Source organism: Poromitra crassiceps (genome assembly GCF_964638095.1).
Source record: "Poromitra crassiceps genome assembly, chromosome: 3".
In the NCBI taxonomy this organism is placed as follows: domain Eukaryota; kingdom Metazoa; phylum Chordata; class Actinopteri; order Beryciformes; family Melamphaidae; genus Poromitra; species Poromitra crassiceps.
The window spans coordinates 74,681,948-74,826,126 of record NC_139625.1 but is presented as its reverse complement, the minus strand read 5'-3'; the positions used below and the strand labels follow the sequence as shown (position 1 = coordinate 74,826,126).

General features: G+C 44.3%; 2 protein-coding genes across 2 annotated transcripts; one reads left to right on the top strand and one right to left on the bottom strand.

The window, feature by feature from the left end:
* Nucleotides 1-34,484: 34,484 nt before the first annotated feature.
* Nucleotides 34,485-125,578, bottom strand: drc11 (dynein regulatory complex subunit 11). Its single transcript, XM_083632842.1, has 19 exons — nucleotides 125,489-125,578; nucleotides 120,525-120,852; nucleotides 118,796-118,915; nucleotides 118,124-118,309; nucleotides 115,929-116,000; nucleotides 113,556-113,758; nucleotides 106,556-106,640; nucleotides 104,953-105,087; nucleotides 99,394-99,469; nucleotides 69,179-69,285; nucleotides 67,831-67,929; nucleotides 64,821-64,888; nucleotides 64,516-64,598; nucleotides 56,620-56,727; nucleotides 47,795-47,994; nucleotides 39,304-39,390; nucleotides 38,386-38,563; nucleotides 37,174-37,412; nucleotides 34,485-34,806 (listed from the first exon to the last, which is right to left on the bottom strand). Exons 1-19 carry the CDS (start codon nucleotides 125,497-125,499, stop codon nucleotides 34,648-34,650), a joined length of 2,544 nt encoding a protein of 847 aa, XP_083488968.1. The 5' UTR covers nucleotides 125,500-125,578; the 3' UTR covers nucleotides 34,485-34,647.
* Nucleotides 125,579-127,295: 1,717 nt separating this feature from the next.
* On the top strand, nucleotides 127,296-140,748 carry ackr3b (atypical chemokine receptor 3b). Its single transcript, XM_083632686.1, has 3 exons — nucleotides 127,296-127,435; nucleotides 136,668-137,205; nucleotides 138,545-140,748. The coding sequence occupies exons 2-3, from the start codon at nucleotides 136,718-136,720 to the stop codon at nucleotides 139,179-139,181; spliced, it is 1,125 nt and encodes a 374-aa protein (XP_083488812.1). The 5' UTR covers nucleotides 127,296-127,435; nucleotides 136,668-136,717; the 3' UTR covers nucleotides 139,182-140,748.
* The last annotated feature ends 3,431 nt before the right edge of the window (nucleotides 140,749-144,179 follow it).

Sequence of the window (144,179 nt, the reverse complement as noted above, 5' to 3'; positions counted from 1 at the left end):
CGTTAAAGAAGACAAACCAATCTCCAACCCGAACCTCCTATTACACCCAAACACACCACTTACTTAGGATTTGGAATCAAGTCTCTATCTAAATCAGTTCAGTTTTGGCTAAAAAAAAGAAAAGAAAAAAAGTCTAATGGTATAAATCCCAGATCTGGATCACCACTAAAATAATTGCTCTTTGACCCAAGGACAATTTGGCCACCAAACTCCATGGAAATCCGCTCAGAGGTTTTCCAATCTCTTTGGTGGACGTATAGGCCTAACTAAATATTAGGCCCTCCACAATCTTTTAACCTTACCCTGCTAGCCGGGCGCTTCTACCGTGCCGCTCTCCGTCTAGGTCTTAAAGTTAAAAGCAACCCTTAGGCTACCTAAGCCAGAAACTTGAAGTGAAGACGCTATCCGACATCTAACATCCTTAAAGTTAAAGGACCAAAAATCATTCATCTGGAGCAACCCGGAAATACGACTCACTGTTTATTCACTGTTTACTCACTAATGCCCCCCACACTTCCGGAATGGTATTGCAACTACATTTCTGCGTTTGGGCCAAGCAAGTTGCAATACCATTCCGGAAGTGTGGGGGGCATTAGTGAGTAAAGTCGTATTTCCGGGTTGCTCCAGATGAATGATTTTTGGTTTTTCAAAGACAGAAAAATGGATTTTATGCAACAATTTGGAAGCGGCAACTATATTTATTTAGAAGAAGAGGATGTTAGACGCCGAATAGCGTCTTCACTTCAAGTTTCTGGCTCAGGTAAAAGGGTTGCTTTGTTTTAAGACCTAGACGCCAGAGCGGCGTGGCAGTTTGATTGGAAATGCGTCGTGGGCGCTAATGCCCGGCTAGCAGGGTAACTTTGAACCCATCGGTTAAACAAAAAAAAAAAAAAAAAATCTCTAACCTCTGGGGGCAGCCCCATTTCAATGTGGTGCAACAGGAACTCAAGAGGCTCCATCAGCAGCGGAAGAAAATCCCTTTCCGCTCGCTGCAGGATTTCCTTTCCGTTCCCTGCATGTTGCTCTCAAATCCTTCTGTCGCTATTAGATAACAATAACAACTCTTGCTACATGCTGAAAACGGTAGGTACATTTTGACTACACACTGGTCACGTCCACTCCATTTTGATCGGGTAAAGCGCAGCATGCGAGCCTGCACACTGCGAGCCTGCACACTGCGAGCGCTGTTGCACCCCTTTTCACGGAGCTTGCAGACATGATTTTCGATGCAAGTCGAAAGTCGCTCTCGAGAGCTTAGGCCCTCCATAACATTTAGCTTAGGCCCTCCATAACATTTAGCTGGAGAGCTTAGGCCCTCCATAACATTTAACTGGTGATATAAAGAGCTTAGGCCCTCCATAACATTTAGCTGGAGAGCTTAGGCCCTCCATAACATTTAGCTGGTGATATAAAGAGCTTAGGCCCTCCATAACATTTAACTGGTGATATAAAGAGCTTAGGCCCTCCATAACATTTAGCTGGAGAGCTTAGGCCCTCCATAACATTTAGCTGGAGAGCTTAGGCCCTCCATAACATTTAGCTGGTGATATAAAGAGCTTAGGCCCTCCATAACATTTAGCTGGAGAGCTTAGGCCCTCCATAACATTTAGCTGGTGATATAAAGAGCTTAGGCCCTCCATAACATTTAGCTGGAGAGCTTAGGCCCTCCATAACATTTAGCTGGTGATATAAAGAGCTTAGGCCCTCCATAACATTTAGCTGGAGAGCTTAGGCCCTCCATAACATTTAGCTGGTCATATAAAGAGCTTAGGCCCTCCATAACATTTAGCTGGTGATATAAAGAGCTTAGGCCCTCCATAACATTTAACTGGTGATATAAAGAGCTTAGGCCCTCCATAACATTTAGCTGGTCATATAAAGAGCTTAGGCCCTCCATAACATTTAGCTGGTGATATAAAGAGCTTAGGCCCTCCATAACATTTAACTGGTGATATAAAGAGCTTAGGCCCTCCATAACATTTAGCTGGAGAGCTTAGGCCCTCCATAACATTTAGCTGGAGAGCTTAGGCCCTCCATAACATTTAGCTGGAGAGCTTAGGCCCTCCATAACATTTAGCTGGTGATATAAAGAGCTTAGGCCCTCCATAACATTTAGCTGGTGATATAAAGAGCTTAGGCCCTCCATAACATTTAGCTGGTGATATAAAGAGCTTAGGCCCTCCATAACATTTAACTGGAGAGCTTAGGCCCTCCATAACATTTAGCTGGTGATATAAAGAGCTTAGGCCCTCCATAACATTTAACTGGTGATATAAAGAGCTTAGGCCCTCCATAACATTTAGCTGGTGATATAAAGAGCTTAGGCCCTCCATAACATTTAGCTGGTCATATAAAGAGCTTAGGCCCTCCATAACATTTAGCTGGTGATATAAAGAGCTTAGGCCCTCCATAACATTTAGCTGGTGATATAAAGAGCTTAGGCCCTCCATAACATTTAGCTGGTGATATAAAGAGCTTAGGCCCTCCATAACATTTAGCTGGTGATATAAAGAGCTTAGGCCCTCCATAACATTTAGCTGGTGATATAAAGAGCTTAGGCCCTCCATAACATTTAGCTGGTGATATAAAGAGCTTAGGCCCTCCATAACATTTAACTGGTGATATAAAGAGCTTAGGCCCTCCATAACATTTAGCTGGTGATATAAAGAGCTTAGGCCCTCCATAACATTTAGCTGGTGATATAAAGAGCTTAGGCCCTCCATAACATTTAGCTGGTGATATAAAGAGCTTAGGCCCTCCATAACATTTAACTGGTGATATAAAGAGCTTAGGCCCTCCATAACATTTAGCTGGTGATATAAAGAGCTTAGGCCCTCCATAACATTTAGCTGGTGATATAAAGAGCTTAGGCCCTCCATAACATTTAACTGGTGATATAAAGAGCTTAGGCCCTCCATAACATTTAGCTGGTGATATAAAGAGCTTAGGCCCTCCATAACATTTAGCTGGTGATATAAAGAGCTTAGGCCCTCCATAACATTTAGCTGGTGATATAAAGAGCTTAGGCCCTCCATAACATTTAACTGGTGATATAAAGAGCTTAGGCCCTCCATAACATTTAGCTGGTGATATAAAGAGCTTAGGCCCTCCATAACATTTAACTGGTGATATAAAGAGCTTAGGCCCTCCATAACATTTAGCTGGAGAGCTTAGGCCCTCCATAACATTTAGCTGGTGATATAAAGAGCTTAGGCCCTCCATAACCTTTAGCTGGAGAGCTTAGGCCCTCCATAACATTTAACTGGTGATATAAAGAGCTAGGCCCTCCATAACATTTAACTGGTGATATAAAGAGCTTAGGCCCTCCATAACATTTAGCTGGTGATATAAAGAGCTTAGGCCCTCCATAACATTTAGCTGGTGATATAAAGAGCTTAGGCCCTCCATAACATTTAGCTGGAGAGCTTAGGCCCTCCATAACATTTAGCTGGTGATATAAAGAGCTTAGGCCCTCCATAACATTTAACTGGAGAGCTTAGGCCCTCCATAACATTTAACTGGTGATATAAAGAGCTTAGGCCCTCCATAACATTTAGCTGGTGATATAAAGAGCTTAGGCCCTCCATAACATTTAGCTGGTGATATAAAGAGCTTAGGCCCTCCATAACATTTAGCTGGTGATATAAAGAGCTTAGGCCCTCCATAACATTTAGCTGGTGATATAAAGAGCTTAGGCCCTCCATAACATTTAGCTGGTGATATAAAGAGCTTAGGCCCTCCATAACATTTAGCTGGTGATATAAAGAGCTTAGGCCCTCCATAACATTTAGCTGGTGATATAAAGAGCTTAGGCCCTCCATAACATTTAGCTGGTGATATAAAGAGCTTAGGCCCTCCATAACATTTAGCTGGTGATATAAAGAGCTTAGGCCCTCCATAACATTTAGCTGGTGATATAAAGAGCTTAGGCCCTCCATAACATTTAGCTGGTGATATAAAGAGCTTAGGCCCTCCATAACATTTAGCTGGTGATATAAAGAGCTTAGGCCCTCCATAACATTTAACTGGTGATATAAAGAGCTTAGGCCCTCCATAACATTTAGCTGGTGATATAAAGAGCTTAGGCCCTCCATAACATTTAACTGGTGATATAAAGAGCTTAGGCCCTCCATAACATTTAGCTGGAGAGCTTAGGCCCTCCATAACATTTAGCTGGTGATATAAAGAGCTTAGGCCCTCCATAACATTTAGCTGGTGATATAAAGAGCTTAGGCCCTCCATAACATTTAGCTGGTGATATAAAGAGCTTAGGCCCTCCATAACATTTAGCTGGTGATATAAAGAGCTTAGGCCCTCCATAACATTTAGCTGGTGATATAAAGAGCTTAGGCCCTCCATAACATTTAGCTGGTGATATAAAGAGCTTAGGCCCTCCATAACATTTAACTGGTGATATAAAGAGCTTAGGCCCTCCATAACATTTAACTGGTGATATAAAGAGCTTAGGCCCTCCATAACATTTAGCTGGTGATATAAAGAGCTTAGGCCCTCCATAACATTTAACTGGTGATATAAAGAGCTTAGGCCCTCCATAACATTTAGCTGGTGATATAAAGAGCTTAGGCCCTCCATAACATTTAGCTGGTGATATAAAGAGCTTAGGCCCTCCATAACATTTAACTGGTGATATAAAGAGCTTAGGCCCTCCATAACATTTAACTGGTGATATAAAGAGCTTAGGCCCTCCATAACATTTAGCTGGTGATATAAAGAGCTTAGGCCCTCCATAACATTTAACTGGTGATATAAAGAGCTTAGGCCCTCCATAACATTTAGCTGGTGATATAAAGAGCTTAGGCCCTCCATAACATTTAGCTGGTGATATAAAGAGCTTAGGCCCTCCATAACATTTAGCTGGAGAGCTTAGGCCCTCCATAACATTTAGCTGGTGATATAAAGAGCTTAGGCCCTCCATAACATTTAACTGGTGATATAAAGAGCTTAGGCCCTCCATAACATTTAACTGGTGATATAAAGAGCTTAGGCCCTCCATAACATTTAGCTGGTGATATAAAGAGCTTAGGCCCTCCATAACATTTAACTGGTGATATAAAGAGCTTAGGCCCTCCATAACATTTAGCTGGTGATATAAAGAGCTTAGGCCCTCCATAACATTTAGCTGGTGAGCTTAGGCCCTCCATAACATTTAGCTGGTGAGCTTAGGCCCTCCATAACATTTAGCTGGTGATATAAAGAGCTTAGGCCCTCCATAACATTTAGCTGGTGATATAAATGCAACCTGATGAAAAGAAGAAGCTCTAAATACTTCCATTGCCAAGACCACGGTCTGTTTTTCATCCCAAAACAACAAAATAACTTTACTGGACAGTTTAGTCTGAACATCAGTTTTTCCAATGGACCCCATTGTCATACCAGGGCCCCACACTTCACACCATGCAAGCTCAGTCCAGCCAGTCTGTAATACAGCATGGGAACTGGGACACTTCTGAATAGGAAAAAATTTGATTTGAACAAAGATTTATGAATATTTATATAATATTTGTGATATAGGTTGGATCACTACTGTGTTATAACAGTCCATAGAGAAGAACAGAACAGACATTGATTTATATGAAAATTATTTAACAGGTGAAATCAAGAGGTATCACGGCTTGGATTCACTCTCTGTTTCACTGAATGAACCATCCTTATGTTTGTTGATTATTGATGATTATATGTCCATAATTTAACCTATAGACATTATAATCCAACAGATTGACTGCATTTGTGTTAGTTTTCAACACATTTGAATAACCACACATCCTGACTGTTTCATTCCAAACTGAGAGATTCACCTTTTGAAAAATGTGATACTCTGACAAAATGATTTCTGTCAAGAAATAAAAAACTCAACTGAATATCACCGAGATCTTCAGGCAGCTGTCTGGAGCCTTTACAGCATAGTGACATTTCAGATGAGGTCATCGTCCACCTTTTATTAAAATATTGAGCATCAAGCATTGATTGAACACATGGGATATTTTCCCCAGCAAATGTCCAAAATCCTTTGCTTTTTCATTAGTACCTACAGAATAATTCATCAATTTTATGAGTAAATTTGATTCTATGGAAGCTGTTTGCACACTAGAAAAAAAAAGATGTCTCCTAAGCTTATTCTTTGATGTGATGGATGAAATAAGTCTTAAGCATTTCCAAGTGATGATTCTATACAATTTCCCAAAAAGCGACACTGCAGTGCTATAAATCAGTGGTTCTCAACGTGGGGTTCGGGGACCACCAGTGGTCCCCAGCAAACGAGGTAACTTACTGTAGGTAAGTTAACACAATTAGAGAAGGTAGAAGAATGACTGCATGTTCTGATCATAGTTTCATTCTTATCTCTAACTACAGTATAGTCATGAGATTCTGGACAAAAAAAAAGAAAAAAATAAATATCCTCAGATTTGGGTCCGAGACACACAATCTGATCAAATGGGCTCTGTGGCTCTGATGTGGACTAAATTAGGGTGCTTGATTTGAAAAAGGTTGAGAATCAGTGCTTTAAAGAACAATATTTGTTCGTGGCGCTGGCATCAGGCATGTTGTAATGAATCCAGTAATAGCTTTCTCACTAATTAATCCGAGTCTATTTAGTGCCACTGGCGTTCCAACATCTCTGCATCAAAACACAGAATAATCATACCGATAATGCTACTACTACTAGTAATAATATGTATGGGGGAAGCGGGAGGTGACCTATGACCCCGGGGCCTTCAGATCTACTCCCCCCTGGGCCAAGTCAAGGGCACGCATGGATGGAACCCCCCCCCCCCCCCTTCCCCCCTCCAGGGTCACTGGGACACGATCTCATTAGAGGCGGCCCGATCCCGCAACTGCAATGCAGACATTAAATAGCAGTATTTTTCAATTAGGGCTGACAAATTCAATCAAAATTCCATAGATTAGGATGAAATGAGGCATGGGTCATTTACAAGGGAATTTAATTGCACGGCCATTAGACAAATAGTACAGCGGTCTCTGTCTCATTATCAATCATGCGGGGGCATCAATAGTAAAAGGTTGTAAGGGAAGGAGGGGGTGTGTGTGGGGTGTGTGTGAGTGTGTGTGTGTGTGTGTGTGTGTGTGTGTGTGTGTGTGTGTGTGTGTGTATGAGTGTGTGTCCATGCACGCTCCCCGTCCCACCACTGCAGCAGCAGCGGCTAATAAATACCCCTCTTTTGTACTTATAAATTATCCAGTTTAATTAACAACATGGATTATGATTGGACTATGATTTAATTAAACCTTTCCTGCATGCAAGCCCAGGCGCGATCATTCATTACGGCCGGGGCGAGGAGAGGGGGGGGGGGGGGGGGGGGTAGGGGGGGGGGGGGGTAGTGGCGGACGAGGAGGGGAGGGTGGGGTGTAGTGTAACACGGCACTAAATGAAGCCAGTTCCTGCTTACTTGATATCAGACCATCAGATTACGGCAACAAGCGGGCGATAATGGGCCTCAAAATGGCTATTTGGAGCATTTACGGAGGAGGATACGACACAAAAATAAAACAAGAAGAAGAATGACGCCCCCACCCCTCCCCCCCCCCCCACCCCCCCACACACACACCCATCACCATCCACCCCATCCCCTAGCATTTAAATCTATGGGTAAATGGAACATTCACTGTGAGTTTACTGATGTTATTACGGCCTATTGTAAGTAGAGGGGATGTGGCGCGGGGAAGCAATTACAGCGGCGGACCGAGCGCTCCAGCTGCCGGCCAGCAGAGAGAGAGAGGAGGGGGGGGGGTAGGAGTGTGGGATGGTTGGGGGGGGGGGGGGGGGGGGGGGGTAGGGGTGTGGGAAGGTTGGGGGGGACGGAACGTCGCTCCGGGCGGGAACGCCGGTCAACATCACTGGAGTCGGCTCGTGCATGGCGGTATCAACCTTTTCATCAGCCTCGAAATGCCAGGCCACATTTACTCTGTTCCACCACTACCAAACCCAACCCCCTCTACCCCTCCTCATGCCTCTTATGATAACTCAAGCTGATGTTTGATAGAAGGGAAGGCAGAGGCCCGGGTGAATCAAATTGTGTGTGTGTATGTGTGTGTGTGTGTGTGTGTGTGGGGGGGGGGGGGGTCGAGGATGACACCTTTCCTCAGACGCTCTTCGTGCTTCTGTAACGTAGCCAGCGGTCATGTTGTGCAGTGAGTAAACCTTACTCTACGACGCCTTAACTGAAAGTTGAAACATTTCAATGGCATGGCGAAAATAACGTCATTCGCGTATCTGTAGGTAATCGCGAATTTGTGAAAATCACCCTGCTGTGCCCAGAGACGCCTTATGCTCATGGGTTTTAGCCTCCTAGCCAGAGCGTCCACCTCCCATGCCGGAGGTTCCGGGTTCGATCCCCAGCTGCGGGGGATTACACACAACGCAGGTTACACTTCTGTCCTGGAAATTCCGTGAAAAGAGCATGAAGTCACGCGAATAGTAAACATGTTGTCCCCACCAGTGCTGTAGTTCCACCCTTGGGTCAGTCCCCATTCATTGTCAATGCTGCCCCCTAGTGGCACAAACTCAACATTGCAGTGTGACTAACAAACAAACCAATGGACGCCGGAGACCGATCCATAGTCCCTTTTATGGTCGGGGACAAAAATGCAAACAAGATCCACAAAATATTTTTCCCTACAACAAAAGAATTACATGGACGTGACTACAGTTAGCTTTGACATTGAAATAGCACACTGGAAAGTATCGTAAAGTCTGGTCCAGTCCTTCCAAATCCAACAGGGTTGAAAGGATTCAACTTAATCCCAACTCTGAACTGTTTGGGCTGCTAAACTGAAGCGTTAGCGAAGCTTTTTATGTGAATTTTTTCTTAACCAACAGGTGAAAATGTCCTGTCTGTTACTGCTGTTGTCACACCATCCTTTAGTGGTGGAGGAAAGTAAGCTTCACATAGTTTGTTAACCTCGCGAGGCAGCTGCATCTGCGAAATCACAACCACGCGGGAAATCCATCCAGTTGCGCTCTAAGCTATTGGTTTAATGCCGCCCCAGCAGTGCAGCGGACCAATCAGCATCCAGAGGCAGCTACGGGCGGGATTTAGGTGTGTCGACAGCGAGAAACGAGCAAAGTGAACCTGTGATAGGTGATAAACAGATGGTTCATCCAATCACTTGCCAGGTATTCTTTGAAAGTGCCTGCCCTTTTCCAAAGAGTGTATTGAAGAAAATGAGCAAAAGATAAATTCTCTTAGCATTACAGTTTTTCTGTAGCTGTGTGGTCATGGAGGAACCTCCATAATGGAGGTGAACGGCACTGACTTGCTGATATCCAATATCTATCAAAAAGCCAATATGTGTGGTGGCCTTCACATGGTGGCAATTTGACATTCTCCTTTTTTGACATTTCCATAAATTAGAAACTCACCTATATAGAACTTTTTGAATGACTGCGATAGCTCTCTCTCAGATCAAAAGTTAGGAGTATTTTAATCTGTTGTGTGTCTAAAAGTAAAAGAAAATGGCTTTAAACATTCCACAACATTGTATTACTATTTTCTACAGGGGCATTCCACCAAAACCATAAAAATAAATACTTTCCCTTTTGTTTTATGAAAATAATTTGTCACCATGATGTATACGAGGGATCAGCCGAGCAGCATTTTGGTAAACAAACCGCTTCACTGAGTGGCAACGGCAATGGAACCCTATCGGAGCCCAAGTGGCGCGAGGCTTGAGTGTCTGACTCTAGCCAGCTAACTCTTTTTACATTTAAAAAACGGCGACAGTTCACACTACTTTAACACGACATGCATATACAGTATTATACATCAAACTCTTGAGCTACTTCTGCTCTCAATCAGAATGTCAAAATATAAGCGATGTGATGTATAGTTTTTGAGATATTAACGTTTGTTTGGCACAACTCATACTATTAACTGCCGCGGGGTTCCACATTTCTGGGTGGCAAGTGATGTCACGCTGACTCGTCCTATACGGAGATGAAAGTAAGTAACCAAATCACTCAGAATCTCAAAATACTAAAACTCATCTTCAACCTTCTTTGGCTCATTGCCAACAATGTGCAGCAGCGACATGTGAAGGGTTTCTGCAACACATTATTGGCAAACTGATATATGGGTCTAAAACACAGCAGAGCTGGATTTTTAAACAACAATTTATCTTGTAAATGAGGCACAAATGCAGCCATAGTTCAAGATTCACGCACTAAAAAGCGAGACTATGTTCCTCTTTTGTCCCAGAGCTCAGATCAATTAACATTTAGAGCGCCTGATTGGATTTTTGATGATCAAAGCTGAAAGGGATGCGATTGATTGGCCGCTGGGGTTGCCCCTGACGATGGCTGATCCAATGAGGAGGGAGGCCCGATGGGGCTTGAGCTTCTCAAGTATCTCCGGCAGCACCAGGCTGAGTATCGATTGTCACACTGCAGAAAATCTCCATCTTAACTACTAATCTAATGTCTGTATTGAGTCCTGAAAGCTGATGTTTCTGAACACATGACAAAAACATCGTCCAGTGGGTTGAGATCATATTTCTCTTATTTCTGTGCAATTCAGCTTGTTTCAATTTTGTGGCCAAAATCTACTTTGGTTCAAATTGTTCTAATAAAATGAATTGTATTGAATCAGTTGAAATGGCCCCACTGGTATTATTCACTGGTAGATTAAGAGAGGTATTGATCGAGCTGATTGTTTCAGGGCTGAGACACTGCTCTCCCCCTCCCCCCCCCCCCCCCCCCCCCCCTCTCTCTCTCTCTCTCTCTCTCTCTCCTTAAACTTACTTATGTATAGGCTACAGTGTTGGAGTGTAATGTGACCACATTACATATTACTACGACGACGACTACTACTACTACTACCACCACCATTACTATTACTAACCTACTATACCACCAGCACTATTACTGCTACTATCATAGGCTGCTAATAATAATAGTTTAAAAAAGGCGTGAAATCAAGAAGAGTAAAACACATATAAAAGGAGATAATTGGCAAACACAAGGGAACAAATTGATCAAAAAAAGGAACAATAGCCTAATAATAAGTGGGGGAAATCACTACAGTACTTTAATTAATTGACAGAATATTGACAGAAGGCAGGCAGAGTAATCCAATTGAAAATAATTAGATTATACTACTGAGTTTGAATATTCCAATGGATTAAATTAACAATGATATTTTTACACAGACAGACAGACAGACAGACAGACAGACAGACAGACAGACAGACAGACATATACTTTAGAAATATGAATACTTTATTTACAAGCTCAAAGTACACAACTCTGAGAAACTAACTTCAGAACAGGCAGCAGAGAACACAATGTTTTTCTAGCAACCGCAGTGAGCGATGCACTGGACTGTTCACACTGGACCGCTCCCAGTGAGCAACCGCACTGGACTGTTCACACTGGACCGCTCCCAGTGAGCAACCGCACTGGACTGTTCACACTGGACCGCTCCCAGTGAGCAACCGCACTGGACTGTTCACACTGGACCGCTCCCAGTGAGGGACCGCACTGGACTGTTCACACTGGACGGCTCCCAGTGAGCAACCGCACTGGACTGTTCACACTGGACCGCTCCCAGTGAGCAACCGCACTGGACTGTTCACACTGGACCGCTCCCAGTGAGCGACCGCACTGGACTGTTCACACTGGACCGCTCCAAGTGAGCAACCGCACTGGACTGTTCACGCTGGACCGCTCCCAGTGAGCGACAGCACTGGACTGTTCACACTGGAGCGCTTCCATATGAGCATGCCAGAGAAGAATTGTCAACTCGTTTAAGGCATTACAACCTTGACAAAACTGTAAAGTGGCTTCATGGCTAACATGATAAAACACAGGCAACATGGGGAAAATTTTATATTCATTTGGGTGTTTGGCTCCTTTTGATTAGGGGATGGCATGGTGGCTCAGTGGTTAGGGCTGCTACCTCACATCAAGAAGGTCCCAGGTTTGAACCCCTGGTCCATCCCAGGTCCTTTCTGTGTGGAGTTTGCATGTTCTCCCCCTGTTTGTGTGGGTTGCCTCACACCATAAAAGACATGTATGTTAGGGTAAATATACCCTTTTCACAGGGGCCATTTTGTTTGTCGAAAAGGCAGGGTAAACAGGTGCAAGCAAAACACTGAGTGTTTCCAACTTCCATGACTGTAAGTTGGAAACCCTCATTACTGTTTTGCTTGCACTTGTTACCCTGCCTTTTCGACACAAAATGGCCCCTGTGAAAAGGGTCTATACTCCTGTGAGTGTGAGGCACTGGCAGTTCTAACTGGAGTTCCAAGGGACAGCAAATCCCCAATTTAATTGGCATTTACAGTAATGTTCATTAATGTGCATTGTCCCTCGAATAAACAAATAAATGAAATTTGATTTAAAAGTTGGTCGGTTGTGAATTTAAAGTTGAAAACATCACATTTCTGCAGAATGTCCGAAGTCTTTCCTTTTCACAATCACATGACAAAAAGAAAAGGGGAAAGCATCCTCACCTCATTTTCCCACAGTAAAGAGCTGTGTTCACTTTATGACTCCAGTGCAATCTAATTAACCCACAGCGCCCTCTGTAGTATAATAATAGCACTGCAGGACACTGAAAGCTGCAGTATCGACCTCATCATCATCATGTTGAGCAGACATGCAGAGACGCTGGTGGTTTGGGGACATTCAGAGGCTGCTAATTGCTGCGGGATTTTGGGGGCCGTCCCGCGATCTCCAGGGGGTCTGGGACAGTTTTACAGAGCCTTAGGTGGGGGACCAAGTGTGTGCCAACTCCACTCTGCTGCGAGTCGGGCCCCAGATTTCAGACAGATTAAATAGAGGAAGGCCCCGAGGCGAAAGGAGCGGTGAAGAGCACTGGGATCAGAGCGTCTAAAGGTCTAACAGGAGGGCTGCAGAGGGTTAGAGCGCTGGGATCAGATTGTCTAAAGGTCTAAGGAGGGCTGCAGAGGGTTAAATACAGTTTTGTGGGAGTCAGGGGGTTAGAGGAGAACTGTCCTGGAAGCTCAGTGACTGAAGCTCTCCAGGTTCAAACTAGGGATGTGCAGAGAGCCCAGTATTTCTATGTGTATCTATATTTGTTGAGGCAGCAAAATTACTGTCCCCCAGGGGTCCTTCATGGAGTTCCAGGGGGTCCCCAGCAAAAAAGGTAATTATTTATTTTCACTAGAATTCCAAACATAAGTAACACAATGGTAGAATGTTATCGTATTGTACTATTTTGGTTTTTCATTTGGGTTTCATACACTTTCTGTAATAAAACATCTAAAAGTGTCACGACCCTCCCTCCTAGCCCTGTCTTGCAGGAGCATGGTGTTGGGGTCGTTAGGCTGATTGGGTGCACCTGGGCCTGGCGTACTCGTTGGGCTTAAGAAGACCTTCAGACCATTCAGTCTCTCTCCCTCCTCACTGAGGCACCCTTTGGTCAGTTCATTTGTTGAATGTAGTTTGTGTTGTCTAGTTAAAACACAATACCATACAGAAACATTCAAATTGGACTCATATGGTTGAAATGTAGGCTAGACTTTGAACATGCTGCAGTGCGGACCATTGACTGTATATAAATATGGACACCACATTTAGATGAATCTGTGATTCAGCACTCGCCCCAATGCATCACCTCCTGCCTGCCTCAACTTTCCAACTGGCCTAAACGCAGCAGTCCAGGTGTACCTGCAGTGTGTAATGACTGTCATTACGTTCCAAAAACCAGCCTTCCCTCTCTCTCTTCACCCTCCTCCAGACCACAGCGTACCGGCCCGCCACTCGACCTTTCACCCCTCGCCACGTAAAAACACGCGGTAAAACCCAAGTGCAAATTAGAGACATCCGCGGGCCGAGACAGACACGGGTTCAGCTGGTCCAGACGGTCAGTTCGCTGTCACAGAGAGGTAGAGTTAACGTTCTCGAAAAGAAGAGTAGAGAAAGGGAGAGAAAAAAGTCTGACGGCGCTCTTCAGACAAGCTAATTAGATCTGGCGAGATGTTCACCTCCAGTCACCCACTCCCACACAGGGCTAAAAGAAGAGTTATTTCATTATTACACTTGCCTTAATTACTGCTGCTACAATCGACGGCACCGAAATAGACGGCGGCTAAAATTGGGTTAGCACCGCTCCGTGCCGCCTGTTTCCTCTGGGTTAACTGTGTCGGATCCCATTAGCGAGCATGAAGGCACCGCGCAAATCTGCTTGTCTCCTCGGCTGGGAACAGACACACAGTGAGGGCCACAGAGCCTTTCATCCCCAAAACCAGTGTCTGAAGAGCTGCACGTGAACGACCCAAAAGCGTCTGTTTTTCTCACAAGAACCTCTCATGTTATTCTCTCCTTTAATCTCTCATGAACCGTTTTCCCCCGTTTCCACATCGTTTTTCTTTTGTCATTTTTCTTTGGAACGTAATGCAGGTTCAAGATCTTCTGTTCAGCCTGGTTGGGGGTTAAAGTCACCAGACATCAAGCATCTGCTGAGCGAGGAGATGACATCACTGGAAAGATGAAATGATGAAAAAGATGAAGGTGTAATCAAGTCCTTGGTGTGGAAGGTAAAGAAGCCAAATTGCACCACTAATTTGCCATGGCCCAGAAAAATGATAGATAGATCTATAAATAGATAGATAGATAGATCGATAGATAGATAGATAGATAGATAGATAGATAGATAGATAGATAGATAGATAGGGGTGTAAAGGTAGGCACATTCATACCATCCATAGGCAGAGTTTGGCTTTTAGCTTTGAAATTTGGCCCGTTTGAAGCCAGATTTAGAGGAATATCTCATTTTAAGGCTGGCATCATCATGGTCTCTCTCTCTTTCTCTCTCTCTCTCTCTCTCTCCTTCTTTTCTGGCAAAACATTTTGGCAGTTTTTTTGAGAGATTTAGAGGAATTATTATTGCACAATAATGACAACAATTAGTCTGAATAATAAAGTATTATTAATAATAACAATAATAATAATAATAATAATAATAATAATAATAATAGGCTGCTGCTGCTGCTGCTACTACTACTACTACTACTAATAATAAAGTCATTATTATTGTTATTGTTGCAACTGTTGCACTCATCGTCAGTCACTCTGGATTTCAGCATGATTTCTGTTTGGTTTCTATCTGATTTAAACAGGTGTGTGAAGCTTAGAAAGGTGCCAGAAAGTGTTAAAAGGTATAGTTTCAGTTTGTTAAGCAGAATCATTCTTTTTGCATTAAAATAGGCTAGATAAAGCATAATTCTGGTTCATCATAATTTTCACACAAACTGCAACGAGAATATCAAACTCGCCAGTCTTCTACACATCAGCACAAACCAATAGGCTTAAATTAACTGATTCTGTCATCCTCCATCTTTCTCTCATCTCTCGCCCTCTCTCTCTCTTTCCTCTATATCTTTGTCTCTCTCTCCCTCTCTCTCTCTTTCCTCTATATCTTTGTCTCTCTCTCCCTCTCTCTCTCTTTCCTCTGTCTTTGTGTCTCTCACTCGTTTTTTTCCAGCGGTGGGAGAAAGAGCTGTGACAGATAGCTGGCCCAACCACAGGCAGCATTTAGTTCTGCTCCATTGTGTCAGGTAAGAGGCTGTAATGAGAGAGAGAGAGAGAGAGCGAGAGAGAGAGAATGATGTTGAGAGAGAGAGAGAGAGAGAGAGTGTAAAAGGGGCGGGAGATAATGTTGAATGGAGAGAGTTTTGATGTCCTTTAATTAAAGGAGAATTCAGTTTTTTTTTTACAACCTGGACATTATTTTCAGCTTAGTTCATGTTATCCTCACCCAGAACATCACTTTCTAAAATCCACTCTGTAAGATATAATGCGCCGCAAAACGGCCTGTAAGGGAGGCCGTAGGGGCAAGTGTAAAGCATGTATAGAGTACCGCAGGAATGAGTCCGGAAAACATGGATGCTAACACTTCCGGGCTCTTCACTGTTTCCGCCTATGAGATTCTTGAATGGGTTTTTGGCGCGATGCTTAAAATAAGGTCTGTGGTTAACGCAAGCTTATTCAAACGCGAACCAGTGTTCAGCAGGATAATCTTCACACATGAGGACCACTTTTACGAGTTTTGAAGCTTTTACGTGCCGTTAAAAGGGCGGCTAGCTAGCAAATGGCTAAATGAGACTACACTGTCGACGGGGATATTATACGTCATCACGCCGAAGGGCGAACACGGAAATTCTCTTTCCCTCGCCCCGCGGTTCAGTCACACAGCTATTATTGCCCACTCGCTCTTTCAAACTAGATTTATTAGTATGTTCCAATTGTAGTATTTTCCAATTGTAGTATTTTCTAATTGTAGTATTTTTAAATTGTAGTTACCGTAGTCGTATACATAGAATCACAAAGAATAACAAATGATCTAACGTCAGTTTGTTCACAATGGTTTGGTGGAGAGAATCCCCTCTTCACCTGTAGAGACCTGTGTCGTGGTGGGTTTCATGTTAGTTTGTTAGTTTCATGCCAGTAGTTTAGTTTATCATTAATGTTAATAGTTGCCAGTTGGTTTATAGTTATGTTGAATAAACTTTATTTTATTTGTGTGTGTGTGTGTCAGCTCACAGCAATACAATGCTTATTTTGATAAAGGTTGAATTTGGCTGTGGTGACGTGACGTGGAAGCCTATGCGACACTGTGTGTAGTTCTGGAATAGCTTAGCATGAGCTTTTTACTTCTAGGGCTCGCATTTATGCTTCAAAACTCATGAAAATGGTCCTCATGTGTGAAGATTATCCTGCTGAACACAGGTTCGCGTTTGAATAAGCTTGCGTTAACCACAGACCTTATTTTAAGCATCGCGCCAAAAACCCATTCAAAAATCCCATAGGCAGAAACAGTGAAGAACCCGGAAGTCCGGGACTTCCGCGTTGTGACTACAAAAATACGTCATCCCTGCGGTACTCTATTTACGTCCTGTAAATCACTTATTTTCTGCCATGCAGCGGCTCATATCCTTATTATATCATAGAGACAATGAGAAAATGAACGCTGTATTTACGTTTGTGCAGCATGTTCACCCTGTCTCTGTCTGCTGTCCGTCACATTGGTAGAGATAGAAGCTTTGCACTAGCATACCTGTATCAAGGTGGGGGGGCATTAAGCACTCTCATTGGTAAGGTAAATTAGTCTTTATTTACTGTTGAATTTCTCTGTCTCTATGTTTCCTTCAAAATCTAACTTGAAATGGCTGCTTCCTCTGCGTAGGCTACATGAGACGCTAGTTGCTGATAACACTGACATGTATTTATACAATTTAGTTGTGGGCAACATGTAGCTAGGTTTCTGCTAGAAAACAGATCAGAATTGAATCGATAGAGATGAATAGAGAGTTCAGACTTGTACGAATCATTGCTGCATGTTGCTTTCACTTTACTTGACAGCCGCGAGTGATTCGGCAGCACTGCTAGACCTGTCACGCTAATAAGGCCGCTCCGATTTTTTGATTCAGAGAGAAAACAGTGTCGAGACAGACAGAGAGAGAGAGAGAGAGAGAGAGAGAGAGATGTAGAGAGACAGCGAGAGAGATGTAGAGAGACAGAGAGAGATGTAGAGAGAGAGAGAGAGAGGAAGTCAACAGCCATGTTAACCCCTGGACATTGAGACGTTTGATGAAGCGATGAGCACCGTGGATCCAACATCATTAGGCAGGAGAGAGACAGTATGTTTGGGCCCGCTCCGGCGGTAACGAGCCCTCGCCCATCATCCCTCACAGCGTAATTAGCGGCGGGGCTCGGCACTCTCGGGCCCCTGCTCGCCGCTAATGGAGTGAACAAGGCAGAAAACGAGCACTATTAGGACTGGACATGAATTCCGAGTCGCCATGTGAAACCCTTAAAAGGTAATCGTTTTCATCATTCAGCTCTAGCCGGTTTCTTTTCTTCCTCCGGTACCCTGCGTCGGCTTCCATCTTCAGTCTCCTTCTTTCTCTCTCTTGGCCACTTCAAATCTTCAAGTCAGAGCCACTTTCATCTCCAGCTAGAAGAACCACAGAGGAATTGGACTCGGTGTAGAGGCATCTCCAGAGCTGCACAGTCGATACTGACACAACAGGAAACATGTAGACGTTGAATGCACCCAATCACCAGAATAAAATGTTTTTTTTTCCCTTTTCTGCAAACCATGTTCAATATTTCAATGTTTCTGAACCAAAAATGCAGTAGCATACATTGCATAGCCTATCAACATCTCAACAAGCCCTCCATCCAGGAGCATTTCCGCCATAAATTTGAAAATGTGGGTTAATTTGAAAACATTATGCAAATGAAACAACTTTGGTTAAGGTTAGCCCCGTTTGGCACTCTTTTCCGGGTAGTACATGATTGTCTCCCCTACAAGAGTCCCATATCCGTACATAGACTTACCTGGGTTAGAGGGTTCCGGGTTAGAGCTCCCAGCCATCACAGCGCCACTCTGGTCGAAAGCTCGGTAAAAATAATATCACCAGCGCAGAATTCGGATAAAAACAGGCATTCATGAGCAGCATCGAGCTTTCAAACCCCTCCGTCGAGAATCAATGAAGCCTTCTGCTCTAGTAGGTGGCTTTGAAAGCTTGAGAGTGAGAGTCGCAGGCAAGTCAATGTGCAGATATGGGACTCTTGTAGGAGCGACGATCACGTACTACCCGTAAAAGAGTGCGAAACGGGGCTAGGTTAAGGTAACAGTTATGGTTCGGGTTAGGGTTCAATAACAACGTTAAATGTGACTTACAGTTGAAATGTAGACTTTGAACACATTGGGAGGCAACCTCTGCGCCCTCCACCAACCCTGACACTTATGACTTTTGAAGCGTTTTCTGAAGATCAGGTTTATAAAAAATGCATTTATGCTTCAAAAGTAATAAAAGTGGTCCTTGTTTGTGAAGATTATCTTGCTGAACACAAACGTCGCTGTTTCATACACTTTTGTTAACCACAGACCTTATTTCATTTAAACGAAATTTCCATACAGAAATCACCATTGCCTTTTAACACATACGAACCGGAAGTGCTACTTCCGGGCTCATTCCTGCGGTACTCTGTCGATTCCTTATTCAAAGTTTTACATTTTGAGCCTTGCATTAATTCCCTCCCCATTTTGGCTGGATCAGACCAATGCAATCGAGATCAAGATAGGCCTGGCTCAATCAGAATGAATGAATTAGACTTTTTGTTGAAACTTTAGATTTTAGAGTTTGGAGTCAAGATCGCAACAGGAGTTAGTTGTTTCCAAATCTGTTTATTAATCAGTTCTCAGAATTGACTTGATGGAATCTAGAATGGACTGGCCATCCATGTTTAGCCCACAGCTGAATGCAACAAGTTCAAGCCTGTTCTCTGGGGGGTTACTGAAAGCAAGGCGTTCTGGGAAATGTAGTAAATCACTAACTTCAGTAGAAGCTGATGATGCAGGTTGAGGGAAAGTGGGTTCAATGAAAAAGTAAACGACAACACTGGATTTTCTCTTTTAAGAACGTAATATTACGTGTCGTATCCGAAGCGACTTGGAAAATGAGAGCAACAGTAGAAGCGGCTTCAATTCTGACATCAGCAGCAACATTACAAGCAACCAACAGCCAAGAGGTCAAAAGTGTGATAGCATGAGTGTGTGTGTGTTGGTGTGTGGGGGTGCTAATGGGTGTCACCTGTGTGTGATGGGTGACAGGGGGCGGGGATGTGTAACGGCGGGCGGGCGGCGAGGTCGGCCAGGCGATTGGTCCCATGTTCCCTCCCATGATCACACTACGGGTGTCAAGGCCGTGTTGTTGACACACACACACACACACACACACACACACACCCAGGAAGCTTTTAATGTTATACCCATGTTAAGGGCATGCCGTGGAAGTGGGAATCAAACCCACGCTCTCCCGCTTCCAAAGTGCACGCACTAACCCCAACACCAAGAGAAGTAACCCCATGGTGGAGCTGGTGAGTGGGTCTTTATACTGAGGAGAGAGTTCAACCAACAACTCTCCACTCGGGAATCACAAGGACTTTTTGGAAGCAAACACTTGGAACTTGTTTCGAATAGAGACAAAGGATTTGCACACGTGGCTGTTTCTCACTTCATTATAATGAAGTAATTATATAATTATATATTTATTATATAATTATAATGGAACAACATGTTATGTCAGAAATACATTGACCAAATACTACCTTTATTTATCCATAAGCCTTTGAAATGGTAAGAGGTCAAGCCTCTTTCAAACCACATGTCCCCCTTTTTAAAATCTTAGTAGTGACATTTCCAATGAACTAGATGAAATTGTGAATGAGGAGATTCGAGGGGCCGGCTGTCTAACAACCTGGGTTCGTCCCTCTGACAGCAGAACGAGGGTGAGGTGGTGTGGGGGGGTGAGGTGGTGTGGGGGGTGAGGTGGTGTGGGAGGGATTCGGGGGGAGGGGCGGCAGCTATGTGAGTAACGACCCCGGCTTCTGTTTTTCAGAGGAGCCATAAAAACACAACCGTCAAGTGAAGCAGGCGTCCCGCCCCTGCCCACGAGGTCCAGCCAGGCCCTGTGATTACCTCAAACTGGCCGCTGGAGCCCTGACCTTCGCTGGCCTGGACGCCAATTAGCCGCGGCCCCGCGCGCTGTAATTGAGGCGGACAACAGCTGCCTTTTAATGGCCCCTTCACCTGTTTTCAGCCTCGCTCTGCTCCGTCCACGGCCCAGCGGGGAGCCAGTTACGTGTTACACCTTCAACAGCAGACATTAGCTCGGGCTTAAGAGCTGTTTAAAGGCTGTAAGCGCTCCTCTCTCCTCCCATGGACACTCCTCTCACCAGCTCACTCCTCTCACCAGCTCCAACTGTGGGAAGGAGCGCTCACACTCAACCATTGCAGCTATTCGGTCCAGTTAGACTAGCAGTCCCCAGTCTTTATTATCACTAATAAATGTAATCACTAATACACAAAAAATACCAACACCTTCTCACTCCCAACTCGTCAAAAAGTTACATTTGGTTCTATAGAAGTCTGTTGGACTACCCTGCACGTTGTGGGAGTTCTGTCTATTGGACTACCCTGCACGTTGTGGGAGTTCTGTCTATTGGACTACCCTGCACGTTGTGGGAGTTCTGTCTATTGGACTACACTGCACGTTGTGGGAGTTCTATAGAAGTCTATTGGACTACCCTGCACGTTGTGGGAGTTCTGTCTATTGGACTACCCTGCACGTTGTGGGAGTTCTGTCTATTGGACTACCCTGCACGTCGTGGGAGTTCTATAGAAGTCTATTGGACTACCTGCACATTGAAAAATGAGGAAAAAAGTTAAAAAGTGATCCCAAGGGGTCTTGACCAAACGTCAGTATTTGACGAGTTGAGACTGAGAACGGGTTGAAAAACTAAAATGGTGAGATCTAGCCTACTGGGCATGTGCAAGCCTCTGACCCATGAATGACCTTAATGTTGTTACCAAAGAGTATTGAAGGCAAGAGTCGACACTAGTGCTTTTTTGACAGCAGCTCTGCTGCCATTTAGGCCTGAAAAAACACCTATTTGGCCAATGGGACAACAGCAGAGAAACATGGGCAAAATGGCGGATTCGCTGTCTGTTGATGTTGCAATGGAACAATGCCTTAGCCGTCACATCTTATCAATGTAAGTTCTGTCGTTTCCACCATGGTTACCACCACAGATTTTTCCATCACTGGCGCTGAATCTATTTTATAAATGAATTTGACTTGAGTAAAGTGGGTCTACACCGAGCAAAGGCCTTGTCCAGAACAGAAGCTGCACCAAAATGACCTCGTTGTCGTCGTCTCTTCTTTGCTAGTCTGACTGGCTTGAATCAGCCAGGTGGACTTAGTTCTCTCATTGGTACCGACCATTTCAGTCGGTGCCGGATGGAAATCCCATTCCGCTCCCTGCAAGCTCTGCACTTGGCTCCAACCTGCTCTGACTGACCGGCTGCAACCATATATGGATTTCCTTTCCGCACCCTCCGTGTCAAATCTACCGATAATGCCTGCGCCGCTTTGAAACAATAACAGCAGCGCTAGCCGCTAGCTCGTTGCTCCATGCTGAAAATGATTGATGTGGATTGTGCAATGAAGCCAGCCTGCATGGTGGAGACATTACCAGCCAGACTCTCTCTCTCGCTGCAGGGAGAGAGTTTGACAAGCAAGACTTCTTTGCTGAATGAATGTGACTCCAGTGTTCTTCAGCGTGGTGCTCTGCCGGCAGGCGGCGGCTAGCCCGTGGCCAGCTAGCTGTGTGGCTAACGGGCTCGCCGACATCTCTCCCCTTGTAAGATGAAGCTAATCTCTCCCAGGGGATGCGAGTAAGAAAGAGATGACATTAAGCTAGTGTGTAGCATCAGACTCCCCACAGCAGCTTCACCTGTCATATCAGGCGGGCAGAGGGGATGCTCATCTGAATTTCAATGTGGGCCGTGGCCCGGGCTGAACCCCAGGGGGACGCAGTATTAGCACATTTACTGGGACAAGGAGCCCGGTTGGAAATATAAGGATGTGTCGCAAACGTTTCATATTAAAGGGATTTGACAAGGCAGTTTAAAAATGTGCCCTTTTTATTGTGTAGTGTCGTCTTTATCGTCCAGCGAGATGGCAGTGCAGTGGGCTTAAAGTTCAACAACTGCAGGCAAATGGAGCTTGTTTTCTACTCTGATACATTTTGGAGGGGCTGTGTGGGCGTGGCCTGACCTGCCTATTTAAACTGAAGATTTAGCAGCCACCGCCAGTATCTCAATCATTATAAAGTCACTTTTTGATGTTGCATTCACATTAAGAACAGATCGAATGACATCGTGTTGTTACATGTTTTTATTTATCAGTTTAAAATCAACCATGAACTGCAGCAGATATTACGTGCTTTTCATAAGTAGTGTTAGTTATATTCCTGTCAATATAACTACTAATTTTTGAGTTTTTGTTGTTTATCTTGACACGCTTCTACAATTTGTGACAGAAATTGTGACATACTATACGAAGAATCCCATATCCTACTTGTTATCACCATTAGGAGGCAGACACAAAAGTCTTTCTGACACAGACTCGCAGTCAGTCTGTCATGGTGACATGGCAGCAGTCAGTCTGTCATGGTGACATGGCAGCAGTCAGTCTGTCATGGTGACATGGCAGCAGTCAGTGTGTCATGGTGACATGGCAGCAGTCAGTGTGTCATGGTGACATGGCAGCAGTCAGTGTGTCATGGTGACATGGCAGCAGTCAGTCTGTCATGGTGACATGGCAGCAGTCAGTGTGTCATGGTGACATGGCAGCAGTCAGTGTGTCATGGTGACATGGCAGTGTCATGGTGACATGGCAGCAGTCAGTGTGTCATGGTGACATGGCAGCAGTCAGTGTGTCATGGTGACATGGCAGCAGTCAGTGTGTCATGGTGACATGGCAGCAGTCAGTGTGTCATGGTGACATGGCAGCAGTCAGTGTGTCATCGTGACATCTGTCATCGTGACATGGCAGCAGTCAGTCTGTCATCGTGACATGGCAGCAGCAGCCGACCCGACTCCAACTGGCCGAGCTGCTGTTGAGCTCTGAGGAGTTTGTTAAATGCCCAAATCTGTCCCATGAATCACTCATAATTTGATGCACTAAAGAGTCGTCAAAGTAATTAGCAAATGATTAGCAAATGATCTGGAATTGCTCAAAATCTGACTTATTAGCATAACATTAATTGCTTTGTTTCATAATAGCCAGCTGGCTAATTGTTCTCTTTCCTCAGCACAGTAATTGATCCGGAATGGAGGTGTTTCTATGCCGTGTTTGTAGTGTGTGTGTGTGTGTGTGTGTGTGTGTGTGTGTGTGTGTGTGTGTGTGTGTGTGTGTGAGAGAGAGAGAGAGAAAGAGAGAAAGAGAGAAAGAGAGAAAGAGAGAAAGAGAGAGAGAGAGTTTGTTGGAGTGTAGACAAATCCAGTTCCCAGATGGTGAACAAGGCACTAAATCAGTGTGATGAAGCGGTTGAGTTGGCCAGCATCCAGGGGACAGAGGTGCATAAACTACTCATATGGAAAGGTTTTGCTACTAGAAAGACTCAACGATTTGCTGTTGCCTGTTTTGAGTCGTTAGTTTTCAAAGCATATCGAGAAGAAATGTTGAAACACACTAATATTGAGAGGAACATTTGAAAGACACAGTGGCTCATATTTGTAACATAGAGTCCTGGTTTCCCTGACCAGTGACACTTAGGAATAGACTAGGTGACAACCAGGTATAGATAGGTGACAAGCTGGAGAGACAGTTGACGGTCGGAGAGACGGCATCCGGTACGGGATGGGTTTAGCACCCCAGCCTGGCTCTCTCGTGAGGGAGAAATCCACAAACGCTACGGATTAGCCTCCCGAAAATCTGTGTAAATATCGGCACGGCCTGGGGTCCTTCAGGCTAGAGCAAGGTGCTCGGCGCAGCCGAATGACGTGCAACGCACAGGCCTTCTTGAGGCATCCTCTCTGCCTCTGGATGCCTTTGCCCCGGGAGGGCCTGGTGAGACGAAGGTGTCCACCCGCTATGCCGACCACCCGCAGTGCCGACAGCCCGCAATGCCAACGTTAGGTTTAGGCGTGGGGGGTGGGAGAGGTTAGGTTTAGGGTTAGGGTCTGGGGGAGGTTAGGTTTAGGCGTGGGGGGTGGGGTGGGAGAGGTTAGGTTTAGGGTTAGGGTCTGGGGGAGGTTAGGTTTAGGGTTAGGGTCTGCGGGAGGTTAGGTTTAGGCATGGGGGCTGGGAGAGGTTAGCGACACGCTGCACAGTGCACACTGCCTCACTCAGCTGGTTCTGCTTGTGGACTATCGGCATTGCGAACTGTCGGCACTGCGGTCTGTCGGCACATAGACGCGACACCGAGATGAAGGAGGAGAGCGGCCGGGAGACAACCCATAGCGCCTTAGAGCCTCCATGCACCGAAGGGTCTTGCAATGCTGCGATGTAGCACTATCTCTATTGCAGCGGATTGGGCGTGATCGGCCCTTCCGCGGGCAATGTTGCAGACAGAGTAGGAGGGCTGATCCGTGAGCGGCTGCTTCTGGGATGCGGGTCGGGGTCTTAATCGGCCTCGGCTGGGTCTACTGGGCGAGGGTGTATGATGTTCGACAGACCCGAAACATCTTACGACCCCAGTTAACATCACTGATGACGCGTCCCAGCGCATGCTGAAGTATGTATTTGTAACAACAACAATGAGGCATTCACCGACATGAAGAAGAGAAGTTTTTGGGTTCGAGGTCCGGTTCCTCTCCTAATATTCATCTAAATTTCTAAACCAATTTGGATTTGATTTGAGCAGCAACATCTCAGCCTGAGCAGAGACTCTACAACACCAAGCTGCTGCTCTGAGCACTGAGCTATCTGCAAGTCTGCAGCTCAAGCTTTCATTGGCTCATTGAGAGCAGAGTTCACACAGCTGACAGCAACAACTGGAGGGCACTCGGTAGAGTGCATACTTCAACCTTTCTACAACGTTTCATGGTCTTACGTGAATCTGTTTGGAAGTTGGGTGCTATGCGTGCCCATATACCTTGCCCCCTTTTGGTGTGGAAAGTTAATCCATTCTAAGTTGGCCCATGACCTACTTTTCTACAAAGTTTTGTGCAAATCCGTTCATAACCTTTTTAGATATCCTGCAGGCAAACTGGGCTGAAAACACGACCTCCCGGCCAACTCAGGGTAAATAAAGCTGGTGACGGGATTTGAACCTGCAAGCATCTCGTTATCCCAAAGACATGCTGCTCTCCTTATGGAGGATTTCTCATCTTGTTCACGTTACAGGCAACACATACATTATTATTCCAGGAAACAGGTATCAAACACATCAACACTAATCTAAACTTTCAACTTTCAAAAGACACCTTAGAGGTCTGAACCCTCTTATTGAGCGATCCACATGTCGTGTCTATCTTGCTGCAAATGCGGTCAGGTTGACTCCAGGCTGTTGACAGTGCGGTGGGAGGGTGACTCCAGGCTGTTGACAGTGCGGTGGAAGGGTGACTCCAGGCTGTTGACAGTGCGGTGGGAGGGTGACTCCAGGATGTTTAGTGTGGTGGGCGGGGGAAGTCCTTGGACTGAAGGCCACAACAGGTGACTGCTCCTCCACACCCACCCAATCAATCAATCTTCCTCCTCCAGATGTTGGATCTGTGATGAATTTACAGTTGGGGTGAAATCCCAGCTACAAGAACAGCACCAAAACTCCACAGAGCAAAATATGTATCTGATATGTTCCCTCCTCTTAGGTGTAATATGACAGAGACAAGGCCTTCTCATTGGAATGTTTCTTTTTTTGCTGACACATTTGCTGATAACAGGTTTGTTTCTTTTGTCGTGTTCCCTTTGCTTCCTACATACTGTAAGACAACGGTAGGTGGAGATAGTTGCAGGAAGTCAATTTACTCTACTTTTCTGTCACTAAAAACGAACCTGACTCTATCTGAATTGTCCCGATGTGATAAATAAACTCCACCCATCTGGCACTCTGTGGAGACAGAAACAAACACAGAGAAGCCAAATTTGACCCGGGTGTGATGAGGAGAGGAGGGAATATTTAACAGGCTCCTGTTTTAAAATGGATGCCTTCAGAGAGCCTGGTCGTGTTGGGATTTGACAGCCAGGGACAGAGGACGTTTCCCCTGAGCCCGGGTCCCGGGGAAGTCCTGTCACTCGGGCTTGGGAGCGGCCCCCAGCGGACAGACCGGGGCCCTCGCTTTGTAAACGAGGCTGTCAGAGCCGCCCTCCTCTGGGGCAGAGAGAATAACTTTCCTCTCCTCTTCTGGGTTAAAATCAACATAAACAGATACAACAAACCTCAGGACCGTATGAGGCTGCAGCTGAAGAGACGTGAACCCCCGCCGGCCGGGGGCCATTAATACTAATTGCAACACGACGGTTCAGAGGCTCCTGGAGAAGAGGGAGGTTTTCCACCGACGGCTCTCGACCCCAAGGCTAATCATGTGTAATTGTAGTCACTGAGAGAGACGGTGTGAATAATCAAAGTATTATCATCGCCACAAACGCAGATGAGTGAAGGTACCATCAGCAGGGTGGTGCCACCAGCAGGGTGGTGCCACCAGCAGGGTGCAGTCATCAGCAGGGTGCAGTCATCAGCAGGGTGGAGCCACCAGCAGGGTGTAGTCATCAGCAGGGTGGAGCCACCAGCAGGGCGCAGTCATCAGCAGGGTGTAGTCATCAGCAGGGTGGAGCCACCAGCAGGGTGGAGCCACCAGCAGGGTGGAGCCACCAGCAGGGTGCAGTCACCAGCAGGGTGCAGTCATCAGCAGGGTGCAGTCATCAGCAGGGTGCAGTCATCAGCAGGGTGGAGCCACCAGCAGGGTGTAGTCATCAGCAGGGTGCAGTCATCAGCAGGGTGTAGTCATCAGCAGGGTGGAGCCACCAGCAGGGTGTAGTCATCAGCAGGGTGCAGTCATCAGCAGGGTGTAGTCATCAGCAGGGTGGAGCCACCAGCAGGGTGCAGTCACCAGCAGGGTGCAGTCATCAGCAGGGTGCAGTCACCAGCAGGGTGCAGTCACCAGCAGGGTGTAGTCATCAGCAGGGTGCAGTCATCAGCAGGGTGTAGTCATCAGCAGGGTGTAGTCATCAGCAGGGTGGAGCCACCAGCAGGGTGACTGGTTGTATTTAATAGACATACTATGTCAATGAATCACAGCACAAGTGACTGATTTGATTTCTTGTTAACTGCCATGCTGAGGTGCCTCTCTAGGCTACATTTATTATGATCTGATGTGTTTAATGTTGAGTTTTACAGTCGAATACATAGGCCTAAATAAACATTCATTTAATATATGAATCAATAGTGCACATGAAAATTGCATTCTTCAATAAACAGAAAAAGGTAATAAAAAAACTGTTCAGAGAAAGTAAATATTTTCTCATATGCATTTATTTAGGAGTTTATATATTCTTTTATTAATGCATGAATGAAAAAACATCTATTTGGCTTATTCAGTTCATTGTTAATTAAGCACTTCAAACTTTAAGTATGAATCTAAATGCTTTCTCCTTTCATTTATGATTTACTACTGACTGGCCCCACACCCCGGGCCCATGATGGTCGTGGCCCCGAAGAGCGGGGCCCTTTGCTGCGGGGGGCGTCCCTTATTTTTCTGCATGAAAGGTGGCAAGCCTAGCTGTGATGGTGGGAAGTTTGCTGGGTGTAACCAGGTCTTGATTTCTGCAAGACTTTGTTTTTGTAATTTTCAAATGCATTCTTTTGGCGCTTTGAGCACCACAAGCCGAGTGCCATCCAGTTCCATTGTATTTGAGAGAAGCCAGACAGACATCTCTATAAGGCCTAACCTGACGCTGCCAGATGGACGGTATAGCTCCACATACGTTTCACTAAACCAGTCGATCTGGGAATGCAGTAACCAGACCCGCTGACGGAGGCGGGCACTTTTTCCAAGCTACTTGGCAGGTGATTGGATACCCATCTGTCTATCACCGCTGGTGGGTGTTAACTTCAACCAATCAGATCGCCGAAGGTGCCTGTGCCTGATGATCTCCGTGGTATTCATTGATTGAGTCCTCACCGTCGTAAAGTCACCTTCGAAGCATGAAGTTAGATTATAACGAACTAGTTGTGTGGCTTAGCCTTCCCAAATGTTGCCGTTAATTTTTTAGAATTTAATACATAGAATTGGGAACGTTACATTCAATTTCATTCAGACAGCCTGTCACTTCCGCGGCGGCAGCCATGTTGATGAGTGAAAAGAACTACAAAGACCATGTACCCACTACTTGCCCAGACAAGCCTGAGCCCGCCTAACGGCCGGAACACACATCTTGCATGTGCTGTGCGTCTGCGTGGCGTCTGCGTGGCGTTTTCATTTCGGTTCCCATGTTAACAGGTTACAGCAGCCACACCACCGGCATCAGGCGCGTGTCTTGCGAGCGTGAGACGCGCGTCATCTAGAGAATAGAAGTGAAGCCTATTTTTTCCTTTTACCGCGCGCGTGTCTCTAGCGTGTCTCTACACAAACAGACACAAAAAGACATTAAAATGATATTTTACAGGGGCAGCCACAGCCAATCAAGGCTCGTTTTGATTTGAGACGAGAGGATGAGCTGAGCTCACAGCTGCAGTTCTCCTGCCCTCTGAAAATCACATAGGCTACAACGTGGCTTCGTTCCTCTCCTCCCCACCACACACACACAGACACACACACACACACACAAATCATACTGCCTCGATTCTGAAGTGAGCCCAAGCGATCTTCAGTTAAATTCATCATTGCATTGTTTATAGCAAATTTAATAAAAGGTAAACTCTATAGGAAGATAGTTGGCAGACAGGCAGCAGCGCAGCAGCTGCACGCACCAGCCACGCTGCCTGTGTGGATGCCTCGGGCGTGCCAGCCGCAGCAAGCACGCCACGCACACGCACACGCCACGCACACGCAAGATATGTGTCCCGGCCGTAAGGCTGCCGCTGATTCGTCGGCCCGGCATGGTTCGGCCAATCATCTTAACTGCCTGTGCATGACAAGATGGATTACGTCGAGAGAATCTCTTTTGATCTCGAGAGGTTATCCATCTTGCAAGCAAGGTTATATACGGCCGGCAACGGCTCCAAAACTCGACAACGATCTAGAATGGATAAATAGCACTATACAGGTAGGAGGAAAAATATGTATTTTTGATTATGAGGTGAACTGTGCCTTTTAAGCACAGAATTAACACTGTTCCCTGTAAAGAAGCTATATACATAACAGTGTTTACGGCTCAAACAACGTGATTCACTCTTCAAAGTGTCCTTGAGCAAGACACTGAGTCCCTACCAGCCAACCGGCTGCTAATTGTGTGCGCTGACCTCCTTAATAGAGGGCGGGCAACCAAAGAGAGAATTTCCCTTCAGGGATCAATAATACTTTACATTCCTATGAATATTACATAGAGAGGACGCAGGAAAACATGGTGAAGAAGAAGAGAGGAGCACCCAGCTGAACGCATGAGACACACATTCACTCACTGAGCAGATTAGTCACACCGCTGTGTAATTATCTGTGCGTTTAGCGCATCGGGAGCGTGTTATTCTGGGTAAGTGCGCGCCCGTTCACCTCGGCCCCACTGGGACCACAACTGCAGTAAATAAAGCGCGCCTTCGTCTTCACAGAAAACCTCTGTTCTTTGCTCCGGGGCCTTTTCTTGGGCGAGGAAGGCGGCGGCCCGGACACTTATGAATAATTCGATTAGACGTCGGTTGAAGCTACAAGGAGCCAGAAAAGGTGAGCGTGTTTGTTACGCTCCCTGGGCCCACCTGGTGAGGGACGAGGGGGGTGGAAGTGCTGAAAGGAGATGAAGAAGAGGAGAGTTCAAAACAAGGCTGCGTCCTATGGCTTCTTCCTACCCACTTTTCCTTATCTCCGTGAAGTGAGCAACAATCTCCTACAATTTGACTTCCGGTTTAACGATTTTAACCCTGACCCTAACCCTAACCCCCTAACCCAGACGCTAAACCTAACCCTAACCCTGACCCTGACCCTAACCCTAACCCCCTAACCCTAAAACAACCTGAAACAACCGCACCCTAAAATTGTTGCTGGCTAAAATTGTTGCTGAAAATTTAATTCCTAAGGACAAAAAGAAAAAAGACAACTGCTGTGCTAAGAGAATCCGACTGCACTTAGCCTACACGCAACGTTGGACGTTATTGACGTGGGTCTGCCATAGTGAAACTACAATGTCCTGAAGGTGGACTATTAAAAGCACATCTTAGATACTTGGCCCTGTGTGTTTGTCACCTGCGTTGTGTTGACAGTCCACACAGCAAACCCATGGTAAGGGCTTGCCCACGGCTGGAGGTGGGATTCGATCCCACGATCTCCCACTTGCAAAGTGCACACGCTAAATGCAATGCCATGAGAGCTAGCTACCTTGGCAGAGCTTGTTATCAGGTTTTTATACTGGGGAGTGAGTTTAACCAACAACTCGCTACCACTTGGGACTCTGATTCACTCAGTTACACATTTTACATGTGTTGTTTCATGCAGGCTATAAACGACAACCCAGTGAAAAAGATGACTTCATTACCAAGGGTGGAATTAAAATAAAAAAGCAATATAGGCTATAGTCACAAAAGTGAAAGGAAATGGTTGCACACGCTCACCATTGATCAACATTAGTTATGGCATAAGATGGAAAATGCTTCATAAGCGATGATAACTTGCATGATGATCTGTATCCCTGGTTGGTCATGTTCATCTTTGTTTTTGTGGACAGCCGGTGCATTGCTTTAAATGTTCCTGCTGCAAGGAATTCTGGGACAGCAGTATCTCCTTTCCTTTAGTAAAGGATGGTCCATAGTGTACCATATGCTAAAGGAGATAAGGAAGGAAGCATTGAAGCACCTTTCCTTAGGATTTCGAGAATTCAAACAGCTTTTATCATGGCTGCCACTTAGATTTACAAGTCATTTCACTCAGTTAAGAACCTTCCTAAGCAAAAAAGACTATTCGACCGCAGCACCAGACAGAGGATCAATGGCTGTGACTGGGAAATAGGACACGCCCACTATTCACTATGGTGGACAGTGACTTCCTCATTGGCTGTCTGGGAGGAGGGAGAGGGTTGGGGGGGGGGGGGGGGGTCCTTGGGGACTTCCTCTGGGAAGTGGGTCAACCGCTTGGCAGGGCAGGCCAGCTCGTTAGCATCGACTGTAAACACACACACACACACACACACACACACACACACACACACACACACACACACACACACACACACACACACACACACTGAACCTGGGACAAGGTGCTGTGCTACAGCCCCTCTGGCTGTAATTGGCCACAATGAAAATTACACAGGCTAATTAGCAGCTCCTTGGCACAGAAAGCCTCTACCACTGCAATGTGGCTGTGCCAAAGCTGCCAGGGAGGAAGGTGAGGCGTGTGTGTGTGTGTGTGTGTGTGTGTGTGTGTGTGTGTGTGTGAGGAAGGTGAGGGGTGTGTGTGTGCGTGCGGGTGTGAGTGTGTGTGTGTGCGTGCGTGCGTGCGTGTGTGATTGTGCGTGTGTGTGTGCAGTGTCTGTGTTCTTTCATGATGAAAGGTATGGAAGTCTCTGTCTCTGTTTGCACGCTCTCCTGGTTCCAGAGATGTTTAATGGTGATTTGTCTGAGGATACTGGGGAGGCCTGTATGCTACACCAGCCCGGTTGCCAGAATAAAACGTTGCCATTGTAGGCTACAGTACGTTTCTGCAATCCACAGATAAGTAGAATGTCAATGTTTCTGAACCAAAAATATGTTGCATATAAACATTTCTACGTGTATACAGTAGGCTACATGTATCAATGCATTGCGGTCATGTAAATAAGGACAGTCCACTATTGAATGAGTACAGTGAAAAGTCAGTGGCAGGGCGTAGCGTTGTGGTCAGGGTGACGGATGGGTGTCAGCCTTTTCCTCTGACATGAGAGACCGGGGTTCGATGCCCAGCGTGTTTCCAAGTCTACATTTCAACCGTAAGTCATATTTAACGTTTTTGTTATTGAAGCCTAACCCAAACCATAATAGAGGAAGCATAGCTTAAAACTCATCAATTTTGGTATCAGGGGTTTTAGATGTCACCCTGCATATGCGATGGACATCGGTTATGCTCATCTTGGTAGCTCCTGGAGGCATCTTGTATAAAATAGCGCCATATTCAAAAAGGATAATCAAATCAAAACAGTAAAAACAAATGTGATCTTAGTGATTGTACATGTTACAGTATATCGCCGCCGTCAATTCAATGTTTACAGCAAAGCCCAGCTAGGCAGCGGAAGCTGAGACTATCGTATTCCAGTTTGGTCACGTGACCTTCAGCATAAGGCCTATTCTAACCGTAACCAAGTTGTTTTAGCCTAAACATAGGCTAACCAAAGTTATTTGCAGAGCATTACAGCTCACACAGATCTCTGGACTTTGAGACCAGTCATCAAAGTTTGATAACTTTTCAAAACTGAGTCTTTAGTTACATTAAATAAGAACCAGAGTAGGGGAGACCGAGTATAGTTGTAACACGGGTCAGTTGTAACACTTTCAATTTCTCCAATCAGGAACAAGTTACGAATCACCTGATTCACTGCACATACGCAGTTTAGACCTTAGTCCACATGTAAGGAAGCAGCACCCTGCGGCAGACAACCAATTTTAGAGAAACAATAATTTTGAGGTAAGAGAGTATTGTTTACTTCATTTATTTGTGTGATAGCATTGCCTGCTTTGTAGTTCAACTCATCAAACAAAATCATGTTAATTAAGTGTATGTAGATAGCTTTCATAAAAGTTGTAATGTTTTAGCTGTAAGGTAAGATAGTTCATGGCTATAAGAGTCTGGGTTAGTTGTACTGTAACAACATTGTAACAACACACACCAGGATTCCTACATTTGGTTCAGTTTTATTATGTTACAATGTTAGTGTGAAACCTGTAGGCTTCTCTGTGGTCCTATTCGCCTTTTTCACTTCCCACCCAATTCCCCCCAAAAAAGTGTCTAAAAGGCAGGAAGTAACACAGGTGCAAGCAGAACATTAATGAGGGTTTCCAACTTCCTATCCATTTGGTGATCCAGGCCCTCGTTACTGTTTTGCTTGGGTGCAAAGTGAAAAAGGCTTATGAGGCCTGCACTTCAGGAGTGCCACATGTCTGTCACCACTGTGACTGATGGTGCAAGACAACATTTATATTAAAAAGTAATTTAATTGTCGTAAGCTTTCAATATCCAAGCTTTTGTCTTAATCCTTATTTCATAATGTAGAAATGCTCTGACTGGTCGCTGTTACTGGGAGGTCGAGTGGGAAGGATGGGCTCAAATAGGAGTGACTTACAGAGGAATCAGCAGGATAAGTGATGACTGTGAGCTTGGAGGGAATGAAAAGTCCTGGAGTCTGACCGGCTATGATGCTGGTTACGCTGCCTGCCACAATAACAGTAGAACAGTCATACCTTCCCCCTCCTCCTCTGGCAGAGTCGCAGTATATCTGGACTGGCCTGGTGGCTCTCTGTCCTTCTACACAGTTTCCTCTGACACACTGCTCCACATCCACACCTTCCACTCCACATTTACTGAACCATTCTACCCTGGGTTTGGGTTTTGGGCGGTTCCTGATAAGATTTGGATGACTAGGCTAAAAAAGTCACTTTCTCCATCATCACATATCTTTCATGATTCTGTTTTCACGTTCATGTGGTGGTTCAGAGATGTCTGAAGATACTGCGGAAGCCCGAAGGTTACATGCACAAGCGCACGCACACACACACACACACACACACACACACACACACACACACACACACACACACACACACACACACACACACACACACACACACACACACACACACACACACACACACACACACACACACACACACACACACACACACACACACACACACACACCTCACACAAACGACAGCAGCCCTGTTTTCAGCTTGACCACTGTATTTTTTCAGTTTATCTCATTGATTTAGTAAAGATTTCATGTGAGGATGTAAACATGACAATCTCCCAAATTTGAGTGGAAAAGCATATTGATAATCAATAGTTACAGTCCAAAAGTTCAGTTGTGATAATCAGGGGTACAGCTTGAAAAAGACTTTGCAATCCATACAATACTAACAAAATAACATCTCTGGCATAATTTCCTCCAAATTCACAATAAGAGTCTTCTTACTTTTACAAAATTCTACTTTAAAAAAATCCACTGGTTTCCAACCAATCACTTCTTCTTCTTCGTCTTGTTTTTGCCATCCTTGCTCTTCTTCGGCCCTCTGCCTGTCTTGTCTTTGCCCTTTCTCTTTCCCTTCATCGCTTCTTCTTCTATGGTTTTGGCGACCCGCGCCTTCCTCTTGCCCAGCGGTGTCTTGCTGTACCACATCTGCACACGTGCACACACACACACACACACACACACACACACACACACACACACACACACACACACACACACACACACACACACACACACACACACACACACACACACACACACACACACACACACACACACACACACACACACACACACACACACACACACACACACACACACACACACACACACACACACACACACACACGAGTTTTAGACTGCAGAGGAAGAACACCCTCTGGCGGCTGTTCAGAGGCAATGCTGTCCTACAGAGAGAGAGTAACTCCTTTCTATGTGTTTTCAAAGTCAAAAGATCGATTTAACATCTCTGAAAATTACACCCATTAATTATACACTATTAAATAGCCTAATATGCAGTCCACTTCTATGGCAAATATGCTGTTATTGGAGCAGGAGCTAAATTGGAAGACATTTTTCTCAGGACAGGATGATGAATCAGTATCAAGGATTATTTAACTGAAAGATGGTTTAAAAGCCCTTATGGGAGAAGTCTCCCTCTACACCTTCTTTTCAGCTGTGGCTGACAGACATGATCTCGGTTATACGTATGGAGAGGCTCCGGTTTTTGAGGACAAATTCTCTTGGGAAGTTCTTGGTTATCTGGGACCCGTTTCTGGCCTATTTGGATGAGGTTAATAGCGGTACGTGACTTGCATAACAGACTTCTCATGGACCCTTTGCGTGGGATCCCACACACATCCCTTGCAGGCACATGGGGACCTTACGTGGCTGGTAGTGCCAAGCTGTAGTATTGGAATGTGAACTATGTTTGTTTGTTTTTTCTTTCTCTGTCTGAGCCTTTTGTGTTGTTTCTGTTTTACGTTTTGAATATTGCAAAAAACAAACAAAAAAAACCCAACAACCTTAGGCTATGGGATAGACTTTTTTTCTTTATTTAATCCTAATCTATTCCATTTGATTCTACTCTGTCCAGTCTTGTGAAGTCTAGTATGCAGTCATTTGCATGTGGTGATCCTTTTGAAAAAGACTACATGGAAATAAAAACTAATGAAAAATCCCCCAAATCCCCAATTCTGTCATTTAATGTCCACATTCATTCAGAACAATTCACTGTAAATGTAATTGCAAAATATCTGTCGACAGATGCAGATTACAAATGTATTTTGTAATCTCATGATTACATGATTGATTAAGAAGAGAAAATAAACACTTTTGTATGTGACTTCTTGCCCATCATTTGTAATTGGAGGCTCTGGGCACGCTGCCAATTTATATGAGATTTATTCCTCCAAATAAAAGTGTAGAGCAACTGATGAAGAGCGGAGCAGGAGGTGATGGCATCTTACTGATGTAAACTGTCTATGTGACTTGGTGATGTTGTTAAACGTCATTTCTCTCCTGGTTTATTCTATTTGTTATTTTATTTTTACCTCATAACGTGTAGGAAGGAACTATTTTCTTTTCGACCAAGCTACACCGACCAACTGTAAATGCTTACTTTCTTTTTTTCCCCATTTTTTATCCCCCATTAGTGCTAATCCAATTTATTTATCCTGGTTGCTACTCCACCCTCTGCCGATCTGGGGAGAGCCGAAACTGACTCCATGTTTCCTCCGAGACATGGGCAGTTAGCCAGCCGCTTCTTTTCACCTGACAGAGGAAGCTTCACCCACGTGGAAGGTTCACGCTATTCCAACCAGTTCCCCTCCCTCTGAACAGGCGCCCTTAACGACCAGAGGAGGAACCACATTAGCAACCATGATATTGCATGTTTTTGTGAAGGGGGTTCCTAAATGAAGGAAGCCCCCAGGGGGCACGGGGAGAACATGCAAACTCCACACAGAAAGGCCCTTTTTGCCGACCCCACCCGGGCGGTGGGCACTCGAGGACATGCGGACGGACACGCATTCCTTCAGCGTTCACAGCGTCCCAGGTGGGAATCGAACCCAGGACCTTCGAGCTATGAGGCGACAGCGCTTACCACTGCACCACCGTACCTCCACATGCTTACTTCTGCACGGTGACACGTTGGCGGGTGTAGTTTAGTTTGGTCGAAAGAAAATAGTTCCTACATGAAACTGCTAGCGGTGTCACGATTATACTCCAAATCCACGATTCCATTTGACTTAAGGTCACGAGTTCATTTTCGATTAAACCCTTTTTTCTCAGCACAGACGGATGCCATTGCTAGACTATTGAGTTGTAAAAATCAAGACTAAAAGATTATATTCAGGGCTTAAACCCTGAAAGAAAGACCCTGGTGACGCCACTAGCATGATGATTGTCCAGTTCTGTTGTTTCTCCATGCAACTGCAGCTGAAACACATTGACTCTTTAACTTTAACCCTTCCAACCCGTCATGCAGCGGCCATACGAAGCGTGCTCACAGACCTTGAAGGCCTCCTCCTCCTCCCTGAACACGGGGTCCAGTCTGGCCAGCGGAGGGACGAACTCGGAGGCGGAGAGGGGCTTGTGTGCGAGCCGGGTCAGCCTGCGGGGGTGGAGCACGAAGCGCACGGCCTGCTGGATGTGACCCGGGGTGTACCCATCTGTGATCTTAGCCAGGGAGCTCAGGTCCAAACCGGGCCCAGGTTCCACCCCCACACCACGCAACAGCTCCCTCCACAGGACTGCAGGAGACAGACAACAAACAGCCTGCATTATACAGCTGATTAGAGGGTTATATTCCATCCACTCACTGCAGCAGCTGATAGTGGGATCTCTCTCTGGGAACCCCCCCCCCCCTCCCACCCCCAATAAGGTAATAAGTATAGAAGGTGTGATTTTCATTTATTGTTTTCCAGTGGGCAATGTGAATCCTGTGATTAAGGGCTATACAAATAAACTTGACTTAACTTTACTGATTAGTACCAAGTACCAAAAATGAAGCCAAGGTAGAAGTGCTAAACACTGCACTTCCTTGAATGGCTACTTGAGGCTGGCTCCAAAAGCGAGTCATTCCCCATAAACCCCCATGTTAAACTGCCCAACTTTACAACAGAGATAAACATGTTTCACCAATGATGACAACTGTACGGGGGTTGAATTTTTATATAACTCATAATGTCTATGGCTGAAAAAAGAAGTTTGATTGTATAGAAGTCAATGGGAAAATGACCCGACTTAGTAAACACTTTCCTAATGAGTTCATGGTCTCAGTTGCTAGTTTCAAGTCTTCTTCATACAGCATGATGTTCATTTTGTAAATTATGGTCCCATTTACATTAAAATAAACGATAAAGCAGACTATGCTTTGGGGCATGATTGACCACACTGTCCAGTCATCACGCAGCTCCCTGATCATGAACCAATAGCAGTAACATAGCCAGTGCATGTGAGAAAGAATTGTTTCAATTGTTGTGTCTAAAACATAAAGAGCCTAGTCTTCTACCTGCTCTTATATTACACAGCTACTTAGCTACTCAATCAATCAATAGTTTTGAAAGGAGAGGCCCTTTCCTTGTTGAATTTAATTATTGAATTTAATTAAATTACTGTTACAAAATACTGAGGATGTGTCAACTTTTCATAAGACACTTGCATTGCAATGTGTATTTAATTTCACAAAGCAGCCTCTCCCCTCTGTGTGTGTCTCTGTCCTACCCAGCCTGGAGGCGTAGTCCGGTCTGGGGATGAGGACGATCTTCCGGTAGACTTTACAGAAGGGTTTGAGCTCGGCGTCAAACGGCCTGCGGCTCGTCCCGAGGACCAGGACTCGATCCTCCGGCTTCAGGGTCTTCAGAGCCTTGGCCAGGTCCTTCTTCAGCCTCTTGGGCTCCATCTGGGAGAAGAGGGATGGACACCATGAGAGAGAGAGAGAGAGAGAGATAGAAAGAGAGAGAGAGAGAGAGAGAGGGAGAGAGAGAGAGCCGCCACAAGAGGGGAGCACAGGCTCAGTTATAAACTGTGATCTGACACCTTCAGCTGATACAAGCATGTGACCAGATACCAGGCACTTTTTAGTTTATTCATTTCAGAATATGAGCGAAAATAATGATACAGCCTTAACTTTTTACTTCTCTAGAGAATGGACAGAATAATCCACAAAATTGAGTATAACAAAAGTCGCAATGAACAAAACTAATAGTCTATGAGGAACCAATGCAACACGCCTTTTTCTTAATTTGCACACACTGTAAAAGGTGAATGTCTGTATGTAAAGTGATGTCGTCTGTCTACAGACTCTGGATCTGAACAATCCTGGACTGAAGAGTTTTATTGAAAAATTGGATCTCCGCCAGATGAAAAATGTGACGCCAAAACATCTGCTTGCATTAAAAATTATTTTATTGTTTTTCCCAGTAATGAATAGTGTAACAAATCACTATTTTTAATTTCAGTAAACAATTAACCTTCATAATTTTTGTCATCACCCCTTCTGATTTGTTTTTGTCTAAACGTATTGATAACTAACATTTTCATGTGACAAATAGGAGAAAATTGAGAGTCCAAATCATGGAATCCATTTCAGAGTTAACCCTTGTTTTCCTAATATTCTGAAGCAGTGTGGTCCATCCTCACCTCTTTCTCACTCTTTGGGACTTTCTTGTAGAAGGTTTTCTCTGCGTCTCCGATCCAGATCACTGACGGCTGCAGCTGGCGAGCCACCTGCCACAGGAAAACATACACACACATGCACGCACGCACGCACGCACACGCACACACACACAGACACACACACACACACACACACACACACACACACGTGCACGTCACATGGAGACTCCCCGACAGATAGGGAGACAGATGTACAAATAACACCCAGGATCTGCCAAACCGTCCCACCCACCCAAACACAGACCCACCCACACACACACACACACACACACACACACAGTCCAGAGAGGAAACTTCAAGGGGAAGCAAGGAAGTGGGTGACAGCTATGTGCAGAGGCAAGCAAACTGACACCCACACATCTGCGCCCCCACACCCACACACAGACCCCCCCCCCCCCACCCCCCACACCCGCACCCGCACCCGCACCCACACACACACACACACACACACACACACACACAGTCAGCTGGGACATTCACATGATAACAAAGCCCTACATGTCATTATTAGTTGACTGGGGAAACAAGCTGCTGAGCACAGCCTTCTGCAACAATGTTTCAAAGCTGCAGGCGAATGGAGCAAATCAGGTCCAGCTTGGCAAAAATCTCATTGTCGATAAATTCGTTCAAAGAGCAACACAAGTAGCGGATGTGATAGATAAAATTATTACATTCCCTCAAATAATGCCTACCCCACACTACAGGATAATTTGCAAGATTATGGCCAAGATTCCCCCCTCCCGATTTTCTCGGGGGTGCTCCAGATTTGAGGCGCGTCGGGCAGATAATCTTCCCAAATGATCCTGTAGTGTGTGGGGTTCAAAGATTCACAATCGGGAAGACTGCCTCTTCCCGATTGTGAGTCGGGCATATCTAACATGTTAGATATTTACAACCCGACAGGCGATTGCATCTTGAGCAGAGAGCCAATAGTAGCTGCGTTTCCATTAGTTTTTCGCAAAATAATCTGGTCCGCGTTCGCCCGCAGCCCGGCACAGAAACAAAGAACGAGGAAATTGTCATCGAGGTGAAATACCCGTGCGTCTTTGAACGGGACGGAAAACTAATGCTATACTGCAAAGCATGTAGCCTACAACAAGCGCTTAGGTCTCAGCTTCCCGCATCGGCGAGTGTCCCCACGGAAAAGTGAGTCAAATCAGCAGACGCGCCCCTCCACAAGGCAGACGGTTTTCGCCTGGCCGTGCACAGTAGGCCTACACCCCGAATGGACGCGGCTGTCCGCGCAAATATTAGTTAAACAAATCCTTTCAGTGCAAATGCATTATAAAAACAAAAAATAAGATTTGTTTAGAAAACGAAATGACACAAATGTATTATTATTATTATTATTATTATTATTATTATCATTATTACTACTACACCCGGTGCGCACACTGAATAGGCATTTTAAAAGTTAACGTCGAGCCCTGCTTCCAAGGTGAATCTTCAGCATAATCTTCTAGTGTGTGGGGTTGCGTTTGAACAGACGCGATTGTGTGTGTGTCCCAAGATTGAAATGTTAAAAAATCGGCTCTCTCTGTCCTGTAGTGTGTGGGCTCTCAAGATTTTTATAATCTTCAAGGATTTGAAAATCCTGTAGTGTGGGGTAGGCATAAGTCGTCAAACGAGTGTTATTTATTGTGACAAGCAACTTTTTTTCCCAGCGTCGGAGTTTTAACAAGGAAATGCACAAGCTGCAACAATCAGTCATGTTCTAGACCGGATCTTGCACCCCTAATTATTTTACAGCGCGGCATTCAAAAATAAGGTGGATAGTATCTCTGTAGCAGCAGTGTGAAGTATCTGGCATCTATAGTATCTCTGTAGCAGCAGTGTGAAGTATCTGGCATCTATAGTATCTCTGTAGCAGCAGTGTGAAGTATCCGGCATCTATAGTATCTCTGTAGCAGCAGTGTGAAGTATCTGGCATCTATAGTATCTCTGTAGCAGCAGTGTGAAGTATCTGGCATCTATAGTATCTCTGTAGCAGCAGTGTGAAGTATCCGGCATCTATAGTATCTCTGTAGCAGCAGTGTGAAGTATCCGGCATCTATAGTATCTCTGTAGCAGCAATGTGAAGTATCCGGCATCTATAGTATCTCTGTAGCAGCAATGTGAAGTATCCAGCATCTATAGTATCTCTGTAGCAGCAGTGTGAAGTATCCGGCATCTATAGTATCTCTGTAGCAGCAGTGTGAAGTATCCGGCATCTATAGTATCTCTGTAGCAGCAATGTGAAGTATCCGGCATCTATAGTATCTCTGTAGCAGCAGTGTGAAGTATCTGGCATCTATAGTATCTCTGTAGCAGCAGTGTGAAGTATCCGGCATCTATAGTATCTCTGTAGCAGCAGTGTGAAGTATCTGGCATCTATAGTATCTCTGTAGCAGCAGTGTGAAGTATCTGGCATCTATAGTATCTCTGTAGCAGCAGTGTGAAGTATCCGGCATCTATAGTATCTCTGTAGCAGCAGTGTGAAGTATCTGGCATCTATAGTATCTCTGTAGCAGCAGTGTGAAGTATCCGGCATCTATAGTATCTCTGTAGCAGCAGTGTGAAGTATCCGGCATCTATAGTATCTCTGTAGCAGCAGTGTGAAGTATCTGGCATCTATAGTATCTCTGTAGCAGCAGTGTGAAGTATCTGGCATCTATAGTATCTCTGTAGCAGCAGTGTGAAGTATCCGGCATCTATAGTATCTCTGTAGCAGCAGTGTGAAGTATCCGGCATCTATAGTATCTCTGTAGCAGCAGTGTGAAGTATCTGGCATCTATAGTATCTCTGTAGCAGCAGTGTGAAGTATCCGGCATCTATAGTATCTCTGTAGCAGCAGTGTGAAGTATCCGGCATCTATAGTATCTCTGTAGCAGCAGTGTGAAGTATCCGGCATCTATAGTATCTCTGTAGCAGCAATGTGAAGTATCCGGCATCTATAGTATCTCTGTAGCAGCAGTGTGAAGTATCCGGCATCTATAGTATCTCTGTAGCAGCAGTGTGAAGTATCCGGCATCTATAGTATCTCTGTAGCAGCAATGTGAAGTATCCGGCATCTATAGTATCTCTGTAGCAGCAATGTGAAGTATCCAGCATCTATAGTATCTCTGTAGCAGCAGTGTGAAGTATCCGGCATCTATAGTATCTCTGTAGCAGCAGTGTGAAGTATCCGGCATCTATAGTATCTCTGTAGCAGCAATGTGAAGTATCCGGCATCTATAGTATCTCTGTAGCAGCAGTGTGAAGTATCCGGCATCTATAGTATCTCTGTAGCAGCAGTGTGAAGTATCCGGCATCTATAGTATCTCTGTAGCAGCAATGTGAAGTATCCGGCATCTATAGTATCTCTGTAGCAGCAATGTGAAGTATCTGGCATCTATAGTATCTCTGTAGCAGCAGTGTGAAGTATCCGGCATCTATAGTATCTCTGTAGCAGCAGTGTGAAGTATCCGGCATCTATAGTATCTCTGTAGCAGCAATGTGAAGTATCTGGCATCTATAGTATCTCTGTAGCAGCAATGTGAAGTATCCGGCATCTATAGTATCTCTGTAGCAGCAGTGTGAAGTATCTGGCATCTATAGTATCTCTGTAGCAGCAGTGTGAAGTATCCGGCATCTATAGTATCTCTGTAGCAGCAATGTGAAGTATCTGGCATCTATAGTATCTCTGTAGCAGCAGTGTGAAGTATCTGGCATCTATAGTATCTCTGTAGCAGCAGTGTGAAGTATCCGGCATCTATAGTATCTCTGTAGCAGCAATGTGAAGTATCTGGCATCTATAGTATCTCTGTAGCAGCAGTGTGAAGTATCCGGCATCTATAGTATCTCTGTAGCAGCAATGTGAAGTATCTGGCATCTATAGTATCTCTGTAGCAGCAGTGTGAAGTATCCGGCATCTATAGTATCTCTGTAGCAGCAATGTGAAGTATCCGGCATCTATAGTATCTCTGTAGCAGCAATGTGAAGTATCTGGCATCTATAGTATCTCTGTAGCAGCAGTGTGAAGTATCCGGCATCTATAGTATCTCTGTAGCAGCAATGTGAAGTATCTGGCATCTATAGTATCTCTGTAGCAGCAGTGTGAAGTATCCGGTATCTATAGTATCTCTGTAGCAGCAATGTGAAGTATCTGGCATCTATAGTATCTCTGTAGCAGCAATGTGAAGTATCTGGCATCTATAGTATCTCTGTAGCAGCAGTGTGAAGTATCCGGCATCTATAGTATCTCTGTAGCAGCAATGTGAAGTATCTGGCATCTATAGTATCTCTGTAGCAGCAATGTGAAGTATCTGGCATCTATAGTATCTCTGTAGCAGCAGTGTGAAGTATCTGGCATCTATAGTATCTCTGTAGCAGCAATGTGAAGTATCTGGCATCTATAGTATCTCTGTAGCAGCAATGTGAAGTATCTGGCATCTATAGTATCTCTGTAGCAGCAGTGTGAAGTATCCGGCATCTATACGAGGGATCAGCCTGACGTCACAACAGCAAAACACCCTGAACCGCAGCAGTTAACTAGTATGAGTTTTGCCAAACAAACGTTAATATCTCAAAAACTATACATGACATTGCTTATATTTGGACATTCTGAGTGAGAGCAGAAGTAGCTCAAGAGTTTGATGTATAATATGCACAACGTTTTAAAGTTGGGTGAACTGTCGCAGTTTTTAAATTTTACACCACACTGCTGGGGCTAGAGAGAGCACTCAAGGCTCGCTCCATAGGGTTCCATTGCCGTTTCCACCCAGTGACGCGGTTTGTTTACAAAAATGCTGCTCAGCTGATCCCTCGTATAGTATCTCTGTAGCAGCAATGTGCAGACAGATAGAAAGCAACACCCACACCCAAACAACAAATCAAGAAGCTATGCTCTTCTTTGTCTTGTTCTGAAATGAAGTGAAAATGGACAATCTTTGATTACAATACATTAATTACACAGTAATGACCGGAAATAACTAAGTAAAGTGAGAGTAAAATGATGTAATTATAGCATCAGAGTGACTGGGAAATACTGAGTAATGAATAGTCATGAATTTAGTCTCCATTTTTGTCCCTCAGCCTCATCACTGTGGTGTCAATCAAACAGTGTGGGCGGAGCTTGGGTTCTCTGTTGCTGCACTTTGAGTTCAGTCATGGTGGCTCCCACTGCTCCTGCTCACTACCCAGTTAGTTAGGAGCAAAATGGGCATTTCAATATGAAGAAGGAGGGAGAGATGTAGAGAGGAAGAAGGAGGGAGAGATGTAGAGAGGAAGGAGGAGGGAGAGATGTAGAGAGGAAGGAGGAGGGAGAGATGTAGAGAGGAAGAAGGAGGGAGAGATGTAGAGAGGAAGGAGGAGGGAGAGATGTAGAGAGGAAGGAGGAGGGAGAGATGTAGAGAGGAAGAAGGAGGGAGAGATGTAGAGAGGAAGGAGGAGGGAGAGATGTAGAGAGGAAGGAGGAGGGAGAGATGTAGAGAGAAATGAGGAGGGAGAAAACAACAATAACAACATCCATAGCTGTGTGTGCACTGAAAGCCTGTGTTAAAGTCCCTGGAAACCAAAATCCACAAAAACCTTCTAACTATTAACACATTCACTGCCAGCCATTTTTTTTTACTGTAGGTAGCTTCTGCCAGAGGTTTTTTTTGAGGATTCTGGCTCATCTTTCAAGACCCGAGGATTCTTTTCTGCTAAGATTTTGTGAACACAAAATATCTCAAAAGAACTAATAGAATGTGTGCTTTCTCTGTCTAAAAGAGTTAGTTTGTAGAGTTAGTAGTTATGTAGGCATTAGCACTTGAATACAGCATGGTTTCAGCGTCTGAAAATTTAAGCTGAGATAAATAGCTTTTTGTGAAATTCGATAGAACAGTCACTTTAACCATTCATTTTTGGCATCAGTAAGACGTCAGACATCTAAACAATAGTTTTGAACAGTAATTTCCTCCATAACAGCAGGAAACACCCCTCTCCTTCAAACTCCTCCCTCCGTGTGTGTTCTTCTTGGCTGCAGCGGGCGTGTCACAAGCTCGTTTCTGCTGCTGCTGTAACCTCGCGTCACCAGGCTCACTGCTTCTGCTGCTGCTGCCTGTCTGCTGGCGGCCGCTGGGCAAGTCTGGATGGGCTCGCTCGTTTCTTGTGGTTTCGGTTGAGAGCTTTGATGAAGCTTTTGCGATTCTGGTCTTATTTATGCTGCGTGTTTCAAAGTGTGTTCCACCCGTAATCTATTATGCAAATTTGCAATCGCGCACCGCCAGCAATCAGCGCGAAAACGAAAGCGTTTTCGCCAATCCATTTTCATGAGAATGGCTTCCTCACACTGCTTTTTGCTTGCCTTCCTCTAGTCTGGAGAGCACTGTCGCCACTTAGTGGGTCGGTGGAATGGGTTGTACACGTTCGGTGGCTCCAATATTTTTATAGGAGACGTGGGGGGCGTTGATCAACGTCCCACCGTCAATTTTTTTTTTTTTTTTTTTTTGACGACTCAACTCGTCATTGGCAGTCAACCGTTGGATTTTTTTTGACGACTCAACTCGCCATTGGCAGTGAACGTGTTAAATTTAGGGTCTTATGTGAGTAATTGTGTGCCTCAGAAAAGAGAGAGAATTACTTTCAACCCTAACCCCAAAAATCGACACTTTTCTACAAGGTCTGGATTTCCATTTCCTCATTGAAGAGAGCGGAGTGCGCAGTGCTAAAATGCATGATCTTATCATGTCATAAGATTTAATCGAATCACACACACGCATGCACGCACACGCGCACACACACACACTGACACACACACAGTAGCGCTGTGCACTCGCAGCGGAGCGGCGAGTGTGTTCGCCGAGCAACGCGCGAACACACACACACACACACACACACACACACACACTCCATCTCTCTTTCCTTCTCTCTCTCTCTCTCTCTCTCTCCGTTAACGGAGAGAGAGGTCTCCTCCGAGCAGTCTCCTCCGAGAGAGAGAGAGAGAGAGAGAGGAACTGACCTGCAGCAGACGGGACACGCCCACAGTCCGCGGGAGAAAATACACTCTAAAATCTAATTGATTGTCATGACTTTTGCCATGACTGTCAAACCTAAATTTATATACTTTGCGACGTTCATCATCGTTCAAATTTGGCTGGTGGCTTAATAACATAGGTTCCTGTGATGTGATGTGATGAACTCAAAATGCTAAATAATAAAAAAATATTTCTGGTTTCCAGGGACTTTAAGTGTTTTCAGTTAGAAAGTGAACATTAGATTGTCTCTCTTGTGTTTCAGACAGAAAGTGCAGTGCTGCTTGTAGCAGAAGAGCACTAAGCAGGGCGAGTGTGGAGGTTTGTCCCAGCAGCGGGCAGGACGTCCTGTCCCGTCTTGTCCAGTCCGGACACGTTTCTTAATCCCACAATGCACTTAGAGAGGTGCTGACAGACGGCTCGGCTCGGCACGGGACATTGTGTCCAAAACACCACAGAGTTCTGCCCTGTTTACCTTTCAAACCAACCAACCAGCTGCATCGAGAGGTGAGCGAGCACGACTGATCTGCACCCACGCACGCACGCACACGCACAAACGCACACACACAAACCCCCACCCACACCCCCCCCCCCCCCCCACACACACACACCCCCACACACACCCACACAGCTTCCCGGTGAGTCAGGAGGTGAAGAATGGCCCAGTGGAGGAGCAGTGGCTGTGTGGAGCAGATAGCATGTGATAAGCAGCCAGCATCCTGGTTGCCTGCTCCTCACACCTCGCTCTCTGCTCGGCCTCCTCTGATAACATTGTGCAGCTTTTCTGCACATTTAGAAGATAATCTGTAGGTCTTATTCAGTCAGGCTGCTTCCAGAAGAATGACACGCCAGGCTGCTGTAAACATGTGACCTGTACAGTCAGGTCATGTGATATGGAGGGACGTGTGTTGTTGGTGCTTGTTGTACCAATACAGTATATACGTTTTGGTCTAACATCACTACCAGTTTTGTGTTCAAATTCAAGCTGTTTGATGGGCCTCCAGGTAGACAGTGCAGCAGTAGATTCCCTGCCTACCAACACTGCAGCTGGGAAGGTCAGTTCAGTTATGTTTATAGCCCCTTATCGCACAAGAAGCATGTCTCACAGGGCTTATAGCATCATCACAGACAGTATACTACATCATATTTACATACATCATATACATTCTAGACATTTTGATCCTCCCACACACTATGTCCTGCCGGTGAAACCCCTCGCTGTCAGGTGAAAAGAAGCGGCTGGTGAGTGCACATGTATTGGAGGAAGCATGTAGTAGTCTACAACTCTCCCCGGATCGGCAGAGAGGGTGGAGCAACAACCGAGACAGCTTGGCACGGGGAACTGGCCAAGTACAATTGGGGATAAAGAAAGAAAGAAAGAAAGAAAGAAAGAAAGAAAGAAAGAAAGAAAGAAAGAAAGAAAGAAAGAAAGAAAGAAAGAAAGAAAGAAAAAAAGAATACAGTTCCAGCATCTCGCCCACCTTGAACACCAGGTGCAGCAGGTACTGGAGCCCGGGGCGTCCGGGGTATTTTCCCGTCAGGTTGTTGGGGGAGAGGTTGAAGAGGTTGGCTCCGGTCTCCGTGCACACGGCGTGGACCAGCATCTTCTTCCCCACGCCGGCTGGCCCGGCCAGCAGCATGGCCTTCACCACTGGGGCTTTCTCATGGACTGCCTGGGAGCCTGCAAGCAGACACAGACACATCGTTTCTCCTCTTTGTTTAACGCATCGACCGTCTACAAATATGGACAGAGTCAGCGTGATGTCATCCATTGGTTTTTGGACTCCTCTTTTGAAGCCTAGTGTCACCATCTTGGGGTTCTTGCGCAGCTCGAGCGAGACGGCACGAGACCAGCCTACCAGGTGTTTCCCAGAGCCACAGCTCCGCCTGCTATTGGTCGGTGATCAGCAAGCTGCATGATCACTGGACAGGCGACCTGTCAAATCATGCCCAAAACATAGGCTTTTATATCATCGATTTTGAAAGGTGAAATTAGCTAGACCAAACCTGTTTTTTTTTGTTTTTTTACCAGGCTGTAAACATGTTGTAAAGACTTTAACATGGGGTTGAATGGTGGACCATCTCACTGCACTGGCAGATCATTTTACCGCTTTCAGCAAATGTGACCCCCCCCCCCCCCCGAAATGTAACTTGTTTCAGGAAATGTACTTGATACAAGTTTCTTGTTTGCAGATTGTTATATGATGATCATCATTGTTATATGATGATTTCTTGAAAGAAGAAGTCTTATTGGCATGAATCAAGTGAAATTTACTGAAAGAGTGGACAGATATTTTTTGTAGTAATCTACAGTAGAAATAATAGAAAATGAGCTGTTGGGATTCAGTAGACATCCACATGCTCTGGATACATGGATCTTAATGGATCATGGATCTCTCTGGGCCCCGACAACCACGACCAGAACTTCAAGCTGTGTGTCACCTACACCAGTGATTCCCAACCAGGGGTAAATACCTCTAGGGCTGCTTGAGCAGCTTGCAGGGGGTAGCCTACATGGAAAGATTTGAGATGAAATTTTATATCCAAAATGATTCCAACTAGAACGACCGCAACGCAGACTTATGCCCCTGCCATTAGTTAATTCTACAGTCCAAATCGCCATTTGAGGCAAATTGGAAGAAATTCCGTCAAGGCGCTCCTGAGATGTTGCGTTGAAGGAGCTTGAAAATTGGGTGTGTGAGGTCACAGTGACCTTGAACTTTGACCACCAAAATGTCCTTGAGTCCAAGTGGACGTTTGAGGCAAATTCGAAGAAATTCCATCAAGACATTCCTGAGATATCGCGTTAACAAGCTTCAAAATGGCATTCGAGAGGTCACAGTGACCTTGACCTTTGATAACCAAAATGGAATCAGTTCATCCTTGCGTCCCAGTCGATGTTTGAGCCAAATCAGAAGAAATTCTATCAAGCCGTTCTTGAGATATTGCGTTAACGAACTTGGGAATGGCGTTCATGAGGTCATAGTGACCTTGAAGTTTGACCACCAAAATGTAATCGGTTCATCCTTGAGTCCAAGTCGATGTTTGAGACAAACATGATGAAATTCCGTCAAGGCATTCCTGAGATATTGCGTTAACAAGCTTGAAAATGGCGTTCGGACGGACGGACGGACAACCCGGATCCATAATGCCTCCGGCCTAGCTATCGCCGGCGGAGGCATAAAAATAACCATCTCCCAAGTCATTTCATAAAGCCCATTGCAAATGGGCGTGCAAGCCCCGCCCCCGGCAGGTGTCAACTGTTACACTACTCTGTGAAGAGGTTGTTCACGCAGGTCAAAACTGCATGCAAACCAGCTAGCAAACATGGATGAATGGCTCAAACGTCCAGTTGCTATATCACTCCAGATTCAGGTTTAGGGGAGCCCAGTGACAAAAGGGGAAAAAAGAGACCAACCACAGTGTTTTGCAAAGAACAGGTATGAGTGAGGGGGTACTATAATGGCATGGCAAAAACAGCTCAAGGGGTACATGAGACAAAAAGGTGTGAGAACCAGTGACCTACACAACACTAGAACACATGGCTCTACCACCATGACACAATAGCTGCGTCACCTCTGGCCAGGCCGAGCTGTATTGTGTGCTCTGTGATCTTAGCTGTGATTAAGTGGAGACTCTGGAAGGCCGCCAGGGAGCAGAGCGTGAGAGCTAAGCCCGTCTGCCAGCTTCCACACCCAGGGACCCAGAGCAGGTGCAGCCCCTCGCCCCAGGAACCCCCTCTGCTCCCTGGGGAAGCCAAGCCGAACACATCCCGGTGTGGAGGTCATTAGGAGACACAATAGCTGGCAGAGGTTTGTCTGTGTGAGAGTTGAGGGAGGATGTTGAGGAGCTGATTGCATCTCTGCTAACAGACTTACACTGAAAAACACAGACTGTATTCACCTTATGTTGCCACCCCCACTTTTTCTCTTCCGTGTAAGACGCAATTGTATTTGTTCTTCTGGTCCAGCGTTAGCCGGCCGGTAAACATCGATAAACTGTAAACTATGAATGAAGTTTTGTCAACATTCAGCAGCTACACTGTGGCCAACTTCAGACATGCTCATAGCGTTACTGCTGCGAGGAACCGATGGCTGTACCCGGTCAGCATTTAACGTTGGTTACAAAAGCATGTCAACAGTGTTTTCTCACAACCATACTATAGTAGGGTTTGACAGATACTAGCTAGTCCGACCGGTCACACAGCCAGCGCACCTCGCTGCTTGTTAAAAATGTCCAAATAGGCGTTATTCTGATAAACTGGTCACATATTTGGAATGTTACGTTCTCATCCGAAAAAATATTAAAACTTTATAACAGTTTGTTTTTTTGCTTGAAAACAGCTTTTTGGCAAGTCTTAAAATGATAAAGGTGGGAGTGATATACTTCCAAGTCTAAAACAGAATAACGATTACAAAATGACTTTATGCAGAAGCATCCTGATATGGGCAAATGATAAGGTGAATAAAGAAATGGACGTAGCCACCGTGACGTCACCCATTGGTTTGTGGTCTCGAGTTTGGCATTTTGACCGTCGCCATCTTGTTTTTTTCATCCAGACCAGCGGTTTGCCACAGAGCCGCAGCACCGCCTGCTATTGGTCCTTAATCAGCGAGCTTTTGTTAAAACAGTGATGCGCTCCTGTACATTTATTGTGCTTGGGGAATTAATGTGATTGAAGAAACTTTCACTTGACTAATTAAGTGAATTGAAAGTAAATACCGTAATGACGCTAGAGGAGAAAGATGCCTTATTATTCAACTTTGTCAAGAACATTCTCAAAATAGGTGAAAGGGATTTGGAGGTGTTTGTCAACACAATGGCTGAATTTTGCTCTTGCTTTAAGAAAATTAACAATAGTTGGACTCAGGAGCCTGTAGGACCTGGTGAGACGTAGGAGGAGCCCGGACAGGGGGCAACCCACAGAGCCGAGTCCCAGCACGTGCCAGAGCCTCCCGGTCCCGGCAGAGTAGTTCTGGAGCAGAGGATTGAGTGGCCCTGTCTTTCCCTAAGAGGGCTGACCGTGGGTAGCTACTGGGACGTAAGTCGGGGCTTGATCAACCCCAGCTGGGTCACCTGGGCGAGGGTGTATGATGTTGCAGTACCCGAAACATCCTATGACCCCAGGGTACATCACTGATGATACGTCCCAGTTGCATCCATGTGATGTTTTTTTCTTTATAGGTAAACCAACTTGTTTAAAAAAAATCTTGACTCAAGCAACACTGTTACTAGTGATCTGAGCTTACATATTTGAAGATTTGATTTTGGAAGCAGAGAAAACATTTTGGCCCATTTGCAGATGTCTCTGCTTATCTTGAGAGAGAGAAAAGATTTTAAGATTGAATACTGTGCGTGCCTGTCCGCATGTCCTCGAGTGCCCACTGCCCGGGTGGGGTCGTCAAAAGGGCCTTTCTGTGTGGAGTTTGCATGTTCTCCCCGTGCCCCCTGGGGTTTTCCTTCATATAGGAACCCCTCACCAAAACATGCAATATCCTGGTCGCTGAAGTGGTGCCTCCTCTGGTCGTTAGGGGCGCCTGTTCGGAGGGAGGGGAACTCGTTGGAATAGCATGATCCTCCCACGTGCTATGTCCTACCGGTGAAGCTTCCCCTGTCAGGTGAAAAGAAGCGGCTGGCTACTGCCCATGTCTCGGAGGAAGCATGGAGCCAGGTTCGGCTCTCCCCAGATCGGCAGAGGGTGGAGCAGCAACCAGCATAAATAAATTAAAATGAGCACTAATGGGGGATAAAAATGGGATAAAAAAAGAATATGGAAAAAAAATATATATATATATATAAAAAGATTGAATACTGAAGACTGGACAGAGACTACATTCCATTTCTTATACAATTAATACAGAGACTGAATGGATATTATCCTACATCAGTGAAGGACAACCTGGAGTCTGAAAGATAAGAAGTGTGGAAAATATGCTATCAAGAGTCTTCCGCTCTTTAATATATAAAATATACTGATCAAGAAATAGTCTTCTGCTCTTTAATATATATAGATAAACATATATAAAATATATATAAAATATGCTGATCAAGAGTCTTCCGCTCTTTAATATATATAGATAAATATATATAAAATATATATAAAATATACTGATCAAGAGTCTTCTGCTCTTTCCTATCCTTGCATGCAAAAGCTAAATCGATGAAACTGCAGACAAATCCCTTCAACTGAATTTATTTTATTTTTCTCTGAGGCAGTCTGTAGGGGGCGATGTTGTCAACGGCAAAGTGACACCAGTCACTTTGAATAAGAGGTGTGATAAGAGAGTCCTGCCCAAGTAAAGGCAGCAGCAATACTTCTGGAAACATCTGGAAACCTTTGAATCTGTCAATATCACTTAATAATTAAGTGAATAAATAAATTAAGTCTTAGGTTATTGCATTTTAATCTAGATCTCATTCTTCTCTGCTGCCATAAGCCCTAACCTCCCTTTATAGACCCATAAACTTAATCTTATCTTATTATTCACACAGTGACTCTGAATCTGGAATAACGTGGAAATGTCAAAATGCAGCTAAACACGAACACAGAAGGAAGTCTTTACTCTGACGTTTCCTTTCATTTGGATCACTTCCACTACGTATCTCCTGTTAGTGTATAAATACTTGATCATATCCTCCTATAGGACATTATTGAGAGTGTGAGCCTCACGGGAGCAATAAGCAGACAAAGGCCACGGTGCGAGTGTCTGAACTGAGGCCAGAGGCTGGTGAGAAACAGGGAGGACGTCCGGGAAAAACAACAACAATGACCTATTGTGACTGATCTGAGAAACGTGCTGATATGAATACACAGCAGCAGGTGTACAAGCCACATGGCCATTCATTTCCACCTGTATACCAGACCTGGGTCCAATACTACTTCAAAATAAGAAAAATAGAAGCCAAGCTCTTATTTTGTGTGTAAAAGCTAAGACCTTTGAACCTTTGCACCCAAGTGGCTTCTGGGTAGTATGGAGGTAAAAGCCTACCACTGTGGAGATCTGGGTTCAACTGGGGGGAATAGCATGATCCTCCCACGCGGTACATCCTGTTGGTGAAACTCCTCGCTGTCAGGTGAAAAGAAGCAGCTGGCACATGTAGGAGGAAGCATGTACTAGTCTTCATCCGAGCATGGGTGTGAGTAGATGAATGTAGATGATGATTGTATGAATGAATGTAGATAATAATTTTCATTTTTGGGTGAACTTATCCTTTAAGTGTTATACCCTAAATAGACCTTTAAATAGTTTCCTAAACTGCCACTCATAATTTTTTCCTATATGATAAACTCCATCCGTCTGACACCTCAAGAGGTTAAAACAAAACAAAAATCCTCAATTGTAAATCCTTTTTACTTATATATCTCCCAATTGAATCCACCTGGTTGCTCACACACAGCTGCTGATTCAGTCCCAAAGATCTTGAAAATCTGTCAGTTGTGTGGGTTGAAGTCGCACAGCACATGTCTCCAGTATTACCAAGCGTTGGTGATACAGTGACTTGGGAGTGGACAGGTGTTGATTGGAGAGCTGTGTGTGTGTGTGTGTGTGTGTGTGTGTGTGTGTGTGTGTGTGTGTGTGTGTGTGTGTGTGTGTGTGTGTGTGTGTGTGTGTGTGTGTGTGTGTGTCTGTGTCCACCCACAGAGTTGATATCACTCTTGGGCGGTGGCTCAGAGTGTTTAATTCTCTCTGATGGGTGTGGGCTGTCAGAAACAGGCTTGTTGACACACACACACACACACACACACACACACACACACACACACACACGCACACACACACATGCACACAATCCGATTCATACTTTTTCCTGTGTTGAGTAATTTTACGTTTTTGAGTATTGAGTAATCACCCCTCCTCGTACTTGATGTTCTGTTATTTTAGGGTCAGGGTTAGGATCATTTATCTCAATGGTTAGGATAGGATAGGAGCTCAAGAGGAACCTTCCCCATGCCTTGGACCAATAATGGCCTATCAGTTACTTTGCAAATCACACCAAAATTATTATCATTTTTTGTGTGGAAGAAAGACAAAACGAGGGTAACATCTTAATGACTTTGGCCTGGGAGTATCCCGTTACTGAAGAGTACGTTTCTCGAAAAATCATCTAACCTGACACCATAAACAATTTGAAAAAGTAAAACCATATACATTCAGGCGGTGTCTCGTCATAGAGGCACGGTTAATATGTCAGCATGGGGGAAATCCTCGCATTTTCCCCCACAGCCACGCACACACACACATTACCGGAAGTAACGAGACCGACTGTATCTATGCTTTCAAAAACTATTGCTGGTATGAAAGTAAAGCATGCACATTATGGGGTTCTTGTGGAAGTTAGGAGTCAGATTTGCTTCCAAATAGTTCCGTTTTTGAGGGTAGAAGCATTTGCATTTTTGAAAAATATTGACCGATGAATTTCAGGCAGGAGCACTTTTCCAAAATAGAAATGTGAATGAAACATTCCACTTTTAGTCAGCAGCACTGTTGCGGCCTGTAGCTGGTAGCAATGATATCTAACACTACTCAGGTCACTCAGTTCATTGAGCGACAATGAAAGTGTTAAGCACGGCCAGGGTCACATACAGTTGAAACGTGGATGAAATATTCATGTGTGACTCTAAGGTTTCGGCTGTGTGTCATCGGCTCTCGGTGCCACGGGCAGGTCAGACGCAGTGTGTTGGTGCCACGGGCAGGTCAGACGCAGTGTGTTGGTGCCACGGGCAGGTCAGACCCAGTGTGTTGGTGCCACGGGCAGGTCAGACGCAGTGTGTTGGTGCCACGGGCAGGTCAGACGCAGTGTGTTGGTGCCACGGGCAGGTCGCAGTGTGTTGGTGCCACGGGCAGGTCAGACGCAGTGTGTTGGTGCCACGGGCAGGTCAGACCCAGTGTGTTGGTGCCACGGGCAGGTCAGACGCAGTGTGTTGGTGCCACGGGCAGGTCAGACCCAGTGTGTTGGTGCCACGGGCAGGTCAGACGCAGTGTGTTGGTGCCACGGGCAGGTCAGACCCAGTGTGTTGGTGCCACGGGCAGGTCAGACCCAGTGTGTTGGTGCCACGGGCAGGTCAGACGCAGTGTGTTGGTGCCACGGGCAGGTCAGACGCAGTGTGTTGGTGCCACGGGCAGGTCAGACGCAGTGTGTTGGTGCCAGATGTTTCTGTTAGTTTAGCTGCCATTTAGGCTCCACCAGACTGAGTCAGGCTCAATTCACAATTCATTCACTCAATTCAGGAGCTGGATTTATCTCCAAATTCACAAGCCGAACTTCTTTTGCCAGAAAAGGCTGGTCTTGTCAGTTTGTGACTGAACTGATCATTTCGTCACTCTGATTGATTTAGTGTTTAGGACAGTTTGCTCATGTTAACTGAGCAGACTCTTCTCAAGCTATAGAGTAGGCTACTGCAGGGATGACATATTTGTGTAGGCTTACCCAGAAGTCCCTGCACTGCTGGTTAGTAGAGGGGAAAGTCAATGGGATTTTTGTATGGGAATTTCGGTTAAATGCATGAAATAAGGTCTGTGGTTAACACAAAACTTTATGAAACAGTGAAGTTTGTGTTCAGCAGGATAATCTTCACAAACGAGGAACACTGTTGTGACTTTTGAAGCGTACATGCGTTTTTTTTAACATGATTTTGAGAAAACGCATTTACGCTTCAAAAGTCATAAAAGTGTTCCTCATTTGTGAAGATTATCCTGCTGAACACAAACTCTGCTGTTTCATAAACTTTTGTTAACCACATTATTTCATGCATTTAATAGAAATTCCCATACAAAATCCCATTTACTTTTACACCTACGAGCCGGAAGCAATGGCAGCCATGTTTTCCGGACTCATTCCTGCGGTCCTCTAAAGACAAGACAGTTGACTGTGTCCTACAGCTGAAGAAACAAATCCACCTCATCACACTATTCACTTTGACTGAGAATGTGACTGGAAGGATCTACAGACCCACCACAACAAGCTGACTCAGCTGCTCTCTGTTTGTAGCCTGATTATAGATTTATATTTGCCACAACCACAAAGGGACCCCTGGAACCTCCTCAAGGAGGACCCCTGGGGTCGCCGGACCCCACTTTGAGAACCACTGCTCTATAGCTTCGGACATAAGAATTGGTTCAGTTGCAGTAATTGTACAGACAGACAGACAGACACAGACAGACAGACAGACAGACAGACAGACAGACACAGACAGATAGGCAGACAGACAGACAGACAGACAGACAGACAGACAGACAGACAGACACAGACAGATAGGCAGACAGACAGTCAGAGACAGACAGACAGACTGGCAGACAGTCCTCACCCAGAGGCAGGATGCCCCAGAGGGCGATGAGCTGACGCACGTCGGACAGAGAGGGCATGGGCTCGATGTCCGCCTGCCGCAGGGTCGATCCCAGGTAGCTGTACTCACCTGCAGGCCACAGAGACAGGGACAAGGGGTCTTGGTTGACATATTCTAAAATATTACAAGACTGAAGTGTGAACTAATGTGGTGCTGCATTCATAACCCCAAGCTGGAAATTCCCATCTGGTAGGCTGTAATTACAACCCCCGTGCGTTCCAGTGATCCAGCTTAACAAAAACAAAAAACAAAAAAAACATGGATGCCTGCAATTGGGCAAAGTGTTTCTTTGCCCAATGTAAAATCCATAAATGACATCGAGTGTGAGAAACTATTTAGATGTTTAACCTTTTACCTTACAATTTGTTTTTCAGGTCATGCAGTGCTGAAAAATTAACCCAAGAGGATTATAAAGATGTTAAACTAGGCTAAATGCAGCGGGTTTCTTACTTGTGATTCTGACTTGAAGCATTCAATTGTAATTTTCATTAAGTCAGATTCTTTTTTCATATACAGTAATATGATCTTTCATCCTTTTTTCTTTTATCACAGTACATTTGATTAAAATTGTGTATGACCATCATGTGCACTATTTGCTGCTGTGATGACCCGATTTCCTCATTTAATGTTTCATCTTGTTTCATCTCATTGTATTCACACAGACAGCTTGACGGACTGACTAACACACACATACAGCTCAATATGTCATCGTACTGACATAGTCATAGGCAGACAAGACAAAAATACAACTACATTAAAACCTGCACACACTTGTCTACCAGCCTTAGAAGGTATCTTCTTATTCCCGTCATCTGGGTAGTCATAGTCCAATCATCTTCATCCTGATGATGTTATACTAATGAAGGACAAATCTCCACACTGCAGCTGTTAAAGTCTTCATTTTCATAGCAGAGAGATGAATGGAGGGTGTGGTCACTGCTTAATGCTTAGAGGATAGAGATGACTGGAGGGTGTGGTCACTGCTTAATGCTTAGAGGATAGAGATGACTGGAGGGTGTGGTCACTGTCTAATGCTTAGAGGATATAGATGACTGGAGGGTGTGGTCACTGCTTAATGCTTAGAGGATAGAGATGACTGGAGGGTGTGGTCACTGCTTAATGCTTAGAGGATAGAGATGACTGGAGGGTGTGGTCACTGTCTAATGCTTAGAGGATATAGATGACTGGAGGGTGTGGTCACTGCTTAATGCTTAGAGGATATAGATGACTGGAGGGTGTGGTCACTGCTTAATGCTTAGAGGATATAGATGAATGGAGGGTGTGGTCACTGCTTAATGCTTAGAGGATAGAGATGACTGGAGGGTGTGGTCACTGCTTAATGCTTAGAGGATAGAGATGACTGGAGGGTGTGGTCACTGCTTAATGCTTAGAGGATAGAGATGACTGGAGGGTGTGGTCACTGCTTAATGCTTAGAGGATAGAGGTGACTGGAGGGTGTGGTCACTGCTTAATGCTTAGAGGATAGAGATGACTGGAGGGTGTGGTCACTGCTTAATGCTTAGAGGAGAGAGATGACTGGAGGGTGTGGTCACTGCTTAATGCTTAGAGGATAGAGGTGACTGGAGGGTGTGGTCACTGCTTAATGCTTAGAGGATAGAGATGACTGGAGGGTGTGGTCACTGCTTAATGCTTAGAGGAGAGAGATGACTGGAGGGTGTGGTCACTGCTTAATGCTTAGAGGAGAGAGATGACTGGAGGGTGTGGTCACTGCTTAATGCTTAGAGGAGAGAGATGACTGGAGGGTGTGGTCACTGCTTAATGCTTAGAGGAGAGAGATGACTGGAGGGTGTGGTCACTGCTTAATGCTTAGAGGAGAGAGATGACTGGAGGGTGTGGTCACTGCTTAATGCTTAGAGGATAGAGATGACTGGAGGGTGTGGTCACTGCTTAATGCTTAGAGGATAGAGATGACTGGAGGGTGTGGTCACTGCTTAATGCTTAGAGGAGAGAGATGACTGGAGGGTTTGGTCACTGCTTAATGCTTAGAGGATATAGATGACTGGAGGGTGTGGTCACTGCTTAATGCTTAGAGGAGAGAGATGACTGGAGGGTGTGGTCACTGCTTAATGCTTAGAGGAGAGAGATGACTGGAGGGTGTGGTCACTGCTTAATGCTTAGAGGATAGAGGTGACTGGAGAGTGTGGTCACTGCTTAATGCTTAGAGGATAGAGATGACTGGAGGGTGTGGTCACTGTCTAATGCTTAGAGGAGAGAGATGACTGGAGGGTGTGGTCACTGCTTAATGCTTAGAGGAGAGAGATGACTGGAGGGTGTGGTCACTGCTTAATGCTTAGAGGATATAGATGACTGGAGGGTGTGGTCACTGTCTAATGCTTAGAGGATAGAGATGACTGGAGGGTGTGGTCACTGTCTAATGCTTAGAGGATAGAGATGACTGGAGGGTGTGGTCATTGCTTAATGCTTAGAGGAGAGAGATGACTGGAGGGTGTGGTCACTGCTTAATGCTTAGAGGATAGAGATGACTGGAGGGTGTGGTCACTGCTTAATGCTTAGAGGAGAGAGATGACTGGAGGGTGTGGTCACTGCTTAATGCTTAGAGGATATAGATGACTGGAGGGTGTGGTCACTGCTTAATGCTTAGAGGATATAGATGACTGGAGGGTGTGGTCACTGCTTAATGCTTAGAGGATAGAGATGAATGGAGGGTGTGGTCACTGCTTAATGCTTAGAGGAGAGAGATGACTGGAGGGTGTGGTCCCTGCTTAATGCTTAGAGGATAGAGATGACTGGAGGGTGTGGTCACTGCTTAATACTTAGAGGATAGAGATGACTGGAGGGTGTGGTCACTGCTTAATGCTTAGAGGAGAGAGATGACTGGAGGGTGTGGTCACTGCTTAATACTTAGAGGATATAGATGACTGGAGGGTGTGGTCACTGCTTAATGCTTAGAGGATATAGATGACTGGAGGGTGTGGTCACTGCTTAATGCTTAGAGGAGAGAGATGACTGGAGGGTGTGGTCACTGCTTAATGCTTAGAGGAGAGAGATGACTGGAGGGTGTGGTCACTGCTTAATGCTTAGAGGATAGAGGTGACTGGAGAGTGTGGTCACTGCTTAATGCTTAGAGGATAGAGATGACTGGAGGGTGTGGTCACTGTCTAATGCTTAGAGGAGAGAGATGACTGGAGGGTGTGGTCACTGCTTAATGCTTAGAGGAGAGAGATGACTGGAGGGTGTGGTCACTGCTTAATGCTTAGAGGAGAGAGATGACTGGAGGGTGTGGTCACTGCTTAATGCTTAGAGGATAGAGATGACTGGAGGGTGTGGTCACTGCTTAATGCTTAGAGGATATAGATGACTGGAGGGTGTGGTCACTGTCTAATGCTTAGAGGATAGAGATGACTGGAGGGTGTGGTCACTGTCTAATGCTTAGAGGAGAGAGATGACTGGAGGGTGTGGTCACTGCCTAATGTAATTTATTTATCTATCTATCTATCTATCTCTATAGTCTATTTTGCTTATAGTCTACTTTGCTTATAGTCTACTTACTGTCAGCACATTCTATATATCCCCGGAAGGACTGGTTACATCTGTTTGTCTTGTACATAGGAATGTACCGAGGCACCTGCTGTGTACATCTCTTCCTCTCATGAGACTCCTTTCACTAAAAATATTCAAGTAAGACCAACCTCCGATTCCAGAACATTTCTTCAACATTAATCACATACAGTCCCCTTCTCTTAACAACAATAGTTTGGCAATAGATTATTTTTCCAGATTCTGCTGATCTGGGGAGAGCCGTAGACTAGCACATGCTTCCTCCGATACATGTGCCATCACCAGCCACTTCTTTTGACAGTGAGGAGTTTCTGAGGAGCAGAACGTAGCACGTTTCTGAGGAGCAGAACGTAGCACGTCTGAGGATTATGCTTTTCTCCCTCGAACAGGCGCCCCGAGCGACCAGAGGAGGCGCTAGTGCAGCGACCAGGAGTCATATCCCACCAGCTCCCCACCCGCAGACACAGCCAATTGTGTCTGTATAGAACATCTGACCAAGCCGGAAGACCGCTACCGGGAATTGAACCCCGGTCTCTGCGGTGGTAGACGAGTGCTTTGACCTCTACATTACCCAGACGCCCTACTAGTACTACTAATGCACTTTCAATAAAAAATCAACCTCAAAGCGCTACAGAATAAAATATGACTGAAACCAGGTCAAACGAATCAGGAAAGATAATGAGATGCAAAGCAGAACAGTGGCAAAGTAAATACTGGCTTAAAACAAAAGCCTTTGGATCAGAGGAGTCATTGGAGCCAGCTGTACGGACACTAAGCAGAGCTCCATAAAGCTACCAGTATAACTCATTACATTACATTACATTACATTACATTACTGTATCAATCACACCAGCATCGATCTCCTTTAATGAACCTGAGAGATCGATTGTGTCTAATTAGTGACTTGCGGCAGCCTCCAGGTACAACACGCTCAATCAAGGCCAGGAAGTCATCGGCGGGCAAAACTACTTCTCTCTGTGTGTGTGGGGGCAATCTGCACACTGAATGAACCCATGTCTCATTGAAACAGCCTTGAATTATGGCCTAAATCAATTTCTACTGTTGTGACAAATGAGGCACAGCTGTTGGTTGGCTTGAAAGCTTTCCCCACAAACAGTGAGAATTACAAACATGGAGGAGCAGCTGTACGATCAGAGGAAGTAGAGGAAGAGGAGGCGGAGTAGCGGGAAGGAGAGAATAGGAAAATCCCAGGCCAGGGAGACGAGGAGAAATGAGAGAGGGAGTAAATTAGGACAGTGTCCAGAGAGGATGAAAGTGATGAAAACCAATGTCTGTGGAAAAAAGACATGTCCCCTGCTGGCCTGGCATCAACACATTCACAAAAGTCATGCTAGAGTAAAGTGCACATCTGTCAATCTGCCAATGGTCCACATGGCCGGAACTGTTTCCACTTTTGTAAATCCAGTTCTTTACTGTTGCACTGACCTAATACACCCTGAAGGGTCAATACAGTCAATGCTCTCTCATTCAAAACCACAAGGGGACAAAGGGAAAAGCAATGAAAACAAAAGATCCAAAGTACTTGGGGAAGAAGAGACTGCAACGAGACGAAGGCAGATAACCAGAGAGAGGTGGATGGCGGTGAGGAGAGATGAAAGCTATCCCAAACAGATGGAAGACAGACAGTGACGAGGCACCTAAGATGCCTCTTCACATGGAAAGAAGAAGAGAGAAGGAGACGGAGAAGACAAAAGAAAAACGGCATGTTTTTTTAGCGGGCGGTTCTCCCCAGGGGAGCACGGGGAGAACATGCACACTCCACACAGAAAGGCCCTTTTTGATGACCCCACCTGGGCTGTAGTCACTGAGGACATGGGGATAGGGACACACCCTCAGTGCCCACAGCGTCCCAGGCGGGGGTTTCTAACCCAGGACCTTCTTGCTGTGAGGCGACAGCGCTACCACTGTGCCACCGTGCCGAGAAGACAAATGCTGGCACAAATCAATGATCTGAACTGAAAAATGAAACCTCAGCCTCAAGGCTGCATTCTTACGAATGGCCAGCAGGCGGAGACTCCACTGGCTGAAGAAAAACCCAGTATGTACCCAGTAAACAACTTCCTAATGAGTGTATGGTCTCAATTTCTAATTTAAAATAAACGATAAACGATAAAGCAGACTATGTTTTGGGGTCACCTGTCGAGTGATCATGCAGCTCTCCAATCACGGACCAATAGCAGGCGGCGCTGCAGCTCTGTGGGACCCCCTGTTCTCATGCTAGCTGCTTCTGGCTCCAAATAACCAAGATGGCGATGGTTAAAATGGCAAACTCAAAGCTTCAAAAGCACAAACCAAGTGTGCACTGGAGAGAGAGAGAGATGTAGAAACACTAGAACTAACAACACCACTGGAGTGAGACAGAGGTGACCAATCATCTCCAACATGTGGCATTTGTTTACAGTCCAATACATCACAACTCATTTGACAATGATTGCATTGATGATGGTATTGCTTTTTAAAAATTATACTCATAGCCCCTTTAAAGTCTTATTGTACTGAGAATAAAGCCAGACAAGACACAGCAGAGACGCTGAGAGAGACAGACAGCTGAAGAAGACGAAGTGATAGAGAGACGAGGAGCAGGGGCCTGTGGGATACATGCAGCGGTACACGTGTGTGTGTGTGTGTGTGTGTGTGTGTGTGTGTGTGTGTGTTCAGTGTGATTTAGTGAGGTGTCATGGAGACGGGTGCTTTCCCTGCGTGTTACTGTGCCTGCCGGGGGGGGAGGAAGGGGGGAGGATCCACTCATAAATCCCAATGATGTTAGCGATCTTTGCCTCAGCTGGCCCGGCCCCACACACACACACACACACACACACACACACACACACACACACACACACACACACACACACACACACACACACATGCACACACACAGAGGCACACACAGAGGCACACACACACACACACACACACACACACACACACACACACACACACACACACACACAAACACACACACACACACACAGAGAGACACACAGACACACACACACAGAGACACACACACAGAGACACACACACGCGCGCGCACACACACACACACACACACACACACACACACACACACACACACACATGGCTGATGGCTTTAGTCATCACATAATGAAGGAAGGGCTTCATTAGAAAATGAGATAAACACTATTGTAAAAACATGACAACACCTGCTTTAAACCAAACGATGGCTTGCTGGCATGAAAAGGGAAAGTCATTGTGGATCATCATGAAAGTTATTAGCCAGAGACCTTTTTACAAAATGGTGTCATTTTAAATGATCAGCTCGATTCATGAAGTATTGAGCAATCTTTTTCCAAAATGGAAATCTGTTTGGGAAACAACATAGCAGCAGATTCAAAAGCAAAAGTAGCAGTCAGAGTTTTTCCATTCTTTTTTCTTTTTTTACAGTAATTCTATGTTTTTTTATGATGATGTTTGTTGTAACACTTTATCTTGTTCATATCTTATTTATTATTTGTTTTTATTGTAAATGAGTTTTTTAAAAGTGGTGTATAAAGTTATTGTCATTATCATTTAGGCTCTTTCACAAAAAAATGCACGGAAAATAGGATCCGCTCCTCCGGTGTGAAAGTCATGAACGCGCGTTGGTGGTAAATTGTTATATGCCTTTTGTCCCGGGAGCAAAGCTTGTCACAGCGCCGGTTTAGCAGGCAACACGCCTCACTTGAAAGCGTCGGAGCAGCAAGGCGGAACAGTGCGAATGCTTCACTTTCGAATGCAACACTTCGCTGCCAGAAAGTCGGCAGATGCACTCCGCGGCGGAGCCCGTTTTGATCTTAAGGCGAGCCCGCCCACCATGCGAGTGCACCTATCCTCCCTGCTCAGCGGACTAGGAGAAGAAGGGAAGTCTTGTTGTTGAATGAATTAATTCATCATACAGTAGCCTAGGCTACACTAACCTATGAAAATATTAATTTGGGCTAGGAGGAGCAGGAAATCCCTCCGCTCGCCTTTCAATCCGGGAGCGTGGGATTTCACCTGAAAGTACACCGCAGCACGGGAATGTGGACGTGCTGCTTGGCTCTGTGTGAAAGCAATTTCTGTGGCGAGGCTGCGGCCTTTGTGGGACTCCTAAACTGCAATTTTGCGTGATCTGTGTGTGAAAGAGCCTATTATTAGTTGTAGTAGCAGGTCAAAGTAGTAGAAGTAGTGTGTGTGTGTGTGTGCGTGTGTGCGCGTGTAGAAGTAGTGTGTGTGTGTGCGCGAGTGAGTGTGTGCATGCATGCGTGAGTGAGTGTGTGTGTGTGTGCGCGCGTGCGTGTGTGTGTGTGGTACCAATGTAGTCAGAGATCTTGACGTCCATTGGTCGTATCAGGAATCCCTCCAGTATCAGCTCTTCATACAGAGACTCAATGGACCTGGGGGGGGGGGGGGGGGGGGGGGGGGGTTGGAGAGAGACGAGAGAGAGAAGGTTGAGAAGACATGGTTGGCTTTAGATGGGCACGCACGCACGCGCACGCACGCGCACACACACACACACACACACACACACACACACACACACACACACACACACACACACACACACACACACACACACACACACACACACACACACACACACACACACACACACACACCTGTCCGCTGTCAGGTCCCTCTCTTTCTTCTTCTTCTTCTTACTGTTCTTCTTGCTTTTCTTCTTCTTCTACAAGTAAAAAAAACAGTACATGTCAAATTACTTAGATTTCATCCGACAAAATAAAGAATCAGTCAATTTATGTGGATACAATGAATTGTTCCCATTGAAACACACACACACACACACACACACACACACACACGGACACACACACACCCACACACCCACACCCACACGCACACGCACGCACGCGTGCAGCATGCAGTTGCCACTTTTCTGTCTGTCTGTCTGTCCGAATGCATGTCTGTGTGTCAGAACGTGTTTTTTTGGAATGTCTTCTATTGCAGTCAAACACAAGAGTCTGTTTGAAAACAAACATGGCGTGTCGGCCAGCCGTCACTCACTTCCACCCAGAAGAGGACAGGAGCATGGAGGGAACAGGCATCATGTGGCCGGCCCGCACCGCAAAAACACTCCTGACAGCTGCTATATACTTTTGACTGTAGATGGAAACAGGTCCACGTTGCTTTGCACCACCACCTGTTTTTTCCTTGAAGTGTCTATTTTAATAATGTTCCATTCATTTTTAACCCTATATCTATTACACCTGAACCCGAACAATAAAAATATAACTTCGAAATAAACTACATACAGTACAGAGATGAATGAACAACTTTTTCCATACAATTTTGACCCGAGGAATTCAGTGAAATGGTTATTGTTAAGATTCAAACCCATCTTGGCTCTATTTCTGGGGCAATATCACCCAACTCAAATGTATTATTATATAATATCACGTAACAGAAATACTGTAGGTCCAATTATGCGTTTTCTGTGAAAGGGCGATGGAGTCTCAATGTTAAACAGGCAGATCCAAGAGAGGAGCTGGTGGTAGGTCCAATTCCAAATGGAGTAAACAGAAATGAATGAATAGATACACGGTATTACACTTTTATCACTTAATGAAATGACACTTTCTTACTTATTTGCCTCATAATTACATTGGATGAAAAGTGTATCTGTTGTAATGCATTTAAAATCAGATTACAATGCATTTCAAGTATTAAGCTTTCTTCCTATTATTCTCATCTTCATAATATTATCAGACTTGGGAAACCCCAGCTTCACAGCAGCAAACCGCACTGATCCAAACAGAACATTGTGATCAGATGGAGTCGGCAGAGCTGAGTCACTGCTTCTGGAGGGAACGACGCACAACTTTGGTTGTTTTCACACTAACAAGAGACATTTGAGTAACGCAATGTCAACACCCTGACCTCCAATACACCCTGCAGCTGGGCGTGCTGCCTCGCCACGATGATTAGACACGCGAAGAAGAGTCTCTGGAGGAAACTTGTGTTCCAATGAGGACTATTTCCAAAGTCCCGCCTCTCTGCAGGAATTTTCGGGTAATGGCCCACTTGGTTAAAGTGAACAGCTCCATAATAATTCTTTTTTATATGATTGAGGGTTGATCTTGCATTTAACAGAGCATAAGATAAGATGATATATAAGATAAGATGATATACTTGAATGATTCCTGTGGGGAAATTGGGTTGGGTGGGAAAATAGTAAGAGGATACAGTATAATGTAAATAAGAGATGGGGAATTTAAACAAACACATGCCAATTCCTTTCCATAAGAAAGTGAAAGTGTGAAATAATATGAACTGCAGCTCTATAAGGGTGTGTAAAATCCCAGCAGAACATACTCATACAAAAACATTTGTACGTAACAATTGTACTTTGTTGATTTGATTTGTTTGAGTTGAGTGTTATGCACTCTAGATGAGGTTTAGGTTTGTCACACAGAATCCACCTTTTCTGAAACTAGTCCTTCATAATCATCTAATCAGAATGAATCAGCAGAAATCAGTCCTCCTGTTGGGACGCACTGTGAGACACTCTGGGAAAAAGACACATGAACTAAATGACAAAAATGTAAATAATGTAACATTGCACTGACATGCTATATGAGGACATGTCACAGGCCGAGACTGTCAAGCAGTTGACTTGAGATGTTTTGGCTGAGAGACAGGGAAACACAGAGGGCTTCTCTACATGTGATGACAGGAAATGCTTCGTGCATATCATTTATGATGGAGAGGACACATGAGCATGGCAAGTGTGAATCCTTTTTTAGAAGAACACTTTCTCATACTTCTACTTGGAAAAGTGCTATTTCTCTAAACACAGAAATGACTGTATGAGGTGATGAGATGATTTTTGGGACTGCCCAGTTTAGATCAGCGAGGTCATTTCCAACACATAATCCTCCATGGAGTCAATCTTCTGTTTAATAATGTCTGGGCCGCTGCATATGGAAGCTCTTAATATGAAACATTCATCCTTACTGAGGAGCAGGTGAACATCTGAGTCACATTAACTTATTTCCCTCCATCTGATTGAGCCACACTGCTTTTGATGAATTCATAGCAGCTTGAAAACCAGACCTGGGTCAAACAGTACTTCTGGGTCAATCTTAGCGTTTGTTTTGACCTGCATGTAACACCAGATGGGTGGGGTTTACTGCACCGGGGCAGTACAAATAGTTTTGAGTTGTCAATCATAGTTGAAAGAAATTTAGAGGAAGACATTTTTTGAAAAAACTACACATTTAGAGAAAATAGTTGTGGATTGAACAATTGTATTGCATTGACTGTCAAATACTTTAGCGTGATTGTCTAAACTTTGCAGCACAGATTGTTTTATGTGTAATGGTAAACTCCACCTACTGGTACTCCAAGCAAGTTAAAAGAAACGCTAACAATTGACGTTGTACAGTAACAGTATATCCATCTTGGAAATACCAGTTGAAATCCATCAGGCATTGTGTCAAAAACAGATGATTTCATCCTCAAACACATAAAAATTTTCTAAGTTCACATCAAAAGATGACTCATATCATAACTTTAATAATGTGTCACTTTCCTGCCAGGAATGATTTTTATGACACTAAGTTTAAATGGTTGAAACATTTGGCACATTAGCAGGTGATCTACATGTACCTTCTTACTGCCTTTCTTAGCCTTCTTCTTCTTCTTGCCTTTGTCGCGGTCGACGACCAGCTTGAGGTTCCTCAGCTCCTGTCTCATCAGCTCGTCCACCTCGGAGGAAGAGATTAAACAACGCTCAGCTTTTAGCCTTCAGCTCATCTGAGCTAATCACTCACAGATGGGAGACGCATGCAGCGGATGGCCCCAACATATCTGAAAACCAGCCTGCATGGAAGAGTGAAGTTTACACTGTAAATAAATGGCAAATTTAGCAAGTATTTTGGCATTTGTTCAGATCGGATTTTGTCTAAACTTCACCAGCAGGACGTAGCGCATGGGAGGATCACGCTATTCCCCCCAGTTCCCCTCCACCAGAAATGGTGCCCCGGCCGACCAGAGGAGGCGCTAGTGCAGTGACCAGGACACATTCTGTACCACACCGGCTTCCCACCCGCAGACACAGAGGTACCGGAATTGAACCCGGGTCCTCGTCGTGGTAGCCGAGTACTTTTACCTCTACACTACCCAGACACCCCTCACATTTACATTTTGAATGAAAGATGTTCTCACAGCCTAACCCTAACCTTAACCAAGTTGTTTTACTTGCCTAACATTAACATTTTCAAATTCATGGCATCGGCTCGGCCATCGTCGGAACGTAAGGTAGCCGCAAGGCATTCTGGGGATGCAGGCCGTGCACTTTTGGCATGATACTGGGTTGGTATTAGGTCTTAGAAGTTTGGATATTTTTTTTTTCTTTTTTTAGAATAGTCATATTCAGCCTACATGTACATGTATTCAGTGAAATTCCTTTAAAATCCAGCAGAAGTTGTGCAGAAATACACTTCAACAATCCAACAATAGCCTGAAAATTCTGGATGCAAGACAAAGTCTTGTGATTTTTTTGCAGTGTAAATCGAGATTAATCTGAATCGTCTCCAGAGAACTGTTTCCAATTAAAGCTTATTAGACTCGGTGCGATAAGCAATGCATTTCTTTGCATGTCCCTCTGATACACAGATGATACATGAACACATTTCACCAGAGGGCTCCACTGTAAAGAAAAAAGACAAGCTTGGCAATAATTGTATTATGTATCCAAACTCTTCAGGTTACGCTATACAACTGCTGTTAGATGGAGGCTGCCAATCATTCAATCTGTTTACAATGATTATATCAAAGTGTCAAATAAAAATGAATGAATAAAAAGTAAAAATGCAACATAATATATCATGTGTGTGTGTGTGTGTGTGTGTGTGTGTGTATTTGCATGTGTGTGTGTGTGTGTGTGTGTGTGTGTGTGTGTGTGTGTGTGTGTATGTGTGTGTGTGCGTGTGCGTGCATGCGTGTGCGCCCTCACCTGAACCCTGACCTCCTCCTCCACCTCAAGCCTCTTCTCCTCTCGGACCAGCTGGGCATCAAAACGCTGCGGGATGTTCTGGCTCTCATCACGGCTCTGCCACACGTCTACACACACACACACATGCGCGCATGCACACACACATACACACACGCACGCGCACACACACACACACACACACACACACACACACACACACACACACACACACACACACACACACACACACACACACACACACACACGCGTGCACAGAGGGAAAATGTATTTCATGAATGACAACAAGGATGAGGAAGTGAATTGGGAATTGTAAAAGCAGCTGCTGTGTTTGGAACGCTGCTTTCCCAGGATGAGAGAGGAAGAGAGATATAAGTGCTGAAGAGAGAGGAGAGGGAGAAGATGGGTAACATATATATAGAGAGAGAAAGAAGATAAGAGAGTGAGAGAGAAAGAGAGAGAAAGGAAGAGAGAAAGAAGAGCTGAGAGAGATGAAGAAGCGTGAAGGAGAAAGAATGAGAGGAACAGAGTGAAAGAGAGAGGAGAAGAGGTGAGAGAGATGAAGAGTGAAAGAGAGAGAGAAGAAGCGGAGAGAAAGAAGAGAGAGAGAAATAATGAGCAAGCAAGAGAAAGAGAGAGAGAGGGCGAACAGGTGGAGGAGGAGATAGGTGAGTAACACAGAGGTACATTGTGTTGTCAGAGTGGCCCTCCGCAGCTACTTCCTGCGTGGAAACCTTCACTTCCTGTCTGGATAGCTCCACTTCCTGCCTGGGAGCAAGGAACATATGAAGAAGGAAGAACACTCACATCACAGCGTTCAAATTTTGCATTGGGGCCAGTTCTATTGAAGTGAAGGGAAGAGGAATAAAGTCCCACTATAAACCAAACTATAATCTGGTGGAAGCATTTTTCAATCCAAGGTGATATGACACAGATATTATCGTTTATAGTGGGACTTTCCCTGCTCGCCCCATTCACTTCAATAGAACTGGCCCCAAAGTGTGGCCCCAATGAAAAATTTGAACGTTGTGACGCGAGGGATGTCTTTTCCTTCTTTATGGGTTCCTTGTCTGCGAGCTGGCAGACAGCAGGTTGATGCAGCAGGTGGTGAGATCAGATCAGATCTCAGAACACAAACAGACTAGAGGACAAAACAACAGCTCAGGCCAGCTGAGAACCTGAAGTGTCTCTATCTGACCCCAGTCTGGCTTCAACTCATTTTTCCAATTTTATCATTTCATTATGAAGATTAGATTTTATGACTTCTGATTGCTGTGGATCCACACTTAGAGCTGAGTGAGGATTCCAGGAATTTTTCCAGCAACAAATTTTTATTTGATCCATCTGGACCAGGTTACACAAGACCAACTGACAGGATTACAGATGCTCTCCATAGGCAACTTTAGATTTTGGACAAGGTGCCTTCAAATGGAACTTGTGAGTTGTGGTTATGACATAGGAAGTCGTGTACACTTTGGCATAAATTGTTTTTGGCACGTTATGTTTCTACAAACCATGGATACGTTAAATCTCAACATTTGTGAACCAAAAATATGTTGCATATTTCAACAAGTCCTCCTACAAGTGTTTCCAACGTAAATGTGAAAAATGAAGCCTGCGTTAGTTCATTCAAGACATGATGTCATAGTCTACGCCCCAGCTGTACCAGCTGACAGCCTCTGTTTGGTTCACCGTTTAACCAATTCTCCAATCACAGTCATTCTCACAACAAGGCGGTCCGTTTAAATAGGGCAGCCTCTCACTCACTGATCTGTTCCCCACTTTGCTGGATCCTTGCTGGATCGTGCGGCTGCTGGCAACGCTTTGCTAATCTCACGCTGTTACTTTCATTGCTGCCGTGCCGAGTTTGGATGTCAAATCTAGCCAGGTATGAAGTTCAGTAGGATTCTTATTATTGTTCATTGCACTTACTGTTTCTGGAGGAAGGATCTCTCATGACGATGAAGGGACCGGAGCTCCTCCATTGATAAATCCGGGCAAGCATTAAGATCCTCAAAGCGTCTAGCCAATATCTCCGCATCCTGACTGGGGGCAGCCACGAAGAGCTGTTAAGTTGTGGAAACACTTTCCATCTCCACGCACAAGTTTTCAAGGAAGAACTGCACTTGCTCTGCTGTTTCTCTTCTGCTTTAAGCGGTTGGCTCCCCTGCTAAAGAGCAAGTCTCCCATCATAAACGTTACGCCGGATGAAGTCCAGTCTGTTCTTGCCGCGCCGATCGTCCAGTGAGAGGCATGTCCGCCTCCAGGTTTTGGAAACTCCCGTCTCTTTTCCACAAAGAACAACTTCAGGCCACGGCTGCTGGCTATGCTACTGCTAGCAAGCTATCGCTAAAACACAACGGTAGCCGGAGTGTGCCCCTGAGTGATGTCACTTCATCGATAAGGACGCTGGGAAATGTAGTCCCATCGCTGCGTTTCTTCATTAAAAGCTGAGTATTCAGTTGTGTATGCTATCATAGGTTCAAGCATTCAGCATGTTGTGTACTGTTCCAGCTGCTGGCCAAGCGCCTATATTCTTGTAGTGGTTTAAGCTATTCTGTTGATGTCGTGTTTGTTCTGACTGTTCCTCAAACAGCAAAGCCAGGGCTGTCGGCTTCTGCTGCTAGCGTTAGCTAGCATCAACGTCAGGTACGGGTGCCCTCCTGAGTGACGTCACCTCACCGACAAGGACGCTGGGAAATGGAGTTGCATTGCTTTCATGGCTGCGTTCTAAAGTTGAGTATTCAATCAAGCATAATTTCATGTAGCCTGGTGGATAAGCTACTATGTTGGCATGTTGATCTATCTGTTTGCTAACAGATTGATTTCGGCAATATCAAACCGATGTTTACTGGCAGGTATTCATCAGCACAACGCTGGCATGATGTAATTCTTATTCTGCTATATTATCTTGTGCCGCTAGCTGAGCCCCGGTGCACTCTGGTGGCGTATTATTGTAACTGCATCAATGCAAATCACCTCACTGGATGGTTTTTCAGTGGTTGTAATTCAAGCGCAGCTCAATTTCAGGGATTAAGTTGGAAATGCTTCTTAACCATGTTCAGGAATATGCTTTATCAATATATTCATTGGAAGTGATTGATTTTCATAATAGGGTTTTTTCAAATGAAACTTGAATTCTGTCTATAAAACGATAGATGGATGGATTAAGTGCTTTGTTATGTAATCTGGAAATTAGTAAACATTAGATAATTCTGATCAAACCATTCAAAGTAATATGAAGCAGCTGGTAAAATATAAAGTAATGACTTACATCGTTGCTGCGGGTATAAGGGATATAAGCTTATTTTACATTGAATTTACAGTAACAATTAAGATGTGTCGATATAGTCTGAGTCCATAAAATTTGGTTGGTACTTTTTTATATTATAATAAAATAAAAATAAAAAATTATAATAATAAAAAGCTGCATGAACCTTTGGTGAGACATAATTGTGAGGATTATGGAGTTCAATAATCACTCGGCTTCATCCAAGCTCTTGTAAGGATGATTGCTAAGCATATGTGCGGCTGAATTTCACGTGAAGCTCGATAAGCTTTACATCTTGGGCTATGGCAGTTAGTCCGATGCAAGGGCGCGTGTTGAGCACAAGAAGCTCAATACTCTAAGGTATAACTCATCAGTTTTATATTACAACACAAGTAAGGGGTGATTCATGTTTAAGCTCCAGAAGGATTTTGGGATAATTAATATTGCTGAGTATGGCAACAGCATTTTAGTACATTGATCTGTCTAAGCAAATAATATCAAGAATCGTAACAAAGTCAGTCTGCAGGTTTAGGTTAGCTGAAAGTGATTTTAGAGGTCGGTAAAATCAATTGTCTTTATCGTCACCTATTTTGCTGTAACAGTAAGATCAAATAAAGCTAAAAGACGATACTTTGCAATTCTAGACTAAAATCTCATCATGTTAAAAGTCCTAAAGCCACTGTCATTTAGGAGTCTCCTCATATAGGAGGGGATACACCTGTAGGTGACCTGTATTTCTCCACGCGCCATCTTGGGACGGCCAGTCTGTTATAGAGTTCCTTGTCTGGTGAGTCCTCCTCCCTGAGGAGTATGAACAAGATATTCGACAACAAAGCTAGCGGCTAGTCCATTCTGCTGGAACACATTCATGTTGAGGATGGCTCCTCTGCTTGCTATTGTTTACTAGTTACATCATGGCATGCCGTCATGAAGGTCAAAGCTGGTAAAGTAACTTGGACATCTATAGGCCATTGTTTGGCCAGCATATGTTAAAGTTAGAAGGGATTCTGCTGGATAGGATAAAACAGTGGAACTTCTCAGAACCATCTTGGTTTAAGTTAATCATGACTCTGCCGCTGACCTCTATCCTTAGTTATTTTCTGTATGTTTAATCATTGAAGACAGCTGTCAATCAGGAGGAAGTCAAGTCAGTTTTCTCAGTATTATTATAGGTAATAGGGCTATCATCACAAACATTCAATTAGCAGTTGATATTCATGGTTCTCATCTGCGGTCATCGCTGTCAGTTGCAAGAAATAAGATATTTAAGAATCTCTTTTCAATTCAGGATGTTCCATGAGCCAGAGCGTGCATTGCGAAGTGCCAAAGACGGGATGCCGGCTGCCGCCTCAGTGAAAGCTAAGCTTGGTATTTCTGCACATGGAGTATAGTTAATTAATATCAAATATATTAAATGCAGCTCATTGTTTATAGTTTAGTTTCATTCAATATCTAATATGGAAATCGCAGCTCATTATGTTCTGCCATCGGAGAAAGTGTTCAGCTTATATCTGTGCCAGGCTTATCTCTTCATAGGTAAAGTCATTTAATGTGTAAAATATTTCTCTTGGATAAAGATGCTGTGTCTTTCCGATGTTCATTCAAGGGGTAGGTCATGCTCGCTTAGCTCTCACTTGAACAAGAAAGGCTCTCAGTACCCAATGAGAATAGCAGAATGCTTGTTGCTTCTCATAGGTAAAGTGCATTTAGGGTATGCAACAGGCTAGGCTAGGCATACAGTATGGTTACTCTTGGGATGACCCTGCTGGTGCAGTACTGCTGCTGTTCCAGCAAGTAGCACCTGCTGGTGCAGTACTGCCGCTGATCCAGCAGGAAGCAAGTGTGTTTTGGGGATTGATTTTATTTGACATTATAAAATATTCCATTGCTGTCCCAACCAGTGACAAAATACTAATTTTCTTATTCACTTTATTTTTAAACAGACAGGGATGCTAAAGGCTCATCTGTTATCTCTCAAACTAATACTTGATCTGTCTATCCTCTAAGATTCATACCGCATGAGATCCTGATGTGGGGCAGGATTAACTCTGTTCCTGACTTGAGTTCGAAGGGAAGGCGACCTCCCGTTGCCGTCTCCTCTGCAAATGACGAGGAGTCCCTCGTCAGCTGCTCTCTTCACTCCTGCACTGGCACGTCTACCTCTGCAGCTGAGATGTCTCAGCATCTATTCTCAAAGCAATGGGACATTGGTTTTCTGCACCATTCAAACGTCATATTCGGTCAATGACATCTCGGCTCAACAGGCATGAGCTCTAAACACCTGAGGAGACGGCCATTATGTTAATTGCTGCATTGGACAGTGGTTGGCTGGGTTCATTGTACTGACGTAGGTATTATGACCTCAGGGGTTGCAGTTGCTTCTCTCCCAAGCGGGACGCAGCTGAGGTCGCAGCAGGCGTGCTGCTTCACTTTCAGTAAATACTGCTGTTCACATATTGGTAGAATGACCTCTTGGATGCAAGTTTACATCCACGTTATGTAGTGTGAGGTCGGCAGCGGCATACTGCCACACATAGGTAGTTCATATAATCGTAGTATGGGCCTCTTTTGAGTTACTCGGTTGTATCTCTTTTCAAGGTGATCCGAGGTCCGCAGCATGCTGCTGCTACACATGGGTAGTTCATTTAATCGTACTGTAGTATGGCCTCTCAAGATACATGCATGTATCCTTTTCAAGGTGACCCGAGGTCTGCAGCAAGCTGCTGCTACACATCGCTTCTATAGTCTGGCTGATGCATTCGCACAAAGAACATTGCACTCATAGCTCAGGGTCTCTTCCCACTATCTCATTGCACCCATGGCTCAAGGTCGCAGGCTTGCTTCCTCCTATCATTGCACTCATGGCTCAGGGTCGCAAGGCTTGCTTCCCCCTATCTGCAGCATCCATACTGCTTCTCTTAAAATGGTTCACTAATACTAGAATTACCTTTGGTTGTAAGCTTACATCCTATTTAATTGAAAGGTCGGCAGCGGCATACTGCCTCACATAGGTAATCCACTTAATCATAGTATGGGCCTCTTTTGAGTTACTCGGTGTATCTCTTTTCAAGGTGACCCGAGGTCCGCAGCATGCTGCTGCTACACATAGCTTCTATAGTCTGGCTGATGCATTCGCATGGGCGTTTCATGCTTGGCGTTGTCGAGTTCCGTTGTTTGGGGGATTCTGCTTGCTCTCCCTGCTCGGCGTAGCATGCTGCTGAGCCGAGTTCAGGGAGAATAGAATTAATTAAATATTAAATTAAATATTGAATTAATTCTAAGAGCGGAGCCTTCAACGCCAAACATAATTGTATGCATTATATTCATTTATGCAATAAATGGTTAATTCTATGACTTGAGTGTTCTTGAATGAAATGAAGCCTGCGTTAGTTCATTCAAGACATGATGTCATAGTCTACGCCCCAGCTGTACCAGCTGACAGCCTCTGTTTGGTTCACCGTTTAACCAATTCTCCAATCACAGTCATTCTCACAACAAGGCGGTCCGTTTAAATAGGGCAGCCTCTCACTCACTGATCTGTTCCCCACTTTGCTGGATCCTTGCTGGATCGTGCGGCTGCTGGCAACGCTTTGCCACCTCCACCCCAACCTCCACCTTTTTAGATCAAATGCAAATGCTATCATGTATTGTAGCTCTGGAGTCTGCATGGCTCAAAAAATGAACATGTTTCCATGTCTTGCTTTTAGGCTCCCTCTTTCTATGGTTTAAATGTATCTGGAATATTTTATTCCCATGGGGGATTCTGCTTGCTCTCCCTGCTCGGCGTAGCATGCTGCTGAGCCGAGTTCAGGGAGAATAGAATTAATTAAATATTAAATTAAATATTGAATTAATTCTAAGAGCGGAGCCTTCAACGCCAAACATAATTGTATGCATTATATTCATTTATGCAATAAATGGTTAATTCTATGACTTGAGTGTTCTTGAATGAACTGTGGTTAATCTGAAAACATCCCTGTGTTTCCAACGTTCATTTGCAAACATTGGTTCATTTGAAAATGTTGCTTTTATGATTTTTGAACAAGGGAACCAGGCGACGCTAACTTAAGGGTTTTAGGACTCATTCCTGCAGCACTCTATGAACCATAGATATCCTTTGTTTCTCTCAGTGGGCAAGCCCACCCCATTTCCCCTGAAGATTCCTCGAATGGCCACTAGGCGTCGGGGACAGTGGGAATTGCCCCCATGTTAAAATGCCAGACTTTTGTAACATGATTAAACATAATTCCAGTCAGGGGCTAAACACGGTTTTGGTCTATATAGCTAATTTCACCTTTTCATAACAACTGTAGGGGGGTAATTCTTTATATAACTCGCCCGTTTGGAGTAAAATAGATGATAGAAAAGGGGGTGATTGACAGATCGCCTGTCCAGTGATCGCGCAGCTTCCCAATCATGGACAAATAGCAGGAGGAGCTGCGGCTCTAGGAATCTCCCATCTCACGTGAGGTGTGGAAGGACTCAACCCATTCCCTCCCACTCTGCTGAAGAAAAATCAAGATGGCGACGGCCAACATTTCAACTCCAAACGGGAGACCAAGATCAATAGGATAGCTCTGTCCATATTATTTAGGTCAGTGGTTTCTCTAAAGCAGTGGTTCCCAAACTGTTTGAAGTCATGTACCCCCTGGAGCATTCAACCTCCTGTCGTGTACCCCCTAGACCTCCACAGACGGGCAACTCTCATATGATGTTAAATATGAAGACATGACAGTGTTTTTAACAATTTTGCTGTTTATTCAGCCTCATAAAAAGTCCTCTTAACAAATGACATGTACATTTCCTCAAGCACAATATGAATGACTTCTCTGGAAAAGTTATACATAAAATATGAAAAAAATATCCTCATAACAGACATGCATAATACCTAAAGCACAAACTTCTCTGGAAAAGTCTCAAATAAAATATGGAAAAAATGGTCCTCTCATAACAACTGACATGCACAATACCTCAAGCACAGTATGAATGACTTCTACGGAAAAGTTATAAAATATGGAAAAAGGTTTTCTCTTCATTCAGCCTTGTAAAAAGCCCTCTCATAACACAGGGATGCAAACAAATTCGCTTTTTTTTTAAAGGTGACAGAGACACACAGTTTTCATGCCAGTGAGGGCTGAAAAGCCACTCTCACACATATGTTGTTGCAAAGGGCATTATGGTCTTAACAGCACGATGTGCCAGGGCAGGATACTCTGTGCACAGTGCACTCCAAAAGTCTGGCAGTGGCTTGTGGTTAAACTCCACTTTTACAGCCCTGTTTGTAGATATTTCAATTAGACTCTCCTGCTCTGAGGTTGGCAAGTGGCATGAAGAGGATCCAGAGAACGGATTACGAATCCAGTTGTTTGTGTTGTCTGTTTTGGGAAAGTACCTGTATAATTGCACAGCCAGCTCACTGAGGTGTGTTTTTATGTTGCGTTTGACACTGTCAGTAAGCCTGAGTTCATTTGCACACAAAAAGTCATGCAGTGATGGCAAGACTTGTGTGTTGTCCTTGTCAACACAGTCAGACCAGAGCTCTAGCTTTTTAATCATTGCCTCAACTTTATCCTGCACATTGAATATGGTTGCTGAGAGGCCCTGTAATCCTAGATTCAGTTCATTCAGGTGAGAAAAAACGTCGCACGAGTTGTGCGACAGTACTTCTGTAACAAACAACACACTGGGGTTTAGGGGTGTCCTTACTCCCAATACAAGTGAAGCCCATAGTAATGTAGTTCTCGTCATATTTGCGCTTCTTTTTAGCGTTAACTTCCCTGTCTCCTCTGGACTTTCCTGGGACATCTTGGGCTTCGGGCTCGGATTCACCATCACTTTGACCAGCGCAAGCGCCCGTGTTGACACTAGTAGCTGCAAGGCTAGCACCGCTAACGCTACTGTTTGCTCTGCTAAACATGGCTCCACTTGAGGCCCTGGATCTGCTTTGGACCGCCGGGACTCGGCCTTCACCTGCTGTGCTGTTTTGAAAGCTCCCGTGGACATGGGACGAGGTCTTTTAGCGTTCCTTTTGAGCCGATTCTCCATGGCTAGGCTACAGGTCTCCATTCACTTTCAGCGTTTTGCACGGCACAGCTGTAGGGCGGGTCTAATCAGAATGCCGGTGTGTGTGTGTGTGTGTGGCGGGTCATATGTGTGGGTTTAACTTTGCCGGAGGGGGGGAGAGGGGGGGGTCCGATTTATTTTGGCGTAACCCCTGTAGTACCTCCACGTACCCCTAGGGGTAAGCGTACCCCAGTTTGGGAACCACTGTTCTAAAGCAATGTCCCTTATAGTGTAACAAAGTTCAGTTCACTTCTTCCTTCTGAGAGCGGCAGTTCAAGGTGGCTGCCACTGCAATACTCAATTCGACATCAAACGACTTGTACAGTGAATATTTTTTTGCAGTGCAGCTTGCAAGGCAGGTAACTATTCCTCGAACAGTTTGTTTATTACAGAGTTAAATGCAAACAAGGTGAGCTTATTATTATTTTCCCAGCTGAATTTCATTTTTCACTTGTGAGTCCCATAAATCCTCTGTGAGCAGCGGCTGATTCCTCCTGCCTTCAAGTTCAGCCAGGAGTCAAAGGTCAGGGGTTTAACCGGCCGGCACCTCCAAAAAACACCATGCAGCGTCTGTCTTTGAAATGGGATCTGCCCCTAAGGTCACGGGGTCAACCTCTCCTCCACAAGCCCCCCGCCCTCATCCCTCTCCTCACCCCGCTTTTGTCAAAATCCCCCCCCTTTTCAAAACACCCCGCAGGCGATCCGAGAGCTATAATTACCCTTTCTCTCCTCTGTCTCCACTGTTTTCCTCCCAAACTAGGCCTGTTTGTTGAAATAAGGCTGAGTCTATTCTAGTCGACTGCAGTCAAATCAGTGAGAGAGTATCATTTGGACCTGGTGATGCGAAGCAGAGGTCGGGCTTATCAGGTCCAATTTACTGCTCTTTAATGATCTCAGTGCTCAAACACACAGAGGGACTCTAGAAAAAGGCAAACTATGGGTTTTCAGGCTTGTTTTTATGGGACGATCCTTATACAGTAGTTAGTACAACGTAAAATACTTTACATGTAGAACCGTTCTCTCCAAAATAGTAGAAAGGTAGAATCAGATCATCTGAGTAAAAACAAGTGAGGGACTTCTTTCCAAAATGCTACCTATATGCATTTACTACATACAGTATATTATGCATATACACGTATAGCATTCAGACATAGGCTAATTAGCACGGGCAAATATGCTAATATTTGGCAGCTAATATTTCAAAAAGAGAACAACTGATTCTAGAAGACGTATAGTATTTTGACAGCAAACATCTTAAGGTAAGGTACTGTATGTATAATAGTGCAGTATAATAGCAATGGGTAGCAGATAACAATACTTACAATATAAGAATATTAGCAAGTGTATTGTTTGTTTTAATCTTCGGGTGATAGCATGAAATATGAAAAACATAACTTTCCCCAAACTAATAAATTCTGGGAAGGGGGGTGGGGTGCACGCGCTGGGGATCTCTGGATGTTTTTTTTTCTTTTCTTGTTTGGCAAAGAAGCCTAATCATATTTCTGTGGCATTTCAAAACTTGTTGAATGTTGCTTGACAGTGGGATGGATACAGCTTGTGTCAGCAGCAGGCTTGCATCCGCCCTGCTGAAGTGTCCCTGAGCAAAACACTGAACCACTGCCAGCCTCAGACCCTGACCTCTGACCTCCCTGAGGAGCGGGGAGAGAGAAAAGAACATTGTCCTCTGTGAGACCAATTGACTTGAACCTATCATGTTTTTTACTTTCATGCAAGGAATACTTTGCACTCTTTCAAAATAAAAGTATTTGTTGCCTTTAATCCCTCCTGATCCCAGAAGGGCCCCCGGGCCCGGACACATGGACCCCCCAAAACTAATGTCACAACAGGACTTCAATTTCATGGTTTTTGTGCTTTGAATCTGAACCCCAGACCTTCTCACTTTGATGCCTTTACCAACTCTGTATCTTACATTTACGTATCAAACTAATCGCTTCCCACAGTTCTGATGTGTAACTCCTGATGCTTTGCCTGACAGACTTCATTACACTTTTAACCATCACTACTGTAAGGCAGGTGATGATGTCAGATGAACAGATTGTCACCGATTACAAATGTTTCTGTGACTGTTGCAGGAAAAGTGTGGAGGAGCTTCACTGTACAGCCTGTGTTTTACAAGAGCCTTTCTTCTCATGGAAAATTCTCTCAGCAGAATCTGACCATTCGCCTGTCCTGCTTTTGTAAAAAAAAAAAAAAAAAAAAGATTGGCAAGACAAGAAAAGTAGAAGCAGATATACGCAGGGGTGGGTGGGTAGGCACACGAGTAAAGTAGCTTTTTTTTTAAGAACGAGTAGGAACGAGTAGCCTACTTTTCATGTTATAAAAAAAACTCTACTTCTACTCTTTACTCAAGTTGAGCCAGTAATCTACTTTTTACTTTGCTAATTTGCCATTTTTACCTTTGTTTGTCTGCTCTAAGGGTAGGGGGTGAGTGTAGGGGGCCACCTCTGGTAGGGGGTGAGTGTAGGGGGGTAGAGCGCGTGAGGAGCACCTTTACTGCAGATGCCAAGTTGCCAGCTGCCTGGAAGAAAAATAAGCACCACTTGTCTTTTGCTTGATTATAGCCTTTACCTGCTCTACTTCCTAAACAAGTTTGATCAAGAAGTGCTGTTTTTTTCTTCATTATTTTGCACTGAATATTAAAATGCAGAAAATATTAATGAGGACAGTAACTTGTACTTTGATTATTTTAATAACTTTTTTTGTTTGTTTCTCAAATGGTAATTTTTATTCGACTTGAGTCAGTTTTTATGGGAGTAATTGTACTTTTACTTGAGTATACATTTTCAGTACTCTACCCATCAATAAATGCTTAATCCCTAAGAAACGGTGATAAACATAAAGTGAAACATCAATTTTCACTTGTGTCGAGAAGCAAAACCTTCCCTCCACCACTCTCCTTCATACGTATTTCTCCATCACAGGAATGTGGTCACGCTGCTGTGACTCTGACCTTTGACCTCCTCATGACTTGCTTGAAATGAGGGAGATCTAGGAACTGAAAGCGCAGTCATTCCTGCTCGCATTGTACACTGCTCTGGATCAGAGGGTTAGGGCTGCGCTCAATGTCTACAGTGTTCAAAGCAAAGACCACACACACACATGCACGCACGCACACGCGCACACACACACACACACACACACACACACACACACACACACACACACACACACACACACACACACACACACACACACACACACACAGGTAAAACCCTCCCTGCCTCATACTGTACTGAAGCACCTGCACTGTGACCAGCGATCAGTAGGCAGCTCTACATCTCCTACAAGGTCACGCTTTGGTTCTGCTGCATGGAAGTTCTACTGCCTCTAATATTTCACTCCTGGTTTCAACAAATGTGCCCTCCCCGCGCAAGTTCTAATCACTTAACTTTCTGTCGATCGACTAATCGATTAATCGACTGATCATTTCAGCAATAAAAGACACTTTCATTCTGGAATTTTACTGGAGAGTTTACATCATCAGTTACATGTTGAGTGAGTTTCGTGAAATTTAAAACCTGTTAAAAATCCACTGTATGGTTTCAAAAACGGACGGGAAGATGACCAAATCAGCATTCCTCTTCCTCCGTGCAGAGACATAACAGCATGTGGAGGTATTTGTATGCTTTATGAACTTTGTTTGTCCTGCCCGCTCGCTCTGATGGGAAAGAGACCTGTTGTGTTCCTGAAGCAGAGCGTCCGGCAGGAAGAGTGATTCCGAGTAACAAGCGGCTTCCTGTTGCACGCTCGCCTGACCAGGAAATTGAAAATTAAATCCATGGGTCGCATCCAGCCACTGCTCCGTGACGCTGGCACAGGAAAGTCCCAGGGATTTAGTCTGATGCCCCGGCACAGCTGAAGCGGGGGGTTGGGGGTGGGGGTGTTTGTGTATGTGTGTTTGGGACATAACAACAGGAGGCAAACAAAGCATTAACCACATCCATAATAACCGGACGGCGCGCACAATGCCTCACTGCAAGGTGGGAACCTGTACTCTTGAACCAGTACTCTTTGCTTCTTTATTGATATTGCTTTCATGATGTTTTGACTATATGGTTAAGGTGAGTGGGCTCTGAGTACAGCTTTTTCATTGCAGGTAACGGTGATGGATGTTTGCATTGTTGCCAGTATGACAACAAACTAGAAAGTAGAGACTTGAAAACTTGCATGTTTCAGTTGGCTACATCTGTCTGCTGCTTTATTGGCCGGGTCGCTCTCTTTTTTGGGGGGTCAAGGATTTTTTCTTTTCTCATTTTTCTCTCCTTTTCTGCTGAATTATATATTGGCCAATTCCCTGTGCTGTCCTGGTCATTGCAGTCCCAGTTGGTCCACCACCTCTGCCGATCTGGGGAGAGCCGTAGACTCGCACATGCCTCCTCCGATACATGTGCAGTCGCCAGCCGCTTCTTTTCCCCTGACAGCGAGTTTCACCGGCAGGACGTAACATGTGGGAGGATTACGCAATTCTCCCCAGTTCCCCTCCCCACCTGAACACCCGACCAACCAGAGGAGGCTCTAAACTCTAAATTACCGCTTTTGCAACGATAGGGCCCCAGGACTCATACCCCACCGCCTTCCCACCAGCAGACACGGCCAATTGTGTCTGTAGGAATGTCTGACCAAGCCGGAAGTACCACTGTCGGGGATTGAACCTGAGACTTTTAATCTCAACAAGTCCTCCATCACATATAACCACACAGGCCATTTGTTCTTACCCTCGAAATACGACCCACAGGAGTGTTTCCAACTCGACAATTTTGAAAACGTTCATCCGCCACAAATTGAATTTTGAATTACATTCCAAAGGTCACATTTAGGCAATTAAAACCACGGTGATAAAAATGTAGGCAAGTAAAACACGTTTGTTTAAGGTTAGGGTTAAGATTATGGTAAAGTTCACCCAAATAAAACTACTTGTGTTACGGTTGTGGTTCGGAAAATGGTTTGGTCATGGTTCAATAATTTTTTTTAATAAAATGTGAGTTAAAATATGACTTATGTATGGCAGTATGTCTTTGGAAACGCTGGCGAACAGACCTGGCTAAGGAAACCACATTATGCCAAACATAATCTTCAACAACATGCAACCATAATGTACAATTGCAAATTCCACCCCAATTCCATAACATGTGCCACGTTATGATTCACCATAGGAGGATTAAGGGCCAAGACTTCAGAAATGAAGCCTAAACATTAACAAACATCTCAAATCTTCAAGATATTCCATTTAGTCTGAGGAACCTGAATTTCACCCGTTGCTTGTTATTCTCATGGATCCATCTCTCTTCGTAACTGACCTAATGTCTCAGGACCACCAGTGGAAATAACTTGACTTTCTGTGTTATCTTTCACATTCTTAACTATTCACGTCAATTTCTAACGTTTCAAAACCGTCCGGTACACGACAATAAACTAGCGTAGCCTGGCTGGCTGTCAGCAGGGTTCTGCACACAGTCTGGGCTTCACTTTTACGCCTCATTACGTCCAAATAAACCCAAACGAGCAATCATCTTCCAATTACAGACATGTGGTGAAAGGACGTGTGACGCCGTGTGGGACCGAGCCGTCACACACACAGAGCAGTGAGCTATTGGGCAGCAGGCCAACAGCTTTTTAGCGGACCCTTCCCATGTGTTGAAGTCTGAGTAGCGGTATGTGCTAATGAACTCTAGACGGAGGTACTTTGTGTAACCACGATGGTTATAAACATTCATGTGTCCCTGTGTCAGTTCAACTTATTCATTGGCAACTCCTGGACTTCAGCAGAAGAGCAGAAGGCTCTAAAATAAGTATAGGTTCCCTCGTTTGCTTGTAAAGTGAGATGTGTTGTTGCTTGTAATTTATTTATGTTCTGAGAAGTATGCCTTTTTGAATCTTTGTAAGTTTGAACAGTGTGAATGGCTCTGTGACTCATTTGCTCAGTTGTTTTTATCTCAGGCTATGTTTGGCCATGTGTTTCTATTTAATGTGTTTTATTGTAATGTCTGGTTCGATGCAGCAATTCCCTTACGCCAAGACAATTTTCTCCTAGGGGAGACAGATCAAGTAACCTTAACCTCAGACAGGTGTTTGTTTTCAGTCAGCGCTTTGACAGACAGGATGTTATACACGCTCTTCAATCCTCTCTGTGCTTAGGAACCTTCACATATCCTTCTGAGACCAACACACAGGAGGAGCATCACCCAGAAGGCAGCAGTTTGGAGTCTTGTTCGAGGAGGTTAAGGTTTCGTTTAGTAATTTTGTCTCATATTGAGATTTCAGATCTTAAACCAAGAGAAACCGCACTGGCGGATTTTTCCCCCACTAATTTGAAGAAAATAACAATTTTAGGACTCAATCGAATAAATGACTTGTTAGCTCTTAGCTGCTAGCTAGCTTTTCTTTCGACTGCTATGGTGTATAGCCTAGTTCTGCCGAAAAAAAATCGTTCCTACATGAAACTGCTCACAAGGTCTGTGGATTATCTTGAGTTAACCGGGTTGTGATTTCTGGAAAGAGATATTGCTGTTGAGTTTTTCATATGGATATATACAGTATATAGGCGTATGACTCCATTGTAAGCTGGCGCTCCTCTTTAGGTGAGAGGGGAATGAACAGCCGCGATGCCAGCTGCTGCTATGATCCGCCAGAGTGGATCTATACTATATATACTAGGATGAACTGACGATGACTGATGTCATGACTGACATCATATGGACGGGATGAAGTGAGGACAACTGACGTCATGACTGACGTGACGTCATGCTTGGGCTTGACTGACGTCACGCGCTGATCAGGTAATGCGGATATAGCGGCCTCTCTCTCAGCTTGAAATTTGGTATGGAAACCTCGCTTCAATCATGAGAGACACCTGTCTTGTTCTTTCTGCTAAACAGAGAACAAAAAGTTAAAGTCGGTCCAAAAATATCCAGCCCTCTGTTTCTCAACACAGGGGCCCCTCAAGGGTGTGTACTTTCACCACAATTCTTCAGCCTGTATACAAACGACCTCTCATCCCACTGCAGCTCAGTCAAGGTGTTCAAATACGCCGACGACACCACAATAATTGGCCTCATCTCAAACAATAACGAATCTCATTACCGTCAAACAGTGGACAACGCAGTCAAATGGTGTGCAGACAACAACCTTCATCTGAATACAGCAAAAACCACGGAGATAATCATTGACTTCAGATGCAAACAAAATCTCAAATCTCTATATCAACTCCCAGCCAATAACTTCAACGGACTCCTTCAAGTTCCTAGGCAACCACATCTGCAATAACCTAAAATGGCACACCAATACAGACCAGATCATCAAAAAAGGACATCAGAGATTGTACTTCCTGAGACAATTAAAAAAGTTCAGAGTTAACAAACGCCTTCTGGTCCGTTTTTACACAGCCATCATCCAAAGCATCATCACCTCTTCACTCACAGTCTGGTATGGAAACACTGACAGTCACTCACAGAGGAAATGACAACACATCGTGTCTAAGGCCTCCAAGATCACCAGTTCTGCCTTCCCCTCAATCAAATCCATTTACCACCAGCGTGTCTCAAAACGGGCAAAAAAGATCATCTCTGACCTCTCCCCTCCTGCTAACCACCTATTCAAGCCCCTCCCCTCTGAAGGCGTCTCAGGTCACTTGCCACAAAATCCACCCACTTTAAAAACAGCTTCTTTCCTCACAGCAATAAGAACACTCAACTCCCTCTGTTAACCACAAGGACTTACTGCACTGTGTATACTGTATGTGGCTCTATGTGTGTCTAGACTCTAGTCAATGGTTTTGTTTACATGGTGGTTGTTTGCTGTAATTGCACTGTTACTGGTTTTGTCTGGTTGCACTTTATTGTGATGCACTTACTTATGTGTTGTAACTATGATGCAGTGTCTATTTCTACATCCTGTATGTACCAAAAACAAATACCACCGGCCCTGGTCGTGTGGCAATTAAAGTTCTATTCTATTCTATTCTATTCTATTCTATTCTATTCTATTCTAGACCGGTCGGTAAGGTTTAACAAGAGACTTTATTTAGCAAATGGCATGCATGGCAAGTACTTTAGCGTATGACTCCGTTGTAAGGTGGCGCTCCTCTTTAGGCGAGAGGGCTGCATCTATGGGCTATTAATTAATACACAGGACAAGATGTTACTATCCCTTGTGCCAAAATCCGAGGAAAAACACATTTAGAAGCCCAATCCAGAATAAAACAAGCTAACAGGCTAACAAACTAGATGAAGTGTAGGAACAAAAATGCATGTGTCGTGTTTTGACATCACTATCAGTTCATATTGGTGTCAGATATGGGTTACATCCTAGAATAGATATGAACAGCCCCCCCCCCCCAAATATCAGATAATAATGATCAATGTGGAAAAGCAGGTTTAACATAATGCCTCCATGCTGGAACTGTATGGAGGAATGAAGGTGTGCGGTGTGAATGAAGCCTTATGCAGAGTTCAGACTAGATGCTCTTGGTGAGACCTTGGTGACAGTTAAAGAGCTCTGTGACAGAGACCCTGTGATGAGACCTTGGTGACAGATAAAGAGCTCTGTGACAGAGACCCTGTGATGAGACCTTGGTGACAGATAAAGAGCTCCGTGACAGAGACCCTGTGACTCAACACAAAGTGGGTCAAAAGAGCAGAAAGGTGGGAAGGAAAAGTAGAAGAACGACCAGCTGCGTTGCGTTACTCCGCTCCAACATCACCGTCCACGAAACCCATGAATGCAAACGAGAAGCGGAGAGGAGAGGTCAGCCGCTTGTTAAAAACTACAAATCAATCCCTCCTGTGTGTGTGAGCGCTGCAGACCTAACGAGCTGCACCCAGAGAGCGTGGCGAGGTGTGGCGAGGCGAGCGGCATGCGGCCTGTGATGGACATTCCTGAGGCGAGCCGGCGGTCTGGTCTCCATTAAGCGCTCAAAGACTTGTTTCTTTTCGGGACCGTAACCTGAAGCCCCGGGTTACGGCGCTTGACATTGGTGGGGCGAATTATAACCGAGAGAGAATTAAGCAGCTTTGACTGACCAGGTAATGACTTCCTGCCAAGTCGCAGCTGTGGTGTTGGTTGTTTTTCTTCACGCCCGCGCCCGGCCGCTCTGAGCTGAATAAGAGGTGATGCGGGGCAGGGGGGGCAGGGGGGCTGTTCACACTGCAGGCAATGTCATGTGTCACTCTATTCTGACTGATTGTGGGCGGGGCCAGAGCCTCATTGCAGCTATTTAGCAGTCTGCAGCTACAAAGTTTCAACAGATAATCAGGTATTTTTTTCTGCTCTGCTATTGCCTGGAATATATCTTTTTAATTAAGTTTTGTTGTCATTTTCTCTCTCTCCCATTTTCTCCCCCAATTGTAGTTGGCCGATTCCCTCTGCTGTCCAGGTCGTTGCTCCACCTCCCTCTGTCGATCTGGGGAGAGTTGCTTCCTCCAATACATGTGCAGTCGCCAGCCATTTCTTTTCACCTGACAGCAAAGTGTTTCACCGGCAGGCGGCGTGTGGGACGATCACACTATTTCCCCCAGTTGCCCTTCCCCCCGAAGAGGAGGCACTAGTGCAGCGAGCAGGACTCATACCCCACCGGCTGCCCTTCCCCCCGAAGAAGAGGCAGTAGTGCAGCGAGCAGGACTCATACCCCACCGGCTGCCCTTCCCCCCGAAGAAGAGGCACTAGTGCAGCGAGCAGGACTCATACCCCACCGGCTGCCCTTCCCCCCGAAGAAGAGGCAGTAGTGCAGCGAGCAGGACTCATACCCCACCGGCTGCCCTTCCCCCCGAAGAAGAGGCAGTAGTGCAGCGAGCAGGACTCATACCCCACCGGCTGCCCTTCCCCCCGAAGAAGAGGCAGTAGTGCAGCGAGCAGGACTCATCCCCCACCGTCTGCCCGAGCTGGAAGTACCTCTGCTGGAAATTGAACCCGGGTCTCCCGGGGTCCTTTTACTTACACTACCCAGAGTCATTATGACATCATTCAACAGTCATTATGTTGCAAAAAAAAGAAAAAAATACTTCAAAGGTTAACATGCAACCATTCTCAAGGATTAGTTGTGGGACGTCTAGGCCCTTGTTCAGACAGGACCCGAACGTAAGCAGAACTGAAGCTTGAAGCAGGCACAAGCTGAGCGTACGCCTAACCGTTCACACAAGACGCCTTCTCTTTTCCTCTCAGCGCCTACGCTCGTGCCTTGAACCCGCCCACAACTCCCATTGATTTCATGCCTGGCTTCACGCGTCAAGATTGGAAAATAAAAAACTCTCGTAACGGGACAAGCCCGTCTTTTATTGTCACACGAACACCACAACACATGCATGCGGCCACAACACACTCATGCTGACGGTGGCCGGTGAAAAGTGTCCTCTGCATTTAACCCATCCAGGCATGTCCTTTCCTCTGGGGGGCAGGCCAGGAGTAGTGGTCGCTTTCTCGTACAGCGCCCGGGGACCAACTTCGGATGTTGTCGTCACTGGTCGGATGACGATGACGATCTGATCTTCTGCATGTTTTTAGTGGGGGGGGGGTTATATACGGAGGAACCCCCTGGGGGAGCACGGGGAGAACATGCAAACTCCACACAGAGAGAAAGGCCCTTACGACGAGATACCCCACCTGGGCAGTAGGCACTGAAGATATATAAACGAAGAGATATAAATAGGTGTGAATCCTGAGCGATCGCTTGAGCGTTGCGTGATCGTGGCTTCAGCAAGGCGTCAGTGTGAACGGCTTCGCCTGTTAACAAGGACGCCTAAATGAAACCTGTGGGTTCAGCATAGGTAGAGCTTTGGTTGAGCGTTGCTTCGGCGTACTGTGTGATCGGGGGCTAAGCATTAAAGCTGTAGAGAAGCTTTGAACGTCTGGAATCAACTTCACATTTGCCAGGAAGAACTATTGTTTATGAAATCACATCAGTAGGGAAACAGGGAAGCATGGAACTATGATTGACAGCTGAGGAGTGTGAAAAGTTCAGTTGTGGCCGATTTTCTCGGCCAACAAGCTTGTTTCCCTGCTCACTCAGCTCTGGATGAGATGAAAGCTGTTCTTATTGATCATATTGCTTGCCGTGTGAATGCTGGGTGACAGAATGTTTCTCAATTAATGTTGACAACTAAACTGAGTATTGGGTCAAAATGTCCCATCCAGAGTACAGCACAAGATTCTATATCTGAACCTAGTTTGGGCTCAAATCACTTCACTAAGTTAAATAAATGTAAAACACATCTCTAAAATTAATAATCCCAATGTTAAATCAGTATGCATTGTCAGTGAGAATGACTCATTTCCAAAATGTTTTATATCCATAAAAAAAGGTATAGTTTCAAAAATATAATAATAATAATAATCTTCATCATCATCATCGCCATCATCATCATCATCATAATTATTATTATTTAGTTATTTCTTGAATCATTTACTTTTTGGAGATGCATGTTTTCTATCAGATAAGTGTTGAATCAGATAAGTGTTTTAATTCATGATTGTGATCAGAGTGGGGAGTCTCTGTTGTGCCACAGGATGTTAAAGTGATTTGCACTCGACATCCTCAGTGAAGCGACTAGGAAGCGTCTGAGGGACTGGGAAGAAAAATTGATGGGAGAAGTGAGTATAGGAGATCATCCTTCAACTGGAGGAACCGGGTTCAAACCTGTCCAAAAAAGTGTCCATGAGCAAGACACTGAATACCTACCAGCTCAATCAACCTCAGTCTGTAAACTGAATGACAGTAACAGTGGGCCAGTCCAGAGGTTTTTTTACTACATTCGTAGAAACGACTAATTGCACTGTAAAAAAAAAAGTCATTTTAGTCCATTATTGAATCCTAAAATGGTAATTCTCTTAAAATCAAATCAAATGCAAATCTTATTTCAAGAATTTTGTAGAATGTAGTTTCACTTTCTTGACAAAAATATCATAGATCTGGAAACAAGATAAACTATTTGGACAACCTGTCATTTTTTGCAGTGTAGTTTAAATGTGTTTTTCTCATAACACGCACATCAAATTCCACAGAAGGGCTCGTAATGGATGGTTGTGTTTGCCATCATCTCACTAAATAACGTGTGTTGATGGTGAATCACCCGGCAGGACCTTATAAACACGGCGGGCTGCGGTGACAGACTGTGCATATACTTGCAGCTGTGATTTGTGTGTGTTTGCGTATGAAGAGTAGACCCTGGGCAACATAAACCACATGTGGTCTCCGGAGGATCTGCCTTCAGACTCGCCCCAGGTGACAGGGCCAATAGAGGAATCACAGCCAAACGTGCCATGAGTCAGTTCATCTTGTCTTCATCTAGGAAGTGTTGCATAAAAATGTCCATGTTAACATTGTTTAAACATGTGCTGCTTCATAAATCTAAAATAAATCAAGAAACCAAAACTGCAAATGAAGTGAGACAGTGGAAAAAAGTGACATTGTGTTGAAATAAGACCACCTGTTCCTTGCTAGAAGAAATTCATGTAACCCGATGAATTGGAAACCATTGAGATAATTATATATTTATATTTAATGATACTGTTTTTTTTTTACTATTTTTTTCCTAATGAAACCTGACTTAGCACCTCTAGCTGAACATTGTGATCATCTCTTAAATGAAGATATGATGAAAAATAAAATCCTAATCCTCAAATAATATCTCGGCTACAGTACAACTGAACAACTAACATGACTGCAAACACTTTGCAATGCAACATCCTCAATGAAGGACTAAGTCCAATGACAGAGAATACGTAAAAACAAACATAAAAAAACAGAACAGAATGCAAAACAATCTAATGTTGTAAAATGTACTTCATCAAGAAACCAGCGAACTTAAAATGAATGTACCGTAAATTCCGGACTATAAGCCGCACCGGTGTATAAGCCGCACCTGCAAAGTTGACTATTTTTTTCTTATATAAGCCGCACCGGACTATAAGCCGCGGGTGTTTTAATGGTATTTTTTTTTTTTTTTTATTTTTTTTATTGTGTTTTAATGTTTAATTACCATAAGGGTTCATGCACAGAGGGGATTGTCGGGAAAGAGATGGCTGTTTGAGGAAGCTCCCATTTATTAACATTTCAACAAAACAACATAACACAACACCACCTGTGTTGTTTTTTACAGTGCACACAGTGTCATACAGTGTCATACAGTGTGGTGAAAAGAGGGCAAGAGAGGAAATTAAAACAGAAGTGGATTTATAGTTAGAAAGAGTGCTAAAAAAGAGAGTTTTTTTTTTTTTTTTTTGAAAAAATCCATAGATAAGCCGCACCGTTATATAAGCCACAGGAGCCAAAAAAGGCCAAAAAACGGGAAAAAAGGTGCGGCTTATAGTCCGGAATTTACGGTACTCACTTACTCACTGGCCACTTTAGTAGGTACACCTACAGGTATCTAGTGCAAAATTAAATCTAGTGGAAAAATCAATCTTCCAATGCAGCTACACAGAACTATGACAAGCATTTCAAACATGCAAAGACCTAATGCTAAAGGTGAGATTTAAGAACTGTGTGAAATACTGGCTGAATACAGTGAACTGAATACACGTTTAAGCAATTTGCTAAGATGTAGGCCATTTTTTGGACTGATGGGAGTGCTGATGAACAGAACCGATGGACCAAACCCATCTGTTGTGGTGAGGGCGGTGTGAACGCAGTGCAAGGTTTTCCCAGAGACTTCCAAGAGGAAGATGGACGAGCTGTGCAGGGAATCACTGAATGTCGCTGTCAGACAGAAACCATGTATCTGCTGGTTTGTCAGGAATGAGGAAAGCAATGCTTACTTTCTCTTTGACGACTGGGCATTTTTTAACCTTTTTTCCACAAGGAGGATTTTGACAAGTTTGACAAAAAAGTGATAATGTAAACCTTCAATTTGAGTAAGAAAAGGAATACGAGCAGTTTACTGGTGACTGTTTGACGTGCAGCTACCAGAGTCAGCAGTCAACATCATCACCATCATCATCATCACCACCATCATCATCATCATTTAGAAACATCCCAGAGTGCTTTGGGAAGGTCAGTTCATCTGATATGATAAATGCACAGTATCAAAACTCTCCTACTGATCAATGGAAAGTGACATAACTATTGTTGGACTTGGACTGTAGCATTCATGCATTCGAACTCGGAAGTTGGAGACGAGGACACATTTCTTTTTTTTTCTCTCTTTTTTTAGTCTTTTTTTAAGCCCTAATAATTTGGGATAAGATGTTAATAGCTGTCGTGACATTATTCAATTCCGCGTGACATTATTCAACTTCATGCAAATTCAGGCATGTGTGTTCCACCTCCACCTGGATTCACACCATTGATTCAGTAGGGGTGTCAAAAATAATCGATTATAAGATGCATCGTGATGCGGACGTGCACGATTCTGCATCGATTCACAAATGTCAAAAATCGATTATTAATTATTTTATTTTTTTTAACACATTCACTGCCAGCCTTTTTTTTTTACTGTAGGTAGCTTTTGCCAGAGGGTTTTTTTGAGGATTCTGGCTCATTTTACAAGAGCCAAGGATAATTTTCTGCTTGGACTTTGTGAACACAAAGTTCACAAAAGTACTAATAGAATGTGTGCTTTCTCTGTCTAAAAGAGTTAGTTTGTAGAGTTAGTAGTTATGTAGATATTAGCCGTTGAGTACAGCATGGTTTCAGCGTCTGAGACAAAAAGCTGAGATAATCGCAGTTTTGTGAAATTCAATCAAATAGTCACTTTAACCATTTATTTTTGGCATCAGTGAGACATCAGACATAAACAATATAGTTCTGAACAGTAATTTCCTCCATAGCAGCACCCGCACCCCCTCTCCTTACAACTCCTCCCTCCGTGGGCGTGTCTGGTGGATTTCAGCAGCGTTTGTCAGTCACAAGCCAGTCTCTCCTGCCTGTCTGAGCAGTGAGCAGCAGCCTCCCTCTCTGGCGGCCCCTCGTCGGCGAGCGTGGATGTGGCTTAATCCGTTCTTGGATTTTCGGTTGAGAGCTTTGACGAAGCCTTGTGTGACTCTAGGCTTTATGCTGCGCGCTTCAAAGTGTGCTTTCCACCCAGTCCACCTTTGGAACCCCCCACCGCCGTGCGCCCGTGTGAAAGGTTTTCGCCTACAGTATGAGAATGAGGCTCGTTCGCTTCTGGGTCCTCGGTTGAGCTCAGCTGGAATGCGTGCGTTTCTGGCCAAACAACACTCAATAGTCTGAGCACCGTCGCCACTCAGTGGGTCGGCGGAATGGATTGCACACGCCCGGCGGCTCTAACAGTATAATAGAAGATGCAAAAGGGCCAGATCAACGATCCACCGTCAAAAAAAAAAAATCGATTCTGAAAACGTGTTAACACGTTGTTGGCAGTCAACAGCTGGATTCTGAAAACGTGTTTACACGTTGTTGGCAGTGAATGTGTTAAGTGATGCATCGATTTAAGATGCATCGAGATCCATCGAGATGCATCGATAATCGTACTCAAATCGAATCGTAGCCCTCTGAATCGTAATCGAATCGAATCGTGAGGCCAGTGAAGATTCACAGCCCTAATGTTCAGTAACACTGGACTTGGACTCAGATAACTCGACTCGGACTTTCCTTTGGTGACTCAGACTTTTACTCGGACTGGAACACTGGGGACTCGAGACTATAGTGACTTGACTACAACACTGCTGGATGCAACTTTTGACGCACAGAAAAAACAAAGGTGGAACTGGAAGTTAACATGGTTCTTCAGAGTGATTGATTTTGTTTGACAGTTTCAGTTTAAAAACAGCAGCTCTGCCACTGCTATAAAATAAAAAGTCAGGATAACACAATAAAGCCCAGAGGCTTATTTCCATTGTGGTCTCTTAAGTGAGTGATGCCATAGAAGAACCATTTCTGCTTCCACAAAGACACACTTTATATTGTCTTTTATTTTTTCTGTCTTCCTTGTATGAGCTAATATACTTGGCCAATACAATGATTCTTTTTCTGATTAATTGTTCAACTCTACTCCAGAAACCCTGAAAAACAGCCTTGCACGTCCTCTGTTGTTGCTCCCAGATTCAGTTCAGAGTGATGTGTCACAGCAGTATGACCCTCCACACCTCCAGAGCACACTTCCAGTGATCCACTGTTATACTATAATGAGGAAAACTCAATGGGTTGGCCAATCAATGTGAAACTGCACATGGGCTGTGTTTATGAACATTTTTGGCAATTCTGTGCATACAGTAGTGGCGCGCACATCCCTGGCTATGGACTAGTAGTTCTAATCTCTAACAAATGTGGGCATAGCTCAATAAAGAGTCCCAACAGCAACATATCAAAATGCACCCTTTCAAACAAAATGTGCTCTAGTCTGTCAAGAGGTGGAGGAAGGTAAGCAGCCACTTGATAAGACTCTTCTTATCTGTTCTGACAGTGGACCAGGATGGCCGAGAGGTTAAAGCGTTGGACTTAAGATCCAATGGACAATTGTCCTCATGGAATTCGAACCCCACTCCTGGTAAGATGCTGATACATGAGAGATCAGGTCTTTCCTTTTACTTTTTGTACAATGGAAGAATAGTAGAATCCTAGTGAATTCTCCATGAGTATCAAAATTACTTGTCAGAAGTAGGATTCAGATCAAGAGAGTGGTCAGATGTTAGAGAGGCAAGGTTCATCACAGACAACAGTAGCTGTGCGGTATTTGAAATCCATCTCTGATAAAAACTGATTTTCTCTCTGAATCTTGGTCCAATTTTGCAAGACAAAGGTTAGCTGACCTTCACTGCTACAGTTTATGTGACTGGGATGGCCGAGTGGTTAAGGCGTTGCACTCAAGATGCAATGAACATATGTTCTCGTGGTTTCAAATCCCACTCCGGGTCCCATTCAATATCATTAGTATCATTCCATTTAGGAAGTCGGGGGGAACTGACAACTACAATCTTGTTGTTGGACGACGCTCTGGCTAAACCCGAAAGGTGATCCGAAACCCTAAAGGTGATCCGTTAACCAGGCCGGTCTGACAGCAGGAATGCTTGTCAGAGATGAAGAATGGTCGGGAGCCAGAGGTTGAGAGCGGCTGTAAAACCACACAAAAACAACTAAAGCTGAGTGGCAGGAGCAAAAACAACACCATCAACCGGTTGTGGCTGTTGACTTAGCAGAGTCAAAACAGCGGGCTCTTCCACACGCCTCACCACGGGTCACAGCGCCCAGGACACCTCAGGACCCCGCACAGCGCCCGAGAGACGGGAAGCAGGGGATGGGACAGGGAGGCTGGCTTTGATTTGTGTTCGCAGAAGGCCTCGTTACCCAAGGCGGTGGATGGGGAGGAGAGCGGATCGGGTGGGGGTTAGATAATGTCCCGCAGTCTGATTGATGAGGTGGTAACTGAAGTGGAGATAAGATTCCTGTGTGGTTCAGATCGTAGGCGGTTTGACTCCCGCTTTGGGTTAAACAAAACCTAAGATCCATTCAAGAGACAGGGTTGCCACTCTTTTGTAATGATAGATTTCAAAAACTTTTCAAGCACTTTTCAAGGACAAATTATTTCAAAACTACAGGTCAATAATTCACAGAGATGTTCACATATGGCAGTCTAAGTCCACTAATGCAAATTTTGAAATCTTGAAATCCATCCTCAGCATTTCTTAAGTGCTCTCAAACCTACAGTAGGTGACCCTCAATGACAGCGCACCAGCGCACAGTGGAGTGATACTGTAGATATGAAGAAGGTACATCAAGCCTGGCCAAACAATTTTGACGGAGCGCACAGGTGTCAAACTCAGAGATTCCGGTAGGCTAAATTCAAGCACTTTTACCTTTTCATAAATCCAAGCACTTTCAAGTAATTGAGTTTTCATTTTTAAATTCAAGCACTTTCAAGCACTTCCCAGACCCATGGCAGCCCAGAAGAGAGAGCCTGAAAAATCATGCTGTTCCTTCCTAAACTTCGTCATCTCATACGTGCAGAACTTTGACTACAGCTGTGGTACTGCAAGGTGCTTTGGTCTAAAGCTCCAGACACAACAAGCCGACAGTCAGCCATCAGCGTCAGCGTCACTTTTGTTTCTCTCTCAATCTTGGTCTAATTTTGCAAGACAAATGTTAGCTGACCTTCACTACCACAGGATGTCCAGGATATGAACACTGACCAGGATCGCTGAAAGGTTAAGGCGTTGCACTCAAGATGCAATGAACGTTCTTGTGGGTTCAAATCCCACTCCTGATACTGATACTAGTATTATTCAATTTACCGTTGGCTCTAGTCTGCTTTGATGGCGGCTTGTCCGTGGCTTTTCCACCATGTTGAATGTGGGTCGTTGGTGAGAGAAATCTCTCTGATTGGCTGGTCAGGGGTAGCGAAGCAGGAGAGAAATCCCTCTGATTGACTGGTCAGGGGTAGCGAAGCACACAGGAGAGGTGATGTAACACAGGAGAGGTGATGTAACACAGGAGAGGTGAGGTGATGTATCACAGGAGAGGTGAGGTGATGTAACACAGGAGAGGTGAGGTGATGAGGTGAGGTGATGTAACACAGGAGAGGTGAGGTGATGTAACACAGGAGAGGTGAGGTGATGTATCACAGGAGAGGTGAGGTGATGTAACACAGGAGAGGTGAGGTGATGTAACACAGGAGAGGTGAGGTGATGTATCGACACAGGAGAGGTGAGGTGATGTAACACAGGAGAGGTGAGGTGATGTAACACAGGAGAGGTGAGGTGATGTAACACAGGAGAGGTGAGGTGATGTAACACAGGAGAGGTGAGGTAACACAGGAGAGGTGATGTAACACAGGAGAGGTGAGGTGATGTAACACAGGAGAGGTGAGGTGATGTATCGACACAGGAGAGGTGAGGTGATGTAACACAGGAGAGGTGAGGTGATGTATCGACACAGGAGAGGTGAGGTGATGTATCACAGGAGAGGTGAGGTGATGAGGTGAGGAGAGGTGAGGTGATGTATCACAGGAGAGGTGAGGTGATGTATCACAGGAGAGGTGAGGTGATGTAACACAGGAGAGGTGATGTATCACAGGAGAGGTGAGGTGATGTATCACAGGAGAGGTGAGGTGATGTAACACAGGAGAGGTGATGTAACACAGGAGAGGTGAGGTGATGAGGTGAGGTGATGTAACACAGGAGAGGTGATGTAACACAGGAGAGGTGAGGTGATGTAACACAGGAGAGGTGATGTAACACAGGAGAGGTGAGGTGATGAGGTGAGGTGATGTAACACAGGAGAGGTGAGGTGATGTAACACAGGAGAGGTGAGGTGATGTAACACAGGAGAGGTGAGGTGATGTAACACAGGAGAGGTGAGGTGATGTAACACAGGAGAGGTGATGTAACACAGGAGAGGTGAGGTGATGAGGTGAGGTGATGTAACACAGGAGAGGTGAGGTGATGTAACACAGGAGAGGTGAGGTGATGTATCACAGGAGAGGTGAGGTGATGTAACACAGGAGAGGTGAGGTGATGTAACACAGGAGAGGTGAGGTGATGTATCACAGGAGAGGTGAGGTGATGTATCACAGGAGAGGTGAGGTGATGTATCGGTCGGCATCTAGTTGTCGCTAGTCCTTTCTCAGAGTGTCAGGCCCTTTACTATTATCAGTGCTGCTGTCAGTAACGGCTCAGTAGCTTTACGCTCCATCAGACAGACTCACTGCTGTCAGTAACAGCTCAGTAGCTTTATACTCCATCAGACAGACTCACTGCTGTCAGTAACGGCTCAGTAGCTTTACGCTCCATCAGACAGACTCACTGCTGTCAGTAACGGCTCAGTAGCTTTACGCTCCATCAGACAGACTCACTGCTGTCAGTAACGGCTCAGTAGCTTTACGCTCCATCAGACAGACTCACTGCTGTCAGTAACGGCTCAGTAGCTTTACGCTCCATCAGACAGACTCACTGCTGTCAGTAACGGCTCAGTAGCTTTACGCTCCATCAGACAGACTCACTGCTGTCAGTAACGGCTCAGTAGCTTTACGCTCCATCAGACAGACTCACTGCTGTCAGTAACGGCTCAGTAGCTTTACGCTCCATCAGACAGACTCACTGCTGTCAGTAACGGCTCAGTAGCCTTACACTCCATCAGACAGACTCACTGCTGTCAGTAACGGCTCAGTAGCCTTACACTCCATCAGACAGACTCACTGCTGTCAGTAACGGCTCAGTAGCTTTACGCTCCATCAGACAGACTCACTGCTGTCAGTAACGGCTCAGTAGCTTTACGCTCCATCAGACAGACTCACTGCTGTCAGTAACGGCTCAGTAGCTTTACGCTCCATCAGACAGACTCACTGCTGTCAGTAACGGCTCAGTAGCTTTACGCTCCATCAGACAGACTCACTGCTGTCAGTAACGGCTCAGTAGCTTTACGCTCCATCAGACAGACTCACTGCTGTCAGTAACGGCTCAGTAGCTTTACGCTCCATCAGACAGACTCACTGCTGTCAGTAACGGCTCAGTAGCTTTACGCTCCATCAGACAGACTCACTGCTGTCAGTAACAGCTCAGTAGCTTTACGCTCCATCAGACAGACTCACTGCTGTCAGTAACGGCTCAGTAGCCTTACGCTCCATCAGACAGACTCACTGCTGTCAGTAACGGCTCAGTAGCTTTACACTCCATCAGACAGACTCACTGCTGTCAGTAACGGCTCAGTAGCTTTACGCTCCATCAGACAGACTCACTGCTGTCAGTAACGGCTCAGTAGCTTTACGCTCCATCAGACAGACTCACTGCTGTCAGTAATGGCTCAGTAGCTTTACGCTCCATCAGACAGACTCACTGCTGTCAGTAACGGCTCAGTAGCTTTACACTCCATCAGACAGACTCACTACTGTCAGTAACGGCTCAGTAGCTTTACGCTCCATCAGACAGACTCACTACTGTCAGTAACGGCTCAGTAGCTTTACGCTCCATCAGACAGACTCACCTCTGTAGATTTTGGCTCCTTCCAGCACAGTAGGGAGGAAGCTACTGGGGGGCATCGTCCAGCCCGTCTCTTGCTCCTACAACAGGTCAGACACACAACACAGATACACTACATCAGTTTCAACAGTTTGAAACATCTGCATCACTTCAAGGCAAAATGGCAAAAAAAGAAAATAAATATAAAATATCACACGCTCATTCTAGCGCCGCACATGGAGTGGTACCCCATTATGGGGTACAAAGTGCTACAACATTATGGGGTACAAAGTGCTACAACATTATGTGGTACAAAGTGGTACAACATTATGCAAATATGAATTGATCTGGAAATGATACAGCCTTATTTAAGTGCTTCAAGGTGCTACGTGTAACATTTTAACATTGCTAAATCATTGCCACATTAATTTAGAGACATGATGACATACACGTAATTGCCATAAACAAAGCAGTCCATCAGTGGTCAGCCTGTCATCCTCTATCAGCCTCTACTCTGCATTCTCCATTGTTTTCTGCAACATAAGATATTGATGTTTAGAAATGCTGCATGCAGCACCTTTAAGTACCTTCTTGTTCCATTTAACTTCAATGGTATCAGGTCCAGCTTTGGCTAATTTAGACTATAGATCAGTGCAGAGCGTGGACAGAGTTCAAAGCCTCCTGGGGAATGAACCTGCTCTCCACTGTGCTTTGGCATCAGCTCAGATCCTGAGGCTCATTACGGTGATGGGAGAACATAGCTCAGATCCTGAGGCTCATTACGGTGATGGGAGAACGTAGCGGGAGACCGGAGCAGCCTTCTGAGAGCGAGATGGAGCCGCATGTTATGTCTTTAAGAAACAATGTGGGATTTATGTGACCATCGAAATGTTGGCGTTCATATGCATCTGTTCTTGAAGAGTTTAATTTGTCAATTTGCGCTTTGGAATTTCTTAACCCATCCTAACTCAAACTCCAGGCCTGTCCTACTCCCATGAGAACAAGAAATGTCCGATTCCTATTAGCTGACGCCGCAGAGACTGTTAGTCTTCCTGGAGTCCAAAACTCTAAATAGAATCAAATAGTCATGTTTACTCGTCATATACTGTCAGTCCTTTGATCAAAAGCGCAGACTGTGAATTTCAGAGTGAAAAAAGAAAGGAAATCACTTCAACTTGACTGTATGCAAACACTGTAACATTCAATAACTCACTACGTGAACAAACTCAGTGGTTGCGTGTTTTGACAGGAGAGCTATACTGCATTCACTGTGACAAATTGAGCCTTTAACCACATCCAACAAATAGCATGCATGGTTGCATATGTAAATACACAAACAGGTGCATGCACACACAGCAGGATAGCTCCCAAACAAATCCATTAAATTAGGTGGACAGATCGGCCAAGGAAGCATTGATTAAATTTAGATTTCCACTATTGGACGATTATGTTTTTTTGTGTGTGCCATAGCTTGAAACTTGACCCTAACGGAATGTTAGGGTCAAGTTCACGTCAGTGAGGAAACATGAGTTTGTTTGGGTGTAACAGCAGGTTGGAGGAGGTGTTTGCTCTCTGACTTTAGAGCAGTTTAGATTTGTGAGCAGATAATACAACAAACACCAGTGGATTTTGGAAGTCTAAGAGCAGGCCAACAAGCGGTGAATTGAAAGGTAGTAAGTAAATCTAATTATAACTACTGTTTCCTGGCATGATTTGGAAAATCCAACAATATTGGTTTTTAGAACACGGCTCTCTTGAATACTCGATTCTGATTGGTCAATCAACAAGATTCACCGGTCATTATTTCTCGACAACCGACCGCTGCTCTGCCACACCTGGATTAATCAGTTGATAAGAGCATTTTGTCTGCAGACACTACTAATTAGGCCAACCAGTTGCAGCTGTGGTGTCTTGTGTGCCAATTACGAATGAAACCGCTTTGTCGTTGAAAACGCTATTAGAAAATCTATTTAAATAATTATTTTTGTCAGATTACTGAAATAATTTAGTTGTAGGCCGTGTTCTAAGCGGGATAATGTATAGTGAGCCGGTGATTACTGGAAATAATGACCTTCAGGTGAATGATTAAGCCCTCCGCTGCGCGTCGGGCTAAATCATTCACCTGTCGGTCATTATTTCGCCAGTAATCACCGGCTCACAATACATTATCCCTTACTTATATGTTTGCAAACCGTGATTACTGTATTACTGTATGTATTGTGTGGGCGGAGAAAGTGACAGCTAGTGGTTCAACTGTCATCATAGAAATATGGAAGATCCGGATGCCTTCTCCACATGTTTTAAAGGTTTGCCAGCAACAGACAGGTTATCTTACACAAATAAGCTAACTCTTTCAATGAGGTGAGGTTTCCTGACACGTACTCACTGTCAGGATGGGTTTAGGATCCAACTACATCGCCAAGGTTGCAGTGACATCTTCATATTGCTAGTGGGAAAGCCCAGCATAGGGCACAAGATGTCTTTTTCCCGTATTCCGGGGATCTCTCTAGTTTCGCTTTCACTTGTTTCCTCTGATTTTCTGGTACCACGATGCGTGCACAACTGCAGTGACATAACCCTGTGAGATGTTTGAATTCTAAAATCGACTGCTGCTTGGTATTTCTAGTGTTGATGTGTGTGTGTGTGTGTGTGTGTGTGTGTGTGTGTGTGTGTGTGTGTGTGTGTGTGTGTGCGTGCGTGCGCGTGCGTGTATTTCTGTGTGTGTGCTTGCATGCGTGTGTGTGTGTGTGTGTGTCCCCTCACATCTGCCTGACATGGCCCGTTCATTTCCCCATTTTCTTCCACACTTTCCTCCATCGTGGTTTAATCGGCCCCAGAGGAGCCCACGTCCCATTTCCACCTGATGGGATCTTAAGTGCTTCTTAATATCGCTTTAATGGCGGGTGACGGGCGGGGCTCACAGCGAGGGGCGGGGCTCACAGCGAGGGGCGCGGCCCGCGCACCGTCCACATTTCAGCTGCTCCGACCCGGCTGAGAAAACACCTCCGAGGCTTAACAGAGATGTCAGTCAATGTGCGCGTTTATGCATTTAATGGTTTTCCTCTGTTACTAAATGTAATGTATTCATTGGCCATCTGTAGAGATTCTGCTTTATAGATCAGCATAGAAAAGTAGCGTTAAGCAGGAGTGGGGTAACACGCTCGTCCAAGCCTAATAAACTCACGTCAAAACCAATCTGTTGTGATTTCTGCCGTGCTTTTAGAATGAACCATTTTTCCATGTTCCTAATATCGACTTTATCCCGCGTGTCGTCACGCCTAACCACAGCAGCAGGCAGGCCAACTCAAAAGGCAACGGACCGGAACTCACCATCGTTTCCAGTACAGGGTCAAACAGGGTCGGCTGTTGCTTATTCATCATCTGTCACTAAAGCCCAAATTAAGGAATACAGTAGATCCATCTTCTCCTGAACCGGCCCTGACCTGGAGAAAGAAGCCTTCTTGGGCTTTATTGTTTCAATGCTCGGGGCTGCAGAGGGAGGGACGCAGGCCTGATGGAGTAGTGGACATAAAGAATCTGAGTCGTGCCATAAAATTGCTGTGCATAAAGAGTGGGCCTTTCTGGCTTTACGTGGAACACAGCAAGACATGCTGCTCCACGGGGAGCGTGAAGGGGAAAGTGGAGCGTTGGCCTGAAGGAAAGATTTGAAGAATTTCCTGGACAGCGTCTTCAGAGGCTGCTGCTGAATGATTAAGTTCTCCATCATTCTAAAGGAATCAAAGTCACGTCCAAACCTGCCTGCTAATTGACTTACAGGCTCACCTTTACGCCTTGCATGAAAATGTATCTCGTATCCAGATTGTATCTATATGATTTAATTTACAACTGGTATTAATATGTGTCTCCAGTGTCCACATCGCTCTGTCCAGCTCAAAAGACGCGAACGTCACATCTTCCTCTCCTACTTGGTTTGGAACAGTCGCGCACATCATATTTCCCCCAACGTAGTTGTTAGTGGATGGAGTTGTATGTGGATTGACAATGCAATTGCATTTACGCTTGTGCTCAATGTGGTCACAATGCATCCCTGACCTGACCACCTCCGAAGGTGGTTTGGCCGATCAGATCCGTCCATTTTAATGCAAGTTGTAAAGGGGGCCATATTGACACTGTGGCCCGCTTTACATCTTGCATTAAAATGTGTTTTGGGTGATCGGATTGCAATCGGATAGTGCTTGACCACATGAAAGTACAGAGCGATCTGATCTCATTCGGATCTCAATGTGGACACTGGAGACGCATATTAATACCATGTTTAAATGTAATGAGGTTCAATCATATCTACATACAATCTGGATACAAGACACAATTTAATGCAAGGCGTAAAAGGGAGTCACACTGGACAGTGGGAAGGGTTTTGGAAATTAGAAATGTCATTCTGCTTTTAGAACAACAACAGGTGGGAAACAGGTTATGAGCTCAAAACTGCATTTTACATTTATTAGGTTGACTTTGATTTTCGGCCAACGCAGGTTTGCTTTGTCTTGAAATGATCCATGAGAGCAATCAGTGATTTTAAAGAGGGAGCGAGAGAGGCCAATGGAAAGCCACATTCATTCTGAAGTGAGCCAGCATTGTGTTTTCACCAATGGCTGACAGGTTAAAGCAAGATGGACGAGAATCAGCTGGATAATTAATTGTTGCAAGAAGACTTTTTTATGACCAATAGTTAAAGTGGTAAACTATGACATCTGTGTTTTTCTTTCCATTTAGTCTCCATCTGCCCATCACTGTGGTGTTTCTGCCAGGTTTCTGCAGTGCATTTCCTAGAGATCACCTGTCAAACAGTGTGGGCGGAGCTTGCATTTTTGAATTTGATTGGTTTAACGTGACTCATTGTTGCAGCTTGCCATTTCCTAAATGGTATTCTACTTGATTTGAAAAGATGGCCAACTACACTCAGTCTCTTGTACCCTGGCTGAATTGAACATAACTTGGTCAATAAGTATGTAACATACAAAATAAAACAACGTTTTTTTAAACTTGCATTCCAGGAATATTGTGCACTTAAGATGACGTTAGTGGCTCGAGTCTGTTTCGTCCTAAAACCCACATAGGTTGCGCCAAGCGTAACCTATGTGCGATTCGAAATAACGCATCCGAGATAGAAAACGTTATGAATATAGCCACGTTCTAAACAACAAACTAACGCTGGTGATCCGTATGGAAACAGTGTTACTCGAAATGGTTAAAAGTTATATCAATTTGGTCATTCAGTGGCGTTTTACTGCCATGTGACATAACTAACTAGCGGCTAATATTAGCCACACCAGGCGATTACCCATGAATGCACTGCGCTCTTAAAGGGATATTTATCGACGAGATTTTTGCCAAGCTGGACCTGATTAGTGATTTGCTCCGTTCGCCCAGACGGGTGTCAAGCTGTCAGCAACAAGGCTGGGAGGATCACACCGGAAGAAGCACCCATCAGGCAGATCAGGCAAAAATGGCCGCCAAAAATAAGGTGGATAGCACAATATTTCTGTAATAGGGAACGGTTTCAAACAGAGCTTTTGTCTCGCTCTGTGCTTCTGAGTTGTTTGGCGGTTGAGGCTGACTTTACCTCCGGCTCCTCCTTTCCTTTGCCTCGTCCCTTCTTGTCTTTCTTCCTGTCCTTCCCGCCTCGCGTCTCCTTCTTCCCTTTGCTCTTCCTCTTCTTCTCCCTCTCCTCTTCCTTTGCGGCGAGCTCGGCTGCCACCTGTCATCAGCAGAAACGTCAAAATGCACGTTTTATTTCATTGAGTTGTACGTATCCCTGGTTTACAGGCACATCAAATCGCCTACCAATGTTTTATTCTGGAGACTCAGTTGGATATTTCACTTAAAGGGGCACTTCCCCTGAAAAACAATGCTGATTTATTGATTGCAATTGCACATGATCTCACACATATCCGAAAACTGCAAACAGTTTTGCAGACATTCATTTAGTTTGACAGTTATTGAGAGTTGACTGGTTTGGACCAGTGATGTCATCAGAAGACTTGTAATTAATACAACACAATGATTCCGTGCCTTCTCATGACATCACTGGTCCAAACTTAATTCAAGTCAACTCTCAATAACTGTCAAACAAATACCCCTTTCACCCGGGTCGCCCGACTTGGCTTGTGGGTCGGACCAGGGATGATTTCAGTGTGAATGGCACCACCCGGGTTGCTATGTGTTATGCTAATAGGCTAGCTATTAGGGATGTTCATCAATTATCGAAAATCGATAATCGATCGTTAAGGATTGGAATCGATCCTGTGGCATTTGGATCGATTTTTTAATTATTAAAAAAAAAAAAAAAAAAATTTTTTTTTTTTTTTTGGACTAGGTTTGGGTGGAATTCGTTCCTCCTCGCCCCACTCCATTGCACAGCCGACTAACGTGAGGTGGAGCTTCATATAGTCTCTAGTTTTCTGGCTGGGCATGGGCCTTTGTGCCAACAAAACTGTTTTAAACATGAGAAATTCACACCGGCATGCGCCGGGGACAGCAGTGTTGAAGAGGAGACACATTGAAATAAAGAGTTCATTGAGGAGAACACGTTGTCTTTCGTATTTTCTGCCATAGGCATTCATTTTGTTAAAAAAAAAAAAAAAAAAAAAAAAAAAAAAAATGAAAATATTGAAAATTTTCTAAGTATTAATAAAATCGATAATCGATAATTGATCGTTAATTCTCACCGATTATCGATTTTGGAAAATTTTCAAAATGAACATCCCTACTAGCTATGCTAATTGTTATGCATCTCTCCCAGGTTGTGACCCAGGTCCTATCTGAATTCTCATGACCAGGGATTAACCCCATGTTGACTGACTTGGTGTGAATCGACAAAAGAAGGGTTGAACATGGGTAAAGTAACCCTGGTCGTTCGTGTGAAAGTGGTATAAATGAATGCCTGCTTACAGTTTTCGGATATGTGTGAGATCATGTGCAAAATAAATCAGTTTTTCGGTGAACTGCCTCTTTAACTTAAATACAATTAAATAGAACTTTATCCCATATGGGGCGATTAATCAGACACAATTGGAACTATACAGGATAGGATAGTAGACTAAAAACACATAGTTTAAACAGAACAAGACGGGGCAGAGCTTGACAGTTACAATGTGACAGCTGACAGTGTGATAGCCATACAGTACAGTACAGTACAGTATATGATATAATGGTAGATAACGTACCTCCTCAGGTGTCTTCTCAGCAAATATGGAAGCTGATCCTCCGTCCTCGGCGTCTGGAAAGTCCGGGAACTTCCCAGTGGCATCCCTGTAGACAAAACATGTCTTATTGCTCTCAAAAAACTGCACACATGGGAATAGCATGAGACAGCCACCAGTAGGAAAAGGCAACAATATCTCTCGCAAAATGATTCTGAACAGTTGTGGTGCTTTTTCAAAGCTAGAGAGGAACTGAAATCCTTGGTTGACAAAATGACGATGGATTCTCTACACAGACATCAAATGCTGAGGTTCAGAAAATCATGCTTCTACCAAGATGCTTGCACAATGTTTGGTATAATACCCCACGCCATGTGCTTCTCATCAAAGCACGGTTTGTTTGTTTGTTGGTCCTTTTCTCAATTTTTCGGATGTCTTGAATAGTCAAAACACAGTCATGTCACTCGACGAGATTCGAACACATTTGGGTTACGGTAGATGCCTTGGTGTTTTCAATGAATTGGCATCTCATGAATGAGAAGTTGGCTGTTACTGTACATTCACACCAAGGCGAAAGGAACGCCTCACCCGCACGAGTTTGCTCACACGAATTATCAGGTGACAATTGTGTCATTTGCGCCTCAAAAACTCATGTCTCTCGCCTCATTCTCCTGCGGCGAAATACGATCTAGCGCGTTTGCATTGACATATGTAATCTCGTCACGCGAATGTGCGAAAATTGATGATGTCATCAGTGATGTCATAAGGGGGCACACACACACACACACACACAAGGAGGCATTGTGACATCACTGATGATGTCATAAGACTGATGATATCATTAGTGATGTCATAAGGGTGCACACACACCCGCGCATGTGAACTTAAAGGAACACTCCGCCCATTTTCAACCAGCTTTGTATCATTAGAACATCAGTAGTATATCAGAAAACTATAAACGGTTTTGAAGTCTGTCATTTAATTTGACAGTTATTGAGTGTTAAAGTGTAGACCAGTGACATCATTGGTCCACACTAACTCAAATTAACTCATTCATGGCCAAAGACGTCTTTGACGTGTTATCAGGAATAGCCCAGAGGGCCAATGACGTGTTTGACGTGTTTTTGTTTTTATTAGTACAGCGCGTAGTTCAAAGACTTCCCCAGCCTGTGACATGTTATCAGGTCCCTAGCCTCAAAGTCAAGCCGACAACACGTTATCAAACACATACCGCAGCTGTTGTTTTGAAATGGAAGAGGAGGAGAAAACGGAGAAACACTGCCTGTTGCATAGAGGAGAAACGCCATTGAAACACCCCTCGGCGCGCTGCGCTGGTCGCCTCTGCTTGAGTGCTTGAGTTGTTCGCGGTAGTCAAACCAACATGATCGATCCGGTTCCAGCGCCTGGTCCCAAAGCCAAGCCGACCCCGTTCCTGTGTCGCAGCATTCGTCCCAGCCCGAACGAGAGGAGGAAAACGATGCAGAGGCAGAGGAGGCTAGATGCTGATCTCAGACCAGTTTGGTGTTCCACTCCTATGCTAATTTGCGGGGCGATCAGTAGTGTTCCCTGGGAAGAGGTGCGATCCAGCAGCAGCTGTGGACAGAACTCTCTCTGTGTGTGTGTGTGTGTGTGTGTGTGTGTGTGTGTGTCTGTCTGTCTGTCTGTCTGTCTGTCTGTCTGTCTGTCTGTGTGTCTGTCTGCACACTCACTCACACTGAGTAAACTGTATTGTTGAATGTAAAAAAAGCACTTCATGTATATATATATATATATATATATATATATATATATTTTATTTTTTATTTATTTATTTTTCATTTGTGTCATAACGAATAATATTTACATGTCTGATGTCAATACAGTTCAAAATAAAAGAATTGAGAGCGAGTTCTGCCTGAGATTGTGTCTTTTACAAAAATGGCCTTTTCTCCTGTTTGTCTTCTCAGAGAGACCTTTTTGGTGAAAACAGGGTGTATATAAATGGCTATAAGTAGAGTACAGAACATGCTAAAAGCTCACTTTTTTTTTCCTGGTGAACCCAGAGACGTACATCTTCATTTTGAGGTATTGCAAATCACTTTGGTGCTAATAGATAATTTACTGTGGGTCTTGAAAGATGACCAACAATTATGAAAATCTTTGGCCTGTGCTAAATATTGGCAGTCCTAAACTGGCCATGAATGAGTTAATAACATTAACTCAAATCAACTCTCAATAACTGTCAAACTAGATGAATGATGAATAGTTTGACAGTTATTGAGAGTTGATTTGAGTTAATGAGTTAGTGTGGACCAGTGATGTCACTTTAATACTCAATAACTGTCAAATTAAATTACAGACTTCAAAACCCGTTTACAGTTTTCTGATATACTACTGATGTTCTAATGATACAAAGCTGAAAAAAGCTGAAAATGAGCAGAGTGTTCCTTTAAGGGCAATAACATTTTGTGAGCGGTGCCAATAGGGCAGGGCGGGGCCACGCAGCAGCTGAGCTGCGGGTGAGGCCACGCAGCGGCCGGGCTGTGTATGCGAGCTGCAGGGCGAGCTCGGCCGAGCTAACGAGCCTGCCACACACACACATACACACACACTCACACACAAGGAGGCATTGTGACATCACTGATGATGTCATCGGTGATGTCATAAGGGGCACACACACACACACACACACACACCCACACGCGTGCATGTAAACTTAAGGGCAATAACATTTTGTGAGCAACACACACACCCGCGCACCCAAATAGGGCAGGCGAGGCCATGCAGCAGCCGAGGCCGTGCAGCGGCCAAGCTGCATTATGCGAGCTGCAGGGCCAGCTCGACGAGCTGTTGCGCGCGAGATGCCTAGTACCCTAAAATGTGAAAATAAGTTAGCATGGGTTCCCTCGTCTCGAAGTCAATGGGTTCTTTGAATGGGTTTTTGGTGCAATGAATGAAATAAGATCTGTAACTAAACTTTATGATACTTAGAGGTTTTGTTCAGCAAGACAATCTTCTTAATGAACACCACTTTTGAAGCATTTTCTGGCGATAGCGAGTTCTGGCAGTCACATTTTTGCTTCAAAGCCCAGTGCAATGCTCACTACTGGATTGGCCTCCAAAGATATGGCCTCCGTGCAGCACTCCTACATGTCACACACTAACACATCTAGGCTGCACACCTCTAAGTATCTGCCTTTGTAGCACATGCATTACCAGTCAATAGTTTGGATACACACCACATTTTTCAGACATCAAAGCTATGAAATAACACAAATGGAATTATGCAGTACGTGTGAGCAAAAAAGTGTGAAACAAATCAAAACTATCTTATATTTTAGATTCTTTAAAGTAGCCATTCTTTGCTTTGAGGGAAAAGCAACGGCTACAAACTCTTCAAGTATGTTTAGATCAAACACAGTCAGGTGGGCCCACCAGACTTTTGACTGGTAGAAAGACTTTGTAATTAGTTAAGAAAACGCTGCAGCTCTGCTACGTCTGCTAATTAGGAGCTACCACAAGGGTTTATCTTGCTCCTGAGAAACAACCCCCCGCCCCCAATTATCGTCTTCAGGCCAAACCCTGTAAGAGTCTAAACTAAACCCTCTCCTAATCTGTGGATTCGCCCCCTCCGGTCCGGAACACTTGGATTCTCGTCGGGACGATGGAAGCTCAATCAGAGCGGTTTGAACCCCTCTGGGCTGTGACCTCTTGTCCGTCACGGTGCTTAAAGCCTAGTCAAGAGGTCAGAGGGGAGGGCAGGGCCGACGCGCCGGGAGGGGGGCTGGACAGAGGGACCGGAGGCCATTGTTGTCTCCCCGTGGGTGACCCGCCTCTCCCCAGGCGCCTGGGCTGCATGACTTACGACCCGGGAGGGCAGACCCACCGCCCATCAGTCATGTGCCGGATTTTTGCTCTGGCTGGTAAGTTAGTCTGCTCTCTAATTATTTATTCATTCATTTATTTAATATTATTTGTCTTTTGTTGTAATCTTTTCACCTTATACAAGTATCCATGTTGGTATTTAAGTGAAATATGCTCCTCCTCCTTTTACTATTTCTCGCAAAAACCAATAAAAGTTCAAGTAGGGGCGAGAGAAAAAGAAAACAGTCTGCTCTACCAGTCACTCACTGCTGTTACAAAAGCCTGATTTCAATATTACATTTTAAAAATGCCCAATACTTTCACCAAATGTGTTCTCCAACCTATAATTTTGATACATCCTGAGGGCTTAATCATGCAGATTGGAAAAGTTCAAAGCCGAAGATGAGTAAGGATTGTAATAGATTGAGACTCGGAGACAAAGAGTAGAAAGCATTCAACCGTTTCAAACAGCTCAACTCGTCATGAACTGGATCCCAACAAGTCACTTAAACTGGTGCCAGGAGCCAAAATATGGAACGATTTTGCTTGGCGAGACGACAAAGACACTCAACTGACATCAAAGTTCCTACAAAGCTCTTCAGGTCAAGAGAGTGCCGCAGGAAGAAGTCCTAAAACCCGGAACTGTGTTAGCATGGCTTCCCTGGTGTCAAAGTCAATGGGCTTTTTGAATGGGTTTTTGCTCATATGCCTGAAATAAGGTATGTGGTTAACAAAAGTTGATGATAGACAGAGGGTCTGTTCAGCAAGATCATCTTCACAAATCAACACCACTTATATGGTTCTTGAAGCGTTTTCTGGCGATCATGGTTCCTGATCACATAAGCTTCAAAAATCATACGGATTTGCACAAAACTTTGTTGGAAAAGTAGGTCAACCTTGCGGGCTGGTCTCTCTTAAGCCCTAGATATATTCCCGGGTTGAGGCGTACATGGACAGCTAACGGACACCACGGACGCAGTAGTTCTGTTTATACTCGTTTCTGGAGTCGCGGACGAGGACATGTGAGGAGAGGGAGAGGGGGTGGAGGAGAAACAAACTGCAGATCTTAAAAGCAGCTAAACCACTGTGGGATTAGCGAGAATGTTGCTAAAAGGAGGAGATCTATGAGTGATCGAGCAGAAGTGTAGTTTAATGTCCAGCGGGTAATCAGCCACTGCAATGAAGAATATAGCCAAATTAACCCGTTGAATATCTAAAACTAACTTCAGCGCGGTGCAAAACACCTCTCTTCAACTTCAGCATCTGTTTTTGTGTGACCACCGTGCACACATGTCCGCGCGGTCACACAAAAATGTAGGTAGCCTACGCGGTTGTCTGCAGAGAGCCTGCGCGTACACCCTCTGATGATGACATTTACGTCATGCGGAACCTGGCGGACTCGCGGATCCACAAAGTATAACTAGGGCTTTACTGTTCAGTTTGTCTACTGGTGGTGTTTCCGGTTTATGCTGCAGTGTTATCGCTTGTTTGTTTGTTTTTTTTAGCTCCAAATGGTTTTAGTTATTATTATTATTATTATTATTATTATTATTATTATTATTATTATTATTATTATTATAATTATTATTATTATTGTTGTTGTTGTTGTTGTTATGGATTAGCTACATAGCTAATAACTCGCCTCGCATTTATTTATAGGAGGGTCTTCAGAGATTCTATATCCGCTTTCGCCAGATGCGCAAGTGCGAGGCTATGGCCCCAGACTAGGTCATGGGCCAAATTAGAACTGATTAACTTTCTACGCCCACTGGCCAAAAGGGGGCGTGGCAAAAGGGTGTTGCCATCAGAAAAAGGTGCCTAACCTCCAAACGGATTCACGTAACAACACAAAACTTTGTACAAAGGGTGGTCATGGGCCAAGACGAACTGATTAACTTTCAACAGCCAAAAGGGGGCATGGTCATGGCTGTGGCCAATCACAAAAAGGCGCTTAATTTCCAAACGAATCCATATAACACCACGACAGAACTTTGTAGTGAAAGTGAAAGGGCAGTTTGGGGATTACAACTAGCCTACTGCAGCCTGTAGACAAAAAGGTTCTTTTGCTGGCCTGCCTGCGACCGCTGTGACCTCCCCCCCCCCACACACACACACCATATACTCTAATGGGCAGCACCCACCACTGGCCAGCCAGTAAATCAGTCAGGAATGCTGCTAAAAGGCTACTTCTGCTGCAGCGGTTTCCTGAGCTGACCACTGCACAGACCCCCCCCCCCACAGAGAACAGTGGCTTTCTCTCTTCAGGAGGTTTCTAGGTTTCAGAAAGCCAAAGATTAGTTAACAATGATTTAGTGCTACGTGTAATTGGATTTGATTTTAAATAAATAAATAAATAAATAAATAAACAAACAAACAAACAAACAAATAAATAAATAAATAAATAAATAAATAAATAAATAAATAAATAAATAAATAAATAAATAAATAAAAGCAGAGAAAGCCAGCTTGTTTGTGATTGAACATCGGTCATGAATGTTCTGACACCATCAATGGGGCTGTATAAGAAAAAGGTTAATTCATCATAAAGGACATAATGTTTGTTATTGTCTACCCCAACTACCAACAACTACTATTGTCTACCAACAACTACTTGTGAACTTCTACCGCAGTGCTAATGAAAACATCCTGACATGACAGGGTTGGTATGCCAACTGCAATCAGGCCTACTGAAAAGCTCTCCAGCAGATAGTGAACACAGCACAAGACCCATCTACCGGACTTGACCTCAATTTGACTGTGGCAGGCCGGACTCACAACATCCTTACTCCATTACAGGAAAAAGTAATGTGATTAAAGTAACGCATTACTTTACAATGCTTTACCTCCAACACTGATTTTGAAAACGTCAAAAAACATCTACTTATATATGACATGCATTGCAAAATGATTAGGGGAAATGTAAAGTAGACCAAGGCAATAGTAAACAGATTGAAACTCTAAATAGTAGCACTAGTATTCTCCTTTTAGACATCATTATTCCCCAAGCATTTCAAACAGCGGCGCCTCTTATCTGGTCTGACATACTCATGGGAAAACAGAGGCCAGGTCAAACCACATGACCAATCAATTAGCTCGCTTCCTGAGGCAAGGAGATATCAGACATGATACACTGTGCAGACCTCACAGCCAATTAGGGGCCTGGGTTCGGCCGTGGCCTCACCTGCACTCGATGAACCACTGTCGGATCTGTTCCTGCAACTCCTCCCTGATGTCGGGACCCTCCACAGCCCGGACAGACTGCTTAATGTCCAGCAGCGCCCTCTGGTACTCCACCTCGTGCTGCTCCTGGACCAGCCGCCGACCAGCTTCCATATGCCGTGCCCGGAGCTGGGCCGCGCTGGGCCCGTACGGCTCTGCAGGTAACTGAGGAACCAGAGGAATTAGAGCAGGCGTGTGGCAACGTTTTTGATATGAAGGGCCGTATTGGTAACACTTTCTCTGAAGGTCATGTCTATAATGCATTTTGAGCACATTCATAACACATTATAATGCATGTATAAGGCTTTATAAATGTTAATAATCGTGTATGGTATGATGGTAACTTATAACAAGGTTTATAAAGTACTGTATTATAAGTGTAGTAGTATAAGTTCGGCATTCAAAATGCTGCTATAACTCCATGCCAAAGTGGCAACGGTGTTTGAAACTTTACTTATAGCCAACACTGCTCATAAGTCCTCATAACTGTCTATTATGCTAAAACCTTATAGTGCTGTCACTTTACCTAAAGCTCACAAAGTCATGCTATAGCATAATTTATTATTGATGTTTATTACAATACATTATGTCCAGTGTTGTCCACCACTTATACTTGATAAACCTTGCTATAAGTTGCCATCCATGATTATAAACATGTATAGTTTTACAAAGCCTTATAAAGGCATTGTAATGTCTTATGAATGTGCTCATAATGCATTACAGACATGACCTTCATAGAAAGTGTTAGCGCTGTAGTTTTTTTATTTTCTTGTTAATCAGTGTAATGTCAACATTAAGGATAACATTAAGTTTGACTTATGACTCCACATCAAATCCAACTGATCTCTAATTGTATTCATCCATAATAGACAACGTGCACAGGAACATCAAAACAAACAGGACATCGTAATTACACAAGAAGGCTGCTACTGGTTTAACTCCGCCCCAGCAGTGGGGCCGGACCAATCAGTGTCCAGAGGCAGCTACGGGCGGGATTTAGGCGTGACGACAGCGAGAAGCGAGCCCGTGATAGACGGTGATAGACAGATGGTTCATCCAATGGGTTCTACGTAACAAACCATCTGGCAGTGACAGGTTAGCCATCCTTATGAAAACATTCACACCTGACTTGAAATCATTAACCCTACCAACCTTCCACCAATCTTGTTCATCAGCAGTAAACTTAAGATACTGCAAGCTTTCTTAGCTAGCCGGCCTGCTATTGCCCTATTGCACTCCGGCAGCATTATCAAACCCACATCCGCATTTTTCCAAGAGGGCAACGAGTACTAGCCAATCAGAGGCAGAGTAGGGCGGGTCTTAGTGGAATGCGGGTGGGGGAGAAAAAACAATCAAACTACCGTAAATAATAAGCGGCCGCGCAACTGCCAAAGACTGTGAAAGAGATGAGACCGCTCTTCATCATATCCAAGAAAATCTCTTGCACACATATACTGTAGCTAGTGTGCCATTGGTGAAGCCACCACGTGCCAATGGTGGCACACGTGCCTAAGGTTCTGACCCCTGAATGAGAGGAACCAGAGGACTCGATTTTGGTGCTGATCCAGAACTGGGATTAGGGAAATGAGGATCTTGGGGGAGTGTGGGTGTAAGAGAGGGGGGGGGGGGGGGAGCCCTCCTCTCCACCACAAACTGCTCACACTCACTCCCAGTGGAATGCATGTACTGTTGCTTTAATAAGTGATGACTTTTAACGTTGGCGTTTTCTCACTTTGGTTACATTTGTTGCATTATTCATATGCAGCAAATGGCAGGGCACAATTAGGGTGTATTATACGTGTTTAACACACACGCATGCACGCACCCACGCACACACACACACACACACACACACAACACACACACACACACACACACACACACACACACACACACACACACACACACACACACAGGAAATTAATCTGTGTTGAGGAAGTGTCATCTTGACACACAGATAATAGGGAAACTAATATTGTCTCCCACATGAATTTAACTCTGACTGGATGAACCTACTATTATGTATTTATGAGTCAGAAGAATTAAACAAAACACAACTCACTTTTTATCTACATTTTTATTTATCAAATTTAATTTAACTACTTTTGTAAGTAATACATGTATGTGTATGTACAGTATATTGTATACATTATACAAGTACTATCAGAATAAATCCACTTACATGAAAATTGAGAAATACAAAATAATTGTTTTACACACACACACGCATGCGCGCACGCACGCACGCACGCACACACAGACACACACACAAACACACACAGACACGCACACGTACGTCGTACGCACACTAGCATAGTGAATGAGAGTACCTTACCATGCCCAGAAATATCATTTCCTCTATACGCTCTCTATTGGTCTTCTTCCTCTGGCTGTAGCCACGCCACACCTACAACACAACACACACATGGAGAGAGAGAGAGAGAGAGAGTGAGAGAGAGAGAGAGAGAGAGAGAGAGGGAGAGAGAGAGAGAGAGAGAGAGAGAGAGGTTATGATGTATTGATTGTCTTTAATTCATTGTTCTTTTATTGTCTGTCGTTGTTGTCCGCCCACCTAATCCCAGTTTGCCCTCTTTTTATATTACTGATATAAATCTTCAAGACATACAGTACAGTAAATAAAGAATAACGTATTTCATCATAGTTTCACAAGTAGGCTACATAAGTACATAAGTATCCAATAAAGTAAGTACTGCAGTATCAAACTGATGCAACTTCTATAAAGGTTTATTAAGGGAAAACAACATTAATTAGTGTTTCTCTGAACATAGAATTGATTTTTGTTTCTATTGGTCCTCGTTAGCCTTATGTTTACTGACTGGAGGTCATAGGTCACCCTCCTTTTTAATTACCATTACATCACTGGCCTTATAAATCAAGTGTACTGAGCTTACTAGTGATGCAAGCAGAGATGGGAAAAGTGCACACATTCTTTACTTAAGTAGAAGTGCAGTTACTTGTGTAAAAAAAAGACTGGTAAAAGTAGAAGTCAACTTGTTTACTTAAGTAAAAGTAAAAAATGACAGGCTCTGAAATGTAATCAAGTATAAAAGTTAAAAGTATTTCTACCGGTTGTTTGTGTGCAAAGCTAAATGAACCTCACTTAAGATAAACTCTGACCAGCAACCAGTCATGTCCTTTTTTTCTTCCATTTTTCAGATTGTTTATGGCAGGTGTTCCCAAACTTTTCAGACCAAGTCCCACCATGTACCAAACCACATTTCCCAGGGAGCACTTCCACTGAGAAAAGATGATACATACTCTGGTATAAACACAAGTAGCTGTACTTCTACTTACAGTAAGTAAAGAATCTGTCTATTTTTCTCATCTCTGCACACAGGGATGCAACAGGGATGTGGTCCAGCATAACCACAGCCCATCCATCCTCCCATACGCGTGTCACCGTGGCAGCGATCACATTAGCAGATTAGCCAGGTCATGAAAACCCACACCTGAAACCCTGACTCACTTTCCCTCAAAACCCCACCCCCCACCCACCCCCACGCTCTTGTCACATGAGTCGGCGTTTGGCCTCAGGCGAGCAGGGGCCGTTGCCGCACGGCTTACAGTGAGGAAAGCTGGTTGGTAGATGGTTTTAGTTTCTGACAGCCTATGAAAAATCTATATTCCATTTATGATGTTGATGTACAAGTGATACTTCTGTGTAATCTCTCAGTCTATTTCTTTTATTTATTTATTTATTTATTTATTTATGTTTGTTTGTTTAACCTGTCATGCTATTATCTGGGTCATGTGACTTCCTCCCATTAGCTGTTGCTATTATATAGGTGAGGCCACACCCATGTTGTCTGAGTAGTGTTTAAAGATCTGAAGAAGATCTACATTGGTTGAAACATGTTGGCTTTTTCATGTTTTAGGCACTACAATAGCTAAAGCCTGTTTAAATATTTCCTTCCTCGTGATTATATTTTTATATAGAGTGCATGGATTGTCCTTTTGTTTATAGCACTATCTCCCCCCTGTTTTCCAAGAGCACCTGTGAAACAAGGATCAAATATGTCAGGTCCTGACAAATTTGATCCTTGTTTCACAATATTATAGACAGCAACCAGTCATGTCATTTTTTCTTCCTTTTTTCAGATGGTTTGCACGCACGCACGCACGCACAGACTCACAAGGTGAAAACAATAGCAGCCACACACTGTCGTGGCTAACCCATAGGCCTACCTGTCAAAGCGTAACATGAGTCTCTGTTCATCAGATTCTTTATGAGTTAGGAATCGGGTGAATCATATAAACTTGGATGATAATAAACAAATATTGAATTCTTGAAAGCCTTAGTCATACATTCCTGCACATTTTCAAATTTCAAAATACTTTTCCAGGCCTATTTTGTGACTGGCTTTGTGGATACTTGCTTTTTCAATATAATGTGTTGTTACTCAGTGAATCAGCGCTGTGTCACTCTGGATTCACCATAAGTCTCCCACTGCCTCCATATTGGTTCTGAGACAAGCTAAATTCTACTCTGATCCATCCTGGCCCGGGTACCTTCTGGATGCGTGTGGCGGCCTGCTCTGGGCTCAGGGTGCTGGGGGTTGGTCTCTTCAGGCCGTCCCGCTCTGCCTGACGGATCTCCTGCATGAACTGGGCCCTGAGGCGCCCCTGCCGCGCCCGCTCACACACCTGCAGCAGCCGCACTGCCTCCTCCACAGACAGCGCCTGCACAGACGGTGCCTGACCACAGGGGAAATGCTCATTACATAATATGTACATGATATACTGAAGTACTGATATAAGGTTTAAATGTGTTAAATATAGGCTGCCAATTATCTTGTGCTCTCATTTGTTTATATAGTCAATATACCAACCGAGCACAATTCATTTGACAATGATAGTGTATATGGATGGGGGGAAAAGATTATTGCATAGCAGTGTTGAATGTTCATCAAGACTGAAAAGACTGGATATGCGCTGAAAACCTAACGGACAAATCAACTAAAGAGGAAAGCTGCTATGAACAGTTTAATTTCACTGTAATTATGATATCATAAAATAAAAGTGAGGTGTGGACTGGATGTGCAGTGTGCTGTGGATGTAAGCTACTATGAAGCTAAATATGATATAAAAGTGTCTGTATTTCCCTGCAAGAATCTGGACAAACTGTATATTTATGTGACTTGGTAATAAGGGAGCATGTTAACGTGTAATCATCTCTCTAACCGGCTCTTGCTCAATGAGTCCGCCTTTAGCCAGGATGTGAGCGAGCATCCTCACTCTGTCTTTCAGCACGTGCATCTTCTCTCTCACAAAATAGCCTGGGATGGGTATCTCCAGGTCCTCCTGCCATGAGAAACACACACATCAACTGCAATATCCTACACCTGAAAGCATGAGAAACACACACATCAACTGCAATATCCTACACCTGAAAGCATGAGAAACACACACATCAACTGCAATATCCTACACCTGAAAGCATGAGAAACACACACATCAACTGCAATATCCTACACCTGAAAGCATGACAAACACACACATCAACTGCAATATCCTACACCTGAAAGCATGAGAAACACACACATCAACTGCAATATCCTACACCTGAAAGCATGAGAAACACACACATCAACTGCAATATCCTACACCTGAAAGCATGACAAACACACACATCAACTGCAATATCCTACACCTGAAAGCAAAAAGATGATAGAAAAGCAGAGGAAAGTCTTTGTAGCGAAACATTGCTAATACAATGAACTTCATTGTTTTGCAGTGAAGTGGACAGAGTGCTGGAGCTTTTTCCTTTGAAGAAACAAATTTGAGTCTGCTCCTTCACACCTGTCTTTAGAACTTTCAGGTGTTCACAAGCTTTAGATTCAGATTCAGACAAACCTCTATTGACAGGAATCAATTGTTGCCAAAGCATATTATTATAATAGTACAGGATAAATTAAGGTAGCATATACAGTAGATAAAATGATTGGCATTATATGAATACAAAATTAAAATAAAGAATATTCCTGATACTACGTGGACAATACTTATCATCACTGAGATGACAACACAATGAAGCAAGTACTGTATACTTGTTTTCTCCTCTCAAAGAACCACTGGGAGTCTGAGTGTGTCTGAGAGGGAACAGGGAAATTAAGAAATGCACTTTCAAATTTTGGGATGCATGTTTTTTGTCAATTTTGGACATTCTAATGGAAAGTGCTTTAGTTATTATACACTGTGTGATTATCTTCGCCAGGCGAATGGCTGGAGGGGATCATGTGTTCAGTCATGTGTGTGCGTCTGACTCCGCTTGGTTGCAGTGTTGCCAGAATGGGTGGTTTTCCACCCAAAATTGTGCTGTTTTGGATTGCATATTGTGCAGGGGGAATTGGGCTTGGGCAGGGCAGGTTATGAGAGTCACTTGTTTTGTTTTAGCAACAGTTTATCTGGCAACACTGACAACTGCTTCAGTTTGTTTTTTGGAATTAGTTTCCGCTAGTATATGGAGTGGACAGTTGGACACATGTTGGCCGGTTCTTTTTTCTGGCTTTTCTTTCACCCAGCTTTGCATGTGAAGATGACGCAAATGTGAGTCACTTTCTTTTACTCACGGTGGCTACATGTTTGGACAAATAAAGGCCAGTCTCTAGTCGAAGCTGGTTGCCATTTTTGGCTTTCATCCTTTCCAATGTAGGTTGGTGTGCAAATCTGCATGAAAGTTCTCACAAAAGAACCCGCAACACTAGCATAAACGTATGTATTGCCTGTTTTGCCTGTAAGGGAAGTCAATGTTAACCGATTTCTCCAACTCTGTTCTCCCATTAGCTGGTGTTTCCCATAGCGGTTCCCTTCAGAGTTTGGTTTCGGTTTGGCCATGGTTAGGCGTAGGTGGTGGTGATGTGCACTCTAGTGTGAGTGCACTTTTCTAGTTATAAATTAACTGTATACTCACAGGCGTCATCTTGAGGTCCAGCAGCACATCATCAAAGTAGTGAAACTCTGAGAACTCCAGCTCCACCATCTGATCCCTGAGCTCCAGGAGCCGGCCCATCACGCCGTCCAGCACGTGCCTGACCGCGCGCCTCTTCTGCGGGTGCACCAGCTGGTCGTGCACGGCCTCCAGGCTGCGGAGGATCTGCAGGTACTTGAGGTAGAAGGTGGCCAGACCCTGGAAGGCCTGCAGGCGGTCACTCTGTGGGCCGGGAGCAACGAGGGGGACCTCGTCCAGCAGGAGGTCCCGCAGAGCCCCATGAGCCGCTGCCCACATCTTGGCATAGGAGCTGAGGAGGGGAGGGGTCAGAGAAACACATTCAACCAACTAGCAGCTAGCGGCTACATGAAACTGCTCACAGCAAGGTCTGTATCTGGACTAATTCATGATTTATGGAAAGAGACATTTTTGTGTGTGCGCTTTGAGCACCACAAGCTGATGCCATCCAGTTCCATTGTACTTGAGAGAAGGCAGACATCTCTACGGCCGATATCTCCAACACTCACACCAACTTACAGCAAAACGATCTAGATGGATAAATAGCACTACAGGTAAGAGATAAAATATGTAGGTTTGATTTTGGGGTGAACTGTCTCTTTACGTAATGTGATCATACCCTTGCTTGCACACACACAAACACCTGCCAACAATAGGCTGTGAAAAAGAAGACGCCTTTGAAAATGTTTTTTTTCCTCGCCAGAATTGAGCCTAAATTTGGAGTGTTATTTAGCTACCTTCCTGACAAACTAACATGACATGGTTGGTACAAATCGATTCCTTGGGTCTTCTAGTTTCATATGATACCAGAAACTTCACTCTGGCTTTAACACTGAGCCTGCTGCAGCCTCTGAAACTAAATGTTCAAAATTGTGATGTTTCCCAAATATCATGGCCAAATCTGGCTACTCTTAGGGTTAATGTGTATGTAGAAACTGTTGTCTGTAAAAAAAAAGCAATTCTCTGGTGGACCACCAGGCGGAGCCCAGTGGTCCACGGACCACAGTTTGGGAACCAATGATTAGACCAATAGCAATGTGTGCTATTGGTCTAAAATGTCACATGACTGGTTGTGTTGACTTGTGGAAAAGCACCTCAATTTCCTCTGTTTCGTGTTGTATTGCCGTTGTTTCCATCAGAACGTTCCCTCTCTGGATAAATAAAGGCCAAACACTGATAGGTTGAAAGTCTGTGGTGTCTTTGTCATGCAGGAGACAGGCAGGTGGTCTGACTGTCCCAGCCACCATCTGATGAACACACCTGGGGAGGCAGCTCCACCCACTCTGCGCTTTACAGGTGACAATTAGCAGGGAGGTGTAAACACCACTGCTTTCCCAAGCAGGGCGAAGCACACACAGGCTGCTCGGTATCGACTGGACGGTCACATGACTCAGGAAGCAGAGAGTGCATTGGTGACTTCTGAAACTTTCCCCCCACTATGACCAAAGAATGAAGAAATTCCTCTGCATCTATTGCAGCTGAGGAATAAACTATTATTTCTGCTTCTCACAAAAGTAAGTAAAGCCGTAAGTAAAGCACAAAAGAGTTGCCTCGCTAAAATGTCAACTTTTCAGGAATTCCGAAAAAACAGCCTTATTTTCAGATATACAACTGGTTTTGAAAGAGTGTCATTAGGTCAAGGGTCAAGGATAGGGACCAATATAGGTTTATGAAGGCCAACACCCTTATCTTTGGGTTGAAACTGCCGATAGCTGATATTTTGTCCCAATTTGAAATGTCTTTGAATTGGATCATTTTCGTTAAAAAACGCCGTAGACAACCAGTGTAGTGTTAGTCTGACTGCCTGGAAGCAGGCTGCTGGTCTGAGCTCTGACATTGATGCTGACCATTTCAGTCAGAGCGGCTCCCTGCATGTCACTCTAGCTCAAATGCCTCAGCCGCTGTGAAACAACAACAACAGCAAGCTAGCGTTGCTACACGCTGAAAATGGCAAGTTTTGATGAAGATTTGGATTGTGCAATAAAGCAGACCTGCTTGGTACTTTCGGTGGATGGTTGTAAAGATAACAGAGCCTTTTCTTCCCACGCTAGACTAGTACAGCGCGAAACGAAGATAGTCTGGCAAGTGAGACTAGTGTTGATCAATATAATAAATATCTAATCAATCAGAGGGCATCATGTCCATCATATCAGAGGAGAACCACACTGACTGGACCACATCTGACAGTTAGAAAATGGCAGATACAGTATATTATTAGTCTAGATTAGAACAGTTGTTCTCAACATGGGGTCTGGGGACCACCAGGGGTTCTTGAGGGGGTTCCAGGGGGTCCCCAGCAAACTGACGAACTGTTAAACTTCAGACTGTTTACTTAATTTACAAGAAGTTGACACAATTAGAGAATGTAGAAAAATTACATCATAGTTTGTAATCTCTCTACCTATAATACATAGCGGACAGAATTATATCTGACAATAACAATATTCTCAGATTTGGGTGAGAGATTTTTTTTAAGTAAATAGAAATGGGCATGCATGGCCCTAATGTGGACTAAATTAGGGGCCCTATACATGAAAAGGGTTGAGAATCACTGGCTGTAGCCTATATGTCCCTCGTGTTGCTATGTAGATGCTTAAATAAATGTAGATGAAACAGGCCCAGGAAAAGGTAAAACGGTGCTGAGCGGTAAAACTCTTCTCCTTTCATATTGAAATGAGTCTCTTACAGAAACCCACAAGCCAAATTACCATGGCCTCCCTGCAGCAGTTTGGTCAGAGGCTGTGGGGGGGGGGGGGGGGGGCTTGGGATCAGGGGGCAGAGCAGTGAGGAGTTTGAGAGGGACCACATTTACAACCAAAAAGGAGGAGTGGGCGTGAGTAGGATTTAACCAGATACCCGGCTGGTGCCCGGCAACAAAGTCCCGAGTCAAAGAATCCTGCTGGGCTTCTTTGACTGAAACCCAGAGAAACGCAACGTCAACCAATCACAAGGCCTGCACCTGACAGGAAATGAAGGCTATAATAATATTAATATGAATAGGTGTCTGTGAGCCACACTGTATACGTGTCAGTAGCATGTGCAGAGAAACTCTGCAAGCTGTTAACATGTTGTCAGAAATGTCACCAAGAGAAAACCCACCGGGGTTTAGTTGGTTATTAAAGAAAACAATCGCCCCTAAAGCTCTTAACACCATTAGAAACAGCTGTTGGTGATGTATTTTATATGATTTTTTTTAACCCAAACCCCAACCTGCCTCTCCTGCTCCTGTAGTGAACAAACTGGTCTCTCTCATCTTCTACGATGGATTTCTCCCTGTATGGTTGAACGGTGCAAAATGGCGGCTCTAGAAAGAAACGCTCACTTTGATTCTGAGGGACTGACACCAAAACCTGATGATTTAGATTGCTGAAACACTTTCTGATATCAAACTCCACTGTAGCTTCTGGAAGGAGGACAATGTATGAAACCCATGAATAGTCATACATTCTGTCATTGTGTTACTTATGGATGGAATTATGGTGAAAATAAATTATTCGCCTTTTTTATGGGGACCCCTTGGAAGCCCCTCAAGGACCCCTGGAGGTCCACGGACCCCACTTTGAGAATGACTGTACTAAACATAATCAAAAACATCTGTCATAAAAATGTACCATTACACATTCTGTATTAAAAATACCAGCTGAAAGGAAGCATGGGTGATCTCAGATATGTGGTGAGAAAAAAACAATAAAACATGGCATTTCACACAATTCTATTGAACTAAAATAACTTCCTGAAATTCCACTTCAGTTCCAGTTGTGTTTTCCTGTAGGTTTTTGCAAATTCCGATGAGTCCATTCATTAATTCACTCCAACCCTCATAGGCCTAGTGACTGAGGACTGGGCCTCAGCTGGGCCTCACACTGAGCAAAGAGACAGACAACAGACAGCTGACTGTATGCAACTCTATAAATTCAGACAAAATCCAACTCCTGTGTGAATTCAGGCAGTAAAGTCAACAGCAAGCATGCAGCTGCAGAGAAGAGGATTATTTGAATATATAGCTCAGTGGTTCCTAATGTGGGGTCCGGGGACCACCACGGGTCCTTGAGGGGGTTCCAGGGGGTCACCAGCAAACTGATGGATTGTTAAACTTGTATTACCTCTGCCGAGGAGGTTATGTTTTCACTGCCGTTTGTCTGTTTGTCCGTCTGTTTGTTTGTTTACAGAAAAACTACTGAGCCGATTTTCATGAAACTGGGTGGAAGAGTGTAACATAGCACCTATTACATTTTGGAGCGGATTGGATACAGGTTGCATCAAGGGAGGGGGCGGGGCTAGGGAAAAGGGGCCATAGCTAAGGATAGGAAGGACTGTCTGGGTCCGAGGGGTGGGTAGGGGGAGTGGCTAGGGCTAGGTGTATCTGGGTGGTGGGAGGTGGGCGGCATGGGCAGGAAAGGGGCAGGGCTATAGGGGGCGGGGGACAGAAAGATCATCGAGGGTATTCATTCACAAGAAGTTAAAACAATTAAAGAATATACCTGCAATACAGAAAGTTGTGGAATTCTGGACAAATAAATCATATAGCAATAAAAAAAAATCTCAGATTAGGGTCTGAGGGACAAACTCCTCGAATGGGGGGTCTGTGGCCCTAATGTGGACTAAATAGGGTCCTTGAATCTGTGAAGCCGGGTTATAAAAGCCATGCCTGTCTGTTGTTATGGGAACAGCAACACAATGACTTCCTCTCGTGTTGGATTTTGATGACTATTGGGACACAGCTAGAAGCTCACATTTTATTGCCTTCCTCTTTTAAACTAACAACATATTCCAGAAAATATTCACATTAAAAGGTTAATATGTTGATCATTTGGAAAGAGAAAATACCGGTAGATAGTTCAGACCATCGACCTTTGAAAGGCCTACATGCAGTGAGACTTTTGAGAACTCGGTGTTGATGTCCAATGTCCATGCAAATCAATGTTTACCTGTGAGACATGTGTCTGCCTGGAGGAAGAGCCGGGGTGTCCACAGGAAATATCACACCGAGCTGCCTGCAAGGTGGTGCTGCCTGCCTGCCTGCCTGCCTGCTGCAGCCTCCTGTGGCGCATCAGTCGCGCTCGGCTCACATATTATACTATAGGCCTACTGATGGAAGAAAAATAGAAAATATCAAAACTTCAGTAGGCCTAGTGCATTTCTAAATAGCAAAAATGGCTCGTCATTTTTTGAAAAGGCATCTGCGGTGACATCTATTTCCATGTGAACGCTTGAGAGTAGAAACTTTTCCCCTGCCAGTCGTTTCCACTCCACTGTTTTGGCTTCTCTGTGTGCAGTGGAGCGTCTAGCAACAGGCACGCCGCGCCTGCGCACTGCGACTTGTGAGCCAGGATTTATGCCAGGGCTTTTAATTCCGAGTGGAAACTACTGTGGGCGCTGCGGCCTGTCACCATCTCTATAACCGTCCTCATGTCAACATGTTTATGCAATAGTTGAGGAAATTGCAGCATTCTCCCGCGGCTTCATTTGCGGTAGAAAATAAAAAATCAACCTGTGCGCACAAAGCGCATCATTATGCGCAAAAGGCGGCCCGCTGCTGCCCGGTGCAGCCAGCCTTTCCCCCGCCCGGTGGTCCTGCACACAATGCCGCTGTGTTATTATGAGCGCCATATGATCCGTCGTGCTAGCCTGCCTGACCGCTTTTATTCAGTGAGAATAACAGAGAGGGAATTAGAGAGGCGCTTTCTGAAATAAACTTTCCATTGTTGAAGGAGAAGAGGAAATCGAGGATTGGAGGGTTGAGATAATTTTATTTGTACCATGAGGTGGATGGATATCTGATTCAAATAGGTCTAATGTAAATCAGCCAGTCACTGAATTGAGACAGAACACGCACTGCACAATCGAGGCTATTTCCCCAAAACTATAACTTGCTGTCATGTTTGTTCAAATTATTTTGGCGGAAACTCATCCCACTTACAGTTCAAATTGATTTAAACAACACCAATTGTAGGCCCACACCCACGTCTTATTTTAACGCATTCAGCTGCACTGATAGTCAGTGTCAGTGGACATGATTGTTTTCCTAAATCTTCCTAATTCTTTATTGACATGATCTGTCAAAATGAGGGGGGGGGGCAGTTATTATATCCAATGGCTTGGCCTATGTAAGATGTAATTGTGTGCTACTATAATAATAATAATAATAATAATAGCAATGAGTCTGCAGTTTAAAAAGTTCAAAAGACATAATTACAAAATGTAATTTGATGGAGGCTACAGGTTTCATTTGATTTATTAGGCTGTGACAGCATAATAAATCTGGCTGTGCATGCACGTTTCACTCCAAAAACTAATATGCAATGTATTTATTTTATCATGTTTATAGCCTATAAGAACAAAAAGCAAAATCCCTAAAACCTGACATAGCCTACATTTCCCAGGCCTGTTTTGCTCTTCTCCAAACTAAATGTTGCTATAAATAACTTAATAAAAGCCCAGACCTGGATCAACAGCAACAAAGCTTTCTTTCTGTGTCCAGTCCATTTTACGCACATCCATCGGTGGCATTGGAGAGTGGACGTCAAACATCATTGAGACTATTGTCTGCGTGCATATTGTCAGTCCAGCCGGGGGAATGGAAATCCGCACATCCTTCAGCAGCCATTGTCCCAAAGAAGAAACCACAATAAATCACTTTTCCTGCTGCCAGCCTCGGTAGGCGTTTCTCTCTCCTCCTATATTAACAGCAAGTGCAGCGGGACTCCAGCCTCACAGCGCAGCTTCTCTCCCTCTCACACTCTTCTCCTCTCTCTCGCTCACTCTCACACTGCGATAAGCGGGACATCAGCCACTTCTTTAGGGAGACTGTCGTGTTTTTGCGGAGCAGAGGACTATAGTCTACACCTCAGGGTTAAAGGCTCTCTTTCCCCCAAGTAAGTCTTTTAATTCCATTTTATGCGTAATATAAACTTGCAACATGTAAAGCTGATGTTTTCCGTTCGCTCTCCTACAGGAAAGAGATCCAAACAAAATCAATCAAATTTACTCCTAAAATAAAAAATAAAATGCCTCCTAGAAACTGACTTAATACTGTTCCTCTGATTATTCCGGCATTCAAGCAACATTTTATTTAAACACAATCTAAACTTATCATACTGCGCGCTCCTGCCCACCGCGGTGCGTATTTAGGTGGAAGAAAATTCTGACAGGCGAGACGATTAAAAGTTAGTGTGTGTACGCCGAATCTTTTTTCAGTGAATCTTTCTCTCCATAAGAAACGCGGGCTATGCGACTGTAAGCGAATGGGATTGAAACAGTCTATTTTCTGCTATTTCTATCATTGTAGCACCGAGATTTTCTTGGTGGGTTCGGGAGCGTCTGTCAGTCGGTCTGTTGAATTTCGCAGTTGCGGTGGCGCTGCATGGCGCGGATCAACAGTGCGTCTTATCTGGCCAAACAAGTTTACATTGAATGGGAACTCAGATTACACTGTATGTAAGCTAATAGAGAGATACAGACCTTAGGCTAATAACCTACATCTAAAGATTCCCAATAATTGTATAGGCTAGCTACGATTAAAATGAAAGATTTTGTTTCTCTCTCACCCTAAAGAAAATCACTATAAAATCCTATAGTCTCATGGGCTGCTCAACAGAGTTAGCTATTATGCTATGATTAAAATAATATTCTTATAGTGACTTAATTGCCAACTAGTTAAATTGCTGTATATTGCTGAGAGCCAATTGCTGTAGCCTATATTCCTATATGATTATACGATCCATTGATTTATTTGTATAGTAAGCTATCCACCTGGAGTTTATTAAATGATTACTACAGTTATTTTTTGTAAGGGATCTGAGGGAGTGAAAGGTGCTGTAGATCTGTTGCATTGTTGTTTTCTAATCAGTGCAATTATTTCACTAGTGGATCTACAGACAAGAGACAAGACAAGACAAGTATTAGCCTATATTATTGAACAAAAACATCAACTGAGAGAGAGAGAGAGAGAGAGAGAGAGAGAGAGAGAAAGAGAGAGAAAGAGTTAGAGAGGGAGAGACTTGAAGAGAGGGGTCAAAGAGAGGGAGAGAGACTGAAAGCACAGAGAGAGGCAGCAGAGATTACAGAGGCTACTTAATGATGGGGGGAGAGAGAGAGAGAGAGAGAGAGAGAGAGAGAGAGAGAGAGAGAGAGAGAGAACTGAATTGAGAGACTATTGAAAACAATGCAGATGCAAGTGAATGTTTACAGTGACATTTGGAGGAGGGTGGAGTTACTGGGTCTGTTGAATGGGAGAGAGAGAGCAAGGCAGAGATATGTAAGGAAATAGAGAATAGGGGAAAACAGGAAGACAATGGGAAGGACAATGCTAGTAAAAGAAAATAGGACAAGGTAGCATAAAATATGACATTTGAAGAGTTTCTGCCCCCCCATTTTCCACCACATGGGGCCGGGGGGGGTGGGGGGGGGTGGTCCCAATGATGTTCAGTGATACATGTTTTACATTGTGAGCTTGGAATGATAAAGATGATCAACATATAATGAGTGTCATGGTAAAGAGGGCGGCTGCTTGTGAGCAACACCAAATAGGCTATTAAAGAGACAGTTCACCCCACAATCAAAGATACATTTTCCTCTTACCTGCATGCGTGTATCCATCTAGTTTGATGTGCTGTAGAGATGTCTCTCTCCAATACAATGGAACTGGATGGCACTCAGCTTGTGGTGCTCAAAGCACACGCAAAAATACATTTGAAAAACTCAACAGCAATGTCTCTTTCCAGAACTCATGACCTGTTTACTCAAGATAATCCACAGACCTTGTTGTCGGCAGTTTCACGTATAGGAACTATTTTCTTTCTATAAGCTGAGTCCATCCAGTTCCATTGTATTTGAGAGAAGGCAGACATCTTTACGACCGATATCTCAAAAACACACACCAAAAAGATCTAGATGGATAAATAGCACTACAGGTAAGTGCTGAACTGTCCCTTTAGGAGTGACTCAGGGATCCCTAAGTGCCCGTGTCCACAGGGAGCAGTTAATTGAGCTGCCAGCACCGTTCTGCAATTCATTCTTGGTAAGGAAGCGTTAGGAGCACTGCTCTTCCCAGCACCGCACCTGGCGTTCAAGCGCTTTCGATGGCTATGTGTTTTTGGGTGGAGCGCTCCGAGTGTCTCAAGCAGAGAAAAGTTCAACTTTTGGAGAGGTGCGCTGCTCCTCAATGTCACTTCTTTCCGACAGCAACAAAGAAAGATCCGCGTGCGTCGTGGCTGTGCACGTTGGAAGCGCTCTGGACATGATTTCAAAAGCACTCCAAGCTGAATTAACCCTTTCATGTGGACACGGCTCCTAATAGGTCCTCTGCATTTTTTATGGCACCTGGAGCTGAGGTCTCCCAATTACCCAACAGCCTCTCTGCCTATTGTCTTTCTGCTTCCTGTATATCAATAAGAAGTTCTACAGGGAATAGAGAGCTGCAGGAATGAGTCCTAAAACCCAGAAGTCATCGCCTGGTTCCCTCGTCTGGAAGTCAGTCAATGGGTTTTTTGAATGGGATTTTGGTTCAATGCCTGAAATAAGGTCTGGTTATCAAAAGTTGATCAAACTTGAACATTGTGCAAGATAATCTTCACCAATGAACACAATTTGTATGATTTTTGAAGCGTTTTCTGGTGATCACGGTTTTTGGCAAGCACATTTACACTTCAAAAATCCTAAAAGTGTTGTTCATTTGTGAAGATCATCTTGCTGAACACAAGAACACAAAGACCTCAGCATCATAAGCTTTTGTTTCAGGCATGTAAAACCCATTCAAAAATCCCATTGACTTCTAGACGAGAGAACCCGGCACGATGCTAACTTCCGGGTTGACCTACAGAAATATGTCATCCCTGCAGCACTATATAGGCTGTCATGCTATGTGCTTATTGAAAGCGGATATATATTTAAAATGTAATTAATTAACAATAAATCCTACTGGAGATTTCTGACCCTTTCATGACACATGTTTTTAATGATGGAGCCACTTTAATAATCCTTTCAGAAAAACCACACGTGAATTCAAAGCACATGTGTTTTTTGGACACATGTTTGTTATGTGAACTTGTGAATTTCTCCCATTTCCCACGAGAAAATGCCATTCACCTGTGAATTGTCTCTGCATGTGAAATACAGTTTTCACACATGAAACAAATATTGTAAAACATGATGACTGACAGGTGAAAATGTGAAAACAATGTTCACATGGGAGCGGAAAAACACTACTGTATGAATTTGAAACGTTCACATCTGAAGTCATGGCCCTACAACTAAAGGGCATCCCTTTTAAAACAAATAAACATAAAATAAATAAAAGCGAATCTGGTTGTGTTTGTGCTTGTATAGATTCTATGTAAATGGGTTACTTTCTTTTTTGTTTGTTTTCGTTTTCTTGTAAAAACAAAAAACTTGAATCAATAATTTTTTTATCAAAAAACTAAAAACTAAACAAATAAACCAACAAACAGAGGCCCATACCACAAATGGAGGATAAACAGATCCAGGATCTGTCCCTTGATCTGGTTTGGCTTAACCAGATCAAAGCAATTGCGTTATTCTGTACCACAATGCCAGTTATCAGCTGGGTCTGTCAATTTGGATTTCTTTATCAGCTCTGAGCTCGTGCACCTGAAAATGCTTGTGAACAGTCCCCACGAAAGAGGCGTGGTTTTGTAACAACTAGCCAATCACAATGCAATATGGTCAGCTCCGGATTTTACAGCGTCAAGAGCGTCAGCTATTTCCTCATTCATTGAAAGCCACATCAAAGTGGCAAATGAACAGAGCTTTACTGCATGTCACAATCAAAGTCTGCGTTGGATATGAGTCTGTTACTGAAGGACTGTCTAAAGTTACCACTTTTATTCACATCAGTCATTTGAAAATCCGTAGGCCTCATAACATAGGTTCACAGATCATAGGTTTAACGTTAGAAATATGGGCTCTGAATCAACACGGTGCGGGCGTAGTTTTAATTGAATTAAAAAATAGCCTATAAAAATAGCAGCTCCGTTGCACACAGCGCACCTTACTGCGCTTTGGAGACGTTTATGGTAACCTTTTTACGCAGGTGATTTAGTGATATTTCTCCACGGAGAGTTCAGCTGCAATGAGCAGCATCAAACGTGCTTGGGAGCAAATAAAAATGAATACTTCACGCTGGAGGAACAAACCATAATCTTAAGGAAATATGAAGAATGCAAAGATGTAGACTAATCAAAACCAAAGGCAACACTGCTGCACATAATAATCACAGAAAGGAGGGCTGGCAAAAAATGCAGATTGTCTCAATGCTTAAGTTATTCAGCTTGCTTGATTTCGCAACCGATGTTCAGCATCTCCGTTGCACACGGTGCGCTTTGGAGACGTATGATTAAATGGGTCTTGGCGGTCGCAAGACTTTTCTCTCCTTTTCCAGGAAGCTCATTGGTTCATGAGCGGTGCCTTTTAAGTTTTAATCTTATCCTTGCAACTTAACCTGCTATTGACCAGGTTAAGTGTGAAGCATAAGTTGCTATGGAAATATATCTCGGTAAGAAGTTAACTAGCGTCGTAGCATGGCAAACCAAGGGTTAAACCTGAAGTTATCTCGCTAAGCCACTAATCTTGCTTCGTGGTATAGGCCTCTGATCTGTCACAAGTGATGTCAGAATACAACAGGGGAAAATGTTCACATGTAAAACCTGTGTTCAAAGTGCACTTTGAGCGTGAATTCACATTTTCACATGTTTAGTGTTAAGGGGTTAATATTTGTACCAGCAGATAGAATGCCTTTGGGTTTTCCCCTTTGATTGGAGATATGTTCTTATACTTTTAGGTTGGGATTTTTGTTGTTGTTTTTTCTTTGCTAGTATAAGGACCTATTGTTAGCTTCTGTTTCTTCTGGCCTGGTTTGGTCTTGACTGTTCAAGTTTTTTCGTCTTTGTTCTGGTCTGTCCTGTGATTCCCCAATTTTATGTCCCTTCCTTCTTTATCCCAGTGGAAGGTAGTGTAGGACTCAGGGCAGTAAAACAGAGAAACCTCACCACCTCGCTCACCACTGGCTTTTGTTTAGATGCCCCTCTCCCCTCCCCTCCCCTCCTCTCTTCTCAGTTTGTGGTGGTCTCAAGGCTTTTTGTTTTTCATCTGCTGGTGATTTAGGACTACTTCGCTACAGCTGTCCATCTACTCACGTTACCCCTCAATGCTTTTAGGGCTATCTAGCTAACTTTGTTAGCAGAACAAACATCTGGCTAATTTTAAGTGCACATAAACAGAAGGGGATTCTTTCCTTTGATCGTCTGAGCGGCTTGTATTAGCTGGTTTAAGGTCTTAAAGTAATAATCCGCAACATTTTCATATTGTATAACTAAATCTTAGGTTTGCTACTCTCTTTCTCTGATTGATACCATACAACAGTGACTCAACCTACACAAACGTCTTTCCATTTGCAGTTTGTTTGTGTCTGTCCTCTGGTGGGAAGGCAGAAGAAATTCTGCTACTTTAGAAGCTGCTGGATCTTTCAAAGAAACATGTCTTTATTGGTTCATCCTGTAAAGGCCAGCAGGTTGCAACAGAATAGCCTTCATTCACTTATTCTTTTCTAGTTCATGCGCCCGGTTGTTTGGGTGGCTCAGTGGTTAGCACTGTTGCCTCACAGCAAGAAGGTCCCGGGTTCGAACCCCAGTCCGTCCCAGGTCCTCTCTGTGTGGAGTTTGCATGTTCTCTCCGTCGTGTGGGTTTCTTCCGGATGCTCTGGCTTCCTCTCATCATCAAAGACATGTATGTTAGGGTTAATACTCCTGTCAGTGGCCCTGACCAAGGCACTGGCAAAATAACTGGAGTTGGTCCCCGGGCGCTGCACTGCAGCTGCCCACTGCTCCTACAGTAGTTCTAGGGAGGTTCCTAGTAGAGGATGGGTCAAATGCAGAGAATGAATTTCACCACAGGCACAAAAAAGGATAACTTAAATTAAGGATAACTTAACTTAAGGTGAGGCAGCAACAATTTTGTCTTTCTTGACAGGTGATCTTTTGGAAGTGCAAAAACAAAATAGCAATGAGCGCTTAGCACCAAAGATGGCAGACAACAACAAAAAAACCACACCCATGCACGCACCGTCCGTGCATGTGTGCGTGCATACATGGGTCTGTGTGTGTGTGTGTGTTGTGTGCGTGTTTCACACCAGCTTGGAGCCGCGGTGCCTTCTGTCCCCATTCCCACATTATTGTACAAACTTGTTTTGAGCCACTCTCTCCATAGCGTTCTTTAAACTGTGTATTTGGATTCAGATGTCACAGACTGGCCTAAACATCACTGGAGATATTGTTTAAAGGGTGAATGTATGACTAAATGAAGGGACAACAACAGGGCAACTTCTTAGGAAACTGAATAATGCCAAAGGCCAGGAACATCCTGTTGCCAGGAGGACCTATTGAAAACATTGGGGACGCGGTGTCACACTTTGCTGCTTGTTGCACATCCACATCGCGTACAAAATGTGTATCTGCTTTATATGCCACTCCCAGTTATACAGACTAGTAAAATCGCCCTGCGGTGGATATGTTGGTCTAAAACTTCCAGTAAACTGTATTATAATGAGACTTATGAGTCATTGTCACCTCGCATTGGAGACTCTGTTTGTTGTGACTGTCAATTTTTAAGCAAAAAAAATGTGGGACCAATTACCCAGGCGGCAAAACTTTAAACCTATAATTAAATCATTATGAGCAACAATCAAATCTTATTATCTGACAAATTGATTTGTAACATCACTTCACCGCATGTTTTCCATCACACATTCGGCTTACAAATTCTTGTAGCCTTAAAATATGAGACTGAGCATCCAGATTTACATGCTCACTTTTAATTTAATGTAACTTCTAATTTTTTGTGGCAGTATTTATTCCATCTTGTGAAGGGCATGCGGGTGGAATATGGTCTCAATAAAAAAAAAAGTAAAATGCCGTCTCCTTCAAAAATTATCCAAGGCACACTGCAGGGTTTGTGCAAAATTAAAATGCATTTATTTGACATGGCAATATGTATTTAAAACAATCAACGCATGCTAGTAATATATTATTCTATGGAGGCATAGTCAAAATGTGATAGCGGCAAATTAGAGGTTTCTGGCACAACGTCACCTACTGTAACACGTCACTACTGTAACACGTCACTACTGTAACATGTCACCTACTGTAACACGTCACTACTGTAACACGTCACTACTGTAACACGTCACCTACTGTAACACGTCACTACTGTAACACATGACTATTGTCGCTCAGCGTCCGCTGCTATTATCTGCTATTATCCTGATCCTGATCGGTCGTATCCGGTCTGACTCACTTTGCCGTCTTTTGTAGTAGAAAGTAGAAAGAACATGTTGGCAAATCCACCCATTCATCTCTGGTTGGTAACAAGGTCAAGAAGCTATTTCTGGAGACAAGATGGACCTTTCACCTCCTATAACCAGCGACCCCATCACACACAGATACATCTGTCCCTTAAACATAAATGCACAGCTGCACACACACAGATGCACACACAGGCATAGTCTCTCTCTCTCTCTCTCTCTCTCTCTCCCTCTCTCTCTCTCTCTCTCTGTCTGCCTGTCTGTCTCTGTCTCACACACACAGTCTGTCTGTTTGTCACCACACCGCCTCCAGGTCGAGACCTGGTCAGTCTAGGAATCATCACAACGCTGCCATTATGTACACAGGGCTGTGGCTGTGTGGTCCTCGTAATGTTAGAAGGTCAGCTTTTCAACCCGTATGATGTTGGCTACTTCAAACAGCACCCGAATAGAAAGGAGTCTGTGTGTGACACACACACACACACACACACACACACACACACACACACACACACACACACACACACACACACACACACACACACACACACGCACAGAGAGAGAGAGAGAGAGAGAGAGAGGTGACAGACTTGGGGAGGTCAAGGCAATTAATTGTAAGACTGAGTTGAGGTCATGTATGTCATTTTATGGCAATAAATCCTGCCTTTTGATGATACAACGGGTCGTTTTATCCATGCAGCCTGATTCTTCAGACACAATACAACTGGCAGATTGCAGAAATGACAACTGGCCGGCAGAAATAATCTCATTGGTTGAGTTAAACCTCAAACAAGCACTGATTATTAGAGCACAAGTTAGCTAAATGTAATTTTGATTTATTATTTTATTTTGTGCAATTATCAGAAGTCAAAATAAAAAAGAGAGGACAGACTTATTAATTAGGCGACAGTGCACAAACATTTAGACATAAGTTATAATAATCGCTTTATCATTCATAAGGTAATGATAACATACTGTACACATAATTTTAATTGAACCCATATGGGTACAAGTCCGGTTTAGACTTCAATTAATCTTCTTTTGGCAACGCCGACCCATATTCTGCCTGTTATTGATGGCCTGAGGAACTGGGAGCTGTGGGAAATGTTTCTGTGTGATGAAACATTTCTCAAAGCCACAGGCAGGTCTGCACCTGTAACGTCTCACCCATAGACCACAGGCAGGTCTGCACCTTTAACATCTCACCCATAGACTGTGTAACAATATGGACCTAGGCTCCGTGACGTGCAGGTCACGACTCTCGTTGTGTAGCCTCGAGTTTGGCATTTTGACCGTCGCCATTTTTTGCAGCCAGAAGCAGCTTGTGAAAGACCAGCGGTTTCCCACAGAGCCACAGCGCCACCTGCTATTGGTCCATGATCTGCGTGATCACTGGACAGGCAACCTGTCAATCATGCCCCAAAGCATATTCTGCTTTATCGTCTATTTTACTCTAAATGGGACCATAATTTACAAGTATTGAAGAAGACTTGAAACTATATTCTCAATAGGAAAGTGTTTACTGAGGTAACAAATCAAGTGAGATGTAGGCTCATTTTCCCATTTACTTCCATATGATCAGACTTCTTTTTTAAGTCAGTGGACTCGTCCCCTGCAGGCCATTAGAAGTAATGCAAGTTTAAGGCACTTCCCCATTGACTTCATTTTTCAGGCGCAGAGGTTGTCCCTTGATCTCACCACAGAGATGTTTAAAAATGGTGTCCATAGTCCCATAAACAACAATTCACGTTTTTATGATTGAAGCGCTAACCTGTTTCGTTCCTGTCTTACAGATTGAAAGACGACCTCATTCGAGTCAACCTTCTCCTAGTGGACGTTCACGATGAGTCTGAGCACCAATGACCTGACGGAGCTGATGGAGATGTGGGAGGAGTTAAACTTCACAGGGGCGGCGGGCGGCGAGCAGTATGACAACGTGTCCCATCAGGTGGAGGCGCTCCTCTGCACGGGCGGCTTCAGCCACGGGGCCCTTCTCTACACGCTCTCCGTCCTCTACATCTTCATCTTCCTGGTGGGCCTAGCCGCCAACGCCCTGGTGGTCTGGGTCAACGTGCGCTCTGAGAGGAGCCGCTATGAGACCCACCTGTACATCCTCAACCTGGCCGTGGCCGACCTGTGTGTCGTGGCCACGCTGCCCGTCTGGGTCAGCTCCCTGCTCCAGCGGGGACACTGGCCGTTCGGAGAGGCCGTGTGTAAGATCACCCACCTGGTCTTCAGCGTCAATCTGTTCAGTAGCATCTTCTTCCTCACCTGCATGAGCGTGGACCGCTACCTGTCCGTGGCACGGTTCGGCGACGCCTCCAACACAAGGTTATTACCGTTTTTGTATTTTGCATTTGTTTTTATTTTGTTTTGACTTTTTATTTTCAATTTCAGTTTTAATTCGTTTTTAAAGAGGGATGATAGTTTAGTTTAGTTTAGTTTTTTTTATGCTTAATTTTGCTTTGGTAGCACTTTACACTACAGCTCGTTAACAACATCGTAATAGGTAATATAATAATGAGGTAATACCATAGCTTGGTATTAACACTGGTGGGATGCTATCGGGGGGGGGGGCAGATTGCTAGCTGGGAAGTGTTTCCAGGTAATAGATAATAGATGTTTGGTTTAATCTAATATTACCATGAAATTACATTTCCCCATTATTGCCATTTGTTTCTGGTCGTGTTACTCTGGCCCTGTTAGCCTATTACTGTACATAAAATGCAGTCCAATTACCCAGGTATACCCATTGTTAATACCAAGCTATTACCTGGTTTATGGTATTACTATTACCCCCTATTACCATGTTGTTACTGAGCTGTAATGTAAAGTGCTACCTTTAGTTTGGATAAGTTTCAGTGTCAGTTTTAGTCTCTCCTTTTTGTGTGTATGTGTAATAAAAGCTCAACAAAACTTAACATTCAAAAAATATATTCACTTAGGATAAATTAACCATCCACAAAAGACAACTATAAAAGATGTCAGTTAGTGTCATTAAAAGAAGGCTTTGCTGATTTTCAACCCACTTTGTATCATTATAATCTCAGTAATATAAGCAGATGGGCAGTGCTTACCTTCTCTATTATGTTTTCCACATGGAGGAATTCATCTGCCTGCAGAAACTCCACCCCTGCCAGCTGGTCGAGTCATTAATGCTCGTTAAAGCTCTCGATGCATTCTCCGTGGATCTGCACAAACAGAAAAAATACAAATATGCATCTCAAGCAACATCTGTTCACTTCCCCGTGTCCAGAATGTCCAGAATGACGCATAGTGTGTCATTCTGATACGGAAGTGCCTGGAATAAACTGCAGAGCTCTCAGCGTAGGAAAACATGAAGACAAGGTAAAGGCTGCCCAGCTGCATAATATTACTGACATTGTAATGATACAAAGCAGGTTGAAAATCGGCAAAGCCTTCCTTTAACCAGAATCCACCCAAAAGACTAGGCTTAAGTATGATATAAATCGACAAAGACGAAAACTAAAGACATTTTCTCTATCATTTTAGTTTATTTCAGTCAAGTATATAAATAATAAATATAATTCAAAACAAGGTATATGTATTGTGTGCTTATACAGCCTTGTTTCTATTTATATTTCACTTATGAAAAGGTTTGTCTTTTCATCGCTACTTTTCGTTAACGAGAATACCCTTGCTCCCGCAGCCGCAGGAAGAAGGTGATCCGACGGGCCGTGTGCATCCTGGTGTGGCTGCTGGCGCTGGCCGCCTCTCTCCCTGACACCTACTTCCTCCAGGCGGTCAAGTCGCCCCACACGGACAGCACCGTGTGCCGGCCCGTCTACCCATCCGACAGCCCCCGCGAGTGGATGGTGGGCATCCAGCTGAGCTTCATCATCCTGGGCTTTGCCATCCCCTTCCCAGTCATTGCTGTCTTCTACCTCCTCTTGGCGGGCGCCATCCCGGCCGGCGCCGACCAAGAGCGCCGCATCAGCCGCAAGATCATCCTCACCTACATTGTGGTCTTCCTGGTGTGCTGGCTGCCCTACCACGGCGTCCTCTTGGTGGACACCCTCTCGCTGCTCAACGTGCTGCCGTTCAACTGTAAGCTGGAGAGCTTCTTGTACGTGACGCTGCACCTCACGCAGTGCTTCTCGCTGCTCCACTGTTGCGTCAACCCCCTCCTCTACAACTTTCTCAACCGGAACTACCGCTATGACCTGATGAAGGCTTTCATCTTCAAGTACTCCACCAAGACGGGCCTGGCCAAGCTCATCGACGCCTCGCATGCCTCCGAGACCGAGTACTCGGCGGTGGCAATGGAGAACAGCGTCCCGATGTGAAGGGGACTTTCAGAAGCCTGCTAAACCGTCCGGATGACGTGAACTCACATTCTGTTTCGTTCTGCGGATCTGTCTGGCCTCCAGCCCGCCCCCTATCGATTTCCAGAAATTACAAAGTCTACGAGCCAATCAGGGACCTGCCTCGTAGTTGACCACGTAACCGGCCAATCAGGGATGCCACTGGCAAAATAGTAACAGCGGCTCCCACAGCAAAGAGCGGTAATGTTAACGTTTGTAGAGTAAACACAGCCAGTGCAGTTATTCCAGAAATAGACTCAATAACAACAATTAAACAGGAACAGGAGTGTACACCTGCGTAGTTTCTTCAGCATAGAAAATAGGTTTTCGCTCTTCTTCCGACTGGATTTGGATTTGACTGGATCCAACGCTGGATTTGGCAACACTGATTGGCTGAAGGACTGGATTTGGCAACACTGATTGGCTGAAGGAGTTGCCTGTCAAGGCGAGTACTCCCACCTTCTGAAATGACTGTGGACAGATTGGAGTCCAGACTGATACGTAGAGTGAAACAGAATGTGAGCTCATGTTATCAGGATGGTTCTAACCAGGCTAGAATTTCAGGGGAAAAGACTTTTAACTTCCAGCTCTCAACCAAAGCTTTACTGGGCTTGGAAAGACATTGCGTGGAAATAGACGGACAATTAGAAAGGCACTGTGTGAATCTATGACCAAAGTTGTTTTTTTGCAGGACTGTTTTTCTCTCCTCACAAACAGCTGGAGGGGGAAACTAAAGAAAGCACTTCAACTGAGCTGGAGACACTGCGTCGTCCAAACAGATGGGCAAAACACTGTAAACACACCTCCTCAACCCAAATCTATGTTTATCTGAGTGTGAGTTTTGGAGCAATCTGTCAACAAAACTCTCAGTGGAAGGGCCGTCCGCTTCCAGCACACTCCGTCTCTGTGTACAAATTCCAGGTAGAAGCTCGACTGAGTCACAGATGTATGCCAAGATTACCCAAACCGCACTCCCAGTTCCAATCTTTCCATGTAGCTGCAGGCTAACGTGCCGGTGTCCCAGGGGAGTGAGCAATGCCATACTTTTCGGCCGTGGGAGGAAACGGAGATCACAAATTGTAACATTTCATAATCTAGCATTTCTGATCTTTTGAGTGTGTGCACATCGGGTAAACTGTATAATAGCATTTCTTTTTTACTGAATATATCCAAAGCCAAGGAGTATGCAATCTAATTAGACCCATACTTTCTTGGTGCTTTGTAAATGGGTTGAAGGAGTATATACCTTCAACATTTAAATGATTATATTCTGTGAATATATTTATATCAGTATTTACGTGTTAAGTGCTATGACTCTTAAGTGTGATGTGTCGTGATAGTGCTATGCTATTTTGTTGTTGTTGTTGAATCAATGAAGGTTTTTGTTTGATGTTGCTGTAAAGAGTTGTGTGACATTTTCCTGTCCGACATGTTTTGCATTTATCTACACACAGCAACATTATGTGAACATTTCAGTTGTGCCAAGTTTTGACATCCTATTTTTGTTACTGTGTTGTCACTGATGTTCTGCTTTATGCTCCGATTAGATGGAAAATAAATAAGTGTAAGAAACAGGCTCTTGGTTCTAAAAAGTGCACACATATCTTTGCCTCTTCAATGTGTGTGTGTGTGTGTGTGTGTGTGTGTGTGTGTGTGTGTGTGTGTGTGTGTGTGTGTGTGTGTGTGTGTGCGCGCACGCGTGTATGTGTGTGTGTGTGTGTGTGTGTGTGTGGTTTCCATCCCACCTCCTTTTTTTATGGGAGGTGGAAGATCAAAATTGTGTTTCTAGCAAAAGTAAAATAAAAATAAATGGTGTGGCAATAACAAATAACCAAGATTACCAAAAGTTAAAATCACACAAGATTTAGTCTTATCGGCAGCCCTCTGTCACCGAAAGACAAAAGGTAATTTACGCTAAATATTTACTTTACAAATTACTGGCATGGCAGATTTGCACAAGAATAAAATATAGATAATCTCTGGAGGTAGTATTAGTCCCAGTCTCGCGGAAGTTCGTGAAATAGTCACGCTATTTAATCTATAGATTCGTGTACATGCACGACTTGTCCTGACTCGGCACCACCGGGTTCGGTTCATGCATTTTCAAAGTACATTTTCAAAATTTCTTAACACTAGCATTTCTCTAACCTTAACCAAGTAGTTTTATTTTCCTAACTACATAACCCCAACACAAGTTGAAGAGAAATTTTATGTTAATTTCACGTTTTCAAATTTGTGGTGGGGGAGCGTAATCCAGGTCGTGGTGGAGGCACCTTTTTCAGGTCGTGTTTATTTCATGAAAAAAAGGCAAAATTGTGTCCATGGCATGTACACGAATGTATAGATTGCATTCTCATGACTATTTCATGCCTCATGTGAGACCGTACTGTAGTCCCATGTGGATAGAGCTTTAGACTCGTGTGAGACCGTACTGTAGTCCCATGTGGATAGAGCTTTTGACACTTCTGTGGAAGCATGTGCAGCTGTACCGATCCAAGCAGGGGGTTAGGGTTTGTAAAAAAAAGAAAAAGAAGAAAAAACTACTTTGTGTGTGTTGGTGAAACTGTGAGGACACGTCTGTTGCGACACTCACTCTGGAACAAAGGCTCCTGTCTGTCCGGGCCAGTAGCAAACCTTCACTAATCACTACCAACTGCGTGCCGGGCTGAGCAGCCTCCTGTAGTTTGTCCTGTGGAGACGGAGAGGCGCTCCAGGTGTGCAGAGAGCCACTTCAAAGACCCAATGACAGACCTATCACTCCGCTGAGGTCCACGGACGCCATGTAGACCATACAAATGACACAGCCGCCCAACCCACATCACTGGCAGATCAGAACCAGAGCAGGAGAGCTGTGTTTTACATAGGGTGACGTCTCAACAGATGAAGGAGTTGGGTGGATTCGAGCCAAAGTCTTGCACAGATTGTTAGCTTTACTTCTGACTCAAATTTGCGAGTTCAAAAAAGAAAAAACTTTCTCTGAAGGTCATGTCTATAATGCATTATGAGCACATTCATAAGACATTATGATACATTTATAAGGCTTTATGAAACTCTTAATAAATGTTTAATTATGGCAATTTATAACAAGGTTTATAAAGTATTATAAGTGGTGGACATAATGTATGATCATAATACACGTCAATAAAATGCTATATATAGCACTCTAAGGTTATTAGTAATTGTATGATACTACACTTATGAGGACTTATGAGCAGTATTTGCTGGCTGTAAGTAAAGTGTAAAACAAAAAAGATTCTTCTTTCAAACACTGTTGTCACTTTGGCATGGAGGTATAAAGCATTATGAATGCTGCTGAACTACATTATGTCCACCACTTATAATACTTTATAAACCTTGTTATAAGTTGCCATGCATGATTATAACATGTATTAAGAGTTGTTTTTATAAAGCCTTATAAATGCATTATAATGTCTTATAAATGTGCTCATAATGCATTATAGACATGACCTTCATAGAAAGTGTACACAAAAAATCCTGTTGAAATGGTGAATTCAAATGTAGCCTCCTTAGCCAGAAAACAGGGTTGGATCAAGAGGTCAAATCCAGGTTCAAGAACCGTCATTTGTTAAAAAATAATGCAAGTGCAGCTCAGAAATATGGAAGATGAGGATGCAAGCCTGTCTCATCAGCACATTTAAAAACGACCATTAATTATGCTTTTCTCATTAGATGAACCATTATTTATCTGGGTAAAGTCAATTGAGCATGGAATTGCTGTGCTTCAGTTCCACATATTCAGTGCCTTGCTCAAGGGAATCTTGACAGTATAGTAAGTTGAGGGAGAGAAGTTCTTCACTCACTTTCCATGTCCAGATTTTCACGTGGTACAGGGATTCAAACCATCGCCTGCAGATAACGGTTTTGACCCAAGGGCCCACTTCTCTTAACCTCTATCAACTAACAACATGCCGTGCAAACATAAACACAACACCTCCAGCACCCAGGAGAGAGGTGTGCACCCTGGGGTGAGAGAGAGAGAGACAGAGAGAGAGAGAGAGACAGAGAGAGAGAGAGAGAAAGAGAGAGAGAGAGAGAGAGAGTAGGGGATTCCTCCTGTCCTGCCCAGACTTGTCTTCAGGCCCGAGGCTGAGCGGCAGCATGGAGCGAGGGGCCTGTTGGGCTAAAGCAGTCTGTCATATAGATGTCACTGTCGTAGCCTGGTCAACCATCCTGATCTCATGAATTCAGATTCTGTTTCATTTTGTGGATCAGTCTGCCCTCCGTCCCGCCCCCAGCAATTTCCACAAATTACAAAGTGCACGGGCCAATCAGGGACCTGCCTCGTAGTTGACAACGTAACCAGCCAATCAGGGGAAAAACAGTATGGTGGCTCCCGAAGCAACGAGCTGTAACGGTAGCGTGAGTAGAGTGAACACAGCCATACATTAACTCATTGAATGCCATGGACGTCCTTCGACGTCCAATTAAATAGTGACGTAGAGTGCCACGGACGTCCTTCGACGTCCAATGCGTTTTTTGACGGTGGGACGTCGATCAAAGCCTTCCGCAGCTCCTGTACAACTATAGTAGCTATTGGAGGTCTATAACCTATTTTACAGAACCCTTAGGTGGCGACAGTGCTCTCCAGATTACAGACATGTCAGGAATACACAGCCTGAAATAGCCTTGATGAAAGAGAACCCGCTCATGCTGCAGTCCAAAGCCATGTAGATTGTTCTGGCTGCAACTGACGGTGCGTGCGAACACAGTCAATCCGCGCACACAACTGAGTCCTTCTGCCTCTGTCTGTCTGTCAGCATAGTTTCTCCACATGATTAGCCGCTAGAAAAGCAGCAGCGCGACACTGAAAAGCCAAACCTTTCACTGCAGTCCGCGTGTGGCTTCTCCATGTTGCGCTGCCTGGGAGGCGGCGCTTCCCAGGCTTCCTAGACGCTTGGTGCGAGGCTGTGTGTTACTAGTGTGGGGAGGAGTTTTCAGCTGAGGGGGGGGAGGGGGGGT

Coding starts and splice junctions, on each gene's coding strand:
- drc11 (XM_083632842.1), bottom strand. Junction 118,310..118,795: donor GACTCATTGAGCAAGAGCCG/GTTAGAGAGATG, acceptor CCCTGTGGTCAG/GCACCGTCTGTGCAGGCGCT. Junction 37,413..38,385: donor GGACTACGCCTCCAGGCTGG/GTAGGACAGAGA, acceptor TGTCTCCTGCAG/TCCTGTGGAGGGAGCTGTTG.
- ackr3b (XM_083632686.1), top strand. CDS start 136,718: ATGAGTCTGAGCACCAATGACCTGACGGAGCTGATGGAGATGTGGGAG. Junction 137,206..138,544: donor GGCGACGCCTCCAACACAAG/GTTATTACCGTT, acceptor TTGCTCCCGCAG/CCGCAGGAAGAAGGTGATCC.